Here is a 121,896-nt window from a genome sequence, read left to right as displayed (position 1 = left end):
GTGCAGAACTCAACTGAGGTCATGTCTTGACATGCAACAGCTAAATGCCCACAGGATCAGAGCTCTGGACTTGACTTCAAGAGAAAAACAGCAGCATTTAACTAAACATATCTACTGGTTTCTGCAAGAAGCCATGATACTGAGTAGTCCAACAAAGCCAATGAACAAAAGTACTCAGAAAGGAGAAAACAGAAGTGGATACACAAATCTCACAATTCCCACTGAAATTTATGGGACATGAGGACAGAGCAGTGAAACAAAATTCAATCTGTTTTTGTTGGCTCTGTACAACTTAAATGAATCATGACATCAATTATTAATAAATTGATATATACTTTATTATGCACAAGAGACTAAGATGACATAACACTGTGGTTATCAAAACTGTACAACTATGCATTTCCACAAGGCTCTGAAATACTGAATGCCATATGAAATACAAATGGGGTGTTTAGACTGGCCACAGGTATTAGCAAGTAAATTTCTCCCATTCTTTGATTAAAAAAAAAATAAATCTGGCATTTGCATCCAAAAGAAATATTTATTCAAAGGTGAGAATATTGTGTTTGGAACTGGCAGGACATGGCAGCGTAGATCTGATAACGCTATGAACATCCCAATGAACGACAAACAACAACAGGGCACAACGGTCACCTCACACACAGGGCTGCCAGCACAACCAACAGTACAGTCTTCTTGTGAAGCATGAGGTAGATATACATAACAGAAAGAACATACAGGAGAGGAATGGTTAGGAAAGAGCAGGGGGAAGGTTACAATCATCAGCATCTACAGACATTTTGCAAAATCCATTTCCATGTGGAAAATGCTACAAAAATAGCCTAACACAGAAAGATCTGACCTCTTAAAACACAAATGTAGTAATGTCCAAAACCAAACACGGTAAAAGGTTAGTGATTAGATGACACATGACAGAACAAGCAGTCTACTTTGGAGTTTAAGTATGCTACTAATAGCTTTTACAGGCAGAAGGTGTCAATTTTAAGCCCAATCCTCCCATTCCTACATAAGAAGTTCCTTCGCAGTCGATTCCATTGTGCTGAAATTAACCACTGACTCCATCCATCCAAACCCTGCTTTAACACCCTCTGCTGTCTGCTGGGACAGGAGAGTCTCATGGCCTTCTGGAGCCCACAGGGCTCTGCCATGTGAGTCTGGCGTGGTGAAACCACATGGGACAGAGGTGGGAATTGATGACCCAGTGGTTACACAGGAGCTGCCACACCACACACAGCCTAGCCATGGAGACAAATGGCTGCTATAAAACCAGAGCCTAGAGGTGTACTGGGCTCTGAGCAGAGGGCAGCTTAACAGCTGCTGCAAAGTACTACACATTTCTGTAATAAAGTTATTCACTGGGAATGCTTGGGTTTGGATCTCTCTCTTTATTGAAGCAGAAATGGCTCTTCCATCTGCTAAGCAATCATGTGCCATTTTGGTAAACTCCAACAGACAATTAACTCAGGTGTATTAAAATTGCTGAATTAAATAGCTGAGTATACCAAGTTCAGTTAATTTAAACTGTATTTCACACAAAAGTCAACAAATCAAATCTTTGACCTTTATATATTTTTGGTTTATCCAATGGTAAATATAAATCTGCAAATTATTCTAAAATTAGATTAGATTTTTGATAAAAAGATTGATAATGCAGCATATTTCTCTCAAAAATATACAATTATCTATTTTACACAGAATTTTTCAACCTGTCCATCCCAACAACCAAAGCTAATACTTCCTATGAGAAACTACGTAATAAAATATCTGAGGAAGGAAAGGGTTAAAACGGGGAAAGGAATTTACAAAATATGTAAATTTCACAGTAATTGAAATTAAACATTTCATATAGAGTAACTTACATTTATCTAGAACATTTAAATATATCTTTATACAGAAATTTAATGTAGTAAAATATAGCTATGATTGAACTTAAAGACTCTAGTCTTCTTTGAAGACATCTTTAAAGACTTTACACATAGAATATGCTTTAACAATACATTCTGCTGAAGGTTAGGCAAAGCGCTTTCTTCTCAACCACACAGGTAGCACATTCATCCTCCCGGCTCGAGCAGAGCCAGTCCTGCACACCCTTCTGCACAGGGGTAACTACGCTTACATGACACCCTGCTCATCACCAGGACTGCTCACTGGCCTGGTAACATCAAATATTTTTGCATGTGTAACTCTGAGCCTCCCCTGCCTGCACGGATGCTGAGCCCAGCCCTGGTGTACAGTCGAGCATGTGCTTCCAACAGTGAGGACAAGGTGTGCAGTTACCCGTTTGCATAGGTGTTTGCAGGATTGCTAACAGATTTGATTTAAAGTGAGTAACATTCTGCCTGATCCTGGGCACTTAAATCTATTGCATATGTTGCACTTGGACCATCCTAGCATCAGCAAGGCACAAGTGTAGAATCAGCAAGAAATCAGCTGCTGTAGAATCTGCAGCTCAGACTTCAGGGCAGAATATCACTCGAGTGTAATGAAGTCCCTTCCTCTCTTGCAGAACACAGGTAATCTTCATTACAACTAATGGAAGTTATTAATCTCATTTTTAGAGGAAAACAATGCTCTTTCTTCCTCAAAGAAAGATCAGTAGAACACATTACAAAGTGGCAAGTAACAGTCAAACAATTACATGTTAAAAGTGTCCTCTTTTGCTTTTCATTTTGCATCAATTTGAAGGTCAAGATAAGGCAATGACACTAAAAAATAGTGACAATTAGTACCCTTCTGCCATTTCCATATTCTGATGCTACTTTGGGACTATCCAATCATAATGTTCATACAACAGTTTGACACAAACAACTGCACAACTACTTTCAGAGAATAGCAAACAACAGGCACTACTGTACATTCCTTGTGCCCTCAAACTCATCTCTTATTTCAAAGAGAATTTAGACTAGCTAAAAGATTAGAACCAAATCAACTTCTTTATCTCCTCTACCTATAAAAACTGTCTTTTCAGTTTATAAATTTTTTATATATATATTTATGGATTATATGTTTATGTATGGAAGGAATGCTGTGCTAATTTCCAATTGGTAAAGTGGTTAGGCTGTGCATACCTTGATATATATCTATTTGCATAAAGACACTGCCATTAAAGGTACACACCCATATATGTTAGTGCACAAGACCATTTTTTGTCTTAATGTTTGTGTGTCTCTGTATTTGGTATAGCAGATCAAAAAATATCTTACAAAAGAGCTTTGGCCCATAAAACAAGACAGGGAATGTTAGAGTGTGCTCTTTTCCAATTACCAAATCAATGAGTATTATAACAAAAATACCTGGAACAAACCTGAAGCTGCAAACACAACAGGAAAGCAAATGAGATGCTGTAGCTGTAAGCTGAACAAAACAAAGATTATTCAAAAGAGGCTAAATGTAGCTGAATAATAAAAGGTTATTTACCAAGGAGATCTGACATTGATGCTTTCTTGCTCAGACAAACAGAAATCCTTTGACCTAAGATCATCTTTGTTCTGCTTATCTTATGTAGTGATAGGACAAGGAGTAATGGCTTTAAACTGAAATAGGGCAGGTTTAGATTAGGTATTAGGAAAAAACTCTTTACTGTGAGGGTAGTGAGACACTGAACAGGTTGCCCAGAGAAGTTCTGGATATCCCATCTCTAGAAGTATTCAAAGGCACATTGGATGGGGCTTGGGCAACCTGGTCTAGTGGAAGGTGTTCCTGCCCATGGCAGAGGGTTGGAACTAGATGATCTTTAAGGTCCCTTCCAACCCAAACCAGTCTGTGATTCTATGACTGAATTCCCTTAATGAATACCTTGTGTCAATGAGAAGGTTCAGGGAAAGGAAAATACCATATAGACAAAGCAGCATTTTTCCAAACTGGCATAGATTTCACATTGAGGGCCCACAGACCCCTAGAACAGGTTGCAGTACTGTAATATTAGTAGCTTTGTCACATGTAGCATAACATGCTAACAAGATCCATCAGGGTGTGTTCACTCATGCATTGTGTGCTCATATACACGCTCACACACACAGTGGCTTCCCCAAAAGAAAATCAGTCCTTTTTTTTTTTTTCCCGTAGAAAAAACCCTCCTCATTTTTGTCAGAAGCAACCAAACCAATCCTTTTAACGTTAAAAAGCTGCTGTCCGATGTCCCCATGCAGTGCTGTGCTGCTCCTCAGCTGTGTCCCGGGGTTAGGTGGCACTGCTGCTGGAGCAGGGGGTGCTCTGTGTGCTGCCAATGCTGTGTGCTGCACTGCTGTTCTCGGAGGCTGGCGGTGATGTAGGGACCTGCTGTCTTCCTGCTGCTTCCCCTGAGGGACAGGCAAGAGAAAAAGTGGGGTCAGAAGATAAATTGAAAATGTTGTCATAGAAAAAAAAATCCATTTCTTCCCAGTCTTCCTCTTCTGGCAGTCTGTTTTCCCATGCAATTAATACATTGGGTAACAGACCTTAATTGGAGTATCACTGAAAATGTTACTAGACTTTGGCAGCTAAGCATTGCTGTGCACATGGGGAAAATAACAGCACTGTTTCCTTGAGCATTTTATAAGCAGCTGATGGAAACTGCCAAGATCAACACTGTCTATCTTCTGTTGTCAGCTGTCACTCAGAATGGGTCCTATTACACAACTCAGACACTTTATAGCTTTGCTGTTTCCAGGAAAAAGGCCAGGAAATGTAGGCTTTAGTTTTAATGCCAGTTTATAGAGCAGCACATTTACTAGAAGTGTAGCTGAAGACAATGTTCTTCAATCATCTGGATACCATATATCCTGAGACACAGCCAGTTTTTTCATGTAGAAAAACAACAGACTATCCTGAAAGCCTGACTTAATTTACTCTTAATACAACATGCAGGGAGTTTTCCTATAGCTACCAGAGCATGTGCAACACCTAGAACCTGTAGTGAGAACATGTCTCACCATTTCTTGTTAACTGTTTACCGACAATAAATTAAAACCCCTCCACTATTTAGATTGCCAAATCAAGCACTTGGGGTCTCCTCACACCGTTCTGCACCTGTGGCTGGGATTGAAGGGAAAAATCCAGCTGTCAACTAAGCATGAAAGTAATAATTATACCATTTAATGCCTAAAAGATCATAATAAGGCCACACATGAAATCATAACTGTGGCATTTTTAAAGGTACAGTGCTCAAGTCTGTAACCTTAGCAATATTACAAAATAGTCTCTTCAAAACAGATGGCAAGACTTAAGTTTATATAATGTGCACTGTTGCTGCCACCTCCCTTGAGCTCATCTCCAGGATGTGAACCTGTGATCTCAGTGCAGTAGCAGTCACACTGCTGCTGCCTGAGCTGCAGACCTGCTGTGGCAGCCAGCACCAGCACGGCTGCCTTCCCAGAGAAGGAGCAAGACGGAAATGATTTGTGGGATCATGGGCAGAGCAAGTAGGAAAAATCAGAGGCTAGTACATCTCCTGCCTCATGAGCTTATGGTGACGCAGCTCTCCTGCACCACATTATCCTATGTTATCCAAAACCTGATGCCATGGGTCAGGTCTGCACACTCCAATTATTCTTCCATGTTCAGGATTTGGTAAAGATCCCACTCCCCAGTGACTGCTTCAGCGACAGGCTGAAGGCCGGAGCCCCAGCCTGCATCCAGAGGGTTACAGCGCAAGGACAAGCCAGCTTCCTCCCACAGGAGCTGTGCTGGCACATCCCCATGCCCTGTGTGCTGCTGCCCAGCTGCCAGAGCCCCAGCTTCTCGGAATGCGGCTGCAGAGGAAATGCGCCTTTAACGCTTTGTGTCTCAGGCCACAAAATATCCTTCTGCAGGCTGCTCAGTACTCAGAGGTCTGCTACAAACAAGAGAGGTCTGAGCATTTCTCACAGCAGAGGTTGCAAGCGCTCTGTGTAATGGAGACCAGCAGCTAGCTCAAGCCACAGCTACAGCTGAAGAGAACTTAAGGCCCCACAACACACAGCTCTTGCCTTACACCCCCACTGGTTTAGGAATGTGGAGGAAAGAAGGGACAGGACAGGACAGAAAAAACAACAAACTAAACTACTAAACCACACTGCCCAGAAGGCCAAATAAACTTTTAAAAAGAGGGTGAGGATCTTGTTTTTAAATTCAGCATTCAGTCCAGCATTTTACTCTTGTGAGTAGATTTTGAATCTGTTTTTCCCAGTGTAAGAAATAACCATTATAGCTCATCCATGAGCCGTGCATTTCTGTTCATAGGCAGCAGGTCAGAATCTACCCCCAGACATCTGCAAATAAATCAAGTTGCAGCTTTACCTTGCTGTGGAAAGGGCTTTGTAACCCCCCAGAACAAACAGTCTCAAATCAAAGTATGTGTCATCATGCTGTACAGGCTTTCATAAGCTTTGTTTGGATGTTTCTTCCCCTCCTGATTTGCTGCCTTCTCCTCCCGTTGTTTGTGTACATGTCTTCCTTCCTTTTGTACTACAGGACATATTTATAAAGGCAGTGATAAGCAAACTCCCTTTCATTAAAACTAAGCAAGTGAACACAAACACCAGAAATCAGCGAGGGGGGCTGCAGACCCCCAGCCCCGCTGCAGAAGCCGCTTGGGTGGCAGAGGAAGGGCAGCGGCTGGGCTCCCCCGGCAGGGCCCCTGGCTCTCCCTGCATCTCTGCTGTCACCCATTTTACAAACCACATGGTTACACACAGCTTTGGTCAGCCTCAGCACATCAATACAATCTGTATGCATTTAAACATAAATTCATTTATGAGCCAAACACATGTTGTTTTAATTTTATAGCAAAGTGAAAGCGCAGCTCCACTGAGTCCCCAGCAAGCCAATGGCTCTCACTCTCCTCCTGGCTCCTCTGGAAAGCATCCTAGGAGGCACCCTCCCTTCTGTTTGGGTTGGAAGACCCCTTCCTTCCACTGCAATGGCCTCTGCAGCGCCTCTGATGCACCACAATCACTTCTTGAACAATAACAAATTCTCAATGTTCACAAGAAAAATGAAAATCCAAATCACAGTGATGTTATGAACACACAGCCTAGCAACTACATCTGGACTGGCTGACTTTTCCTGTATTTTATTTCCTCAACACCTAGCTAAACTGTAGAAAAGCTTTTTTTAAAAGAGTATTCAAGAAAAGGATGTAAAGAAATGTAAACGACCACTGAAGAGGAATTCTCCATCTGTCTTTTTCATGTAAACGGCTTCATGTATCTCATGTTACCGAACCAAAACTGCTCAGAACGGACACATCTCATCTATTGACAGTAAACAAGCTTTTACCCATCTGAACGCAACAACACGCGCTTTATTATTCACACTTAGGAAAGCTGCCAGTTGTACTCCCTGTCCAGGAAGTCTGAATGTTTGCTTTTCTATCTCCATTTGCCAAATATAATTGGTTGCTATGTCAGTTTACTTTAAATCAGATCCCATAAAAAAGGGAGAAGTGGGGGAGGAGGGACGCTTTTAACTTCTCAGATTTTGGAACACTTTATCCTCTTAACTTGCAGCACCGCCTGAAGAAGGGAAGCGCGCTTCCTAAGAGAACGCAGGGACGGATGTTTTCTTTAACACACTTTACAAGGTTTAACTAACATTAACTAATCAGGCTTGTGCCTGTCTCTCCTAAACATACTCAGTGATGCCTACTAAGACGTGTATTACATTGATACATATTTATATGGTTAAATGATGAAGAGTTTCTGCATTCATGCACACTGCAAGATTTTTGCCTCTTTACAAGACCGCTAGATAAATGAGGTTAATTGTGGCAAATGTCTGGTATTTCCCTTAGTTCTTGGGTCCTCTCCAACACCTTTCATGCCCTTTAATTGACTAGAGAAAGGACCAAAAGTACTGAGTCTTTTTGCAGACAAGTCAGCTAAAATTCCTCGTCTGTTCTTCTGATTATTAGCTTTCCCTCTCTCTTCTCTTACTACCCATGTATCACAGGACATCTCTATTCCATGTTGAATTGTTTCAGAAAATCTAGAATTTTCTAAAGCACAGCTGTGATGCTTTGGCAGAAATTTTTCATGACTGACATTAGCAAAAGCCCTACACAACAACACAGCAATGCTTGCTCAATACCTGGAGATTAAATTCTACCTATTTTGTATTTGCTTTCTGCTATCACTTGCTTGAGGTTTTAATGCTAATGGCCTATCACAATGAATAAAAGAGCAGCTCATTCATGTAACACTTTCTTTGTTAGCAGCAGAGACACACTGGTAGAAGTGTATCAGCAAATCTTACTTACAAAAGGATGGCCTTTTGCTGCATTGCACATAACACTACAGCAACAAAAACAACTTCACATATCCCAAGCTGCCATTTTCTACCAGCAGTAGCTTTTATCTGTGCTCTGACTATCAGCAAAACAGAGTTTTTAGAATGAACTCATATTTTCCAACCTTTCGTCTAAATCATGTGTTGGAAACCCAGTACTACTTACAACAAAAGATGAGATTTCAGATTCAGCAATTCATAAATTTTCTAATGGCAAAAGACAAGCACTCTGTAGATGAAATTATAGTTTTTTCTTCCCCTCCTCAAGTTAATAAAAGCCTGCAGCGAGCTCTAAAATGTTTCCACTGCAGCTGGATTATCTTGTTTGCCACAGCAGTTGTCCTCTAAGAGCCTGTGCCTGCCAGAGCCTTCGCTGCACTCTGCTGCAAGTTATGCTTTGTAGATACAAAACACTATGCACAGAAAAATTACGTGCATAGGAACATAGGTGCAGCACTTTCACAATTCCTTGAAAATCTGAACCAGAAAACTTCCTTGATAATTTTTATAATTTCTGTGATTCTCTAATCTGATGAGTTAAAGTGTCCCATTTCTTTCTTATAGTCATTTATTACTTTTTCTCTGGCCTTTTTCTCCACTTATTTTCATCTCTGGAACACAAAGCCAGAGCAGCTGCCCTCTCCACTACCTGTATGTGGTCACCATGACTGATGTACTTAGCTAATGTAATTCTTTTAATGGGACTGGTTTGAGTTCTACTGTTGCTGAAGGATTTATCATGTTGGCTTCCTTGAGTACTGACACACAACACATGTCAATAGATGGCTCTGTATGTGAATACAGATTGAACTTCCACAAATGCAGGACCAAAGGTATCAATTTAACAATTAGTTAATTTTTTTTTGTTTAATAAAGGTTACCGATACGGGAATTACTTAACTTCCCATTTATTCACTGTAATGGCGCTTACTCTTCTTCCACAACATTTCAGTGCTTATATGAGACAGAATTATACAATTTATACATATTATCACAAACTTTAAATTTTCCATGTTTGCTTCAACTCCAAACAAGTATCATACACAGCTGATGCACTGAGAAGTATTAAACTGCTTATACAAAATTGTTGCACTGCCAACTGGAAAAAACACCATGGTTTTTATTTCCAAATTAACATAAGCTCCTAGGTCATAATATTTACAGAAGCTCTGACCCAACAGGGATGGATTCTCAGTCCTAAATAGCTTCCATGAGGTTTTAGATGTGAGAAAAAACCCTCCTGCAGTGGGCTACAGACAAATTTCAGTGCTTCAGAGCTGCACAGGCTTGGAGTAATTGACCTCACATTTTTCCCACCTCCCAGATCTTGGTAGGATCTCATGAGGTCACAAGTAGAACAATTGGGAGCCCGGAATACTCTAAGGATCCTGAGATATCCCATCATCCACAAGCAGCCAAGGTTATGTGCTGGAAATCAAGGCTCTATCAGTGCCCAGTCTTTGTCTGGAGCATGCAACAGAAAGCTCCCCAAATGCCCTCTTCTTTCAATACAGTATTCCATTCCTGCTAATTTACCTTAACATGGGAAAAAATTCTAAGGAGACACTGGAAAATTATCTGTGCATAGAGGCTGCAACAATTCAGACACATTCCTAAGTATTTGGTTGCACACAATCAAGATTACATGTGACTTCTAGCAATTGAAAATAGTAGTTGAAGAATGAAGGAATAAATAATTGTAGCAAAAACTCTATGTAATCAAGGCCCAAGAAAAAATTTCAAGTCTAGTTATACTCAGCCTATCTCTGTTTAGATAAAGCATTCTCATAACCATTTGGCCCACTTCTTGTACACATCAGCCTAACGTAGTAATTGCAAAAAAAAATTTAAAAAGTAGTATGGGAACCAAAAGGGATCCATTAACTGAAATATTAACTAAATTTGAAATGCAGAGATGTTACTAATGATAACACACAAGACAGAAATACTCAGTTTTACTCATGTCCCAGGTGAATTTTCAAGACTTACGTTTAAAATTATTTAAGCAAACTTTAAACCATAAAACATAACATCTCCCTCTAGGGAAGGGCGCGTATCACTCAGCTGATACGCAACAGGCTCATGGGATGAGCTGCTGAAAAGCTCCTGAGTAAGAAGTGAGAGCAAGAAAACAAAAAAGCCCAGGATAAGCAGTGGTGGCTCCCTTGTCCTCCCTTGGCCGTACCTGTGCGTGAGTAGATGAACCAGAGCGCTCCAGTCAGCAGGGCTCCGATCACGAACGCTGCGAAGGCGATGCCCACCACAGTCACCGTGTCCAGCCCGTACAGCACAGCTGCTCAGGGAAACACACAACACAGGCACTTCTTATTTTCAGAGACAAATACCATTTTACCAAAATTCACCCACAGTCTTTCAGGGAAGAGCTTTTTAAAATTTCATAGTTAACTAAGCACCACTTTGAGAAACAGACTGGCAGATTTGCATCAAGGAAATGAAAGTGATGCTTTCAGAGTGGCTTCAGTCCAACCAACTGTTCCACATTACAAAGTAAAACTCCAGCTCAGCACACATAAATCTGGAAAATGTTGCAAAAATTAAGTATTTTCAGCTGGCTGTTAATAACTTGCTTTCAATTAAGTATTCATTCATTTTTAAAGCATGTTTTAAAAAGGCTGAGATGTTTGGCAAAAATGTTTTTCATTTAAATAGCCTAACATTCAAGCAAACTTTCCCCTATATCTTCTCAAGTTCAGTCTGAAATCTAGGTGGAGAACGGAACTGATGTTAAGAGGGAAGAGATGCCAGCAAAAAGTCAGTGAAAACATAAATAGAAACAATTGTTTTTCACATTTGGCAACGCTTTCAATAACTGAAATTAATTCCAGATCACAAAAATAGAAGCACATACACACGTAAATCACTTTCTAGGGGAGAGGCCCTTTTGAAGGACCATTTCAAGGCTAACAGCATTTGGATCCTGGATGTATTGTCCCCCACTGCTAATAATCCAAACAGAAAAATTTTTGGCCTCTGTGTTTTTCTTTTTGGTAATTAAAAATACTTTAAAAAGAAATAATAACTTGGCTATCTTTTGGGGAAATTTCTTCTTTAAAAACTGATTTCTCATTTTAGTATTTTTAATATCTCCCAGTGCAGAAAATCACTTAGGCCAATGAGTAACATTTTATTGACTATGCTGGAAATGAGCTGACTGGATCTCAGTAGTATCCTTCAGTAGAATTTCAGTTCTCAGAACACAACCAACACCCTCACTTTACACATCCTGCATCCAGCAGATGTCCCTAAGGACATCCCTCATCCTGTTTTTACAGAAGTCTTCTCCAGCAGCTCCTGTTGGGAAGGACCTTCAGGACCCATTTCTGGGTGCCTGTGACCCAGTTTGCATATACAACACCTGACAGATAGTGTCTTAGAAGGTTTCCCTTTCATTTTTTCTATGAGAATGTTTCTGCTTCCTTTGGCTACTTCTAGTCATTCAAACGCAAACACAAAAGACTAAACTCAACTGTTTTTTCCACCAGGCACCAGTGTCCTCTCCTCTTAGGAGGAAACACAGTGGAGAGAGGAAAATTGCATGGAGAAGTGGCAGAAGCATAAGTGCTCTCTGCCTTTGCTTTTTTGAACAAATTTAGTCTTGAATACACAGACAGGAGCAGAAAAAGGCCCTTCTTCACTTGCTCTTTAAATCTCCCTATTCTCCATTCATTCTTGCTTTTGGCTGTACATCATCTGCACCTTCCTGTTATTTTCATTCTAGTGCTGCTTCTCTCCTTTTCTGGGTCATTAATCAACCCTGATTAATTCACTACACCAAGATAACATTAAAACTAAAGAAATGAATCCATATCAAGGCAGAGATCTCATCTAAGCATGGCCTGTAAGTGCTGGTGATGGAGCACCTGGGGCTGTGGTTCAGGACAGGACTGAGGCTGAAACAGGACACAGGTAGGGCACAGAAGCTCTGAGGGATGGCACTGCTGCTCTAACACTGGTGTTGGGAAGCAGAGGCCTCAGCAGAGAGGGGAAGGTAACACACACACCAGCACATGAACTTGCTGAGACTCTGTGGTGTTTCCCCAAACCTCATTTTCACATGCACAAAAGGTCACAGTTCTCCTCTGAAGACTGATGGACACCTCTCAATCAACAATACAGTCAGAATTCCGTTCTGTCTGAATTAAACATGCACATGCTCAGAAAGCTTGAAGAGAATTTTTTAAATTTATCTAATGCTTTGTAGACAAACATTTAAAATTAAGAGATTGTTTTAAGAGTTACTCACGTGGCTGTCTCACGTTTGGCTTTGGAAGGGAGGGATCTAATTTAAAACAAAGAAAATTCACAAAACATTAATCAGAGAGTACCACATGCAGCCAACAAACTATGCAGGTTCTGATCTGCCAGAAAGACATTAACTATAATTTTTACAAACCATGAATTTCAGAAAAGGCAGACCACATTCAGTAATCTCACTCATCTCAGAAAAATTCTACTCATATATTTATTCCTCAAGGGACTCTATCTAGAGTACAGTTTATGCACTGTATATTTTTCTGGCAAATACACTGCAACCTTTCCCAAATCAGATGCCATCAGGCATGACCCACAGTAACTGTGGTTACCCCTATGTGGAACTCTTCAGAGTTCACAGATTGTGAAGGAACAAAGATTGTGTTAAGGTGATTGCATTCATCTGACCACTTACTAGTCATAAATTTGAGATACCAGCACACTAAATCACACACACACACACAAAAGCAAACACTCACTAATGAACAGTGAGTTTTATAGCACAATACATACTGCTTTGTCCAATTTTCATGAATATGTGTTGATTCACCCATTTTCCTTAGTTCTACACTGTATTCTGTCTTGGAAGTTGTGTGGTTTTTGGTTTTTTTGGGGGGGGGTTAAAAAAATTATTATTATATATAAGAAATAAAAGATCAAAGGTATTGTTCAAAGATCAAAGGTATTATTCTAGGCAAGAATACAAAATATCATCATCCTAGTGATGAAGATATCACTATGTAACAGAAAGAGACAAGTAAACAAATGTTTAAAAAATGAAGAATTTCCCCTCCTTTTTCTTAACTGGCCTCTCTTATCTTTCTCCAAGAATGCCACCTCAAGGAGAAGAGCTAGAGATTCTGGCTTCAGAGCAGGGACCTGTTTGGTTCTCTGCAGTTTGATTCTGGATTGCCCAGCAACTCAGGGATTTCATTTATATTCTGGCATATCTGAGTGTGATCAGTGCAACAGATGTAAAAGGATTTGATAAGACTGTGTTTTAATACTTGTTTTTGTATCTTTAGCAACTGGAAAAATAGTTTAATTAATGTCTGTGCAAACATAAGAACTCAAAAATACTGAAAATAAATATACTCATTTATTTTAAGTGTTCTAAAATAAGACTATGCTTCTAACTTCTAAAACCCAGATGACAGCACCAAATTTCCAGCAATATCCCTTAGACCATTAGGCTGCGAGACAACTGTGCCTAAAAAGTCTAAAAAATAATTTTAGTCTTAAACTGTGTTACTGTGTCTTGTTCTAACATGTGAGTATCCCTTGCAGATCACTCTTGGTAGATGATAGGAAGCAGGTGGAACAGTAGTAAGAAACGGGTGAGGACATGGAGGGGTGTGTGGACATACACAATCTGAAAAGTCATCAAGTGCACATAACAGCAACAGTATAACTGAATGTAAGATCTGGGAGGAGGGCTGGACTGAAACCAAGGGGCACTGAAAAGTACAAACATGGGTAAGGGCACTATCAGATTGTTCAAACACTCCACTGGCATATCCGAAGTGCCAAGAAAATGCCTTCTGAGCTGAGGGGAAAAAGAATTTTCTATGCTATTTCTATCACCGGCTTCTGTACAGAGAATATGAAATCAGCTATTGATAAAATGTGTAGGTCATTATCAATTCTCCTCAGTCATCCAGTTCTTACATGTATTTTATTGCGATTTGCTCAGAGCAATTCAGAAGCAGTGAGAATCATGAAGGTCTGCAACAAAAAACATCTAGTTCAAAAACAAGTGCTACCAGCCTTTACAATGATCATATTCTATACCTTCACAGAACAGAGGCACTTGTTAGCTACCCTTTTGACCTTCTCTCTATGACCTGTCGCTTTTTGCTGTAGAAATAATAATCTGAAGTTTCCACACTTATCAAAAATCTGAACAACACTGGTAGATTATTTCAGCAGATATTTTCTAGGTACTTCCTACATTATTTTCATATTTCCTAGTATATAAATGGCCATCCATGTGCCTTTCATGGGAGTAGGGGAGACCACAGGGAAATGCAGGAATGCAAAGGGAATGTATATGGCATGGGCTTAGGTTTTAAACACTTCCATTGTGATCTACTGCAAATTCTCATTTAGATACAGTATTGTGATTTTTAATACAGGCAATGACAGCTATAAGCTTGTCTGAAGAAAAAAGCCACCTTTACAATGACCAGTTTGCTCTGACTTTTGAAATGTCAAGCACATGACTTTCACATGTGGCTTGATGAGGAGAACCACCTCACATAGAGTGGTTTGCTATAGTGAAAGCTTGTTCTGTTCACATCAAAGAAAACAAAGTACACTACCTCTGAGAGGTAAATTCTCCTGTTCAATAATGTAGTATAATTTCTTCTCCAAATCTTAGGTTCATGTATTGGCCAGCAATGGCATTTGGCTTTAGGAAAGGGGTTTTCATTCACTGCGGAACAACTGCATACCAGCAAAGCTACATTGTTAATGTGCCACTTTGTACTGTGTCTGAAAGCTGGGATATGCTGGGGAGATTTCCACCAAGCGTCCCACAATTATACTAAATCACCCACAATGCAACAAAATACTCCATTACACTGTTGTCCTGTAACTAATCTTTATAAATTTAGCTTGTCTTTGCACACTGAGAGCTTGTGCCTCTGACAAAGACAACATTCTGAGTGGAGCCTGAGATGGGAGCTGCGCACAATGCTCCACACATCATAAGGACAAGAGAGCTGAAGTACGAGTCTGTTTATTGAAAGCTGAATTTCAGTTGCAGGATTGACTCATTCCCAATAGAAAACCTACTGAAATAATATGAGAGCTGAGCAAAATGGAAGTCCAGAGTCAGGCTCAAAGCAGTTTTAATTGTAACAGTGACAGATCAAATACTTGACTTCAATTCATAGTGGATTTGATCTGTATTAACAATTTTGTTAAAAAACCTCTAAACTAAATATGAGCTGACTTGTAGAGTTAGACAGAAACAGTTGCTGCCTATGTCCCCTAGCAATGCCGTATTTGAACTTTAAATTGTTCAAAGACTAACAGCATGCACTGTAAAACAGAGGTTAAGGGACTCCTGATCCCCATCCTTTTGATGCTCCCTGAAAAGCATTCCAGAGGGCAAACAGCCTTTGGACACCATTGGAAGACTTTGATGCATATGGGAAGCCACTGAAACTTCTTATGAAACTTCAGTGCAAATACAAAAATAAAAGATAAATGCACATATTTTCTTCTAGGACTGCACCAAAATGTGACTGATGCTGTTGTCAGAGTGACCTACTAAGAAAAACTTTAAAATTAAATGAAACTGTGAGAACAATTCTTACTTCCCATCACTCACAGGGCACATTATTAAACTAGATAAGGTCTCATGATGCTGTTTGGCATTATCTCATAATGCACTTCAGCCTCTCCAGCTTCTTCAACCAGTTACTAACCACACTTTTTTTTTTTCCCAAGAAACATTATATAATCAATTAAGTCGCACGAAAGTGGAGCCCCTTTGTGCATACTATCCTTTGCTCTTCATAGTTTTTAAGAATCTAGCGAGTCTCCAGGGGCTACCTCTTTGCCTTACAAACTTATCAGGCTTTAACATCCTCAATACTTTGCAATTCCATTGTTATTATTCATAAATTTATATTTACAAGCACAATAAAAAATGACACAGCAGGGAGCAGAATACTGCCTTTGATGTCTGGGCAACAAGTAATTGCTCCAAGTGCTACTGCTACATTCATATTCTAAAACCTATGTACTGCTTTGAGTATTCCTCTCTCAATGCTTGGCAAACCCACACATCCAGAGAACAATAAATGCGGTTAAGAAATGGCTACGACTTGGGGCATGATGACTGCTGCCAGGGAAATGTTCTAACAAGTGACATCTTACAAACACAGTACCACCACAAGATTGTACAATATCACATACTCTAGTATTCCCTCATTTCAAGAGGCTGTATGTTACACAGTATTATATATATATATATACACATATATATATATATATACATAGCATTATTAAACAAGTCAAACTCATTTTTATACCTTCTTGTTTTCCTTCATGTGTTATTACAACAAGGGGCTTGGTGAAGGTTTTCTTGTTGTGCATCATGGCCAAGATCATATCCACATTGAGAGAGGTGCAAGCTTCATCAGGAGGAATGCACTGGAGTGCAAAGAACAGAGTGTGAGGTCAGTGACTTGCCTCATAACCAGTTTTATCCTACACAATTTACCAAAAAATGAGAATCTCCAAACAACCTTCTCTAGTAGCAATCCGATTACAATATTATCCAATATGGTGCACATCTTTGGTAATTAAAGCTAATATTGTTTGTGCTTTGGATATGCACAGAAAACTTGAACCCCCTGTGCAATAAAAAGCAATTACTATTTGTAGCCACCTAATGAAATTTAAAGAATTGCAAATTGTAGTCAAAATGTACAGTATAAAAAGTCTTATCTATTAAAATCTTAAGCCTAGAGATATGTTCATTGGACAATTCCATAGAAAACTATTTATTAACTTCATAGTTCAGATGAAAAAAACACATTGTTTTCATCTAAATCAGACTTTTTGATAAATTTAATTAATTACTGACCTTTGGCAGTCCTTGAGTATCTTTGTCTTTATTTGTACACAAAGTCAACTCGCAGTGAAGAAAGAGCAGTGAGATGTTGAACATTGGTTTGAACACAAAGCTAAATCTTTTTCTGTCCCTCTGTGCATGTGGTATTGGAAAGTTCTCTTTCTCAATACTGTAGAATTTAACGGATTCATCTTTAGGACAAATGTTTTCTATAATGGTATAGTCAGACATTCTATCTGGATTTGAAAACGGGGAAACAAAGCACGTTTGAATAGCAAAGCCCAACGATCTGTCAGCTTTAGTCACAGACACCTGCATTAAAGAAAGAGACAGCAAGAGCTCAGAAATGACATTTTTAGTTCACATTTCATTAATATTTTCAACAATTTTTTAAGCAGTTTTCCAGTGCCATTTCCATTCTGAAATATTTTGAAGGCTAAATGTTAAGGGTAAACTGTCAAACAGAGAGACAGAAAATCTGTGCTTTCAAAACCAGCAGCTGTTTAATAGCACAACCACACATAAATACAGCAATCCCTTATCACTCTGAAAGCAGATGAACCTCCCCCCCCCAGATAAGACACACAGTTAATGTCTGTGTCTGCCACCTGAGATGGCACTGCCTCCCTTGGACACACTAGCTGTAACAGAGATGTATGAAAATCAATCACTAATTCCATGGTTTTGTATCTGTTCAAAATTATAATGAAAATAGAAAAAAATAAAATAAAAGCAACAGACACAACAGAGAATCCACCCCCAGCCAAGACAGGAATGCAAAGGCAGAGAGAAGGTCATGGTCTGACGTGTGGGTGGCATTCCTGGACTTGAGGGGGTGAGGGAGCCTCCTAAAAAGCTGTAATTTCTTGTGAAAGGATCCTTTTAGCTTATTGTAAATTTGAAATTCATATTCTTTTATGAAAAATAATTAGGACTGAAAGCTTCCAATGCTCTGATGTTGCTCAGCTGGACTGGAATGCAGACAATAAATGCTACAGAATAATTAGAAGAAAAAAAATAAATGGAATTTGTAACAAATGAGGCATGTTGCTCTTAATAAACAACAGAAGCATTTGTCTAACCATCAACAGTGCCCAATGAAACTGTTCCACAAGAAATTTTCTTAGAAGAAATGTGCCTTATATGCATACTTAATCCATACATGCTGCATGTATCTTTAAGGAAGAGCCTGCAGTAATTTCTGTCTGCTAGGAGTTTTGCAGTGAATAAAAGCATTTCTCCTTTTTTCTATCCCTTGTATGAGCAGCAATCAAATTAGAGATGAAGGGATGTGCTGAAGCATCTAAGTAAGAAATGCTATGTTCTAAAAAGAACAGAAATAAAGATGGATGAACAAAAGTCAGCCACAGATCCTGACAGGAAACTAGCTGATGGTGTAAACTAATTAAAAAAGAGATTATGGAAAGTAGGACAGGCATACTACAGTTAATTAAATAAAAGGATGAATGATATCTCAAGCAATGAAAAGAACCACAAGAGGAAGGTGGAAGACCAAAATGTGGTATGAAAATGACAGCAGAGAAGAAAGGAAAAAACCCCAGAATACAAAGATTCAAACACACACAAAAAAACCCTTTCCAAGCAAGGAAAAAGGAGACAAAAAAATTTACCAAATATGTATTTATTTATCAAAAACCAAAAATATTTTTCTTAGTAACAAATGCAAAATAGAAACAAAAAAGGGGAAAAAAAATCTTTTTTGCCTTAAAAAAATGGAGTCAAAGAAGTTCAAAACTGATATGTTTTCCACTGTGCAAGAAAGAAAAACAGAAAAAAAAGGCTTTTGCCAGGACAGGTGATGAAGAAATCAGAACATCTGTCTGAATAAACAGCTCCAGTGGGCTCAGTCAGGGGGATTCATCCCAGATCAACAAAGGAAGTGGATGGTTTTAAGTGTTTGTTATAAAAATATTCTTAACTGAGTGTGACAGACTTTATTTTTGCTTTAGCTGTCTTAAGTACTTTTCACTGGGTAGAGAACAAAGAAATGACAAAGCAAACTGAAATCCTGAAGAAATCTGCACCAAATGGGTCACTGTGCTTATCATGTGCAACACAGGCTCCCAAAGAGGAGCTGCCTTGGGCAAGAGACACGGCACAGCACTGCTGCTTTCTCCTGGTCTTACAACCCCACAGCTCACACCCTGTGATTGACTTGCCTAGAAACCAGCAATACTTCTTCATTGCTAAAGCTGCACTTATTAATGTCTACCACTATTTGAAAACCCAAAATTCTATTCACACAGCTATCTTTAAAAACACTGACTGTGTTGGTGCGAAATTCCACAGATTTCATAAGCAACTCAGCAACGTGCAGAAATATCATCATGCACAAAATGCACCTGAAGTCAAGGGTACTGGGCTGTTGATTTTGTTTCAGTATTGTTTATCTAAATCTGCTAGATCTCTTATGTGGTAGCATTTAAAAGGATAATAACTGATGTTATAAAGCAGACTGGGGAGAGACCAGAATCTGCATTAACTGTGTAACCTGAGAACACAAGCATATGAAAGACACACATCTGTAATAATTTTTTTGCAAGCCTACATCTTTCAGATGAGGTTCAGACATACAATAAAATGAACCCATCAGGACATGCCAGTTCAGAGCATGAGCTCAGAAACCACCTTTAATTTTGGTACAGAAAAGATTTAGCAAGAATCACCAATTTATCTTGTAAGTTAAATTCTTCCATTTTGTAAGAATCCTTTGCGTTTTTAGCCAAAAAATATTGTCCTACCTCTCAACCCACAGTTTCTGTTCTCTGCAGCCACCACAGTGGCCTGAACCAACTGCCAAACAAAATCTTTCAACTGACAGGAACAGATCTGGCTCAGCTGCACAGCCTTGCAAAACCCTTCTGTTAGTTTGAAGTCTTTTTCAGGTTGTTACCTCTACATATACTGGCCCATTCTTGGCAACAGAGAAGAGTCCTTGGGAGGGAGCAAGGAACAAATCTGTTTTGTACAGCTCCATGTTGAAGGTCACATTGGTGATATGTGGCTCAGGAGGCCAGAAAATGCCTCTGTCATCCTCTGGCTGGTGCAGTGTGCAATTAAACTAAAATGAGAAAAAAAATACAGTAACATCACAAGTCAGGAGTGGTAGGACAAATTTGTTATGTACAATACAGGCCCACCCACGTTACATCTACTCAGTGCAAATCTTCAACAGGGTCATAAGAAACCATAGTGAAAAGAAATGTGTTAAAAGACAAATGAATTTCTAGACAATTAATGTAATTTATGTGAAATGCCTATTACAATAGGCATTTCTTCATTGTCAGGTGCAAAACCAAGGGTAACATACCGCTATTTCAGGCCAGCTTGAGAAAGCCACCTCTCCCTCATCAGCATCCCCTGGAAATCCATTATCACCTGATTCCATGTCGTCATCTTCAAAGCCGCTGCCTTCAGCTGGTGCTGACAGCTGAATGACAATCTGCACAGAGAGGGATTGCAAACAAATTAGATTAGGTGATAACAGAGCACTCTCGTGGTTATTATTTTCTGTTCTCTTCAGAACAATGCAAAGGCCACAAGAAGAGCACCAGCTAAGCAAATGGTGAAAGCATGTCTTCAACAGCCTTGTGCTGAGCATGTAGGATATGCAGCTTATATTTAAAGGAGGCCCAAGATTTTTTCCAGAATTCAGAGCCAGTAAAGAAAGACACCAGTCTGAGTGTTGGTGTCTGAATGAAGAGCCCGGCATTTCCGTTCTATTTCTATAGCCAACACTGAAAAAAGAAATGGCTTTCTAAAGTCATATTTTGCTACTTGCAGTTCTCCTTAGTGCACTCATATAAAATCACTAAAAATTCTAGGGTCACTAAAGGATTTTCTCTTCTGTCATTAGCAATTTTTTTTCAGACATGTACACCCAAACCCATGATATTCTTTCTTCATTTCCCCCCACTTTTTTTTTCCACTGAATTTCCCCCCCTTTTTTTTTCATCCTTTTCACATGTCTTCATTTTTTCACCTGGGAATTTATGGTTTTGTTTTCCAGTGTTCTGCATTCTGCCTCTTTATGCTTGCAGCTTCTCAGCTAGTTCCCTCCCTCCCAGGACATCAACTTTGTTTTCTTAGACTTACAGCAACTACTAAAAAGTGACATACACACACCCTTTGACAGTCCACTGCAGGGTGTCTGTTTTTTAGGAGAAATGCTCCCAAATTCTGAACAATCCCACACATAATTTGGAGTTCAAGTGTATAGCCAAGACTATTAAAAGACATGATGGAGAAAGGAGAGTAGGTAAATAACCACTTTACTTTGGGCCATGAAAATGTTCAGCTCCAGACCCATACTGTTCTGTCATTTGCTGGAGATTCTATCTTGGTTTGGACTGTTTCTAAAGTTAGGTGCTACTGACTCCCCAGCAAAAGAACAGTTTTAACCAGGCAAGGTCAGATCAGATTGCCTGAGCCGTGTTTGGGTTGGACCACAGGCCTTCCATCATTTGCCAAAGTTACTTCTATGTACTGGAAAGCTCAGCAAGAGAAACGTGTCATTACTTTTGAACCCAGAATATCTGTATTGTACTCTCGGTCATAAACTGAGCCAATCTGGAAGCAGTTGCTTCCAACCTAACTGGGCTCCTTTGCATCATCACTCATATACTAGTACTCAAAAGTCCCTTTACTATATATAGCAACTGCTAAAAAATATAAATTCAAATTCTACGAGAAAAGCATGCAAAAATAATGTAATTTCATCACATTTTGGAAACCTTTTTTCACACACAATTTTACAAGAAAAAATTTCACTTAACTCAGGATACAAATTAAAAGGTATTGCTTTGTCCAAGTACAAAATTTCATTCCTGCTTCTCTTTACAGCAGTGTTACTGCTTATGTACGGATGATCAAAGCTGCACAGGGAACGCCAGTGCAACTTCTCCCAGACTGGTACAGATGGTCCCCAAAGGGCAGCCATGTTGTCAAATGTATTCAACTCCTCTGTTTTCCTCTGGGATGCCGTCTGACCACAGGAACACACTGAATGTGCAGCCTTCATACCTCCTTGAGTACAGGTACCGTGGCTGCAGCTAGGTTTGAGCTAGGCAGGAAAGGATCAGGATGCCTCCTGTTTGCCAAGACCAAAGCTAACTACAGTGGCTTCCTCGTACTACTACAATGTGCCGTACAGAAGGTGGATCCTCTTTGTGAAATACTCACAGAGTTAAAATAAACAATCTTGTTCAAGATATAAGCTGTCCGAGTCCCACATTTGTTGAGTGAAGATTCCAAGATGAAGTGGGTCCCATTCATCCTGGCCTTGCAGGAGTGGTCCAGCAGCGAGAGCTCTGTGCGGGTGTAGCCGCCAGCCTGAAACAAAGGCGCTTTGTGAGGGGCTGAAGCACAATCGTGCTCAGCTCCTGCTGAAGTGCAGTTCAGTCACTGCTCGTGACTGCTGACAGGAAGAAGTGAAGTTCATTGTACTGACATCCAGGGAAGGTCACTCTCAAAATGCTGTTATACATGGCAGACAAGGAATAAATGTAAGATGGAAAAAAAGGAAACAACAGGTTCATTATTAATCTGTAAATTAATAATGCTGGCTCTGTTTGGTCTGAAATGAGCTAAAATGCTGTGTGTTTCAGGCTCTTTTCCACAATACAAATGGACACAAGCAACCTGTCAGCTGGAAAATGGTAAAGATAGATCTTTAGATCTATTTACACTGCTACCAAAAGCAGGTTCTTTGTACTTTGGAAATTAAAAATGCAGACTGATGGCTGAGTACAGTAATTTTTTGACAGAACCAACTGTGAACACCTTCAATCAGAAATCCCTCTAAAAGCCACCAGATTGCTGGGAAGAGAAAACAAAATTCTGAGTTATGGCAAAGAACATCTACAGTATCATTTCCTCACCAAACTGTTTTGGGGGATTTGTGTGGTGATGGCTGTAGGACATTGAACGTTTATTTTTTCAGTCAAAATGCAAATAAATGATCTGCCAAAAACAGCCTCCCCAGTTTTGAGAATAAGATATCACACCAACCTGTAGAGAATCTTTTTCTACAGCTACTGTCATAACTTTGTCATCACACTTTATTGACAGGGCCATATCAGCACTGCCCTGAACTTCTTCAGGTTCTTTATGTTTTGAGAGGGAATGCCCAAAATCATGGTTTATTAATGTATCTACTGAATGCCTGGATGGGAAGATTTCTTCTCCCACTGTGTCATGTCTTCCTCTGTTAATGTGAAATGGAAAAGTCAGGCCATCAGTATTCTTTGGAGGTGGCAGTGGGTTAGCACCAAGCAATTCTGTCAGCTCTGGAGGAAGGGAATGGTCTTCTTCATCATTCATCTCTTCTAAAAAAAACAAACAAAAAACCAAAAAAACCAACAACAAATCCATATTAGTTTATCAGGTATTTTTCCTAAAAAGTATCCACAGCTAATAATTTACATACAAAAAAAAAAATATTATCCATAAAGGGAGCTCCTGAAGGACATTAAAAGCAGCATCTTTGTGCTTTTCAGGTAAACTCCTCTAACTGTTTAGTTGCTATTGAGGCATCTAATCTTGGTATACTTAGTCTCTGTCAGAAATCTCTCTCACCAAGAGCTGAAAACAGACTTTTGATGAGTGGACCTATTATATGTAAAACACCTACAGAGGTAAAAGAAACATCACATTCATCAAATACACTATTTTGGTACTGCTGAAAGAGCCTAAGTGCAAACCATTAGATGAAATTCTTCCACTACCTGACCCATCAGAAATTCACACACTACTGCTGTGAAGCTACTTAACTACTTATTAACCAGAATGAAGCTAAATAAGAGTTAACTTTATAGTGAGTAAATGAGAAAACTATCTCTTGGCTTATACATGTAACTGCTGAGGACAGAACCCATGAGAGTGCAATTAATAAAATTAATGTGAACATAGCTTTATCAAAATTGTGAAACAATAGTTCTAGTGGTTGAAACTCAGAATTAGTGAAAAAAGCAGATGCAACTCTGCTAGCTTCAATGGACCCACATAGCTTTACATCAGCAATTACTTTGGCCAAATACCCAATCTTTTTCAATAGTTGTATTTATTCTGCTTGCTCAGACTTTTTTGGTAAGCCACTCATGTCTGTAAACAGTTTCAGTGTTTATTTAATCGTCTCAAGGAAACACTATGCTCATACTTTTGGAAAAAACACACACAAAAAAAAAAATCAAAGCTGAATTCATTAACTAACAAGATATCCAGTTGCTGACATCTATTTCAGTGAACACTGGGGTACTATCAGCTATAAAGTCTTGTGCATTGGATAAACTATAAACATTTAATTTCACCAAATTTCAGGAAGTAACACTAATTTCCCTGGACTTTTCTAATCAAAAACCCACAGGTTATTATTTGTAACCATCATTCATAGATATTACCAGCATTCTTGATGACAAGCAGTGAAAGAAGTGCAACAGCCAAAACCAAAGCTTCAAAACTGGGAAAACACCTTTCAAGAAATTGTATTCCTAGAAACACAAGGTATGTTTTTTCTGTATGCTAAAAGTCCACCTTCAAACTTACCTGTATCTTCAAGTTGCAGATGAAATCTGTTAGCAACAGGTGCTTTTGTGTAGGAAATAACTGGACTATAATTATGCTCATAAGCCCACTTGATCAAACTCTCATGTGATGAGGGAAGGTCAGGTATTACTGATTTACTCATAGTCATGGATCGTTCTGTTTCTTTTCCAAAACCAATACTATTTGATGTCTGTAAATAAAGAAAAACTTGGTTTGTAATTTATCACTTAAGGATACTCACAATTGAATAGCAACACTGATTGAAACCTGTTTTTTTTTAATTCTGTTTCAACCTACTAAATAACAGCAAACTGAGGACACCTGGGAAATAAACCAAACCCTGCCACGTTAGGCACATAACTGCTGCACAGATGGAAAAGAACCCCCTGCTTCCTCTCAGCCTCTGCCAGAAGTACAATAAATCAAGGCAATCAGAAACTGTTAATCCCTAAACGAGACAAAGACATAGTTACAGCCTTTTGTATAATGCCATACTTTCTTCAAAACTGAGCTGAAATTACTCCTGAAGTGAACTCAAGATGATAAATGAATTTTCAAGTGTCCCCTTTATTTCTTGAATTAGAGCATTACTTAAACTGGATAAAGGAAAACCTTTGTTCAAATGAGCATTACTGAAAAAGGCAAAAAAGCATGCTCATGAAGTAGAGCTGATACCAGCTAATGCTGTAAGTCAGCTGGCACCAAGGACAGGCTGTGTCTGAATGAGCTTCACCTGAGAAATGCTGTGTGCCACCTCCAAAGCATTGAGTTTGTTAAACAGGATTGAACTAAACACTTAATAACGTAGTAAGTGAGAGCATGCACATTTATGTGTGGCCAGACTACTTAAAAAAACAACACATACTTTCTGCACATGAAAAGGTTTTTAAATTAATTAATAATACAAGTTTTACACAAATATGTCTATACAGAAAACTCATAAAGGCACATGCTGACCTTATGAATGAACATGCTGAATTATTATTAAATAAATGAGTCACAAAACCACTTGGTTTTCATTTTCCTGTAAATGTTTTGTAAAATTTCCAATTTTTTTGCCCAAATGGGGAAGTCAAAGTAACATAATTATCTCTTACTGTTAGAGGGGCAGTTCAAAAATATTCACTGGTATTACACAAACTTGTATTCAGCAGCTTGGCATCTTAACATGTATTCATTCACACCAAAGCTAAATACATATATATTTATTCTTACAATCACAACATTACTATTATCACTGTAACAATCACATCAATGGCTACAGAACTGAACACAGATGCTTCAAGAAAGGCACGATGACCCACTTTTCAACGATTTCTGCAATGTGATTGAAATGCACTTTCTAATGCAGCTGATACCATGGAATGTTCCACAAACACTTTCATTCCCATGCTTGATTACCTTCTCCATCTACATGCTGCATCTTCTTTTCATCCCCACTGGTTTTTCGTCAATGTGAACAAATCTTAAATCTCTTTCACTCTAGAACACCAGAAGATTGACTAGAGAGATCTCACTTAGACAATGCTCATATGGACATGTTACACAGGACAGAGAGTTCAGTTGTGCTTCTCTACCTGGCATCAGAATGAGTTTTTGAACGAAGTGAATAAAGCATGTAGAGAGCCCTGATGGAACGGCATGGTGTACGGCATGTTAGCTCTCCCCCTCATTTCTTCCTAAAGACACAGTTCTGCACTTAAACACTTGGAGCTTCACAACTGAAGTTAAAGATAACTTTAAGTACAGAGTGCCTGGTTTGAGGATACTGTTACCAGAACAGTTATCAATGCTCAGCAAAGGCCACTGAAGATAAGAAACAAAAATGGAGCAATAGGTATCTTAATTTTAGTGTCTTACTACTCTTTGGGATCAACAGATCTTTGACCTTCAACACGTGCAAATCTAGACATGACTGATCATTTATTTTCATATTACCACACAGCTTTGACTGGTAGGAGTTATTATGCTGCCCCAACTTTGCAGCATCTCTTTACTGTTCTGTCATGAGGAGACAGCTGTACAAATATTATCTCAGAACTTTACTGTCCTAGCTGGCACCCGAGCGTTTCCAGGGCTTCTTTACACCCCTCCACTCCACACTGAGCCTGTACATGTTCAGTCTTGCATTGCCTCACTGAAACAAAAAAGCAAGAACAAGGGCTCTCAGGAATAGACCCTCTTTCACTTGCCTGCCCTGCCAACACTTGCACACACAGTGATGAAACCAGGCAATCTGAGCCCCCACCAACCCACTCAGAATAGAGACCATTTCAGAAAGCGGTGGGCAGCTGTTCTCAGGTAAACAACCATCCCTCCAAACTTCTGAAACCCTCAAAGGTTTGGGGTGTGCATCGCCCCTCAACAAACTTAATTTCTTTCTGGAACTTCACTGCACAGTTCCCAGCTCTGCAGAGGGACACCAGCTGCAAAGGAAGTGATGTGAACAGCAGTGTTCAAGCACAGAACCACACAAGCACTGCATGTAAGGACTCAACACAGGAGTTAAATACAGTCTGGGAAGAAAGCACTGCACATACATCATGTGCAATTAATTTACCTAAAGCACTGCCATTTTACTTGGGTTTGTGTCCATCCTCTTTCAGTTTCAAAAAACACAGCAAGCTGGGAGATGAGCTATACGACCTAAAATATCTTTTTCATTTTTTGTCTGTGAACTTAGACCTCAGTAACTTGCAGTTGTGGGTTTGAGGCAGCTTAGCACTAACCTTTCCCTCTCAGCTTGCCAATCCCCTCAAGACAATTCTAATTTGTAGTGAGGGCAAGAAGTTAGGAAAATTGAAGTGCGTGGAACTGCTTCAACTAATAAAAAGAACATTGTGAAACATTACCTAATTGCTTAGTAATGTTTTTAAGCATTGTCTAAATTTGGGCTTGGAAAGACACTCAGCTTAATAAAGATACGAAGAGATTCTAAATGTTGAATATGTAGGCTTTTTAATGACATGGGGGAGTTTAGTTCCCTCCCTTACTCCCTTCTAAATAAAGGAAAATGAACATGTATTTAGAAAATGAAGCACCTATATAAATGAAGCAGTAAATAGTTACTCACAAATCCTAACACGAACGCAAAGCTTTTAAATACTGACATTTCTGTATATATTTAATGTATTACTTTCTCTTTTTGTTAATCTAAATAAAATGTTACCTGCTGCCATTCATTACAGAAGTTATTTTTAATTATAATTTTTACTTATATTCTCAATAATTAATAAAGAAGAACTTTAGAAATAAAGTTTTTTAAGCAATTTTGCTTTTCTATATTCAAGTACAGCATTTTAGAAATTCTAAAAACCTGTATAAATTATCTTGTGAAAACTGATCATCCATAAAGTGATTGCTTCATGGACATGAAATATGCTACTTGAGTTCTCTCCTAGCATGGTGTGAACTAAAGCACAATTCTCTATCCTGTGAAAGTAGATCCATATATGCCCAAATATACAGTGGTGAATTTTATGTAATAACACAGAATGAAACTTTGAAGTCAAGCATTATTTTTCATCCTTCTGCTTACAAGAGTGGTAATCCACAGCAACCTTGACCTTTTCCTTTAAGGACTGACTATTTCGGCCCTACAGAATGACCAGAACATCCTTTTCTGTCTGTAAGATAAATGTGTGCCAGGGATCAAGAGGGAACTTCATCATCCACCAATTTTTCCATTAAACTTTCTGAGCAAGACCCAAATTAGCTTTCTTTTATTCCCTTTCACTCTCAAAAGCTGCTATGAAATTCTGCTTATCAATCTATTTTCTTAGGAGTTTTAGATCAATTAGCCTTTGCATTCTGCCAAAATTTCCTTTGCACAAATTACTAGCAGAAAGCACCTAAGCAAAGTAAAATTCCTATAAATACCATAAACTGGAGTTTGAAAACGTAACTGAATTGCTGCAAAACTGATAATTGTGAGGCTGCTTGGTGGTCCTGAGCAAACATTCAGTTCAATTGTACAATGTGCTCCTAACTGATCACTTAGGACAGAAATAGGCCACAAATTTATAGGTTGAAAGATCAGTTCAGTTATATTTATTTATTCCAGATTAAGGGAAAACACATTTTCTTAGTAGAAATGGTGCTAAGCCACAAAGCCTGTATCAAAAATTAACATGAATCAGCATCTCCAGTAATCTTAGAAGTTTAACTTCAGAGAGCCTGGTGTTAACTTTAAAAAAAATTATTTTTGCTGTCTGGGGAGAGATGAAGTCAATTTGACCAAACACTTACTGGAGACAGAAGTACTGGCAGGGAAGAGGGATAGATACTACTACACCTACCACAAGCAGAAGTAAAGGAGTTTTACTTCTAAAGGGATGTGCTGCACATCTAGTAATATCTATTCTGCACCTTAAGGCATCATTCCAAATTCTGACATGAACCTGTTGATCCATTCACCAAAGTAACAGCAAAAAGAGAGATGAACACCCAACTCTGTGTTTAGGGTGCTTCAACAGAAGTAAAAAAACCACAAGCTAAGTCCTTGCTCTAACCACCTGGCTTCTGCAATGTGTTGGTGGTTAGTTTTACAGTCCATATATTGAAAGTTTATGAGAATAAAAAGTTTATCCATTTACTCCTTAAAATACAGTAATTATTAAAAAAAAGCAGCTAAGAGAAAACATTCAGAAATCTAGCACTAAATCACATTTAAATGAATTTTATACTGCTGCATTATGATAGCTCCCAAAAAATAGAAGTGCCTTAACTTACAATCACATCCAGCTTTCCCTGGACATCATGAGACTTGATAACCCAATTGACAGACTTTCTACACTTGAGGATAAGTACGACATCTCTGACAAGTCTGGCGCCTGGTTGAGATGGTTTAATGTCAACGATTATATCCACCTGGAGAGCACTGTATGTGGAAAATAGAAAGTTAGAACAGAATGCCAGAAATTTTCAGCTATCAACCTTCTTCCAATCCATCATGTTTCCACTGTCTGGCCAGCTGATTAAAATGCTGGATATTATCCCAGGCAACACAACATGTGCAAAACAGATTGTTATTCCATATACACATAAGTGATTTTGCATAACAATAGAAACAAGTACTTTTTAGAAAAATAAAATTTCTGTCTCTTATTTACAAGAAGTGTGCTACTCAATTCACCTATTATTTAGTGCAGCTAAGTTATATGACTAGCAGGTTGCTTTCTAAAGTAAACAATTTTCTTATTTCACTGTGACAGTGCCTAAATATAACTGTTCCATTTTCCTCTGGCCATAACTGCATTAAAGCTTAGAATAATACCTTAAAAAAAGTAAAGAACAGAAGCAGGTAAACATACATGCATAAAAACCCCAACCCAAACCACAAGTACTATACTGGGGGGTGTCTCTGCCTAAACAGTTAAATTGTGAAATGACTGCTTTAGATCTTGCGTGCTTTGAGGAATTAAGCAGTGGATTCAGTTTCCACTACTTCTGGATATATACTTACTTTTAAAAGAAAAAAGCCCAGATGTCCAGCCTACTGCTTGCTGGAAAATAGATGAAAACTATCCAGATTTTCAAGATCACAGTAAAATAAGTACAGCAAATGGGTTCTTACCCATCAATAATATCTCATCATGCAAAATACCAATTCAACAGAAAAACCTATACTTCCAGACTATATTACAGGGCCATACATTACAAGAACGTGCTCATCCCCAAGTAACAGGTTCCGACTAATATTCTGCATTGAGACTTAGCATATCTTGGGACCTTTGATCCATCTCCTGCAGTTTTACACATGCCCAGCTCAGCCTCTGTACTTTTCTTTGGGGATTTAAACTTTGTAAGGATAGCTGCAGATAACACACAAAACTATGAACAAAATAATTCAGTACCTTTTTTTTTACTTTTAATAGCAAAATATCTAAACTCTCTTCAGTGTTACCATCCCAAAAGTAAATAAATTCCTATTGTACTATCATCCAAAGCCAAAAGCTTGGAACCAGGGCTTTCATTGTCTAGCACTACAATGGACTTGGAATGATGCTTAGCATCAGCTCTGTTCAGGATGGGGCTGCATCATCATTTGGGGTTACTTGCTGCACTTCCACTACACCTCAGAACTTTCTTACTTTCCCCAGGTTACTGTCCAAGAAAATTATCAGGCTTTGGGTTCAGCATCTTGCAATGAGAACTATCCTTTCCACAAAAACACCTCCTCCTCTCTCTCTGTGTGATTTTCTCATTAGGAATAGGGTGCACTCACATGCAGTTGCACGAGGAGAGGAAACAGATAATGCCAGATACCCAGTGAATGCAGTAAGGAGACAGGATTTTAATTCCACCTTATCTCTGATGAAATTGCAACCATCTAAGTTTCATAGCAAATTTCTGTTCTAGCAATCATACCTGGCACTTAGGAAGAGGTTTCCCAAGCATGACTATCTGAAGAAAACCCCACTTGTGTTCCCCCACTAAGATATAGGAAAGACCAGCAAAGGATGAGTATTTTAAATGTCTTACTTCCCCCAAAGGTACCTTTGACAGTTTAGAAAGTCTTCATAATGCGTACAGAGAATTACTTTTCCTAACCAGTAGTTTAAAAGTTTTTTGGTCAGTGCACCACTGTCAGCCCTTAACATTTCTCGTAATTATCAAACTATCAAATTCAACTGGAAACTTGACAGAAAATACTGTTGTGAATCTTCAGAGCAACTGTGGAACGCTTACCATAGACCACAGATAATTTGCAGCCTCTGGACACTGTCTCGGAGTCACTGTCCTAGACCTTGCTGCCAAGTCATCCCTATCTGTGACAGGTCAAGATTACTTTCAACCTCTGTCTCACCTCCTCATACAGTGTTCTAACCTTAAAACCTCTCTGTCAGATACTGCCCTTCCTGATATTCCCTTATTCACCTTACCCTTGGAAAAACGTTATTGAGTGAGAAGGGGAGCAGTATATAGTCCATAAAAGCTATGCTTTGCAGTCCTGTCCAGAAAAACCCTGTAATTATGAAGTAGAATTCAAAATCTTTACATACCGGAGAACCAATTTCTATTTAGGGCAAAGTACTAAAGCCCAAGCTTTTCTTTAAAGATGAAATGGCTACTTTCAGTTGAATTTTATTAGACAAGTGAAATTTTTAGCTATTATTTCAATCAGTTTTAGTCTATTTAGATGATACTTTACCTGTTAGGATTGGAATTTGGAGTGCTTAGTTCAATGATATGAACTTCTCTTTCTTGGACTAAGTTAGACATAAGGCACCCCTCTGCTGGCTTTGGTTGTAGGTATCCCGCAAGGTAATTTAAAGAAAGAAAATTCTTTTTTATGTTGCACGAGGGAGGAAAAACTTGATCTGCAGGAGGAAAAAAAAAGAAGGCATATGGACCTTTAAACACAGATGTCAGCTTAGATGTAGGCACGTACCACATCAGCTTCAGTGTGCATTATATTACTGAAAGGTGCATCTACCATCCATTATAAGCATATAAGACAAATCATCATATTGAAAGAGATTACTATTGCACCAATAGATCAACTTTCTAATAGAAATATATGCTTCTAAACTGAATAGTTATTATTTATGGATTTAAACACTTAATGAAAGAAAATCCCTGCAAAGAGAAATTTGAAAACAATTCTAAAGGAAAATATGTGAAAACTTTTCAAAATTAATAAAATACATTTAATTTGTTCCTTGCATCTTTACAAGAGATTTCTTTCTATTGAAATTTACTCAGAGAGAACTTGGAATCAACTCCTTCTCCCTGTGGAAAATGTTTTATTCTTGTTATTATAACCTTACAATTTTTTAAATACTACAGAGAGTACTTTCCATTTCCTTACTCAATATATTTCCTATATATTGTGTAGTCAGAGTCAGTATTGTCTAGAAAGGAACAAATACTGCATTTCTCTCACATGTGGAAAATTAAAAATATCAAGAAAATTATGGAATCAGCTGTTGACATTAAGAAAGTCTGCTTACAATATGCATAGCTGAAATGATTAAATTCTAGCATAGATATTCAATCTCTCTTTTGGTTTTAACCAAAAAGCAGAACATGAGCATTAGAGAATCACAGAATAGGCTGAGTTGGAAGAGACCCATAAGAGTTATCGAGTCCAACTCCTGGCCCTGTACAGGACCATGTGCCTGAGAGCACTGTCCCAAGGCTTCTTGACCTCTGCCAGGCTGATGCTGTGACCATTGCCCTGGGGAGCCTGTTCCAGTGCCCAAGCACCCTCTGAGGGAAAAGCCACTAGTGTAAAATGCAAACCATAAAAAACAGTCACTTCATATGAAATTCTCATGCACAACCTATGTTACTGTACCCCAAGAAACAGAATTTCCACTGAAAATCAGGAGCACTTTGCATTTCTGAGATAGCTTGACATATGAATTATCATAATACATAGAAGGACTAAGTACCATGTTCAAACACTTGAAGTCCTGTAAGAATACAATTCCACATGGCTGGGTCTTTGACCGTTGCTTAACAAGAAAGACTTTTCCTATTAAAGTCAGTAACAACACACAAAAAAAACCCCAAAACAAAACAACCCAAAAAAACAAAAGAAAATAAATCAACTAGCATGCATTGTGAACAAACTCTTAGAAGTTGTGCTGAGGCCATGCACTCTCTAAAGGAGAACTGAAATGTCACCTCTGAAGTGCATTTGCGTGTGCTACCCAACTCTGCAGGAAGACCAGAGACTTCTGTGACCCCGGTCTCTGCAGAAACAATTAGGGGAGTTTCTTCTCCTGATCTTATATGAAGCAGCCTTTGAATATTAACCCTGTTGTGTCCCCTACAGAAGCTACTAAAGCTGTATAAGGCTGTAACTGTTCATACTTGCCCAAGCAAAGCACTTCTCCAACATCTGGTATGTGCCCTGCCAGATTAGCCTTGAATGCAGCTGCAGTTCTGCCAGCTCCTCCCACAACAGCACAGAATGGAAAATGATCCCAAATGGTCTGTGCTGAGCTTGAATTTTTAAACATATATACACACACAGAGACACTAGGTATTTGCTTCTTAGCTGCTGTACATGATTCAGGCCATAAAATAACAGTTCTGGAGTAGTTTGTGGGTAATTACCACACGTGCTATCATTTGCCATTGCAAAGAACTCAGCTCTTGCTCCTGGCACATCCATTAGGCGTCTCTGGAGCTCTCCAGAAGTGCTGCTCTTGCCGCCAGGAGCACACAGACTCCCCAGCCTGGGCCTCCACTTGATAGCGTGCTTTTCCTCTGCAGAAAATTTTAACTCTATCACGGGCTGCTTGACATTCACACCAGAATGTATGTACTCTCATTCACACCAGTGACCAAAATTGGGCTGGACCAGAAAAGAAAAGGGGATCCATTTCATCTTTCTTTGCTCACTGCACATCTCTTATTTGCTAGTTTCAGGGCCGTCTGCTTACTTTGGAAAGGGACTGCAGGTGTCTGCAATCAATTAAAAACATTACCAAACCAGCCAACAAACAGTCAGTTTATGGATTCTCTGCCTCTCTAATCTCCCCAGACTCCCAATATGGAATCAGACGTGAGGTTTGCAGGCACTACCCTCAGCAGAAGGTCTCTGGCCAGCAGGCCAGGTTGCCAAGGGGTGCCCTGGCCAGAAAGCAACAGAGCTGTGAGCAGTGGTCAGCAGCCACCTCCTCCTTCAGCCAGGAGTGCCACGCTGCCTGGATGGAGAGGACTGCACACCAGGATCTGCAGTTTCTGTGTGCATCACTTTCATTTTACTAATGGGGACACTGCTCTATTCTGCACAAATTAGGTGTCATCCACAGGTTCTTGGCTAAAAGTTGAATATCCAAACTTAACATCATCCTAAGGAGGTTTTTGTGTAAATGAGCATTGTTAATAAAGTGTCACTCTCCAAGACAGGCACCCTGGGCAGCAGCAGTTGAATTCATCAATAAAAATCCCATTCAAGCAGAGCTTGTCTTTCAAAGTCTGAGTTGGGCATAAGCAAGGTGTTTGGAATTTTCCTTGGGCACTTTGATAGTAGGACTTACTCGTGTATTTTGCAGTTTGCTAGCCCTTAGCACAACACAAATCAGAACCTTGGCTGGCTTTTAATGGCAGGATAGAAATGGGACCAGGGCAGGGCCTACAGGGGTTTCAGGAGGGAGGATGCAAATGCTGGGCAGTGCTCATCCTGCAGCAGGACACACAGCTAAGCTAGACACAATATGACCATGTGCAAGCATTAAACCAAGCCATGCATGGCATGCAGGATATGTGCACTCATGTGAATTTGCTATAAATTCAGAGTCAGGACTAATGCTTCAGCTTCTGCCAGGACAGAAGCACAGTGTTATCATCTGCAAATAGACGGTACATTTTCCAGTTTAGCTACTGTAAAGGCTAATTAATTTTCTTATTCAGCTAAGAAATGTGTTGAAATTAGGGTCCCTCCAGGCTAGCACTTTTGCTCTGGATTTACTGGTGATACTGGATGCATTAGGCAACATTTAGCTAACAGACTGGACTTCCTGACTTGTTCAATCATGTCTTACTGAACCACGAGGAATTAAACTGACTTCTGCTGAAAAACACGTACTAAGACCACTTTCACCATGAGCAGTCCTGCTTTCTAGAATCTGACAGTGATTATCACAGCAGTCACTCTGCCATCTCCTTCATTACACAAACCAAGGCAAGAACAAGAACCCCACTTATTGTGTCCCCTTCTTCCGAACCTCCATTCTGAACCCTTACAGTTCTTGCTGTGATCATCATCCCCTGCAGTATTTGATCAGCTACTCTTCAGAATCAACAGGATTCAGATGCACTTGGCCCTGATCCAGTTTGGTAGTGCTCTCAGCTGCCTTTCATCTGCAGTTTCAAAAGTGACTTTAGAGACCCGTGGCATCAGAAGCAGCTTTATTCTATGAAAGATCAGCCTTCTTCAGATCTTTCTGTCCTTTGGCTTGCATTTTCTGTTTGCTGTATTCATTACAGCCTACACCTCTAAAATGTTAAATCTACCAGTGTCAGATTTGTCTAACTTGAGTGAAGCTAAAATGAAGACAATTATATGGATACAACCATCAAATTCTGTATCAGTCACATAGCAAGGAACTGCTTTGTATGACCACCTGTAGATTGTGAGCACTATTAGCAGTGATTCAGACTGTCAGCAGAGGGTACCTTACTAAATCACACGAGGAGTTTAAGTTTTGTATGAAAACCCTAAAATGGACACCACTGTATGCTGTGGTTTGTGAAATCCAGTGATTCTATTGTTCACTCTGCAGAGAAGTAGACCAGGACCACATCCCACGTGGTTTTCACAGAACTCTGCACATGACTGCTGCAGTTCAAGAACTGACCTTGTCCCCACCCCCGAACACATGCACAACCTCCACACATACACACATATTCATTCTTCTGCCAAGAATTTAAATCAAAATCCAATACGGTTACAGCTGAGCTGGTTTGTAGGAGCCTTCTTAGAAACTTTCTATTTTGGTTGCCTGCCAAGTTCTATTCTGTGTACTTACTCCTAATTAAATTGTGTTTTAGCGCATTCTAAAGATGATGCAAAACTCTCCTCTTTAGCCTCCTGGTTTAACTGGAGATGTGCAAATTAACAAACAAAATTTTATGTTTTTTTCAACATACCTAATTAAATATTTGTCTCCACAATGCAAAGAACACTACTCCCCTGTATATGTTTCAAGAACACTTTAGTAAGCTAATAAATATATTTCTGAATGATTTTCTGGCATTAGAATCTAAGACTGGTGCCAAGTAGAACAAAAAAAAACCAAAACCTAACCTAACAAAAAAAAAACCAAAAAACCAAAAAAAACCACACAGGGGAATCCTCTACAAATTTGGCAGATTTGGATAAAACCAGCTCAGGCATGTTCTGATTTTGGGGGGCAAGCCTCATGTATGAGGAAATCAAATGACATGTGGTTAGGAAAGAATGTTTTCTCTACAGAAGGCTTTTGGTTGGTTTTTTCTTTTCTGTAACCAACTAGTTCAGCTGTTTGGGAGTCTCTGTAGAAACATTCCTGTAGAGGATCATATAGTTATGTTGTGCCAACAGTGCTCAGCTATGGAGCTACAGCCTGAACCCCACCCAATATGGGCCTGTGAAGTCCCTGAGGAGCTGGAGTCCTCTCCCACCTGCACTGGGCCACCTGAAGAATCTGGCACGTGGCTCACAGGGACAGGAAATCTTTCTCCTTGGGATGAAAACACGCAAGGACAGACTGAGGTAATTTAGTTTGGTAAGGAAAGCAATAATTCTTTGCCCAAAGGATCCTGGGTCCTCATACAAGCAAATACTGAAAGAAACGTAACTCAAGCCTTTCTAGAAATTTCCCCCTAATTCAAGGTCTCCAGTTCTTCAGATGAATGCACCCAAACAATCACCATGAATAGTTAATTCTGTTTAAAAGGCAAAGTTTGACTCTTGTAAGATTCTGAGCAATTGCATCCACATTTATAAGCATAAAGTTATGGCACCAGAATCCACTAAAAGTTGCCTAAATCCAAGGTCTGGTCTTTAGGCTTGCTCTTTTTTCTCTGCCTTCCCCTTTCATATCATATCTCTTGGAGAATGAGAGGCATGTTTAAAAATTAAAATAAGTGAAATATAAGCAACACTTATTCTCAGTATCTGAAAGTGTCTGTGAATTCAGTGGGTTTTGTTTTGGTTTACCTTCTCCTACTTTAATATAGATGTTTCTTGAAATTTTAAGTTCAGTGAAAGATGTTACTGCTCCATATTCCTTCTGGGCCCACTGTAGCAGATGTTCATTTTTCTCAGGAAAAAACTTTTCTTCCGTTTCTGCTGACAAGGAGAAGTTTCCCTTCTCAAACTGAACAACGGAACCTAAAGACACCTGATGGGAATAAAAACATATTTTTAATGTGGTCCATATATATACACACAGACATGTAGCATGTTTAAGCAATGTCATCTGTCAGACCCAAATGCAGTGGTTGAAGGTGATCATGGCTTATTTCCAACAATACCCAAATGTCACATGTTTTAACAACTGTATAACGATCCCTTTTTCAGAGATGTTTTTAATAACAAATGAAGTACCCATCAGCCCAGGTGGGGTGCACAGGGCAGCTGAGTAACAGCAGGCTCTGAGCCACTCCAACATTGTACTGCTGTAGAAGCAGAACTGCAGTGCTGCAAGGGGAGGTAAACTTTGGGGACAAAGGAAGGGAGAGAATAAGAAGAGGATGATCTGAAGAAATGAAGGCAGATAAGAATGTGAAGCTAAATAAAACTGGGAACTACTGAAGTAAATCCCAAATCAGAAAGAATGTGAGTCTAAGCGCAGTGACATAAAGAGGCCAGCCCAGATATAGAAAGTAAGGAAAGAGAAAGGCTAAGAGAAAAGGATGGTATTTATTGTTGCTTTATTTAGAGGAAGTGAGGAAATACTTTGGTTTAATAGATAAAGCAGATGAGTTATATACATCTTTTGAAAAGTTCTTAAAAATAGGTTACATTAACTGAGGTCTTCAATGGAAAGACTAAAATGTTATTTAAAATAGTAAAAAAGGGAAAACTGTACACAGAGGTATAACAGGTTCTGAAGGAAAGCCAAAGATGTTCAAATACAACTTCACTGGAGTGGCAGTAGTATAATTCAAAACCAGAAGGTGGCAGAGGGGGTCAGACTCTCTTTCAGACTCTGACCTGCTTCAACCTGTGCTGGTCTTGAGTGATGCTTAAACAAGTCATTCCAGATTTACTACAATGCAACATCATCCCAAGAGCAAGTTTTTGACTCCCTGCAGATGGCAGGGAGCCAGCACTACCAGGACACCTGTCAGCTCTTGAGAGGTCCCTACAGGAAGTGGTGAAAGAGCAGCATTCCTTCATTTGCCCAACCCATCCATACACTTCACTGTCTCCTCCTTCAAGGTGCTCAAGGACTGGGGCCTGCATGCCCTACCCAGGCTGGTCCTTCTACGAACACTTTGAGTAAGACCTAAATACCTAGTCAAGAAGAATATGTACTTGAGTGAAAGCACAGCAAGCTTTCAGGTATGAAATCATCAGTGAAGACCTTTTTGGATATATTCCCTGTAAGTTTGTTCACCTACACACAGCCTCTACTTCCAGACCACTGCAGCAAACAAGGTTTCATTAAAGTACCACCATTCCATCTTCTTCTGTTGTTCTCTGAGCATCGTAGAAGAAGTTTGAGTCACCCTGTTTTTCTCCTCCCCCTTCCCTCTTCACATCTTTGTACTAACCCAGACTTCTTTGGTGGAACAATACATTTTTTTACCCAACTGAGAAGCCAAAACTACTGATAACTCAAAGAAGGAAAAACAAATCATAAAAACACATCATAACAATTTCTGTTATGTTATGTTTAAATAATTTAATCATAAACTTTAAACTTAAGTATCTCTCAACCTAATTATTTTACACAGATTATCTGAAAGCACGTTCCAATTACAGATATTAACTAATGGCAACAAACCTTCCCTGAAGCTATTGTTGCCAGCACTATTTCAGGGTGATACATACTAAATTGTTTGGGACTTGCAAATATTTGTCAAAGTAGGTACGTAAATTACATCCTTTGGCACATGGAACGAAATTGCAAATTCTTCCCTCTGCCTCCAGCTATAATTCCAGCATTTATTATGCACATATCACATATTCTTCTCTAAGAGAAGGCACAGGTAATTCAGAGTTCAATTTGACCAGATCTGTCACCAAAAAGACCTTAGGAATCCTTCTGCCAGAATAGATTTCAAAGTTTAAGCCAACATCTGTTTCAATTCTGAATAATCTTTCTTATTTGTTTTCAAATGACTACCATAAAATGCTTCCTTTGAATGAAAAGAAGTCTTTATTATTCAATATAACACAGACCACACCACATTCTCTCAATACTCTCATAGTTCTCAAATAAGGAAGCAAAGTCTGCCATTAGGGTTAATCTGGATCTAGGAAAGGAGAGCAACCAGTTATCTCTATCATGTATTTAGCAAATAGCATTCACTTTGTATTTTCACCACCTGGAAGCAGCTACATCACAGGCGGATTTCATGGATGCTCCTAACACATCAAATTCTGTGTAAATTCCAAATGTAGTCTCAGAGGATGACACTGACAGCACGTGCTAGGTCATGCCAGATTGCATTTTTTATATCAGAGACATGTGGGACATTTTCACAGAGCTTTGGCCTAAGTAGAAAAATCTCCCACACGTGAAATTCACAGGATTTAAGGACTTAATCAGTGACTATTTTGCAGGAACATTGAATAGATGTTGGCATTCCATCCTCAGAGACAAACAGTTTATCCAGTAAGTACAGTAGTTGGTTTTCATTTACACATTGTTTTCTTTTTTTTTTTTTTTTATGGTCAGCATCAGGGTAAAGTAGCATCAATGTGTCTTTTTAACATTTGAGGACAGCATGAGAGAAAGTATTCCTTCTAAATAGCAACCAAAGAAATGGATTACCTTGCAGTAATACATTTTTGCTGTATTTTCCATTTGGGATAGTTAAATGCATGCTAACACAACAGCCGTCTTCCTCAGAAAACACTTGGTTTAATTAATTTATTACTAAGTAATTTATTACTAATTAAAACTAGAAAACCTTTTTCATCATCCTGCAGCATGACAAATGTCTTCCTGAGGGACAGATCCTATCAAAGTTACCAAATACTACAAGGGAGGAACCAACAGAAAGCAGAGCAACTAAAAAGTCTGGCACAAGCATTCTCACTACATGATCATACAGTAAATATCTTTAAATAAACATGAAGCTTATCATATTTATTTTTTTCAGTCAGATACTAAGGTCTATTTGAAATGCCGGTTCCAGTACCCAGGTTTTAGAAAGGACTGCAGAGTACTGCTGTGCTTGCCAGTGTTGGGATTTTTACTACACAGACCTAAGGCAAGGTTAAGTGAGCCAAGCACGTTATTTGTTCTGGAAAGAATTCAACAAACCCTTCCAAAAAAGGCAACCATCACTGCTTCAACACCTGCCTTGAGCATTAACTACTTACTCTTCAGAACAAATCAAAAGCAACTCTAACATGCTTAGGATAACACAAAGCATGGAAGTCAAATAATGTTTTAAATATTTGGGAATTAACCAATTTTTATCTGAGTACTAATTACACACTGATTGAGTGATTAAGAGACTGCTGCCACAGACACTCATCTCTTCTCTTCAACTTCATTAGTGGTTACTTTCTGAGGTCGCAGAGTGGAAAAAATGTCCCAGCTCTATTTCTTCCAGTTGTTGTGAGGACATGAAAAGGAACTGCACTGGAAACATCCTCTGCTGCTGAGTAAACCCACATGTCCTGCCACTTTTCTGAGGCTAAATGAAGAAGGTGGATGTGGAAAATCTGTTTGCAAGACCAAAAGATACTGGCCATGGCCACTACCCACAGCAAGTGCCACAGTTCAAAGGGCTGCTCCTCAGAGGAAATGAGGATCAAACACAGTATATTGAAAATTTGCTACCAAAACCTGAGAATTCCATCAAAGAACAAAATGTATTTAGGAACATATTTTGGTTGCATATACTACCACCCTGCTGACCACTGGGGAAAACAGGGCCTGAAATTTTCTCTGCACCATACCAAGACAAGGAAACATACAGCCCTCATGCTGGGGGGACAAAACAAAAACATCCTTCATACAGCCCTTAAGAAAAGTTTCCAGTGAATAAAACTGCCCTTCCAAGGCTCCCATGGTAGTTCAGGACATCAGTTAGCTGACAGAAGTGGCAAATGTCGTAAGTTATTGTAAGTAAAAGTTAAGGCATCCTTATTCCCTATTCCCCAGAGGGAACAACCCTCTGAGTTGATATGACCCATACCTGAGTCATATCAAGTATACACAGTGGTGAGCGTGAATACTACACACACAAAATAGCACATTCTGGTTTTTATTTTACCTATTTCCTTCTCTCCTTTAAAACGTTTATTGCCTTTTTTTTTTCCTTTGAATCTGATCCAGGGAGATATTTACTTTGCTTTATAAAGTTTAAAGCATTTAACATAGTTAAAATTCAGAACTCCCAAGTAGGAACCAAGTTCATAACTTAGCCTTGAGAGAGAGGTAGGCACCTCTGGGACATGACTCAGAATACAAAGTTAAGGGTCCACAGGCACACAGCATGAACCAACCCCTCCCCTCACAACAGCTACACCACTACCCATGGAGGGCTTGCCAGCACAAGGAACCACCTAATCCACCCCTGAAGCCATGACTGAGGCAAATATAGTAGGAGAAAAAGAAGCAGCATCCTTCCTGTTTTTATCTGAGCTGTACAGTATCAGGCCTGTGGTGGAACATGTAGGAGAGGAGCATATCTGCTCAGAATAAAATTAAAAGACTTGAACCAACTATCAAAGCAGCCTACATGGGGATCAGAGTAAGCTGGTGTTTTTTGGTATTGTGCTTTGATATAATTTTATCTTCTTACACAGGAAAAATAAAGCTATGGAAGGAGAAATATCAGGTATTCCAAAACTCAAAAATGTATCTTTTGTTGTTCATAAACCTGTATACAACATACTTTAATTATCAAGAGAACAGTTCTCTTCAACAAGTGAATAAGAAACATGCTGCTTTTGAAATTACATGCCACATTTGTATATCATCTATCAAATCTGCAAAGTCTTAACAGCCACAGAGGTGTGATGTTTTCAGGCAATGACAAAATTTTTCATTTTAGTGTTCTCAAGACCACGTGCAGTCATTACAAAATTCCACTTCCAGTTCTCACATTTTTGAAAATGTACACATAAGAAGCATTATATTAATTACATTTTAGATTTTAATTCAACTTCCTAGCTACTCAGTTTGGCAGCTACCAAAGATCCTTATATTATTAAGGCTGTTCAATGTTTTCTCAGGATGAAAGCAGAATCTTACGAGATCAGAGCAGACTCCTGCACATCTTTGTGTATCTAGAAAAAAAGATCCTGCGATTTTCTATCAAAGCTGAATCTGTGTCAAATCAAGTGGAATGCCTAAGGAACAGTTACTAGAATGATAAAGAAACAAACAAAAAAATCCATGTAAAGGGAAAACTTGGTCCCAAAGTTTAAGGCTCAGCAGTTTATTAATTGCACAAAGGTAATTGTCCACTCATCTCATATTAATTTAACAACATCTTCATAGATTCAACCTAACACTTGTTCAATATGAGCAAAATAAGCTTTTCCAGGGATTCTGTTTCAAGTTAGAGGCAATTTAGTGGAAGAAGTGAGGGGAGAAGTCTATCTATGCAACTGCAGCTATAGTTTCCACTGGAATCAATGACTCAGTAACACAACCTGTTGTGATTTATTATCTCCACGTCACTAACACTGTAGTCTGCCAAAATCCACTGCCTGCTTCTGTAAACTTCCACTGCCTAACCCCCCTGTTTACTGAAGCAAGAAAAGAAAGGAAGGAGCTGTGACCATACAGAAGAGAAAAGACTATCACAGGCGCCTGTTCCATGTCCTTCAGCCTCCTGCAAGATTGGTTTGGGAATATACCTCAGCCACTAAATGCCTGAATAGTCTTTGTTTCCTCACTCTTGCAGGCTGGATTAACTTAAAGTCCATGTCTTCCTGACTGCTAGCTGTCTTGGTTCTGAAAGTGATAGGTCTGGGCTCCTAGAGGGATCAGGAGGAGGAAGAATGCCTAGGATCAGTCAGAGGCAGCAGTGAGAAAGATCAGCAGGAGATACAAGAGGCAGCATCATCCAGACCTGGCCTATCCACACTCCTAACGCAAGTTCCGCTTGGAGCAATGACCCGCAGAGACAGCACACTCTCAAACCTGAAACAAACACTACACAATAAAGCTTGAGTTCTGAAAGATGTCTTATGTCACATGGGATCTAGTATGAACTCCATGACACTCTTAGTAAATCAGGCTCCCAAAAAAATGCAGGCCTTTGAAGTCCCATGAAAGAAGAAACTAAGGCATAAGGACCTGCCAGTTTCCTGTGAAATTTACTGGCAAGTTGGTATTCTTGAAGGATTTCTGCCCAAACCGAAGTGATTACAGAGGATAGCTATAAATCATAAAATTTTCCTATTCTGGGACATCACACATACAGAGTTTTTTTACCATACTCTGCATATTCATTTCATGTACTATATCTTGCCTCCTAAGCCAGAAATAGCATTTCTCTTCTGCAATGTCCTCTTGAAATAAGCTTTGAATGGGAAAAAAAATAACTCACCCTCCCCAGATATTTAAAGATGCCTTACTAGGGTTATTGTACTCAAACTCCTTTTACATGCATCATTTTCAAGCATATATTTACTACCCTGTCATTTTCTGCCATTCCTAGTGCTGACAAAATCCTTCAACTCTTGCCAAGAACGTAAGAATCACCACCATATATAGCCTGAGGTCCCCCTAATATTTCTGGGAGTAACCCATTTATACAGGCTTTAGAAAAGCAGTATTTTGCCAGGGTTGAATCATTCCAGGAGACAAAGTCCACAGGGAAATTTAACTATTGTGAAAACCATAGTAAGAGTTACTGTTTACTGAAAACTGCTTTTAATTTGACACAAAATGTTAATTTTTACATTTTTTCAAAAGGCAAGGAAACAGTGTGGAGAGGGGAAGGGAGAATATGAACTTTTCCAAGTGGAAAAGGGCAACTACGGGATTATTTCCAGCTCCTGAGTAGAAGAATGATGAAAATTTATATTAAAAAAGCAAACTCAGGATTCTACAGTAATGTAAATGTCCTTTAAAATTCCTCTTCACACTGTTACACAACACTGAAAATAGACTGCTTTTACTTTGAATAGTGAAAGGTCACTATTTATACCAAATTTATCGCTAGTCATGCATTTCCTATCCTTCCTCACTCTTCTCCTAGCAGCGCACTCTGTTCACATCTGGGTCTGTTTAACCAGTGATTGGAAATTTAGCCTCCTGATTTCCCGTTAAATACTAGGCACAGGAAAACAAATAGCACTTGTTTTTCAGTGAGTTTTGTCAGTCATCCAAATCTAGTGCAAACCATAGAACAGCCTGTGGTTTGGTGCCAGTGACCCAAAATATGTGAACCATATTTTCATGAAGTGAGAGGAATAAACCAGCAATTGGCTACAGTAGTAAGAAAATGGCTCTTTTTCTTCCTAGAAATACATAAATGACTAATAATTAAATTCTTCGTTCTATCAGTTTGTCTTCTTTAAAGCTTTTATCTTTTCAAATCTCAAACCGAGAGCAAGTGATCTGCTTTTGCATTTATCATTACAGCTCTTGCTTCCTCCATTTCACTACCTTAACACACATTTCACTCCTAGCTCTTGCAAGTAAGGTTGTTTGCATAAGTGTTTTCTTATCCATAACTCTTACTCATTCAATTGCTTGAATAACTAACTCAGAGAAAAAAGCTGAAGCATCACATCTTAAATCATCTATTATATAAAATCACATATGTAGATATTTAAGGTGGGTTTGGATCTATTCTAACAGCGATTTCTAACAGGAAATCACAAAGGATTGGGATCTTTTTTCATTGATTTAATTCCCACTACTTTCACTTGCTGAGTAAAGACATTCCTAGGCTATAAAAGCAATTGAAAAAGCTACCAAATATAAAGAAAAAAATTTACTTGCTGAGTAGCACCTATAAAACCCTCTTTCTGTGCAGTTTCATAAAACTTCTGGTTTTCTGCCAAGACATGCTCGCAGTAAACTAGTTTTAGGGAAGGAGAGAAATGACGACTTGATGGGAAGGAAGGAAACTATTTTGCTGTATGAAAACTTAAAAGCAGGGTGGTGGAAGTGGTCTGGTAATGTTTTTCTGCAATACTGACTTGCACCAAGATCACAGGTAAAAGCAGTTCCTACAGTAGTTATCTAGCTTACATAAAACTGATCTGTCATAATCTAACCAGTCTAATCACCAGTTAAGATGTCCTTCAACTTCCTCTCCCACTCTCCTTTATAACGCAATTTTGGCATTTATTCACCGGAGAGGAAAAAAAAATTAAAAGTAGCACAGATGCCAAGCATTCCCCTTGCTGAACTGAAGAGAGCTTTGCACCCATGCAATACTCTTCAGAATGATGAGCCCACAAATTGAACAAAATTAAATGTAAGCCCACTTGAACAAAAAGTGCCCAATTCCCAAATTGCTGTAATTTTGGGACATGTACAAATATATAATCACAATAATATAACTACATGCACCAGTAACTGAAGGGATGATTTACAATTACTTAGGTCAGGCAGTCCATGCACTAACCCATTTCAGGTATTTTTGGACTGAAATGCCATGATTCTAAGGCACATTTATTTTTAACACAATGTAAATAAACTCAAGACTTCTTTTACTAAAACTACAATAATTTCACAGCATCAGCTACTTCACCCATCAATATACAGCAACTCATGCAGAGTCCGAAAATAACCCTGTCCATGCTAAATGTATTGTTAACATCACACCAGGCAGACACCATATATTCCTTTCTCATGCACACAGAGAAAATTTTTGGTTTATATCAAGATGCCCAAATTTTCTCTTTAGACTACTCACTAGTGTTCTTTCTGATTTATAGATGGAGAAAGCACCCCAAGAAGCAAAATGACAATACAAGCAACAGAACAGTGAAGCACAACTCCCCGTAGCAGCCTTGCCCTGTCATGATGGCTCCCTCCAAAGTACTGTCACTGTGAGAATCACTGTGCTTCCAGTCAGTGCCACTTCAGAAAAGAATCTTCAAAACATGACTAAAAAAATCCTGATGCTAACTCAAGCTTTTATTTGTGTGGGGCATGCTACTCAATGTTAATGATAATTTATTCCACTGCGAGGTTTAGCCACCAGTAGACATTTTGTGAAAATGAAACCATGAGTTGTTTCCATGAAGATAAAGCACATGACAAGTCACTGAGTGAAACTACATGCATTACATGATAAAAATACGTGCAAACCCACATGTATACACCAAATCTACATGTCCATACTGAAAAAATGTTTACCAAGAAGGTCATCTGTGCTTCCCCCTATATTATAGCCATGCACCCAAAGCCTGGATTTTCTCCTACATTCATTTTAAGCTTCTTAACTGATGGGAGTACCAGGCCAAAGGCAAAATGCATGCTTGAACTATGTGATAAGAAGTTAAACTCCAGCCCAACTCAGTAGTATTGTATTTTCCCAGTCTTTTGGATATGTGCTGATACAAGCTTTAAATCTTTTCATCCTTCCCAGCTGAGCTTTAATGGAAACTCAAACAATAAATTCACAGAATAAAAGAAACAGACCATTTTGCTAATGAGGACACTGAGAACTGTAGCCCTAACTCTAACCTCTTCTCCAGTACAATCACCATTCACATCACCAACTCAATGTGCCTTGGTTTCTCCACTTGTATAATGCTACTAACAGCACTTGTGCTCCAGTTCATCATCTCCTCATATCCTGGAGATACCTTTGTTAGAAATAACCTTGAAACTTATAATATAATTGATTTTAAATTTTTGTTTAGTTATTTACTCACAGCATATGTCCCTGTAACAGTCTGAGAACTTGATTCTGATACTTTACAAGGAAAAAAAAGCTAATATTAAAAAGAAATAATGAGCTAGGATTTTACTAACGGTTACATGATCCTTTCACTACAAACTTTGACCTGGCTCTAGCAGTGTTGTCTTTATCAGCAGCAAGTCCCAGAAGTTGTCATTTAAACTTCTTTGCACTACTTACCATTCTAACTAGGATTCAATCAGTGAAAGACATTGAAATTCATACTTTACATACAGTACATTAGTAAGATTTTGAATGAATGTATTGTTTGGAAAGTCTGAAGGAAAAGCTGGAAAGTCAACAAATATCTTGCCTGAGGCTTCCATAGAGACAGACACAATAGTTATGACACTCCTGTGGTATGCATGCCATGGATTTCTGTTTTGAACATAGAATTCATGGGCACTAGAAAAGTTTTTTCAAATTCTAAATATTTTATGATTCAAAAAACTCGATTTTCTGTTTTGGCTATACATTTAAGGAGACTGAGAAGTCGTAGCCACAGAGCTAAGTATTTTTAAACAAGGACTAAGGAAGCATGCTCTGCACTCTGCAGCCTTTGGAGCTGCTATTTACAGTGCTAGGGTCAGTTGTCGGGAACTCATTGAAGGCTCTGGCACAGAGGCAGGCAACCTCTCAGCAGCTAGGGCAGAAGCAGTATGTCCCACAGCTCACTAAAACAAGAACCCTTGATTCTGGAAAGGGAACAGCTTTCCTAGAACAGAGACTGTTGCAGGGGGTGCAAACCAGCACAACTCAACACAGGCAAACAGCTCTATGCAAAATTAGAGCCCCTGGATCTCTGTTTGGCATACTGCACTTGCCCACAAGTGCTACTAGGATTTCCTCCACATTTTTCATGTTTTCTGTGTCACATGATTCTGTGGTGATTTTTAGAAAGCTTTTGGGAAAACAACGTGTTTGTCCTTGTGAGCAGAGTGGAATTATGGAAAACCAACAGATGATGAACACATTTGAAGTTGTTCAGCCCATAACCTCATGGCTTATCATCCTGAGATGCCCCAGCTACTAAGAAACTGGGCCACAAAAAGTAAGAAGGCTCCTATCCATGGTAAGAGATTGAAGTTAGCTTATGTTTACAGCAAAAGTATCGCCTTAGGGAAAGAACAAAGTGGACTTTAAGAGCGAGAGGGATGACAGAGACTAAGCTGAGAGGTAATGGTGGATCAGTACCCTGGCATTCTGCAATCTTGTTCTTTGAGCTCTTTGTGGGAAAGAAAAATAGAAACCTTAACATGGTAGAAGGAAAAATACATATATTCATGTGGCATTTAAGGAGATCCAAAATTGCTATGGAGAGCTATTCAGATGGATCAGGGATGGGTTAACACTGAGAGCCAGTTCAGTCCCTTGCAACAAAAAGGCAAGCTCCCATGGGCAGCAGCATCATCCCAGCACCACAGGCTGGCAAGAGGGCACAAAGTACCACAACATTCAGCCCTTACCATGACCAGCAGAGATTAAGAGATAGAGTTTTGAGAGGAGGTATTTGATTTGGGTATCCCCAACACATAAGCAAATCTGCAATATCTACCAGGTACTCCTGCCCCATCTGAGAGACAGTTCACTCCTCCCTGCATCATCTGTGGCCAAGTTTACAGTGGCAGTTTTTGAGGTCAGGCAACATCTTGTTTGGCAAGAACCATGACTATTGCTGCCCACCTCTTCAAGCCTGAGTTGTAACAAGAAGCACCTGAAGCAGTTTTCTGCAGCAAATACTTATCTAATGGTACAGTTTTGGCCATCAGAGCCTCAGGCATAATCCTGTTGCTCCTATGCCTCAGTGCAGGCTGCTGAAACCCCAATGAAACAAAGTAAGCTCAGCATGATCACCATCTGCGCTCCAGCACAATCAGCTCAGCAGAAATGGATGGGTCTCAGCAGACCATCTCTCCACTCCCAAAGCAAGACAAGGGGAGAAGGAAAATCCTGGGTGCAGAGCAAGAACACAAACTAGCTGAACAAAATCTAGTTGATGTGAAATGGGAGTGATGATGCATTGTAGGAGAAGATCAAAACTAAACTGAAAGTAGGTCCAAGGCTTTATAATCTGATGGAAGTTCCTGCTTCTTTTGTCCATGAGAGGAATGAGGACTTGTCACACTGTTGTTTCACATGCTGTTCCTCAGCCATTTTCTGAGCAGACCAAAACTGTACTGGTTGCATTCAAGACACATGACAGGAACGGTCAACAAGAAGATAACAGTCACGAGTCTCCAAAACACCAATGAAAAACCGAAGATTGTGAATACCTTAGAATAAAAACAAGCCCATAGTCTTTGCACCAGTCAGTAATACACTGTACTGGAAACAGGACCGAGTCCTCCAAAGTTCAAAATATCAAGGCTACTCCTACATTTATACCTTGATGACAGGAAAAAGAGAAACAACTCCAGAAAGCTTGTGGTGTCCAGCAAGTGACAGAACTCTTGGTGCACTTAACCATGTCACCACCACACCTGGTCAGCTGAGAGAGCAGTGTCCCTTCTGAGTGTTCTAATGCTGCACAGAGTCCATCTGCCCGTCCTGCTGATGCACAGTGACATAACTAAGTTGCCACTGAGTGCTGCAAAAACAATCTTGCCTACCACTGCCAGCTGTGCTGGAGGAGAAAAATTAAGCCCTATAAGGATACCACTAAAAATAATCAAGTTTAGTTCTGCAATTAGACTTGAATATAGTGAAAGCTGCAACTTTCATAAAGACAACTCATGATTAGACATGATATCATCCATTAAAAATTTAATCCAAACAACTTGTCTGTTTCACTACAAATAGCAAACTTGAATGTCCTGGCAAACTGTAAGGACATGATTTACAAATACTAGGTAATATTTGGATCTTGCATTATAAGCAGTGCTCCAGTCTTTCTGAGAAATAAAAATTACTTCATTCTGGGCTTAGGTTGGTCATTTCAATAGACCACAGCTTCATCAGAGGCATAAATCATAGCTGGACATATTGAGCTCAATACATACAAATTTTTGTTTTGGTCACAGACAACACAATTAGCATCCACTTCTAATATTTCCAATTGCTCTGAGGCTTTTTGCTTTATGGTACTATTAGACTTGCAATCAGGACTGGCAATCTGGTAAAACCTCACAGCTTTTTGAACTCAAATGGCTGTTAATTTTAAGAATTATATGATGTGCAGACTCTGAAAAGCAGTTTTGCTTTCCTTTCCTTAAATTCATGTAATTGGCTGCTTTTTCCAAACTGCTTTGCTCTACCACCTAACTGGTCCCCAGAGCTCTACAATGAAACTTGACCCCCTCTTAATTTTTTTTTTTATTTAATCTTAAGTTTGAAAAACTTCCAAATGAATGCCATTAACTCCATGTCTTATGCAACAAGCAGCTATGACAGAGAGCAGGCCAGAGGACTGTGTACACTTACAAAGAAAACTCTTCGGATTCCAGGTGCCAGTCTTTCTGTTTTCAGCTTCCAGACCAAAGGCAAAGGAGAGTTGAGAAGAAACACCAGAGGCTTCTGGTGAATATGCACAGATGAAATTGGATTCAAATGTAATGTGACCTACAGAAAAACACAAAAAGATGTGAATACTTCCTGGAATTTGAAACAATGAATCAAAGGTAATTTTAATATATATTATGACTTGTAGCATTCAGACCTCTTGACTAAAGATTATAGACTAATCTATTTCCACAAAAGTCAGTCAACAGAGCACAGAGAAAATAAAATATGAAACAGTTAACATTTATGCTCTATGCTTGCAAAGCGCTGCTAAAAAGAAAACCTTGGCAAATGCTGATGAAAAATAGCTTATGCAAAAGGTCAAACCACTAAGCTGAGAGTTGGAGAACAAGGAGATAAAAAGAACTGCAAAGCAAACTCTGATTTCTGGTTTCTAGATGGTAGCCTACAAAACTGGCTTAGAGTATAAAACCTCATCTTGCTGATTCTGTTAAGGGCATAAATCTAGCCTGCAAAACAAATAAAACTAAACAAACAAAAAACAGGAGGAACAAATCCAGAAACACAAGTGAGCACTACATTACTTTATGGAAGGAATTCCAAACGAAATTTTAATATACACTAGGGAAAGAAAATGCCTGTGTTCAGAGACTAAAAAGATACACAGGGTAAATGATTTGAGGAAAGTGGACACCATGGAAGTGAAGCAACCTGTTACAGGTGGCTTTGAAACAACCAGTTTGTAGTTGCTGGAAGTCCCTCCTACCCAGCCCCTCGTATCCCAGTACTGCCCTCTGAGAAAGGGTTCAATGTTGGACAAACCCATAACCAAACACACCACAGAACAGCCCGTCATTTTTTAGCATATACAGACTTGCAGTTGATATTACAGTGGCTTTGTGGCCTCTGATAAGCTGTTTAAGCAGTCAGGATTTAGCCTGATACTTTATCCCACCTTATAGGAAGAAACTTTTAGTGCACAATGGAGAGATGATCTACCATAGACTGAGCAGGGAAGCTGATGTCCCATCATACTGGTGACAGGCAGAGTCCCTCACAATCACAGCTCTTTCTCAAAAAAGGTATAGAGGAAGCAGACATGAACCCAAACACCAGTCTGAGTGGTGGTAAACAGAAATGAGCACAGAGATAATTCAGAATTAATTCTGTATCCTGCTAATATCCTAATTAATATCCTAAAGAGATTTTTAAAGGATATTTGAGATAGAGAAGAGCCACTATATATACAGTGGCAAATAACCATTAGTTTATCAGTAAAGTAAATGGAGATTCATCCAGTAAACTAACTAGATGAAAGCTAGAGAACAAATTGAAAACTAGGTACCTATTGCTGTTGAAAATATTTTCCAAAATAGAAAGCAGGGTGGTTTTTTGGTTGGTTGGTTTCCATTTGTACTTTGTTTGGGTTTGTTTTTTTTTTTTTGTTTGTTTGTTTGTTTGGTGGGGTTTTTTTTTGAAATTTTTTTCTTTTTTCTTTTATTTATTTCACCTTGAAAAGTTCCCTGTCACTATAAAGTTAAAGCCAGGCTCTGGTCTCAGGTCCAAGACATCCAGAGTATAGCAGAAAGACCTTTTTTCACTACTTAAGAACTTGAAAAAAGCTAGCAAACAGCTGGCTATGCTCTCACACTAACTGGTAGCAGTTGCTTACAAACAGAGTGCACCAGATTCTGAAATGCCACTGACCAAACGTGTCTCCAGTCCCCACAGTGACAGACATCAAACCGCACGCACACACCTCTGGGAGCACTGAGGACATCCCTGTCCTCCTCTTTGTTAAGCTTGATTAACTCCTGTTGGAAAACTGAGTAAATCCATATTTGTACTAAACCCAAGCTGCTTTAAAGAATGAGCTCCCCTCCTGGCCAGCAGCTGGGCAGTGACAGCCCTGCCTGCATTAAAGCCAGGCAGTGCCATCTTCTGCTCTCTGCAGCCACCTCTGGCACCACCTGGCCTCTCCAGCAGAAGACACAATGGTATTTATATCTTTCATAAAGAAAACGCTAAGTACCACAGACTACCAAGAACCACATTTCTCTCCATTTTCTACCTCTAGAGAATAAAACACCTCATTTTAGCAAACTGCAGGGTGGTAGTGCTCTCAATTCCAACGGGAGGACGAAGACCTGAAGTGCCAAACAGCCACAGTCTAACTACAGAAACTGCTTTGTTCTATCAGCTATAGAGCCAAAGTAGTTCTGTTACCTGAAAATAAGAGAGAAATTATTCGTTTTACAAGACTCCTGCTTTGTTGTTCTGTCTAGAAATGGAGAGGTGAAAGTAAAAAGGAAAAGGTGTTTAGAACCACTATTAAATTCACAACCATTAAAAAGCTTTCATTAATTCTTGTGGCTTTTCAGCTGTAATCGTCACTAATTAACAATAAGCTGTTTAAACTATTAAATGTAATTACCTTGTTCTGGGCTTATGTTTTCTTACAAAACAATAAAAATACTGTAATCTCAGTTTAGTGAAGTAGTCCAGTTATATCTTTTGAAGTTCTGATCTCACAAATATGAGTTCAAATTTTATTATGATTTTTTTCGGCTTCAAGTGGCATAAAGTACATCCAACATATTTCCATGCCCAATAATAGCTGGTTTTCTTTGATCCTAGATATTGATGAAATTACTTATAATATAGTTTGTGTGCTAAAAAAGCCAGTAACAATTCTCTTGCACTGGCCAACAGGAGCACTCAGCTTAGGCTTGCACCCTGGCTGTGTTTTTGTCAGAATGTCAAGTCAATGTAAAATATATGGCTCTTATTAGAAACTTCAAAAAATTTTTGCTATTTAAAACCTCTGTTATTTATTAAAAGCAGGAATGATACAATACATATCACACACTCTGAAAACTTCATCTCAGAAACAGCTAGGCCAAGTCCCTTGGGTAATAAGGAAATGGAGAAGTACCTCTGTTTCAACTGATCTCAGACAAATTTGTTCAAAGCCAACACCTATCAGACAAGACAGATGTTTTAGATTTCATGAAGATTTCTTCCTGTTGTTTTAGTCACATGAGAACACATACAGCAATCATACTACCTTAGTGAGAAAATCAGAGACTCTTTGCAACTGGGTCTACTATTAGACTTTGTAGTTGTTATTCTCTCAGCTTTGACAATGAAAGATGTATATGATACACACATACATTATTATTTCCATACATGCATGGAAATAATCAACAAAGTTTGAGCTGTATGCAGAAGTGGTGATGTATCTATCCATGCCTTTGGCCGAAATGATAGGGTAAGTGACACCATATAATGGAATTTTCCTACATTTCTGCCTGAAAAGTGTAGATTCTTGGGAAAAGCTACAGGACTTCAACACCAAATCAACTTTTTTCATAACTAAATTAAATGCTTCTGAGAAAATTTTCCAAATAAAGATAATTTTGCATAACTGCACTCCTCAGTGATGCTTATGACTAAGCAACAAAACACATAATGCAAAACTCATGTGCCTAGTCCTAAACGTGAGAAAGAATATAATTAATGGGACTGTGCTTCTGCAGCAGCCTCCATCACTATATTCCTTAGCATACATATTCCCTGTCACTACACTTGTTTGCATAACAGAGTACTCAGGAAAAAACTGAGTCTTGAGCAAAAAAACAACTTGGTTTTACAGACTGGAAAAAAACCAACCCAGAGCGCCACAAAAAACTGCTCAGGACCATCTTGGTCATCATCTTTTTCATAACCAGTCTCTGCTTCAGAACTAGCACTGCTGAGGAACCTACCTGCTGGGTAGCCAAGTCTGAATGTGACTGTTCCCACTGAGAAATTGTACAAAATTAACAGTCCTCTGAGCATAACTCTTTCTCCCCTTACATTTACAGTTGTTCCAACATCACTGTCAGTACCTGATACACAGCAGTGGTATCTATTATGAGAGACTTTCTTCTGGTTCTTGGGATATTTTTCAAGGAAGCTGATGGAGAGTTACCAGCACTCAAGGTACCAAAACACTGCTGCCAAGCATTTGGGTTTTTTACGTTGCATAACTACAATGAGTGGGTATCACATGGAAATTTCAGCCCAAGTACGGTAGGCATGGTCAGAACAGCTCACCAGAGAGGTGTTTATGTGAGGGAGGCTGGTTTTAACTGCAGAGTCCAACTGAAAGCCTGGACTTTGACTATGCATCAGAGGCACTCAAATGCCTCTTCCCACTCCTGCTTCAGAGATTCAGTCTTAATAGGACTTGAAGGTGCTAAAAGTTATGACATTGACACAAGCACAAGTTCACACTTCAGCTGCACCAGCACCTCCAGCACGACACCAGTCCTCTCTTTAGCTCTGCCTTGCTAAGCTTTCTGCTGCCACAGCTGTGCTCCCACTGACTTGCCCCTTGGATAATTTCTGGCATGGCTCTCTCCATCGACAGCACCACAGAGGGAGATCTTCATCCCCACTCTCTCTACAGCAATCACAACAAAATGTCATTTCTGCACCCACTGTGGCTCTAGTTATACCATATATGAGCTGAGTCCCAAGTGATCCCCCTGCCCTGGACACCCTTCTGTCTCATCTTAGCTCAAGAGCTATTCAAGGCACATCCTTTCTCATATGTCTACAGTTCATAGCGCCTTCAAAACATGACACAAATTCACAGAAAGAAACTGGATTGCTTTAAACCACCAAAAATAAAATATTTCTAATTAATAGAAGAAGAGATAACTATAAATTTTCCCTTTCTTTTTGTATTTTCACTGACAAAATCCATATTACTAAATATTTATGTAAAGCCTTGCCCAGAAACTCCATCAGAAAACAATCCTGTGTGTTCAGTGCTCTAAAGAGTGTTTTGAAGACACAGTATGAAACTCTGAACTCACTGAACTCTGTGGTAAAATTCCTACCTTTTTTCTGAAACTCCCATCAGAGCTTTATTTAAAAAAAAAATCTGTGATCCAAAGAGGGACATTTTCCATCCATTCCTAGATTTTCAAAGAAGCTTATAAAATACACACATTTTGTACTTCTCAACAACAATTACCTCAGTCAAAGTCTTCTGCATCTCAAGCAGCTCTGTGATCAGTTTGGTCAAACAATACCAAAAGAAAATGAAACCAGAATAATTAAACTGACTTGGGCATTTTTAGGTCACCTAGTCCATTTAAAAAGCAGCTGCTATTGCTTTGCCCATATTATTTTGAAAACATATTAAGAGACAGCATATTATCCAAGCAGACAGCAGCACAACAGTACAGGAAAATAAGTCAACGTGGTCCAACACATTCCTCACTCCCAGTCAAGAGCTCATTTGATCACAAAGCTGTTGCACAGCCAGCCTTTTCACTGTGTAATCAATAGCTAGGCCAGGCCTTCTGGGCATGTGTGTCAGCAATGGTCCTCTCAGCAAGGCTCAACTTCAGCAGCTGTTTGTCAGAGGAAGCTCCTCTTCAGACTCGTGTCTGGCCCCCTTTGGCACACACTCATCCAAATAATACGTGACTAACTTGTGAGGAATACAAAAATTTGGTCATAGCTGAAAATTACAGACTAAAGCTACTCTGAAAACCTTAGAACAAAACCTACACATATCGAAGCACAGCTGGGATGTGAAGCCCAGTGGTCCTGTCCTATTTGCTAGAACGCCTTTTTCCATTCACAGATGCAATGCCCATCACAGCTCCGCTGGCACTGCTGGGCCAGCTGCCTCTGCACGGACCTGCTGGTCACTGCTGTCTGCACATTCTGCACACAGTTCCTTTAAGGCCTCCAGCAGCAGCGAGCTTCTTCTGTCCCCAGAGATCAGTTTCATGGAAGGCTGAGTATCACCACAGAAACCAACTACAAAAACAGTCTACGGGCTCCTGCCCCACTACTCTGGTAAAGCAATTTGTACTATGTGAAAGGCAAGGACACAAATGCTGAAAACTGATCAAAGTAAATGCTGCTGTTAAAGTACCATTTTGTTTTGCTGACTTCAAGGCATCAAATCACAGGCTCTGTGTTTTGTTCTAAAAAGATGAAAGTTAAGTGCCAAGGATTTGTAACATTGAATTAACTATTCCGGCATGAAGACCTTTAGATAAATTCATAGCACATTTTCCAAAACAGCCAGTACAAATCTGTGCTAATAAGCCAGGACAAAATACGCGGTGTTGTATTAAATTACACTGCATAGGCTTGGACAGCTGGTCTCCAAAAAGAAGAAAAAAAGAATTTCAACTCTCAGACCACATAAGTACATTTTCTGACTTACAAGTGATGCATTAAAGACAGATTTATGACATCTTAACTCATTACTCTGCTGCAAAGATTAAATTAACTAATTCAAAGCAGGCAAAATTTAGAGCTGAAATCTGAAAATTTATACCTATCTCTGCTCTAAATGTTATCACTCTTTTTGTTAAGACAATATTTATAGAACATAGTTTATTCTGGTATTGCAAGTCAAAGAAATTAATATGAAGATACTTATTTTTAAAGTTCACTAGTGTCTGTCAATATAGGAGATTTGGATTTTCTACTGAAATTCACTTGAAAAAATATGATGTTGGTACAGTGGCCATAATAGAATTCAGTCAAGGATTAATCCATTAATCCACCTTAACTGGTGGGATCTGGTACTGCACCACTTTTCAGAAGTGTTTAAGTACCTTAGGAAGGATACTTTTCTTTTTAAATAAAAGTCAAGAAAAAGCATACTCTTTAGACAGGGATTGTCATTCAAAATGGAATACTGTTTTTTCCTCCCCCTCATATTTTTGCTATCCTCACTGAATATTGTGTTACAGATTTGATACCAAGCCAGCTATAGTAGATCACAATACCCAGCCTTCCAGAGCCAACAGTTTCTGAGAGAGAGAGTTTGCTGATTTTTCCAAGAAAAATGTGAAAATATGTTCACATGGTGTTACTGCTTGAATGTAACTTTGCTCTCAGGGTTAGATATTTGCACTCTTAGATCTAACTATTGTATAAGCTTGTTCATAAAAGCATAAAAGCACATACTGAATCTCTTCTGGGAAGGTTCTCCAATGCAGACTCTGTTCAGACAGGGCAAGCACAGATTTTTGAAAACTCACCCCAGCCATCAGACAGAAGATCTTCAAAACAGTATCAAAAAGAACACTAACCCCAGGGAAACTGCAACAGTACTAAAAGCAAGCACTCATACCCACAAACAGTTATTAACCACAGAACCCAACACCGTGCCACCTTCGCAACCCTTGCCAGGGACACACCATGCCACCTTCTCTCTGCCAGACCAACACTCATGGATGCTGCTGGAGCAGGGACCTGCCCCCTTGGGAGAGAGCAGGGAGGGAGCTGCGATGGATGAGGCACAAGGGAGGGAAAGACGTTTTGTTACTTCCAGGATAAAGGACAACTCAATCCTTAGGGAATGGATCTGAGTCCCAGGTAGCATCTACCGAGGTGCATGGGGGACTGAAGTTTATTCTCAAGGGTCATGTAACACTCTAATTTTAAAATCAACCCTTTGCTTATTTTACCCTAAATACATGATTGCAAATAGACTGGCATTGCCTGGGCCTTCTCGCCCACACAGTACTAGAGAATCAGATTGACTAAACAGCAGTTATAGCTCAGTTTTAAAAATCATGGGAAAGATTCACCCCTGGCATAATTCCACTGAAGCTGCTGGCATTAAACCAGAGACTGATGTGGCCCCATACGTTACTTCATCAAAGAGAGAATACTATTGCACAATCTCTTGACCGTTACAGTCTACCACCCAGACTGGAAAACTAGGCTCCATAAAAAAGAAGACAAGAAAACAGGAAAGTTGATAAGGATTGCCAAATTATGACCTGTGGCCCACTGCACTCTCTTCATTAAGAAGTACTCTCAAAAACCTTTGACCAAAAGGTGTTTGAAAACTCCTTTTCCCTTCACCCCTGTTGGTCCTGCAATAGGGGCTAAAGGTCAGGGTGTGCTATGTTAGATAAAAAGAGCTTAAAAATCAAGTCCTACAGCACATGAATATGCCAACATCCACTAGCAAACGATTTTGAATTATGCGTGATGTTCCCATTATTAACAATTCAGAGGAAAAATCAGAGAATCAAACAAGAAGCTGAGTTGGAAGGGACCCTCAATGATATCAAGTCCAACTCCTGGCCCAGCACAGCACCATCCCCAAGAGTCACACCCTGTGCCTGACAGCATTGTCCAAATGCTTCTTGACCTCTGTTACACTTAGGGCTGTGACCACTTCCCTGAGGAGCTGTTCCAGTGCCCAGCCACTCTCTGGGTGAAGAACCTTTTCCTAATATCCAACCTAAGCCTCCCCTGACACAATTTCAGGCCATTCTGTTGACTCCTGTCACTGGACTTCACAGACAAGAGGTCAGTGCCTGCCCCTCCTCTTCCCCTCATGAGGAAGTTGTAGAATGTGGTGAGGTCTCCCCTGAGTCTCCTCCTCCCTAGGCTGAACAGTCCAACTGACCTCAGCCACTAAATGACAGCCCCAAAACGTGTTCAAGACAAGAACTAAACAACGTTTCTGTCACCTTTGCAGGGATGAAGCATCACCCTTGAGTTTGGCACCTGCTCCAGGCGGAGCAACACAGAGTCTTTAATGAAGATCTCAGGTGTCAGAACCAGCTACAGAAAACTGACCTGCCCATACAATGACTTTGTTGTTGTATCCAACAGGCAGATGAGAGAGAGCCCTTTAGAATAAAAGCCTAAGGGCTTGCAGCATACTCAAAAATTATCTGTAGCTCTCCCTGCAGTGTAAGCTCCAGTACATTTCTTGCCCCAATATTAAATGACCAAACTGAGGGTCTGTGTAATAGGATGGAACTGCAGCACATTTAGATCTCATGTGGATTTGTAATTCAGCTGCTCCACACAACAGACTTTAAAAAAGCAAATTACAAGTAAAATTCAGTACTTCAACATTATCAAGGACATCATGTGCCAGATGAGTACAATGGTATGCTGTATGACATTAAACATACTGCTCTGTTCTTGGCAGAAGAGCTGCCAGTGTCTGATTCATAACTGGGTTCCTGCACCAGTGATACTTTTAAGGAGAAAGTGTAAGAGTAGGTAACCATGCTGGTAAGGTTTTACTGGAAATGCAGTGCCTGTTCAGAAAGCACCACAGCTCACATGGCATCAGAAAATTCTGACACAAGGAGACGTTACAAATGAGAGCTTCTAAGTTCATGAAAACGTTGGACTATTTCTACCTACAGCTTAATCACATAATTTATTTTCAGACAAAAACATAGCAAATTAATTTCTGGTGTTCCTAAATTGTTATTCTAAGCTGAAGCAGCCAAATGCTAATAATTTATGCAAATACCTAGGTAATAAAAGCTATTCCTGATACAATTACGTGGCAAATATGCAGGACAGTTATTTAAGTCCTATTTGCAATAGAAAGGGGGTATTACTTTCACAGTGCAAGAATAATAAGAGTAAGAAAACTTCAGGGTTTGTATAAGGACAGAACACAAAGGGCAGTAACTGTATTACCATAAGTCATACTGAGACAGTTCTGTGAAATCATCTTGAAACTATAACCCAAACAGTTTACTGATAAATTTCATGTAGATATCATACACACACTGCCTATGTCAGCTTCATTTACCTGAATTATACAAAATCCAGCTTGCCCTGTGCAGATATATTTCAATTCTGTTTTCACTGAATGTGTTGTGCATTACATAGCTTTGAGAACCAGAATTCTCCTGAAAAAAGGAGATTTTTCAAAAACTTCTGTCTGCAGCAAAGAAAGCAGTCTCAGCACAAGCAGCTCTGCTCAGCTTTGTGGGTAACTTTCACACGATAATCCCCACTTTGGTCACCTGCACAAAGGCTGCCCAAAGTGACCAGCCTCACGGTTCAGCCAATGGAAAACTGATGCCCATCACTACAAAGCTGGGACCTCTTTGCCCATTCTATCTGTGATCTGAACGAGATGCTCAGGCTCCCAAAGAATAAGTGAAACCATTTGTGCCATCTGGCCTTCTGCAGATCAGCCAGGCTTCCCAGCACTCGAGTCCTAAAAACACAATGGTTCACTGAGCTTTGCATAAATCAGTAGATGTCAATACCATTCACATGGCATATAATGAATCCTGAGGGGACAGTCTTCCTTTTATACAATTTGTAGAAAAATTCCTTGTTGGCTTTAGATCTGTTTAAGGGCAGAGGATCTGTCCCTGTACACCACAAGTATAGCGTCTCCTGTGCTGTTGATAGCAGCCTTTCCAAAAAATGGTACCATCACACTAAGTTTTACTTTAATGATTAAGATAGAAGCCTCATGCAGAAATGAAACAAACTTCTAGATAATTTTCTATTCCACACTTATGTGTGCATATATTGCAGATCTAGGTTTTTCTTTAGTGCATTGCCTGAGCTGCAAATTTTAATTTGCCTTCCCTTCTCCCATCCCTAAAGTATTACCAGGTAGTTGTGTAACAGGGTACCCAATGCCCTGAAAACAAAAAACGGGTGTGGAGGGGGTTAACTACGTCAGAGGATATATGAGTACATTCTAAAAATCAGCTCCTGTCCCAAAGGAAAAGCATCTTAATCTGAGAGATAAAAGACATATGACAAATTTCTGCCAGGACTTTTTCTTAAATGCATCTGGGGCCTTCTAAACAAATCTACACAGGCTATTTTGGGTAAACACAAGTTTCTACTGCCTGTATTTTCAGTAAGTTAGACAGAGAGGTGCTAGCCACCCAGCCAGAAATGACAGAGCTGCACTAATGTATCACTAAAGTATTGATACATCTTGCCTCTCAACAGGCCTTGTTAGTCCAGGTTCAATATGATATTAACACTGAATGCTGTGTATTCAGAGACAGCATCAGCACTATCTCATCTCCACCAGGTCCAAGGGCAGAACTGGCACAGCAGGTTCATCTCAACTGCAAAACACTGTGCAGATGTAATGCAGCACAGTGTCTAAAGAACATCACAGCAAAACTGGAATCTGAGTACAGAATTTCCAGATCTCAGGGTAAATCCTTAATCATCCTTAATGATCTTTAACATCATGCTTTCCACTGTTTCAAAAGCTGCAGGTGTGGAAGGGGAAGAGGATGAGATAACAGGGCTTCAGAAAGCAGTAAATTCTACAAATAAACATGAAAAAGATGACAGAAAGACTGCACAGAAAAAGGTTATGCCATTTGAAAGCCTCCACATAAAAAAACAAATTTGGTGCTCAGGGTTTGCAGCTAGACCACAGGTAGATCCATGTGACTGGATCATTCTACAGGTGTCTTTTGAAGAGGCACTGTCACCTATAAAGTGTAAAATGAAGCATTCACATCTTTACTGGACATGCAAAACCAAATTCTTGCTTTCCAAGCCAGGGTAAGGAACAGCGTGTGTGCATGACTCATAAAAAACAGAAAGCTTAGCAGCAGCTCCAGATTTAGGATACAGTTTTGTTTACTTTACTGTCAGTAACTCACCAGCCCAAGTAAGAGCTGGTGCAAATGCATGTCTGTACTACATATGCTTACAAACAGTATTAGAAATTAAATACAAAGGAAACGGCTTTCAGAAGATTATAAGTAATTGTTACCAATATATTGTCTCTCTACTCCCCTGGGGTGGGTCTTCAATCTTCCCAGTTTTTTTCTTATTTGCAAACTTAAACATAATCAGAACTTTTAATCTCTGTACAAAAAAAAGCAGTATTTGAAGAACATTTAAAAGAATGATTTATGATACTAACTACACAGGAAAAAAACCCCACCAAAACCCCAAAGGTACCAGATTTTCTAATTAATCAGGCCTAGTCATAGAAGTAAGGCTACTCCTATCTCTATATAATTGCAGAACCAATACCATAAAATCTGACAAAAACCTCCAGGAGAAATTTGTGATGCTATCAAGTATCTTCTTGCACAATGATGCCATTTTATACACATCATATCTGCACTGTCTCACTTATTCTTGCTTGAAAGGAAATTTACTGAAGAAAATACTGGCTTGCTTTCCAGGTAGGTAAGTAAGAACTAACTGCTGCTCCTTGCATGCAGTATTTTTCCGTGCAGCTTCCAGGTACATTTTCACTGTTCAATTTACTTCATTGCAGGTATCACCAGAAACCCAATTAGTGAAGGAAAGATGGGATGTTCCAGTGGCCTGCACTGAGGACACACCTACAAGCGAGGGCCTGTATTTCTCTGCAAAACCAATGTCATTCAGAGTCACCTTTCCCAAGAGGCCTCAGAACCCCACGTACACATTCACACACACTAGCACACCGTGTCCATGCAGAAGACATGAACACTGCACTTCCTTGAGAGATGATGGAAGAGTGAGCCAGACCTCAAACAGTCTTCAGTGTAAGAAAATGTTGGCTGTCTCCAGAATGGTGGCAGTTCTTAATACTCTTCCTCTTCCCTCATCAAAGGCATTTGAGTCGTGACCAAATACTGACTTTCATCTAGACACACTAACTACTGCCACCACGTTTATTACATTTGACATGATGTCCAATCATAATAAAAACATTTCTTTATTATAAATTGCCACAGCAATTGTTAAAGAGACACTATCAGCTATGAATTACCTATATTTCCTTCAAACTTTTTCAAGCAATTTAAGTTTCAGATAGTTGTACCTCATGGTGGTGCTATTTTTGCATCTTCTCCTTTAAATAACAAGTTTTCCTACTGTGTAAGTACTCTGCTTGTGTTTCAGAGGGAAAATAAGAGACTCTTCTAGAGAAATGCAAACTTGAGTGTTATCAAAGTGTTATTAAAAGCAAGATCAACATAAAAACACCCAACCAATTAAAACATTTGTTGTTCCTCTATCTTCCACAGCACGGTTTTACTTTTTCAGCTGATACAGGAGCATGGCTGTCAGGCATGGCAAACTCCACGCAATTTATTTTGGAAACCTTCCCCCGCACTGGGAGGCTGAAGAAGAATGGCTTGATTAATTCCAGCTTTTGGTTCAGACACTAGTGGACAACATAAATATGACCACTTGTGACAAATGTTGCTCCAACATCTCTCACACAAATGCATGAGCTCAAAGCTAGACTGGAACCTGACCACGGGGTTTGTGATATAAATGGACTCCTGGAAATGTCATCACTTCCTTAATTATCTTTTCTTAGAGAAAGTAATTGCAGACAAAGCAGTAAGTTATAAAGAAGACATGTCAGAAGCTTTGAGGAAACTGGAGACCATGAATACAAATCACAAGTCCATGACCAAAAATCAAGACACATCTGCCTGAAAGAAACATGTGAAACAATGTGAGCCCACATGCAGTGTGTGCTTACACACACAAGCCATAGAGAGACAGGAAAACTCCAGTAAACAGCAGCAGCACCACTCTTGCTCTCTACAGCCCTGCAAGAGCACATCAGTACCTGCAGCATCTTGTATCAGAGGAAAACAAGAGTCCAGTTTACAGCTTCCAACACGATATTTTAAGCAGCAGTCAGCAAAACCAAAAACTGTGTGGAGTCATAAAACTAATACTGACATTTTTCCTTCTGAACCCGTTAGCGTTCTGTGGTAGGCCTTGGCATGGCTTCAGACACCGCTCCACACAGCTCTCTCAACTGAGAACAGGGCTCACTTTCTGCACACAGCAAACAGTCCCATTTCTAAAAACGGAAAATACCGAGGGTTTGCACAGCACTTTCCAAGTCATGAGATGTCACTGCTGCCTCTTTAAGGGCAGACACGCGTCAAGCCACGCTCCTGCAGGACACAGGGCTCTGTACAAACAGGCTCCTCTGGCCAACACAGGACTTCCTCTGGCAGCTCTGGTGGGCAGAACTTGAAAGGACTGCCAAATCCAATGACCAGCAAATCCTGAACTGGCTAAAAGCAACGTGCAAAGACTGCAGTGCAGACAAACAAGATGAAAAAAACACATTTTAAAAAGTGGGATTCTATGCAAGCACAAATGCCTCAAAGAGCTAACCAAGAGAAGAGGGAAAAGAGCATTTTCAGACAACAAGCAAACTCCACTTCTTAAAGATATGGCAATGCCATGTTCATCGTGAAGGTAATTAAGACATCAGTGTCATTTTTAATATATCAGCTGCACGGGAGTTGCAGCTTTCAGCAGACATGGAGTTATCTGAGACAGACACTGAATGACTACAATTTTTGTGGTGCATGCTGCTGCTATTCTTAAGGCTTTATAAGGTCTATCATGTACTTTTTTACTGATTCAGTCCAGTACTCCAGCTGGGCTCTTGGGCATGGCTGTGCATAAAGGGGGCAGCCTGCGAAACCACCCTGGTGAGCCAGTGGAGCTACCACAAGCTGTGGGCAAGCTTTGGAAATTACCCAGGAACAAAGATGCATGTGATGAGGAACTCCTGCTTTCCAAGCAACAAATACAGGGTGTTCCTGGAGTACATTTACCACAGCATCACTCACAGCTTGACTCTGAGACCTCATTGACACAGAGCACTGGTGGAAGCAGTAATTCATCTGGACTTCCCAATCTCAATCTTACTATGTGGCACCCTTCTCTCACAAAACACCATGCAAAATGATTACAATAAAAAGCAGTAGTCAACCTCAAATTTGACAGAGAGGCTTACAGGTGGCCAAACTAATTTTCCATTGTTATTCTGTATACCCAGTGTGACTGATTATATTGTCTCTGCACAACTTCATGAACCACACATCATCAAAGAACAAGAAGTTATGATTGAGTTGACCTTGATGGGCTTAGCATAACAGGAGAGCTGGCCAGCTGAAGAGGCTGAAGGTTCAAAATGCCTGAACATACTTGCATTGAAACATGCGAGTCTGCTGCTATAGCTAGAGATCCACTACTGCTGCCAAGCTAAGGTGGTCAGAAAGTGAAGGCAAGAAAAGGAAAATACCCTTGCAAAGTTCAGATTTGGTCTGTACCTTGGCAGAGGCACAGTGCTTTGTTTTAGCTCTCAAAGCTTCTTCTTCTAAAGCAGCAACTATTTTTCTTCAAAGTAAAGGCCTTTGACCTACCAGAAGTACTAAATATACCCACATGCAGCACTGTATACCTATTCAAATAAATGAATAGGTAACAAAATCCTCACAAACTCCAGCTGTCAAATAAAAAACCTTGAATTCCCTTCCTGCCTGCTGTCAGCACATGACCTCCAGGCCCCCTCTGACCATGGCTCTGGTGCTGCAGGTCAGCATGTTTTAAATACGCCCAGAAAGTGGCCCCTTTATCTGAGCTGAATCTCAAGGCTGTTCCTGGATCTCTGGATGCCTGAGCATTAAACAAAACATTTTTCCCTGACATAGCCTTGGGTAAGGCTGTTGTAGTATTAAGCTTCTGAAAACAGTTAAAACAAACACACAGGGAAATACAGTAAATATGTAGCATAATAAGCAAAATGAACTAGGTTTTCAACACCTTTATCACCCAGATCTTCAAAGTTCAAAAAAATTAAAAACATTGTGGCACAGAAAAATTATCCTGAATTTAGGATCAGCCTATTATAATTAGCCTATTCCAGGAGCTAACAGTCATTTTAATATCATGTTTACTCTCAAAGGGAATTTTTAAAGTTGTTATTATTAACGTTTTACCAAGTAGCACTGATTCAACAGGGGGGAAAAAGATCCGTCAAATTATTACAGCCTCAGTGGCGTTACTCAAAATTATAAAAATAAAGACAAGTCCTTAGTTTTCCTGCCTTCATTTCATCTAACACATGTTAAACATCTGTATCAGGCCTAATATCTTAAAGTCTTTGAGGATGAGGATGTCAATGAAAACAATAGTGAATCCATTGCCAGGAACTCTGATTCCATGTATTCATATGTATTCAATCCTAAGTATTCACATGAGATTAATTTTATATGCCCCTCCTCTCTCCCTTTAACTATTTCACTTGTGACTGTGTGCTTGAAGCAGCACAGGAAAATCCAATCAACAGGCATAGGAAAAGATCCTCCATTAATTTAGGACTTGATAATATACCTAGAGTGACTTCTATCTTAAAATAATTTTTATGCTCTTCTATACACATTTTTCTGGTGCAAATTTCTAGAGTTTCCAAGTGACTCTGCAAACAATAACTCTTCCCCAGAACAAACAGCTCCATGAGGAAGCAACTATCTCCTTTCTAAAAACTGAGAAACTGAAGCAGTGAAGATACCCAAAGCCAAAGAGAAAGTTATTGTAAGAGTTCAGTAGTTCCTGGCATTCAGCTGAGACCCAGATCAGTACAGTAATGCACACACGCACTCACTTCCCCAGGAATATTTGATCAAATAAAACAAACAAAAAAGGCTTGCATTTTTCTTGCCAAGTTCAATATAAACACTTGAGGCTATTACATGCACCCGTATTCTATTTCCTATGATAAAGCATGGCCAAATATGAATTGTGATAAAAGACATTTCTAAGAAATACTTGAAAAAGATTGGAACTTCGGGGGTTCTTACTTGAAGAAAGAAGATATTTCTAGTCTCAACATACAAGATTTCGCCCCAGTGGGATTAATGAAGTAAAATACAAACAAATTCCTTGAAGATCATAAATGTGATAACAACATTTCATGATATGAATTTACATTTACCAGAATTCTGCTTTAACACAGAAGTGGTAAACTACTGATTCAGTTTTGCAAAGACTTCTCAGAATACATAATCCTATACACTTCCAGTCTGTCTTTTGTCTTCTTTTTCCAAGTTTATCGGGAAGGAAAAACACCCGCATCTTACCAACCCTTACTGAAAAGCCTGCCTGTGTTACAGAAGCCATGCCCTCCCCCTCATCAGCCACCCCTCCTATGTTTAAATTTGCAAATTCTTGCTAGCTCTATATTCTACATGAGTGTCAAAGTGAGTGAAATTAATGCATACACATATGTTGCATATTTATGAGAACCATGATAACTGTACAAGTATGTTTAATGCATGAACTCTCCAAGGAATTTGCTAGGGGAAGTTTACACTCCTCCCAGCAAGTAAGGAATGTGTAATTTAGCAGCGTTCTAGCACAGTGCAGGTTAAAAACAAAATAACCCAACCTCCTCCCCCAAAGCAAGCCTTCACTTAAAGATTTTTAGATCTTGCATTCCATATTATCAGAACTTCAGCCAGCCTCTGAACAAATACGTGATTTATTTTAAACATGTTGCTAAATCTAAGTAATGTGCTATCAAACAAAACCACTAGTTTTATTCTGGAGTCTACTGGAAATACTACACGACAAACAGATCTCTGCCTTTGCTATCAGCATTTGCAGGCAACAGGAAATACCTCAGCTGTAAATCAAGCTCACGTAACTTAAGGTGATGGGTACATTCTACTTTTAGACAAAGGGCCACTTGGAGTTGGTTTCTACAATAGTGGAAAAGATAACATTTGCTCTGCTTTGTTCTCTGAGTCTGATCCTATAAGTAAAATCTGATCTTTCCAAGTTGTTTACACTCTTTTGCCCAACATTGTTGCCAGCAACCCTTGCTCCAGCTTCCTGTACATTTTTAGAGCAGCCATCTCCAAGGGCTGTGACTGGAAATTGCTCAGGAAACAGGAGAAGGAGGCTAAGGGCTCCAAATGCTGAAATCTATTCCGTGCCCTACACTTCAGTATACCAAGGCACACAGACAAGACAGCTTAGGGCAAACTGCTTTCTTAACATAACCACAGTAGATAGTCGACGAGGCACAAGCAGCCTCTTTCTGCTAGCCAGCATGTATTTCTCTTAAAGCCAATTATTTAATTCTGTTGTGTCACACTGATCAGGCAGTGGGGTCCAGCCTGCATCCCCATGCACGCGTGACTCGCTCACGCCGTGCGTACACCATTGCGCAAAGCGCTGCGTCGCGCAAGCAGCGCCAGCGGCACTGGCAGAGGCCCAGAAGGAAATTTGGGCTTGTGCAAATGTGCACTCGGTACTTGAGTCATGCTGCTCTCTCGGGACCTACAAGCTCCAGCTGCAGCTTGTTTCATCCCAGCCCTGGGCACCCTTCAGTAACCAAGACGTTACAAGTTCCCCTAGTACCACATCCCCATAATGCGGGCACTCTTCTGCCTGCTTTCCGTAAAATTTGTGGTTACCTTGTGAGATTTACTCATACCAAATTTGCCTATGACTTAGCAATGGATTTAAAGTTTCGTGGGAGGTGAGAGAAGCACTGAAAAATCTATAGCAGAATCACATACAGCTATTTAGTTCTCTTTGGAAAGTATGCTCAAAAAAACCAAACCAACAAACCAACCAACCCCACCCCCCCAAGCAACAACCACAAAACCCAGAGAAAACCAAAAAGCCCTACAATTTGGTCTTCATCATTCCAGAGAACTGATCGTACCTACACTTTTTTCAGTCATTCAGAGTGCATTTATCAGGCTGATAACCCAGTGCCTGGTATACTGAGAAAGGCTTTAAAAACACCAAAACAAAACAAAATCCCAAAACAAACCCCTGCATCACCACTACCCCCCCTCCAAGTATAAAAATATCTGTTCCTCATTCATAGTCCCACCAAAAATGCATAATTTTTCTATTCATCTCATGATGGTAAAAGAACTGACAATTTTGATTTATGAAAGACAATGAGATATCTACTGAAAAAACTGTAAATAATTTTTCTCATCATAAACTAGACATTTAAGACCATATATATACTGAAAATTAACACAACGGCTGAAGTTTCATGGATACAATACACCCTGAGCTGAAGTCACCACAAACCCAACAAGGCTGATACTGAAGTCAGTGGAAAGACTGGTTCTGGCCAAGAGAATCTACCTTTATTTTAATCATAAAAGATGCCACTTGAAAGTTCTTTCAGCACTGATTTAGACCCTCTTTTCCTAAGCTTCTCCCTGTTAGCTCATCATCTTTGTCCTCTCATTACAAACTCTCTGTGTACACACACATTGCTCTCACAGGACACAGTACTAAGCATTTGTGTGTGTAATATTGTAAGAATATGAACTAAAAGGCTTATCTGTCATGGCATGCAATGTTTTCTTTGCACTTTGGCACTCTGTTTTGATGTGTTTTGAGAGTAAACAACAATACAGCCCAATTTTACATCAAAAATTTTATTCTAAATAAATAGCTAAATTCTAAATAATAGCTGAAGTTTTTGCCAGTCCTTCCAAGTGCAGCACACATAAATAAGCAATAAGATAACATAATAAGATAATAAATAGACTACCATAGTCAGCAACACTTGCTTTCTATACAGCAGTCCCCCCTCAGTGAAGCATTAAGGCTGTATTAAAGAATCTGAACTTCAGTATTTGTTTATAGGGGTCATGGCAGGGATCCAAAGGTATTCATGTTAATTTACAACACATTTAGGTAAATGATCTGCCTTTGAAGACAGGCAATTCTGCAAAGGTCTGTTGGAGATCCAAATCTGTTTCTTATTTCCTTTGCCCACCCCCTACCTTTTTTAAGTACAACCTTTGTGGCTATGAAAGATAATGAAGAGGGCAGCTAGGTATGGAAGCAGTTTATTCATATGACATGCAAAGCATAGGTGGACCATGCAAATTGTACATGGTTCTTTGTGGTACTTTGGTGGCAATTCAGAAATAACTTTATGCAGCAAATTAATGTATAACAATACCCATTTGCAGACACACTTATCACCAGGGATCTGGAGAAAAAGTAATTTCCCCTTTACCTCTCTTTCATGATGGCCAAGACCCTCCTTGGGGTTTCTGAGATTGAGGATGTGCACCTCTTGGGGCAGGCTCGTCGTGCCCCGGCTTGCACAGCCAGATAAGACTGTAAAGCTTTCCAACAAGGCATGGACTGGGTGCGAATTGTTAATAGGCGATAAGACACAATCCCTCTGGGGCACAGGACCTGCAGAGAAAGACAATGACACACATCATTGGGAGAAAAAAAAGCAATACATCATTTATATTTGTCAAATAAAAATTTGTTCTGAAAATACACAGGAACACAAGCAGAAGCTTTGTGTTCACTCTCCACAAAATTAAGACTTTTATTCTCATTGCCCTTCTAAGTTATCCTGAATATGCCAATTCATTGGTTCATTTCTCTCTGAAAGTCTAAATTTTCAAGTATGAATTCCAAAACTGAAGGTGTTATTTTCTTTACCCAGGAGGAAAACAAAGAGAGAGAGGAAAAAAAAAGTAAAAAAAACCCAAAACATAAAAAAAGCCCCAAAAATAAAAACCAAAACCAAACCAAAACAAAAAAAACCTTAACCAAAACCAACCACCCCAAAAATGCCCCCCAAACATTCAAACAAAAAAACCACCAGTGATGGCGGTCACGGGAATCGGATTGTCTTAGATGTTTATGTCAAACACTTATCTGCAAACACTCTAAATGCAATCATGTGTATATAGCAATGAAAAGTTAGTATCTACCAGAAAGGTAATTATGTCAGGAAGGATTTGGGCAAGTTCAATTTGTTGCTTTTGAAGCAGTGCTGATTTATAGTGAACATCATTCAAATACATCGTACAAAACAGCAGGCATCTGTCACATGATAAAATGAAATGTTTGTTTACTGAGTCTATTTTGTGTCTGACAGCAATTATCTGCACTGATAACAGTTATCTAGTCCAAAACAGAGTGTACACCCTTTCAAATAATCACCACAGCATGATTTAGTGCCATACTCTTATATAGTATGTGAGACCGTGTGATATGATAGAGCAAGATAGCACAAAAGCTGAAGCATACTGAGCAGTTTACATTTAAACTATATCCCAGGAAACTAAATCAAGACAAATATTTATGAAAAGCAGCCCTGCTTTTCCAAAACGGCTCAAGCCCACCCTGACAGTAACAGATACATGTATGTTTTTGATGCAGAAGGTCACAGGAGAACATAACTGATTTAACCACTAATTTGCACCAAAGTCACTCAGATAAGAATTAGACTCACATAAACCAGTCAGTTCAGAGGCTGCCAGGCATAAAAGAGAAATACAAGGTAGAAGCATATTTTTTTTTCCAGATTGTGTACATCTGCAATTGAAGTAAAATCCTTCCTTTGAAAGAAGTCCAAAATAAAATCCTCAGCTGATTAAATGAAGAACTCTATCTGGTTTTGTCAAGTCTAAAGCCAGCTATTGTAGCACTGGAGATGATCTGACACTGGTGCATACACTTACATTTAATTATATTAGCACTGGCCTACACTTTGCTGGTTAAAACCATGGGTCTTTCAAAATACAGTTTGTAGTTGGCCATTTACTTAAAAATCAGAATCTGTCTTAAACCACACTGGAAAAAGCAAAGCCCTTGAGCACAGGGAGATTTCTGCAGTGCCTTGGGCCACAAAGGGGCCGTTCCTGAAACCCACCAGTGCATAGTGCATATCCTATGAGCTCCCACAGAGCAGGAATATTTGTAAAAGCAATGCTCAAGGCATAAATTACGCATGCCTGTGCTTGGGGTACAGAAGATAAACAAACTTTCTTCTCTCTAAATGAGGAGCTTGGCAGTAGCACTGACCACCAGCTTGGAGGACTTGAGGTTTTCTGGGTTTTTTTAAACTCCTTTTAAAGAATACACATAGAAAATGCAACCAGTCCAAGCAATGATACTCAAAATTTAAGAAAAAAAAAAATCCATTAAAAAGTTGCCCTTTTAACAGTTGAAGAAATATTTAGAATTTGTAACAATAACACAACCAGTAGAGAGGCCCCATTTTCCTGATGTACAAGAGCACATCAGAGAACCTACTCATCAATTAACCCAGCCACTGATGTGTAAGTCCTACAGCACACCATGTTATACAACCTGCACAAAACACTTCTCTAAGCGCCACAAACATTTCTTGGGCTAGGAAAGGAGCACTTGTTCATTGAATTGTTTCTTGTCAGTCAGAATGGAGTTGGTGGTTAAGAAGTTTCATTCATAACACACACACACACAAAGAACAAGGTGCAAGACTGAACAAAACCAGAAATGGAGTTGCTGACAAAAATGTACACTTTACTTAGCAAAGGTTCAGGAGAAAGGTCAAATGCTTCCCTTGTGATTTCCTTGTGAACACCTATTCCCATCAGGACATCTATCAATCCTCCCTTCCAGCCTTCATCTGGTATTTACTCTGAACAAATTTAATACATTAGAGCAGAAGACATCTGGACTTTCCCCACGCCCTACAAGCGGAAGATGATTGTGACTGTTTAGTTCAGGCTGCAACTGCCTCCTTTTCTGGCATCTCAAATGCAGATTAAGAAATCCCTGTGTTCTGTTCAACTTGCAAGATGGAAACAGTCCCGGAGGGAGCAGAAGTTCACATCCTGGATAACCGTGTGCAGCTGAGCTTATCTGCACAGGGATGGGCAGAACGAGGCATGCCCGTTCTGTCTGCACTCCACCCTGGCTGGGTGGGAGCCAGATCTCCAGCAGAAATCCCATCACCCTGCTGGCAGCGAGCCCATGTGCTGTGCCAGTCCTGAGCAGGGCTTACTGCTGTAGGTCCACTGTTCCAGCAGTGCAGCTGCTCAGCCTTTGCCTGCACACTCCAGCAGCCTGGGGCATGTCCCCTCTGTCAGCTCTCTTTGGAGGGAAGGGGTGCACAGAGCTGCTCTAAGGCACTCAGTCCAAGAAACCAATGTTTTGAGGGAATTACTGTCTTTGATAGAACTGCTTTCAGACCAGCCTTGTAAGAGAAAGGGACATGGCCATAGAAATTCGAGCCAACAACTGGAGTAGCTGGAGGATGCTCCACTGCAATCAAACCACACAAGGCATGTCGTGGGGATAACTAAGAGGTTATTCCAGCTGTCACATTTTTGCTAGTTTCACACAGGTGCCTGAGTAGGTATGTCCTGGATCCGTACTGCCCTTCCCAGCAACTGAAAACTCTCCCAATCACCATTTCTCTTCACAGCAATATCCAACCACAATCCTCATGCACTGATGTTCACATATCCGCCCAACCACTAACCTGGGTGTAGTGCCATGCCCACTTACAGCGGCATGCCTGGAGGCACACCAAGTGAAAGGAAAACTTATTTCTGGATCACAAAGTCCACTGAATGCTCAGCCTGTAAATGGCACAAGGGAGCTCCTTCTGCCACTTCCTCTGCATTTATACTGTACTTTAGTCTATTCTTACACTGTGTGCACCACAGCAATGCTGGAGCTATTTTCTCAACATTCATGAAACACATTTCTTTCCAGCTCTCCCTACTGCACCTGCAGATCTGCCCCACTCAAAGGTGGATGCTGCTACAAGGCCCTGTCACTCCAGTGGGAGCTGCAAGAGTTCTCCTCTATCCAAATTAGCAACTTTTGGCCCCCTCACAGATCTTTCATATTAATCTTCCTTCCTTCCTGCCACTTTTCTCTGACCAGAAAGCCAGCTACTTCCTCTATGTAGTTTAAATCCTACAAAATGCTTATTTACCACTCTGAAAAAAAACCCAAAGTCCTCCTTAGGACACTACTAATCTGATGGTTTATCACCTCCACACTACCTACTAATATTTGAAAGCCAATATGAAACCACAGCCTTATCCTACCTGGGCTTTACTGTTGCTCTGCCCTCAACAAACCCCAGGATGAGGCTTTGCCAGTTTCCCATTCCAGCCTCACACCCTGTTCCTGCCAACCTCACCTGCATCAGTGACACCAATATCCTACCAAAATTCATTATTATCAACATCCAATTAACACATTAAGATTGCCTTATCAGCTCTAAATACGTACAGATATTCTCCTGCGTCTCCATCCCCACCAAAGCACTTAAGAGGTCAAAGATATCTTCCAGTTTATCCATCCTAGTGTGGTCACAAGCCTTTAGTGCCTTCTCTGCTGAGAATTTAAGTGCGCACACACAGCCATCCTTGGGCTTTTGTTTAACTTTGGAGCATGTAAGCACTTAATCTTGTTAGCAAATCCTGGCTCCTACCCCAATCAAATTTTAGTTGCTTAATGCCTTTAGAGGACAGAAAGCAGGTTAGGTAGTTTTGTAAGAACCAATTATTAGGTATATATTTTACCATTTAATGTTTATTGCAAATGTTTAGTGAATTCAGAATTCTAGAGATTTGTTGAGTATTGAATTATCTTTCACTTCCAATTAGTATTTTAAAGGAAATCAGTGCAGACCCAACCTTGTTTGATACTGTGTAGCTGTGTCCATCTGGAACATATTCAATACAACTTCAACATTCTTCTTTCCCATGTCATCCTTGCTACTAATGAGTAACATGTGTTCTGCTGTAAGAAGGCAGCAGAAATGGGAGTAAGACTAAGGGGGATAACACAACAACCCAAGATTAACTCATAACTGTGATTGATTTTATTCAAATAGTAAAGGGTAATGTACTTTCTGTTGTATTTCCATGGTGATTTCTGCAGTGTTGTCAGCTGAAAAGCGCAAGCAGCTCCTGCAAATTGCATGAATCTGTGCTGGGGGCTCCACAGCATATTAGCATGGCTCCCATATGCCACAGAAGAGGGTACAACCCACACCAGTGGGATAGAACACTCCTCAGAAGAAGGACAGGTTTACTGTAATTGACTGTTGAACAAGGGAATGACATTAATCTCATCATTATATATAAAAACAAAAAAATCAGAATCCAGACTTGAGGAACACAAGGTATCTCCATGCTGTCAGGTACAAAGTAGTATAAATTACTGCAGATCCTGCTAGAATTCATCACTTTATGCTGAAAAGCATAAAGGCAGTAATGCAGAGATTTTGATGTGTCCAAATGACAGACTTCCACAAAAATTATTCTAGAGTAGGTTAATTTAAGGGTATTCTCTTAAATCTCTTAGTGACAATGATGGCAGAAACAAACCTTCTTTTGAATGACATCAGGGAGGGGAAATAATCTCTCTTGAACTAAAAAGCTTCACAGAACACCTGAGCAAGACTCAGCACTAGCTTCTTCCCATGATCTTCACCACCCATTTCTAAAGATACAAGCTCATGGGCAAAGGGCCACTGTTCTACACGGAGCAATTGTTACCACCTACACAACCCTCTTCTAATAAAGGGTTTCTCATTGAAGGAAACATTTATACCAAAAAATATACACAAGAGTTGAGTCAAGTAAGAATTTACAGAGAGAAGTGACAGAGATCACTCCCAGAGAAAATGTTAGTCATTACTACTTATTCAGTATGACTGTCTCTCTAACAGTAAATACTAAATTCCTTCCAGCACACCCCTTCACAGCAGACCACCTGGAAAGCCAAATTTCTAGTAATTTGAATATAGAGGATAATGGACAACCTCCACTATTGGTATGAAGAGCATTTTTTAGTACAGATGACCATAAAAAAACAGTTTCACACTCCTAAGCAAGCACTTGAGTAAGACATCAATGCTCAGGACTAGTTCATTCTGGCAAGCAGCCTTGAGAGACAAAAAAAGATCAGATGGTAGGAAATATTACATGGCTTTGTGTCAGGGGACAACAGCATAGAGGAAACTTCAGTGTCGCTGCTTATGAATAGGAGAAACACCTCCATGATGATCAGCAACCACAGGGAGCTGGGCTGTCCAAGACTGCTCCTGGATTACATGATTTTCCTCTCTGAGTAAGTGTGACCACCATAAGAAAGATGCAAGGTAGAGAATATCAGACCTTCATACTGGAGGAAAACTACAGAAGATAACTGTCTAAAGCATTTTGTATTTGTATAAATCTACACATTCCCCTTCAGATCCTTAATTTTCAGGGAGCTCTTTTACTGTCACATCTAGTGCATATTTTTCATGGTAGGGCTACTCTTGACTGAATCATCATTGGTGCAACGCTGAGAGGTTTAAAATTGCAGGGAGAAGATTCATGAACATTGACTAATTTTGGCTATTTTGAAAAAACAAACCAATCCAACCAACCAAAACACCCAAGATACCAAACTCCACAGATATCTATTTGAATTGAATAAGCTATAAAACTTCTACTGAGAAGAGGAAAAAATATATCCTGAAGAAACATCCAGTACAGGTGGCAAGATTTGGTTGTAGAAGGAGTTAAAATATACAAGCTGTACTAACTAAAAATATGTGCTTTTGCAAAAACTCAGCAGAAGTTTCCCATTCCAGTGCACCAAGCTCACTGACCTCCAGCAATTCCAGGACACTATCCCTGCATCCTTCCCTTTTCTTCAAGGAAGAAGAGAAAATTCCCTGGAACTATGCATTAACCCATTCTTCACCTTCACACTGACATCTGGTGCTAATGCTACATGCAATTAGACCCTTGCTCCATGTGCTGTCTATCCCTAACCATTACCCCCAGTTAATTCCCATTCCACTATTATCAACTCTGCCCAGATTTATTCCATGTATGGACCAAACTATTCAGACATTTCAACACATTAGATTACACTTAATCTGCCATGTCTTTTGATCTTCTGTTTTCTGTAGCTTTTCAAGACATTTCTGTAATTCACAGTAAAATCTACCCTAAAGCCTGCTCACTGGGAATCATTCAGATGACATGCCCCACGCCTTTTTAGGTTGCTGTTATGCTTGGTACAAACCCCTGCTGCTGGCTTCTTCGTCTAAGCAAAATAATTTTTTATGCCTCTCTGGTGAATGTGTTGCAAAACATCCACTCCCATGGCTCCCAGCCATTGGTAAAAGCACAAGGTTTATCCCTGTTTAGCAGAGATGATCTAATTTCAAGTGTTACCTGCATGGACCTCACAGTTTTCTCCATGTAGGAAAATACTCAAATTACATTTTTAAAGCAGAAATTGCTTCTTTCACTTTTTGAAAAATAGCTTCTATTGATCTTATGTCCTGATAAGGACATAAAACCAATGCAAATTTAATTGGAAAGATTAACTATCAAATAAAACTCAACTGCTATAGTAAAGTACTGCTATTAAAAATTATGATTTAAACCTAAACTACCCACTTCATGAAAAATTGTAAATTTTAAAATTATATTCATTTTTTATACAGAAAAACTCTGTTTCAATATCTAAGCAAGCAAGGCAAATATAGGCAATGTCAACCAATTAGGTATCTTGTCTAACAAGAGAAAATCCAGGTGTCTTGTTTATACACATATTAAGCTGATTAAACAGAAACAGTAATGAATGAAAAACCTGTTTGGTTTAACATCCGCTGAACACAATCTCAAGACGTTGCTACCCATAAGGCATAATCTTAGAAAACAAACATCTGCACCTGGAAAACAAAGAAGTCTTTCAAAAGCAGATGTAGTCTACCACAGAGCTACATATTATGTAACCTCTGTGGTACTTCTTTCTGACCAGAAGTACTGTCAGAGCCCTACCTTCTCTTGAGGTTTGCAGCAAAACACTGCTTACAGGAACTCCTCTCTAGTATTTTTCCATGCCTGAATGTGCAAACTCATCCACATATGCTCTTACTCTCTCTTCTCATTCTTTCTCCCAAGCCAGTATTTGGAAAACATTTTCACTAACATAAAAGCATCTTTTTAATCCTCACAAACAGAACAGCATGTATGCACTGACTTTCATTTAAACACATCCAGAAAGCACAATTTCTGGTTTCCATATCAAAGAACTGAAAATAAAGTGGTCCACCAATGTTTCAAAAAGGCTTGTTGCCTTTTTCCCTTTGTTACCCTCAAGTAGTATTAAAAAAACCCATTTCATGCAATTAGTCTAAAAATCAAACACAGATGATCCTCTCGCACAGATCTTCTGTCCCATGAAACACCCATTCTTTTTTAAACATTGGCCAGTGTTAGACTGAGGGCTTCCCTGCCCACCAGGCATGACTGTATTTCAGAAATGCCTGACTCAAATCACAAACTTTTATCAAGACTGTAAAGCATACCAAATTATTTCAGATAACAAGCAGTACCTAAAACGCAAAGAAACATTGTGTCTTAACTGAAGAAAAAAATTTAGCATTCAATTTTCATCACTGTTAATGGATGAAGTTGTCTTCAGTGAAGTGATTGTGTGAAGAGGAAGAAATTAACAGACACAAACTATTTCTAACATTCCTTGTTCATTATTCCCAAAAACATTCAAACTTCATATTGTAAAAGCCTATTTTCCCTAGAGGTAGCCCATAAATTGTCTCAGATTTACCCCTCTTTACCACAGAAAGATAGGAAATTGCATGGAAACAATGAATGGAAGTGCACTTTTTATCAGAAAACAACAGGAAGCATTCTGCTTGGTTTACATGAGACCTCTGTATTGGGGCCAAAAGGGAAAAAAAACTATAAAAATTTAATGCCTGCTTAGAGCAAAAAACTCTAAAACAGGTTTCAAAACCATTGTATTTTTAATAAATCTGTGTTGGAACTTATCAAACAACCCTACCCACACTACAGCTTTTACTGTATTCCTAAAATTAGGTAAATTCAAGATGACAGAGCAGGAAAACCCAGATTTCATAAAATCAGTTTCGCGAGGCTAAGAGAGAGAACCATACTTACTTTCACAATCAGCCATACAAGAATTCATCAAAGAGCACGCACAAAAACACACATGTAAACTTCAGCGATGTGTGCTTATCTAAGGAAACAAGCTTTCTGAGTCTCTCTCAGCAAAATGTTACCTATTTAAATTGCAAATATATACTTCAGTTCTTTGCATACTCATAGGTATTCTTGAAAGTGCTGATACAAGTTCTAATGATTTCCAAACCAACACAGGACATGTTGGAATCCCATCTCAGCATCAATAGTATAAATGAAGGTGCCAAAATATACAATAAGACTATAGAATGCATAGGCTAGACTGGAGGGCAGGGGTAAGACTTTTGGTATAGGTGGATTTTGTTCTTTTCTTTTTCATCCTTTCTTAATCATAATGATTAAAAATGTCCCATGGCAGTTTTTCAGAATTGCAAATAGCTGTCACATGCTTGATCTCTACTGACCTTCATTTGGAACTACATATGGAGCCATCTTTTTGCCCACAAATACACAGTTATATTGGTTGTCCAATGGGCACTACCACACAATGAAAAGAGTCTTATCTGGTGACTAATGAGAGCAACCTCAATGAGATCAAGAGAGATTTAGGGGTGTCTTGTGTTCAGGGGGCATCCCAAGCACAGAGTTGATATCTACTCCTGCAATTGAAAATTTTCCAATTGCTTTTAGTGAATCTATTAGACACTTCACAAACATTCCTAAAGAATTACAGTATCACACGATTCTACAAACCATTAACAGATTTTCCTTTAATTAATAACACTAGCATTATTTTTGATAGGTTATCCAAGCTTAAAAGTAAAAGCATAGCCAAAGTTTTCCTTTTAATTAATTTCTTATCTGACCCAAGCTGCTTCCTTTTTCTCACACAGACACACTGAAATTACAGGAGTTCTGTTTGTACCCTTTTTTTTACCACCTGTATGAGCTCCTTTCCTTTTCAATAGTTCATTTTCTTTCCTATCCAACCCCTATTACTCCATTTAGCCATTCCTACCTAGTCCCCTAAGCTTCATCAACACTTGGCATTCACTACACCTGCATACTCAGGGCTCTTCTTTCAATATGTCTTGCTTTTATCTGTCAGTTCAATTATCAGCACATCATTTTTTGGTCTTCAGAGAGGGAACAACGAATTCTGGATGCTGGTGCATATGGATGTATGCACATCTGGAGAGTTAGGGAGAGGTGATTTCCTTTCCAAAATATCTTTTTGACAGCCACAGAAATGCAGAGTACCAGATGGTACAGCTGTCAGCTCAAGAGCAACTTCCTGCAATCATCTTCTACTTTAACTTTGTCACTGGGCCCAGGGCTGCATGGGAGCCTTGCCATTTGTGACTAGCCCATCAGAAGAATAGGCTTCTAGTCACGGCCTACTAATCCTTGGCCGTGAATTTTGCTTGCAACACCAGGCACTCTGTGAAAAGCAGCTGGAGAGGGCTTTTTGGTTTGGGGCTGGGTTTTCCTCCCCTTAGTTCTGCCTCAGAAACTGACATACAGGTGCTTCACTCAAGCATGAAACTTCATAAGCCTTTTCTTTCCTAATCTCAGTTTGCACGTCAGAAACATCACTCCATACTAAAAAAGGGAACATCTGCTCACTGCTGTGTCAGGAAGATCTGATAAACACCGCTGCTGGACGCAGTGCTGGAATGAGAGCAGCAGCATTGAAACACGTGATCCGCATGCTGCCAGCCAGACCAGGACATGCTGGGGCTGCTTTTCCCAGATCCTCAGCTGCAAAGGGATTGAAAATCCTCATTAGTAGACAAGAGCCTTCAAAAAATAAAGAAACGTGGCTTTGTTACTCAGGCTTTCAGCTGCAGCAGTTTGCAACTGCTTGCCTCAGTCCCATCAAATGCAGTGGGGATCTCATAAGCAGCAAAAGCCAAAGGGAAAGAGAAAAACTTGGAGAAAGATGGCTCGCTCCTTAACTGAAAGCATACCAGCTTTTTCCTAATTAAAAATAACAAGATTACAAGTTCAATTGAAGGCTGAATTCCTGTAACTGACCCTTTAAGGACGAGTTCACTATCACTGAATGTCTCAGCGAACAAACCTTGAAAACTGATGCTTACCAAGTGCTCATGCAAGACAAAATTTCCCTCCATAAAACACCTGAAAACTTCAGTCTTGTCTTGAAAAATACAAAAAGATACTTCAAAAATAAATAAAGAAAAAAAGGCAAAAACTACTGTACTGTTCCACAGCCTCCACTCAGTTAACCAACTGCTTCTTGCCCTCTGCTGTAGAATCAGCAAGGAAATCAATCCTGGAATATGCCCTGCTACAGGTTCTCTCTTCAGACTTCTGAATATTTATTATCTAGTTTGGTTTTAACTAGGAAAGACTCTGTGCTCAAAAATTTTCAAGATTCTAAAGAAGACTAGGAAACACCATGTTAGTCCCAGAGCTGAGGAAAGCCACAAGGCAAGGCAGCTGTGGGCACTGTGACTTCATGCCTGGATATTATTTGAAGCCTGCTCAGAAGCACCAGCCTAGCTGCAGGATGGGCCCCCCAGGCTTCGGTGCCTGTCTGGCAGGTGACAAAAGCTGTGCCTGGCACCCAGGGCACAGCTCTCAGCTTCAGAGAGACAGGGGCCACTTCATCTGGATGGAGATGGACCCAAGTGAACAAGTCTGTGAGATGGCAAGTTTAACAGAGCTATACTTACACAGCTATTTCTCTAGGTAATGAAAAAACAATAAAACCTAACATCGCAGGTTTATGAGACAGAATGAATCACCCAACACCCAACCACAGCCAAACCCAGGGTGTGTCATTCTCTCCACCTTTCTCCTTCCCACCAACACTTTCCAGCTATCTTATGCCTCTTTTGATGCTGATCAAACCTGCCTTCCCCAGGAGCTGATTTAACTCACTAACACGATGAGAAAGTAACCCAGTAGTAATGAGAATAAGAAGGTTTCTGTTGGCCTTTAGTTTATGTGAGAGCATGAAGGAAGTTTTGGGGAGTACCTAGGCTGGCTGTCACCAAGGGCACTGGAATAACCTGCACCCCTGTCCCTACTATAGGCAGCAAAGAGCCTTTAGACTTGATTGTGCTTGTGAAACCTCACTGACTAAATGTGAAAAGACCTTCCTAAAAAGATATAATACTGTTGATTTTGGAAAATGTGCTGACTGCACAGATGCAGTTTCCTTTTAGTCCACGATAAGCACAACAGTGACACAAACTACCACTTTCAAAAGCTCCTCATACATTTTCACTTTGAATAAATATTTCCATGGTGGAGAACACAAATAGTCACAGCTTAACAACTGCTCTGATTACCAAAAAGACTTCATGTAATACTTCACTACATTCTATGTATGTATATATGTGTATGTGTAAATATTTATGCATACACATACATGTTCTTCATAGCTACCACATCTAGATGTTGACAAAACATTCAGTGAAGTGAGATCAATCACTTTAGTCATATAAAGGTATTTGTTTCACATTTGAAGAACATGCAAGAGACTGCTGGTTTTTAACATAAAAGCTTTTCCTGAAGGAATTTAATTTAATTTCCTCAGCACTACCAAGCTCACTATCTACAATGACAGGACATTGCAGTCACGACACATGGTCTCTTAAAATTACTTTCCTAATCAGTGTTCCTGTAAGCCCACTCTTAACACCTCATATGAAACGCAAAACTGGAGCTACCTCCGTTTTAAGTGGTAACCACATTGCACTTCTGCACTCCCCTTGCCTTCTCATCTCCACTTCCTGTGTTAAACTCCTGGAAACTGCATTTACAGCTGCACTGCAAAGAATCACCTCAGATGTAGCAGTATTAGACCCTATGAGGGAGAAGTCTGAACAGGTTTAATAATTTATTAAGTGCATACAATGTCACTTCAATTCATTTACATACTTAGGACCTCATGGTCCTTTGGAGACCATGAAGTTATTTAGTGTTGTTGATTAACATAATGCTTTTTATTCAGACAGAATCATTTTTCAAGGAGACTGAAGGAGCCATACACTGTTTTTACCAGCTCAGCTCTCAGTCCAAGTTAGACTTGCCTCTAGCTTTCAGGGTGGGGTAGAAGGGTGAAAGTAGAAACGCTATTAAAAAAAAAATAAAAAAAATAAAGAGGCTCAAGAAGCGTTGCTAACTGTTCTGATTAAACAGATTCTGAGTAAATCCTGTCTGGTTTGGAGATTCTCATCATCTCAGGTTACTGCTATAGCATTTTCTTATGGGAAAAGCTGTATGTATACAAGATGATTTGAAAACTGCTGCAGATAACTTCTCTATGCATTCACCTTGCAAGACCACTATTCTAGTTGAAAACCTGAAATAACTTGCCAACACCACAGAGAGCCTCACCTACATACCTAATGAAACAGGGTGATTTGCTAAAGCATCACAGTATATTCAGGGAGAAATTTACAAATATGTAGGTCAATATTAAAACCCAAACAAAAAACCACCTAAGCACTAACAACCTGAAAATTATGATCTGAAATGTCCAATCCTTTCCTTCAAAAGCAGCAGTATTGTCATTCTAATGCAGCAGTCTAGCACCTGCATCTACGCAGCGCATGGACATTTGTCCTGGACTTCCAAACAACTGTAAACTACCCAAGCTCAGTAACAATAGCTTTAACCAAGCTCATAGATCCCAGAAAGTCCTGAATGAACAGCCAAACTCCTGTTATTCTGTCCAGAAGCTTCCAAGCAGAAAAAAAAGACATGGTGCAAAAGAGCAGACTAAGTCGAGGCCATCTATGCTTACAGAGACTGAATATTAAATAGAGATGAAAGCCCAAGTGTTCAAAAGTAGATCAAAGTAGGATTAAAGTACATTATTTCTACATTTATTTCAATGTCAGCATCCATTCTACCCAAATGACTGTTGGGGTCATGCTAAAATGACCACCTGCTGCCAGGTACCTGTCATAAAGACACCAGCCTCTCCAGTACAGAGAGGTGATCCATCATATCCATCTCATACAGAGCTGGGGACCAGGAATCTGAATCATCAGTACAGAATCTGAGTGACCAAATAAAGAATCTAAACCCCTTGCTATGACTGGGTTTTATTGTGCATGATGACTTGATATGCTGTTTGTTGCCTCAAAGGAGGAGAAAGTTTTCTACAGGTGCAAAAGCATCTCTGACTCAGACCAGCTCTGAAACCATCTAATCATAAACAAATAAATCTATGTTTTTTAACCATAAAAAGGCTTAATAAATAACTAAAAATAAACATCTTCTCATCAGTGTTGTCCAGGGGTTTGTTTGCTGGGCACAGTATCTGTCCATCTCAAGTGCATGTGTTTTCTCATCTTTTGCTGCTAATTCTATAAAACTGTCAATATTCAGACAAATAAATAAAGAGATCAAGTCAACCACTTTTGCCTTATAGCTGTGAAAAGCAGAAACTATCTTTGTTTTTTCCTTGATCTTTGCCCTCTCAATAAGGCTGACTCAACAGGATGAGTAGAATACAAGCACAGAGATCAAGCGGCCTCATAAATCTCTACTTTGAACATTTACACAAAAAGATTGACCAGAAGCAATAAAAACAATACCTGAATTTTAACAAGCTGAGTGCTTACACCACACTCTAAACAGAACCTGTTTTCAAAGTGTGATGTCACATTTTAAACTCAGCTGTTACTCCAATACTGACCTATGAAAAACAACCAACCCCCTTCCACTGGACCACAGCCCATTACACCACAGCTCAGTGTTGCCATCATCACAGTGAAGTTATCTCAAAGTAAGATTACCTAAACCAGAAATTCTAGGTGCATAAACCTAGACAAATATTTTTCAGAGTATTTTCAAGAAGTTGAGGATCTGAGATTTTTGAAATGCTTGGTCCCTGTTTCCTAAATACATAACTATTATTTAAAATGCAACTTAGTACTAAAGATAAATGGTTTGCATTAACATGGTTCCACTGCTATATTTTCCCCTTTTATAACCTGTTAACATTATTACCACTAATTTATAGGGCAAAATAAATATAGCAGCTGAAAAATTGAGCTTATCCTTGGGCAAATAATTTGGTGGCCTTTAAATGAGACTTCAAGTTAACCCTTTTTAACTAACACAGCAGGTTCTCTTGGAATGTTTTAAGTGAAAAACACCACTTCAAGCTTATTCACATCTTTCTTAAAAAAAAGTAAAGATGGTGGGAGTATGTAATTAAATAACACCTGGACAGAGTGCCACAGTATGGCATATGCTGCACGCCCTGCCTGATCTTCCACTCCCCTGAACCCACAGTAACAGACATACATGGGAAACAACAGAGCTGCAGACTTAAATGTAATTAAAATCTCAGAATTATAAAAAGAAAATTGGTGCTGGAAAGATAATCTCGTATCAATTACCAGGAAAACGGATGCATGCTTCCTCCTCTTGGAATCATGGAATGATGGAATGGTTTAAATTGGAAGGGACCTTGAAGATTATCTAGTTCCAAGGCCCTGCCATGGCCAGAGACATCTCCCACTACTCCAGGTTGCTCAAAGCCCCATCCAACCAGGCCTTGAAAACTGCCAGGGATAGGGCATCCACAGCTTCCCTGGGCAACCTATTCCAGTATCTCACCACCCTCACAGTAAAGATCTCTTCCATATATCCAACCTGAACTTCTCCTGTTTCAGTTTGAACCCATTACTGCTTGTTCTGTCACTTCCTGAATGAAGAGTCCCTCTGACTTTCTTGTCGGTCCCCTTGAGGCCTCCACATAACCTTCTCTTCTCCAGGCTGAAGAGCCCAAACTTTCTCAGCTTTCCTTCAGAGGGAAGGTGTTTAGTTCCTTTGTCAACTCTAGATTTGCTGACATCTCCAGCCTGTCAGTGTCCCTCTGGATGGCATCCCTTCCCTCCAGTGCGTCGGCCAAACCACACAGCTCGGCTGTCACTGAAGTGGCTCATGGGGGCTCTTTTCCAGGCACTGCATCCTACCAGTCCTTTCCACACAGGCTGGCAGATTTCTTCAGCTGAAGGCAGCCAAAGGCATTTACAGGTAAGGAGGAAGCCTTTATACCTCTTCCTTCCTGCACTCCCCCATGTACCTGTGATAACCATGAACTGTACAACACAGATTGGATACCAGAAATTATGTTATTTCCTTCCTTTCCTTCACAGCCTTTGCCTTCTACTATTTCTTTTCACAGCTTCCCACTTCTTTTCTCAGTCAAATCCCATCTTCCTTCCTTCAGTGTCTATAGGAAAAGCGACCACAAACTTTTTGGTTCACACCACTATCTTGAATATGCATCAGGGTGTACAAGAACACTTTTATTAGTCTGTTTCATATCTTTTTTTCATTATAACCTCTTTGGGGCTGCATCACTTGGGCCTTTGCAATCTGCTCTGCTTGACACACAAAGCATCCAAGCTTGACCATTCCTATCTGTATAAACGCTGTGTGTCACTAGGTCATCACAGCAGAAGTCCATGTTGCAGTAAGACAAAACACATCGTGTTTGTAAACACAAAAGTGTTATCTGTTTGTTACCAAGTGTGCAATCACAGTGACACCCAGCCCTGTGAACCTTGTATGGAGGCAATTATAGGTGCAGGAAAAAAAGATGTATATGCACCAAAAAAATTTATAAAACTAGGAGTGCTGGTCTTTAAAGACTGAAAGAGCATTACCAGAAAACCACTGAGATTTTAGGTGACAATTTTTAATTTTTTTTTATCCTGCTTTAATTAAATACTACCTGTGTTTGTGGTGATCTTTTCAATAAAAAGTGACCTTCTTGGTAAGCACTCTGTAGCTATGATGTAGCCTTCAAATCAAGAAACTTTTGTCTTTTAGGGGTTATTCTTTCAACCTAAAATTGAATTTCAGGCCCCTTCTTTTGCCTAGGTGAAACAGCATTCTAAAAGAAACCTACAAGCAGTAACATAACATTAAAGAACATTTTTTTCTTATGTTAGAAATTATTTGCAAGTTAAAATGCATTTTATACTTACCCAGTTTCTAGTTAAAAGATAATTTGGGTGTTATGTGAGCATTTGAATATTTCTTTCCCCCTTCTAAACTGGGGGGTTCTGTGGGAATTTTTTTTTTTTAAAACCTTGGGTTTGGGTAGTCTGATTTATTAAAGTAACGAAAGTCTGAAGAGCATTACCCATACAAAGAGTTGAAGGTCACTATCCAACTCTGCTCATTATCTCATTATACGGTCTAATTCAGTAATGTGTTTTCTTCCTGGATGTGATAATTAGCTTTGTGTTTCTTTGTTTCTAACAAATACATGGAGATACTGGAATCTTTTAAGGAAACAGTGAATCATTTTGGAAGGCTGTGTGCAATAAGAGTCAAAGTTAGGACCTTTCCTAGTTCTTAAAATTCCATGGCCTCCACTTCCCAAAGCAATCTGCTCTTGGATCTCTGCTTTTAGGAAAATAGCTCCTAAAAAAGTATGAGTACCAATAAACTGAAATTTTCTGGTGAGGAACATCTCAATATACACATCCAGAAAATAAAAATTCATTCTAAATAAGCCACAAAATCCACTGAGAGACTATGTGTTTCCCTTTCCACAGAGGATTGAAATCATAGTAATATACTCATAGCTTAATCAAGTTGGGGCCAGCATGTATACTGTAACACAGCCAAGTCCTGAAATCATTACCTTAAACCCAGCATACATGCTAAGGACTTTAGCAGCACACATTGCCTTCAACTCCCATTGAAATCTGTAGATTTTTGCAGGGATGTTGGGGTTTTACTATCTCACAGGGTCAAGCTCTTAGTCCTTAATCAGGCAAGAATCCAGATGAGGTCCATGGGAGATTTGCCAGAGAAAGGACTAAATGGAGAGAAAGGATGACTCTAAACAAGTTGGGAGCAGATCTTTATACAGAGCAGAGCTTGCATATTGTACGCCTGATTCATAGGCAGTAATTTAGCTCACGCAGATGGCAGCCACATGTAAAAAGATTTGGCCGTATATATCCTATACTTGCGCCTCATCCTCACTGAAAAGAAAAAAGGCCATCAGCAGACAGGAATTAGATCAATTATTTAAAATGCAAATTTTGACAGAATAAGTCCAGTAATAAAATTTTTAAAACTGTTAAAGTAACATAAAGGGATATATATTTGATTGTAAAATAAACCACTTACTAACTAGTATCCTTGAGGTTCTTTTCTGCCTAGAAATAAGACAAACCCCACACCAAACCAAAATCATTCTCAATGAAAAAGTAAAATTTCTCACTTAGGAAAGGTCTCTCAAAAGGCCATCTGCAATATCAGAGCTCTGAAATGAATCATTAATGTATCTCTTTCTGTTCTCCTGAGGTAAAGTTCTGTTTCAGGAGTTTCTTACTAAAGGCCACACTCACTCATCTCCTTGCTATCTGGGCAACAACTGACGCTTTGCTCACTGCAGCCCTTCTTCCCTGCCAAAACACCAAAAGATTTTCTCCTCCTTCCCTTCCTTTTGCTCATTTCTTCCCTTATTAAGCACGTGCCCATTTGTTGTGTTATCCTACAGGATTTCTCCCCATATAGTTCTACAAGGGCAACTGAAGAAACACAGAGATGTGGTTCTACAAGAGTTAACAGATTCCACATTTTCTTAATGCACTGCCCAGCTGCTTGTTAGCTGTAACCAGAAGGAGCACGCACATCGGCAGTTAACTGCTAAACGCATTTTCAAAACTAATAAGAAGCTGAAAACAATTCAAGCTCTGGACATGAGTACAGTGTATACTCCCAGGCGAGTAGCAGATATAAAAGGAGAACTGAGATGGCCTCCATATGAAATCACAATGGCTCTTCTCCTCAAATAATCTTTTATTAACTTTTTTTTTTTATTTTAAGGGAAGCTGGGGAAAGGAGTTTTAACTCAGGAAATAAGTCATTTGTGCCCAATGCTAGTGTAGCCTTTATAAGGCATGCATCTTAGTATCATTGCTGCAAGGAAATAAAAGTCCCAGGGAACCTCAAAGCTGATTCAGGTTTCAGAAAAATATAAAACATTCACATGCACATCTGAAGTACTTCCCTTTCAGAGACCCCACAGGTGTAGAAATCCATCTCTCTGTATGGCAAAGGTTCAACTCCCATTTAAGGACTTGCACAAAGGAAGCATGAGCCCCCCCTTGACACTACAAATGGCAGGGAACACACAGGGGACCGACAGCTGGCAATAGAGTAAAATTCCTTGTCTTTTCCAGTACAGGAAAACTCTGTTGCTCCTTCTTCAACAAGCAAGCAACCAAGACTTCAAGGTACATTTTGTAAAAGCTAACCACAAAGCGCTAACTAAATGTAAAATTACAAGATCACAGAAGCTTTCTTGCCCATTGACTTAACTGGAAGCAGAGACCTCAGCAAGCAGGATGGCTTTTTGCTTCCAACAAAAAGAACAACCAACACCCTAGCCCTTACATATGGGGTAAGAAGTGAGAAACCTTTCAGTGAGGCTTTCAAAGTGACTCGGCAACACTTAGAACAGCACTATTTGTTTTGAAGTACAATCAGTAAAGGATAGAGTTATTCAGAAAACAGTCACAATATCCTGGAACTTACTAGATACAAAATAACTTTGCAGTGCAGTCAGCAGTCTGAGGGGCCTCATACACGATTTGCAAGCTTTCGAACAGTCCCCCAGAAAGGTGGGGGAATGAGTAATCTCTCTTCCTGCTAAACATTCAAAGTACACATAACAGCTATCATTGAGTCAGCACTTGGTGGTGAAAATTCATCTGGTTTGCTGGAATTTTTAACAGCATGAAAGTGGCCACTATTATGCATCTTACATGTCCCTTTTTTAAAAAAATTACTACTATTATTTTTGTAGAAAAAAATACCACATAAGCTACCCATTTCAACATATTTGTAATTAGGAGACAATATCAGGTTTTGATTTAGGGAAAAAAACAAGAGCTAGGGACTGAAAAAACTTAGATGTTAAACAAGTGGCATCTTAATACAAACAGGAAAATAAGCAGACAAAGAAACCAGTGCAAGGCCCAGTTAAACTATATGGTCGGGTAGAGTTTAACAAGGTCAAATGTTTCAGGCTTTCACTTGCTTACAATACAGCATAACACACTGACTGTGAAGGGCTCCAGCTCAGAGTCCAGAGGAGGACTGTTGCCTCTCATTTATTGAACCATTTTCATACAAAAAGCATAGAAGTTTCAACATTGCATTGCACAGTGGCAGATTTCCTTTTTGTAATGTATTGCATATCACTGTGGGAAACTAGTTGGCAAATTCGTGTTATGGGTAGAGTTACATAAGTTACATGAACAAAAAAAAGTGCTTCTGTCAGCTTTTTCATGTACTTTTGAGTAAGGATGCATAGCTGTGCCAGTAAATTAAATCATTTTGTTGCAGTATATTCCAATTCTGAGAGGCTGTTTTACTTTGTGGTTATGTCCGACTGTGCCACCAGGTGAACCACAGATCAAGTTACTCAAAATACTTGAATAATACTTCAATACTCTACTTCTGTAAGAGGAAATTCATTTTTGACTTAGTACAAACATGAGCTGCTGCAAAAAAGGGAGGCTCCACTACCCCTGCCACACACTTTCAGGAGTCTCTTATTTGCTCTAGCAATCATGATGGTTCAGAGAAAACCAGCCACTTCTAGGACTTCAAAAGCTCTCACGTAAGCACACAGGATCCCAGCTGAAACTTACTCTTCCCATCAGTGGACCAGTGGTTTAAATCCATTGAATGGAATGGAAGTTAACACCCATTCTTTCACTAATATCTCATGAGATGTGATAATTTATTGGCATACAATGCAGAGGCAGGCTTAACATTGCACTGCAAGGCAAGTTGGTGAAGCATAAGCCTGAGTGTATCCTGCTTTAGAAAAGCCACCACCCCCTACTGACCAACTGAAGCACGGTATCAACATTTTCTAACTGGATGCAAAGAGCTGAGTAACAAACACCCCCACTCCCTGTCCCAAGGACAGCACAGACCTGACTCCTGGTCAGAGTCCAGGCAGAGCAGCTCCACAGTCCCACTACTCGCAGCCCTACCAGCAGTGCCACAAGTTTGGCTGGAAAAGGACCAAGCTCTTGTTGAGGACAACCGACCTTTTCTCAGGACAAGGCTACAGTAACAAATTGAATATACTCCGAGCACAGAAGTGTACTCTCATCTACCGATTTTTCAGTAGTGCTCACTATTAACCATTAACAGTTTATTGCAGTTTACTGCAGTTTTCATTCATTGTAAATGCAGAGACCCCACGTGTCACCCACTACACACTGTTCAGCCATTGTATGAAAAAAATGTTTGTCTTTCAAACTTCCAGTGTAACTGCACTGTTGTATTTAAATGTTCTTTGAGATCATCCAGGATATTACAAAGATGCTTGTTTAAAAAGTCTCTTCCAGCTGTTCTATGTGTATATTAGGAGCATTACAAAGGCATCAAATACTTGTTAGTGATGAGATCATCCTAACTAAAAAAACCATACTAATACCCATCTTGGATACAAACAATTACAGTGAGAACACAGAAGGAAGAACACAGCCTCAGTTAAGGAGGGGAGCAGAGAGCAGCACACTCATTGCAGGATCTCACCTAAAGTGAGCAATAGCATGATTTCCCTTGTACAACAACAGCCCTTTCACAGCAGGTTCTCGGTAGATCTCTCTCCAACTCCATCAGCCATGGCCTAGTTAACAAAATAGCACAGAGGACCTAATAAGAAGCAGCTCTGAAGAAAAAGCAAACAAACCCATGTGTTGCCAATGGAGAAGGAAGGCCAAAAGACTTAGACCAGAACACGAGTTTTGTTATTACTTTAGGACATAAACCCTAGGATTAAATCCGTTAAGAAAGAGGACCTGGGCTACACCATCTTCAAATTTTTGCCATTAAATCCTCCTAGAGACATAATGCTGCACAACTGTATTAGGATCAGACACCTACTGACTGGTTTAGAATGGATTAAAGGGAAGAAGACACAGCGACTCTGCAGAAAGTTACGGTCTCAGCAAACTGCAAACTCTGTTTGCAGCACTTGTCGCCCACCAAGCAGCAAACTGAATCTTCAAAAAAGCATTCCAGCAAGAGATGCCACCAGGGAGCACAGGGACACCAGTATACAGGCTGGTTCCTTCCAAAAATGTAAGGAAAGAAACTGGAACAAGATGACAACACAGGTATCAGAACTGAATCTCCTTAATTAGTTCAGTCAACTAATACCAAAAATGTTGATTGCTCCAATTAAATTACTTCAGTCCACTAGGCCAAAAAAGCACTGATTCATTGCTCAAAAATCCTCCTGGATAAATCCTGATTTCACTCCACTTTTTCTTTGAGCAATCTTGTCAAACCATAGACAGTTACATGAATGCTTGACCTATAAAACCATCTCAAGTGCATTATTATTTCTCTGGAGAAAGAGGGAAGATACATTCTAGGACTCTTCAAGGCAGGAAAAAAAATCCAAAGGAGTTCTTTGTTAGCAACTTTTACTTGAAATGCTTTAGACAATATTTTTGGTTAATCTTTTACATAGTGCATGTATAATGTTGAAGCAAAGAAGAATAAGCTGGTGTGGTTTTCGCCACATACAAGAAGAATTAACAACACCACTAAGCAGTTCAGCACACAGAACTGTTTCATTAGAATTCTTTTCTCCTGAATCATATCAATAAGACTGAAGTTCAGTCTAGTATTTATAAGAGCTGATTTAAAGGCTTCTTGCTGCAAACATACTTTTGAGATCAAATAAATGTATCAGAGACCTGGAATTACGGAACTGTAATTTCTTTAATTGTTTTATTCAAAATCAACCATCACAAAGTCTTAAACATTATTTTATCTTGGGCATGAAATTGCTGAAAAAAACCCTAGCTTTACTAATTTCAAAAAAGAAAGAAGATTTCAAGAGAACACAAGTAACACAACCAGATCTTTTTCAGAGTTGCTTTTATTTTTCTGTTACTGGCATGAAACATTTTGTGTTCTAAAATTTCGGTTACTTTTTTCCCTTGGTAAAGAAACCATTACTAAAGTCAGATAACTGGCCTTTTAACAGGAAGCTCTACAGAACCATTTGTCAAGCATTACAATTAAGACAATTGTAATCTTCAGCAAAACCTCAGAGACCTTCCTACCATGCATACCTGAGATCAATCACTAGTACTACGAGAATTAAAATGAATGCAGTGAACAATATGGCCATGAGCACTATTTCAGAAAGAAAGATTACTACTGGCCTAGCTCCAAAAAGCAACTGAGACAAGTAATTTCCAAAGTAATCTCTGAACAGTTTTCTTGCCAATTTACTCAAATACTTATTACTTTTTCAGCTTGAAGGTAAAAATATCCCACAGAAAAATTAATTACTGCTTTGAACTCATTAGTGCTATAAAAGAAAATTTTGCCAGACTGTCCTAACTTTTCAAAGCAGAAGATCCAGAAATCTGGCAACTTTCATAAATTACATAGTTTAAAAAATTATCTCAAAAGTCAAAGTCCACCCTAATGCAGGAAACTGAAGCCACAAATTAACTTGTATCATGTTGCTCAAACCATGCATGGGATTTAATGCAGTTCCACCTGCTGTTGTAAATTGTCCCGCAATGATGCAAGAAAAGAGTTGCACTTCACCTGAAAATAATTTTTGGTACAGTTCTCAGATTTCACCCTTCCTTGCTTTGGTATGATTGATTCTACTTCCTACAAATACAGTGATTTTTTTTTTTTATTTTTTTTTTTAATAAGGATGGCAGGTAGATTAAAATAAGTAACTCCATGAGTTAAAACAGTTCTCAGAACATCATAATTTATCTATGACTAGCCAAAATGTCAACCACCTTGTTCCTTATAAGAGATTACAACAAATCTACGCAGTTCAGCGTCCACGACTCTAAAAAGAAGCAAAACAGGAAAAAAGTCTGACAGTCCCTTTAATAAAACCTTTTCTATATTCATACCTCCAAAAAGGGCAGGGGTAGGCTTTGAAGAATTACCAAGACAACAAGAATTACCAATGAGCAACAACATGATCCATGTGACTTTAAAGCGATTACAGTCCTGCATGTCAATTCAATTCAAACAGTCCTGCATGGAAGATGCCAGGGTTGAACATATACATTTTACATATCACATGACCAAGACTGAGAGATTAAATAACTCGTGGGGAAATCACAGAGAAAGTCAAAAATCCAGATACAAGATTTCATGTTTCAGTCAAAAGCAGAGGCTCATAGATCAGCCCTATGCATTTAACACATCCATGGCCATCAGGCACGGGAACTCCACAAAGAGAACAGGTCCAGGTGTTCTCCTTCAGGAGTCCCTGCTCATGGCTGAGCCACAGCTGGGTGGAACTGCTCTGACAGCCCATAACTTGCTCCACCCTCTCCCAAAGGTCCTGAAGACACAGGTGTTTGCACTCAGTCACCACAGAGGGTGAACACACGCGTCACGTCACGCAGGGCTGCTGTGCCTTGGCTGTGTGAAGAGAGCACGACTCCATGGGCAGGAGAAGACTCCACCACACTCCTCAGACACAGCAGTACCTGTCCAGCCGTGCCCTGAGGCACAGGGAGCTTTTATGCTACAGAGCAGGTGTTTCCCAGGAGTAACCAAATTGTCCATTTGGACTAAACACACACGTGTGCCAATATATAAAATATGTGACCAGTGCTTTTAAAATCCTTGATCATCTACAGATTTCCTTAAAGCAACTCCAAATTTGCAAATTGAACTATGCTAAGCTACTTCAGCAATAACTACATTTGCAAATAATCTTTTCACCTTTATCCACTTTCACACAATTCCTGAAGCCTAAAGAATCACCAAGGCATTGTCACCCTCAGGGTCCAGTCATCCCTTCCTGATTTTTACACTTTACTGAAAGGCATGCATTCTTGTGAAGGAAAAAAATAATTTTCACATAGTAGCTAGAATCAAAATAACATGAGGAGCATCTCTAGTGGGACATACGTATTACTGCCCCATTCAAGTTAAAATAGCAAAGAAAAATTTTATTTATTCCAAAATAGATTGTATCCATCATCTTTTCCAGACACAAGGCAAATTTAGTGATTTAGGAAATGAAGAAAATAGGAAAATGAGGGAAAAGAACCATAAAAATAAATTCTTCACTCACTCTTGACTCCAAGTGTTAAGGAAAATACATTAATTTAAAATTAAAAAAAAATTCAAAAAGCAAACAACATAAAAACTCACCACCAAATCTGCTTCAGATGAAAGCAAACTTTTTGCTGAAGAAATAAAAGACCAACAAACCATAAGGATATGTTTCCATCATCCAGCCCCAAATTCCTTTATTTGTTACTTCTTTGCTGCACTACTTCAATAATGAGACTAATGACATTTTCAGTTTAGTTATTTCCATCACTGACAGGTAAAATCCCTTTTTTATTAAATACCTATTAGTAAGTCTCATAGTGTGGAAGTTGCCAAAAAAAGGAACAATAGCTCCATCTTTTATAAAGTACACTTATGAAGAAAAGCACACTGTGCTTAAAGCAGCTGCACTTCATGGCGTTACTAAAAACCTTTGCTTTTGTCACCCGGGGTCAAAATTTATCCTTGGTGAAATTCCATTGACTTAAAATAAGCTTATGCCAAAGAGGAATCCAACTCAATGCCTTCAGGTAATGAAACATGGTTCAGTCTTTGTGCTAAATATATGTATTTTTTTTCACTCCAAATTCATCTCTCCTATGACTTACAGCCTAAGGGACTTCAGGTTTTTTTGTCATTAGGTTCAGAGGATGAAATTATTTCTCTTCCTTGAAAAGGCATATATCTGGTCCCTGCATTTTCTCTACACTGTAACACCACCAGTAGTAAAATAATGGCACTGAATCATACAAGCATATTTCAGTGGAAGGAGCTTATAAAAAAAAGATTTGCAGAAATTCAATACAATTTACATGTGAAAATAGTAATTGTTTTTCTAACAGCAGATGCTTCATTTCTTGTTGAGACACCCCAGGATCACATTTGGGAATGCTGGATGTCAGGTGCTACAGCATGTGAAGTCTAATGTTTAGTTAACTAAATATGCCCTTCTCACATTTTTATTAATTAAAGGGATTGAGGCTTTATGTTATTTATAAGACAAATGACAGATGGAAAAGCCAAGAAAGAGTTAATAAGGGCCGGCAATAGAGAAAGGATATTAAAAGATCTACAAGCAAAACCTCAAATCCCAATTCCCTTCAGAAAACAAAAGAATTATTTTTAGCAAAGTATTTATAAAATAATTATGTGAAGCTTAGAACTTGTTAAAGAGAAGTTTCTCTTTAAAAAACAACTTGAATAAGTTTCCTTACAAAGACAAGGATTAATGCCATTCCCCATTCCTTGACATAAAATTTTCCTCAGAACTACTTTCCATCAGTGGAGTACTTCCCTCCAGAGACCCTCAGTAACGCTGCCATTTGCCTGCATCTGTGCAATTCTGGTACTGCATTATGGGCTTCATATTCCTTAGGATTCATTTGGCATCACCCATAACCAGCTTTAATCAAAGAATAAGATATTCATATTTAGTGATAAATGCTCAGGTTCAGAAACACTTCGATATACACTCAGCTATTCTGCTGAGTCAGGACCCACAATCCCACATCCTACTGCTTCACATGGGTGCAGAATTGTGCAGAATTCTGCTAAAATTCAACTGTTTTTAGCTTGAGAGCCTTGCTGATACAGGAAAAATGAAGTCTGCTCAGTTCAAGCCATTCCAAGTCTGTGATACAATTACCTCTTTGAAAATACATAACCCTTCTCTGTATCCTGACTCTCTAAATTCTTCAGAAGTTTTGTGTGGGTTTGGAAGATAAAAAAGCACTATTTATGCATAAAACACATAGAAATGGCACAGGATTTGACTCAATTCAGTTGCTGAAAGACAGACAGACGACCAGATTAAAAATGCAATTTACAAAGGAATAGATCATCATGCACCACAATAATGCCGAAGAAATTTAAGTCAGGGGACACAGATTTAGTACAGCTTCCCAGTTTTAATCAGTCTTTGTATTTAAAGTGCTCATTTAAAACAATTTCCTGCTTGAAAGGTATAATGTTTTGTGTGAAATGAAAATTAACTCTCTTCTTATGTATATTTTGGCATCTCAAAGTTAGTATGTGGTATTAAGATGTTTCAAATCACCACCAGGGTGCTGAAGGAGTACAAAAATTAGAACAATTTCCACTTTTAATAGCAAGACATTGGTTTCTCAATAGTATTTCTCAGAACTGAGAGCACATAATCCTCCCCTGAAGCGCATGGGCATTCCCTTGCAGCCAGTGCAGAGAGCTTGCAGCCTTTCTGACATGGCACAGCACATGAACCTCTGCTCCTCTAGTTCTCTGAGACTGCAAATCTTCAAATGTTCTGAGCACTGGTTCATCTCACCCTCAAAAGTCTGAACACCCAGACCATAAACTGACAGGAACGGGTGATTGTACAATGGAGGCAGAAGTCAGCTGATTATGAGAAAGAAGGGAAAGGGAGCTAGAGAGTGAAATCCTCATCCATTCAAAAGCTGCAAGCTGCCTGTGCTCTACTTCAGCCCTAAAAATTCAAGATCCATCCTCTGTCCCTTCATTCTCATCCTCTAAACACAATTTAAACAAACAAAAAACTCCACACCTCTGGCGACAAATACTTTGGAGGAAAAAATAAATATTACAGTTTAATTACACCTGGGAAATATCCAGCAAACACTGTTTAAAACTGAAGGAAATTTGTGTGAGTAACTCCCAGTATTAATTTCTATTTTTTTTTTAGATCATGTCCTTCACCTTCCAGTATAAGTTTTTTACTACACTTTGAAAGCAGTCATATACTGCTTTTGAAAACACAGTGTTCAAGGTCAGGGGAAGTTAATCTTTAAAAAAAAGAAAAAGCAGATGTCATGACAAGCCCGTTGCTTCCTGTTGCTCTGCTTATTAACATGGCACCCATCATCACCATATCTGGGGGGCACAGATCCAGAAGATACACGAGTTGCAAGTGAACAGTCTTATTGAAAATGGAGCACGCATTCTTTGAACAGTGTGAGACTACTTATAAGAACAAGTATGTAAAAAGAAAGAAAAAACAGCTAGGATTACAATAGAGCAGAGAACCAGCAAGTAAAGAGCTGTTGGAAGAAAACCTAAAAGACAGACCTAACATGAGCAGATAAACCAGTAACATCAGTATTACAGAAAATAGGTAAATTCTTCAATATATCTGTTCTTACAGGGTCTTCATCTGCCTGACCACAACAGTGAAACTCTGTCAGAAAGAGAGAGGCATCTACAAGTCAAGCACAGGCAATGCTAAATATCAAGGGGGTTGAAGGAGAGTGAACATGGCTCTATGGGCAAATTCTGGTTGGTATCAGATGCCACAGCTGTGCTGCTTTCTCAGCAGCAGGAATGATTTGCGCCAACAGAGGATCTACCCAAGAGGCTGAAATGAGAACCTTTGGCCATAGGCTGTATCACCCTTCTGTCTTCTTTCCAGCTGAATAGTAATGCAGGAAACAAAAAATGAAAAATAGGAAGTTCAAGTTAAAAAATGTTCCCATTCCTTAGTGAAAGGACCTGTCTTGTTGAAGGTTTTGCTTTCAAGGTCTAGAGCAGGTATACATTTCAGCTGTCCTCTAAGACATTTTATTAAGACATGCATCGTGCACCCAACTGCACTAATTTGCCAGCAAGATAAAGAAATATGTTCCAGCCTTTGATTTAAGCCACATTAGGACAGAGTATTTTTGCTCCAAGACTACAAAGCCAGACTAATTTAAGAGGTTATCCAAGGCCTGGATAACTGTGTGCAGTTCTTAGCGTTTGTGTGGAGTTCCTACTGCAGGTTGCCAGACCTTAATTTAATCCCACTTCAAAAACTTAATTCCTTCAGTCGGGTAGATAGCTTGCCAGCAGTTTTTCTCTCCATCCTGCCTTGGATTTTCCATGAAGTAGAAAAATCTCAGAGTAATCAAGGTTTTCCTTGCAGTCTTCTTCTGTCCAAATAAAGCTGTATTAATAAAAGCTTACAAGAAATCCATGTACAAGACGAAAGCAAATCAAATTTAGAAAAGCATTTAGCTACATACATCCAGGTAGTATGAGGAGGTAGAAAAACAGGCAAATAGTCTTTTCATCTATTCATTTTCAATGCAGTTCATGAGGTGTAATCATTAAGCTATAAGCTTGAAAAACATGTAGATCTGTGACTCATCTTTGACCATCCACTTCTGTGCATCATGTCATGTAACTCCAGGGGTTTTTGGGGGGTTTTTGATATACTTAACATGCTAGTATCCTCAAGAGCAAGAATAGAAAAAAAGAAACCAAATAAAACATAGATTCTGTCTAGAAGCTCACTAATACCTGAAAATACAAGAACACTGAAGCTATTATAATGTTAGCAAAAACCCTCCTTAAACCAGTAGCAGCAGTTTCAGTATAGGAATGGTAAACAAAAGAAAGGTGTGTTCTGCTGCAGAAGCCTCACTTCTTCAGAAACAAAGAGCAAGCTGAAAAAAGACTGAAATGTAAAAAAATCAATACCCTAGGGAGGTGGCATGCTGCCCCCTGCCTCCCCCAGGCTCCACCACAAGCAAGGAATTTTATTTATACTTCTTAACTTTATTTAGACTTCTAGTTTTATTTATACTAGTACATTAGTGGCTCAAGACTGAAAAAGCACGGGTTCTGTCACTGGCAATTAAGAGCCAAGCCTGCAGTGCCTTGGCCATACGCTGACCAGAGCTCAGGACCTCTGCCAGCTCTTCTCAAGACTAGGAAACATTGTTTGCTCCCACCTGTTCTTCACCCAGAGACACAAACTCCCTGCATTTAAAGTATAACTGATTGCATTAAAAGGACTCAAGATCTCAAGCAGCAAAAGCTCTATCTAAATAATTTTCTCTGTCCTTTCTCAGTTTTAATTATACCTGCATGACATCTCTTTCCTCTTCATCATTGTCCATCGGTTCTTGCTCTTGGCTTACTGTACTCATTATACTCTGTAAAGGACATTATCTAGCTGTTCTCATTAAGAATTTATTGAAAAAATTAAAAAGCATGGAAGAAAAGCAAAATATACAGGCAGGTACAGCCAGAAACCACAGACAGTGCTTCCTCACCTTCCCCTAACAAACTGTGACCCTTCCTACTCCCTTCAGCTAATTTCTTCCCATGCAAATAGAGGGAAGATCAGTCTCCAAGAAAGAAAGAATCTGAAACTAGCCCTCCTCCAAGTAGGGTGCTGGACTAGACTTCCAGAGATCCCTTCCAGCCAAAATAATTCTGTGACTCTACTTATGAATAAGCATCTGATTGAATCCAAAGCTTTTTAAGAGTTGTTTCAAGAATATCTGCCAGAGGAAAACATAGAATTGGGGAGTAAAACCAAAAAAACCACAATGAATTTCGAGACAGACATGTTACGTTTTCTGAACACTGAATAACTTTCTAATAGTAGTACTGTTTGATAGCACTTTTAAATCAGTGGGTTTTAATTAAAGCTTAAGAGATAAGCTGACTTGATAGGCAAGCATTCTCCTCAGCAGCAAAACAGAACTACAGTTGTGATCAATTAAAAGAGCTTTTCTTTTCTGCACTGGCACTTCCTTTTAAAGTAGATTTTTACACATCTAGAATTATACGGATTTGCTCCAAGTAATGGCTCTTCTCAGCCAAGAGCAGCATTGATGTCCTCAGCTTGAGCCGCAGACACACTCAGACACACCCTGCATTGCTGAAAGTCTGTCTGTAATGAAGCTATTGCAAAATGTCAGCATCACGTACTATTAAACAATCAAAGTTACTCATGTTGGATGGATGCCTTCAAGGAGGTCAAACCCAGAGAAAGTCCCACAAGGCTTGAGGGCTTGAAATAACATAATTTTCCATGCTGAAGATGAAATGAAGCCAAATTGAAACACATTTAATTGCTCAGTCCTGTCTCTTCCAAAGCTGGTCATCTTTTCCACAGTGAGGACATCTCAGATTTAAGCAAGCCATCTGTCCACTGTCCATTTTTCCCACTGTCTCATTTTGACTGATTGTATATCCACTTGGCCTCTTCTCCAAAGACCCACACTGTACACCGGCTGGACACACAAGAGGCTTCCCCTTGCAACCACAGAAAGAGCTTTGACAAACAAACATACTGAGTAGAATCACTTCAGTGCTTGAAGAAACTACAGAATAAACTAACTACTTGAACTCTACAGAGCTTTCCTTTCTCTGTCACAAGTTATTGCAACATACTGTTTTAAAAATCCCCAGCTAGGCCAAAATGTGGGACAGGAACAATCCCCTTAAATGGCAATGCATGTTCCTGACCTACAAGGTCTCCATTAACACAACTGTTATTAGAAGGTTTTTGCCATCATCACTAATGGTTGACTATAAATCAGGTTAGACAACTGTCAGGAATAACCAAGGTGAGGTTTATCCCAATAAGGCAGGAAGGATGGACAGACTCAGTGACCGATTATGAACCTTTCTGGGATTTTGTCAGACATATTTTTCATAAAGTCAAATAATTGGGGCTTATTTCCAGATTATAGGTCTTGGAGGCAGCATGGAGCTGAGCTGGTACACCCTTTCAGCCTAGCTCTGTAGGGAGACTCAACAGCCTCAGCTTCACCAGCCCAACCCTGCACCTGGGGAAATAAATCCAGCCTCTTGGAAAGGCCAATAGTTCATCATGCCGGCAGAGCTACCCTGCTTCCACTCCCAAAGCCTTCTATATCAACCTTCCCCATTATAACATATGTGCACCATGCAATTTTTAAAAATAAATAGGTAAATAACCTAAATAATTTACATTACTACTGAAGTCCTTAAATTAAGAGTGAATATAGATGCAAGAAAACATTCTTAGAGGAACAGCATTGTTTCTCACATCATATATGATGCAATTATGTTCACAATAGTTTTACAGAAAACCTAGACATAAACATGAACTTTAGCTGACCTACTTTTTTCAGCATGAAAAAGTATTTCTGATCAACAATTCTAAATATGCACAACCAGTTACACTGAATGCATGATTTGCATAATATCACCAACCTGCAGCTGCAAAGCACAAAACCATCCAAGCAAACACTGAAGTCACACAACTTGACGACATTTTTGTAAATGCTGTATCTTCTCAAATCAACTTGTTTTGTGGCTCTTCATGTAGATTTACTTTCTTTGAAATTTGTGGTGTGCTTTGAAATCAGATCTTCTGGACTTTTAATTGCCTACAGAAAGAAGTAAAAATAAATATTAATACAAATAAAACTTACAGAAATGTCATTAGATATTTAAAATTCTCTCTCTTGTAAGAAGAGAAACAGAACTCTTTCTTAAAGGCCTAGTAGGGGAGTGCATTTTATATTGCCAGATACCCTAGGCACCAATAACCTACTACACTTCCCCCCTATATTTCAGTACTTCTTTGTAGATGTTTCTCCCTTATATTACACATTGTGCAAGTTAGGATCTGCTTGGAAGTGAGGCCCCACAGTCCTTTCTGTCAGCTAATACCAAAGTCCCACTGAAGCCTGCACATGGTACTCACACCCTCAGACATGTTTATTTTAAGTAATCAGCCTTTCTCTGGGGCATATAAACATTTGTTTGCGCAGTTATCTGTTGCTACCTTTATTATAGCATGGAGAGATGTTTCACATATGCTCTAGCTAGTTGACGGGTAACTCAATAAATTTAACTCATCATTTCTCAGTATGACAAACTCTGAAAAGTTTTCAATGCCACTTGACACTAAATATAAACGAAAAACTGTTCAGAATCTTTATTTTAAGAGATTTCAAGACATGATATACCAGGTCAGTTCAACAACTCTAGTATGCTATACTAATAAATGACAATATAGCTGACACCTGCAAGCCTTACAAACATTGAAAATTCTGACCCCAGAATGCATGCTGCAGATTTTGAAGGGGAAACACTTAAGCATATCTATAATATCCTCTTCCAGCTTTTTTTTTTCTTTCACTCTATTCTCAGTCATCTAAATATCTAGAATAATATTACAGACCAAGAAGGTAAAGAATTGGAATGTTGGTATTGTGCCTTCAGAAGCAGATGACAGATGGCATCTTGGCAACCACTAACACTCACCACAAAGCAATGCAAGAAATTACAAACCACCATCACTGGACTAAGTGACAGCAAAATGCTGAGTCAGGATCAAAAAATCTAAACTGTGGCAACATGAACACATGAGGCATTTAAAAGGTTTTTGCCAACATTAAAATGGAATGAAGTACAAGGATGAACAGTCCAACTGTGTTACACAGCGTGTGCCGTGCTGTGCACCAGCAAAAGTATCCTCAACGAAACCTGTACCTAGACCAGCACTTCATGAGCAGCACCCCTGGGCTATGAGGAAACTCAAGAAACTCCTCTGCAGCAGCATTTCGGCACAGGTCATGTGGCAGGGACAGCGCTGCCCTGTGTGCAGGGAGCTGCATCTACACACCTGAAAGGGCTGTCAGAGCCCAAGGCCAGAACTCCAGCCTCCTATAGATCCTTCACTCAGCACCCAGCTCCTGGAACCTCCAAGTGGTCTTGGCAGTGCCCCAGAGCAGTTCTGCAGACTGCTGGGAACACCCACAGACACCCTTCTGCAGGACAGCAGCGTTGTGGGGAGAGCAAGGAGCTGACTGTCTGTCACAACGTGAGGCTTCATGCAGCTCCTTTTCAAGCTCGGTGTCACACGTAAAACACACTTTTGGCAAAAGGGCAAGACAAGACAAATACAATTTGCTGGTATTTCACTAGATGAGAAGAAATCTAAGTCTACCTGGTGATAGTATTTGGTTGCTAGTTCAATTTTTAAATGCTGCCATAAAGAAAAATGATCAAATAGAGCAAATAATGAGGTTTCTAGTCAGTGTTATCTATAGAAGACCATCATTATGTTCTGCAAGATGTCATATGTGCAAACAGGGAATGAAGAAACATTCTGAAATCCAAGTTATTGATGTACAGCTACTTCATCAACAACAATGAACACAACAGAAACCAGAAAAAGAGCAACTACAGCACATATGTTAATATATCAAATAAGAAAACACAAGATATGACTTAGATCACTCTCCCATCTGCACAAACCTCTCATTCTTCATGACAGTTTTATAAGGCACAAAGTTGTGTATAAACAGGGAGTACAAAGGAAGAACTGGAGAGAAAGAAATTATGTTTATAATCCCATTCTGACTTGAGCATCTAAATATGTTAAAATGTCAAGTTTCAATTCAACTTGGATGAAATTCTTTCTGAAAAAGGTGATTTAAAAGAAAGAGAGAACACATACATATTTCCATCTGTGGGAGTGATTTGATTCCTACCACAATCCACTGACCAATAATATTTCCAAGATATAACTCAGAGCTGCCAGCATATGTATGACTGAACAGCCCTAAACTTCTACCATGAAGGGTGAATAATGAAGACAAATGAAAATTTGGAAGAGCTTTCTGAAGAGTGAGCTCACTTGCTTGAAGACATACACTCACAAACTTAAAAAGGAGGGTAAATATCAAACAATATGAAAAAGTGACAAACTGACAGCGAGTTTCATGAATTTAGGATGAATGATACCCAAACTTTCAGTTCCACAGCTGCAATTTAAGTCAAAATACAGACAAAAATGCTACTAATAACTCATTTAAGACTCAACCTACTCAAACTACTACAAAAGCAGACAATTTGTCAATATTTTGCAAAAACTGATCATGTGTGACAGGAATCAGCTACAAAGCTGCTATTAAGTGACCATCTGAAAGTACTGAACAAACAAACAAGTCAACAACAACAAAAAAGGGAGAAAATTAAGCTGTGGTGCAAAATCTGCCAGATTTTGCTTCAGTGTGAGACCTGCTGTCACTAGAAAAAATGTAAAACCTGAAAAGTAGGAAAAGCCAGTCCACAAAATAGGAAGATATTTCCGTTGAGATAAAAGAAGAAAGCTGTGCATAGGGAAAAGGAACCTAAACTATTTACCCAAGAATTAAACACAACTGCTAGTCAACTCGACATTCAAAAGAAATTTCCAAGAGAATCATCTTTTCCTTTGGGGTATATCTGGGTGGCTCTTTTTGTAAATGGGAACACAAAAGGGCATATTAATAGTATAACCAAAAAATCCTGATGTGGAAGAGAAAGAGAAGACATGAGAGTTTTGGGTTTTTTAAACATGCTATCATGCCAATGCTTTGTACTACGACAAACTGCAAGGAAAGCTGGCAAAAGAGGGCATCTGGAGATGGATACCATGGGGTCATTTTCACTAAAATCGGCTGCTGTAAAGGCCACTAGTCCTGGTAAAAGTGAGGGTCTAAAAAGCACAAAGACCCTCTTTTGTTGAGAAATACATATTTGCAGATCAAATCAGGAATATGTGCTACTGGGAACATGAGGAAGAACCTGACTACTACTAGCTTTTATTAGGTTTGAAAAAAGACTGGGGAAATGGAAGGGGAGGAAACACATTTTGAAGTACATAAGGACAAGCAGAGGAGAAAGCACGAGGTTTTAATTTGGTTTCAACAAGAAGCCTTTGTTGCTCATGAGAATTTTGATGCATAAAGCTTAGCTACAGCCCAGTGAAAAGCATGGTGCTTTTGAAAGATACCGAAGTGCTGACTAGAAGGACAGATCTCATTGCTATGCTAAGCTAGAGGACAACAAATGCTGCTTAATTCAATGGTATTTAAAGCAATCTACATTTGTTAGAGCCAGCAGCAGACAAAACACAAATCACTTGAATACACTACTGTTTTCTCTCTGCCATTCACCAACAGAAATAGTTTCCTTGGTAGAAATCTACTAGTCATCTTCCTTAGAATTTCAGTCTTTAGATTTTCTAAAGCTAGCCTTTGAACTAAAAGTCACCTTTAGTACTACAACAAGGTGGAAGAATTCACAGGTTAGAAGCATGATGTTTACTCTTTAAAACATCTTTCCCTACAGATTTTCCAGTGCTTACTGACAGGCACTCTCAGACCATAAAGCTCTGTGATCTATAGATGGCTTGTCACTAAGAAATTACATTCAGCACTGTTCTGACACTAGTAGAAATGTCTCCACCCCCACACCAGCCTAATGCTCTCCAGAAAGGAGATGGGACTCTGCTCTAAAGTGCTTGAAGATGACAAATGAAAATGAACAAGTGTACACCCTGAGATTAGGCTCGGGCTCCAGGACATTCGAGCACCTTTCTACTCAGTTCAATTCTGTACTTCTAGCCAAGTACCTATTATGTAGTAGTCTTCTTGAAATCAGCAGTCTCCTTAGATTCAACTTTTACACACTTTTCTTCTCTTGTTAAATTTATTTTTGTCTACTTCTTCAAAGCTTCTCTGTCCAGTCCAACCTGCAGGTGGGCAGAGTCACAGATTCTGGGGTGTTTCTGTTTCCTATTAAAGGCTTCTCTAGCACAGAAATCTGCCACATTTCTTGCTGAATTGGGGTCTTATTGTTTTATTTACCCCTTTTATTTCTGTTCCTTTAAGCCCTTTCCCCAATAGCCACCATCTATTTCATTAATCAGCACTTAGCTTTCCCACACAAGTTCTTTCCCTGCCTTAACTCTATCCTTCTTCTTGTCTAAACTTTTCCTTTACTGCCTGAAGAATAACTTCCACTTCCTCTCCTCCTTATCAACATGGACTCTGGTAATTCCCTCCTCTTTCCACGTGTGGTGCCAGAGGTTGCACAGCTCTCTACAACACTGCTAACAAACACTTCTCTACCAAAGCAAGCCAAAAAATCCTCCTCCTTTAAGTCACATCACAAGTCCCAACAAAGTGAATGGGGATACTTGAGTGAAGCCAGCAGGATCTGTCCCTTTGTGTTGTTTTGCCATAGCAACGTGAACCCAAGTTTCTAGGTCATCCAAGGCCGCCTTTACAGCAAAAGCTTTTTCACTTTTTGTTTGCTTGTTTTACGCATGGCAACCATTGCACTTATTTAACCAGTTTTTCTTCCATTTGTCCAAGCTGCTTCCTTATGTAAATGTAATGAATACATGCATGCCATGTGTAAGTAAAAAAGACAATCATCTGTAATCAAGTATACCCAATCTCAAGAAAAAAAAAAAAAAACAGACCACAAATAGTTAACTAAATGAGCAGTTCTATAAACTTAGGAATAGAAAAAGAGTTTATTTATAGCCCTGCTCCTATTGAAAATGCATTTTTGAAGATTTCTTTTTATTAGCTGACATTTATCATGTCAATTCTGCATGATTTGCACACATCTGGGTTGGAAAGCTAATTAATAGGATTAGCAAACATTCATGTGGAATTGAAAATTTGTACGTATTTTTAAATGCCTATGTCCAAGGCATACACACAAAGTCCCACCATTCAGAACTTGAAATAGTAACTTATTCATAAACTGTAAAGGGACAGATTCTGGTTTAGAAACAACAAAGTGGTTTCATTTTCAGGGAATATATGAATTGTAATAAAACTAAAAATCCTGACATATCAAAAAGCCCAGGGAAAAAGTAACTCTGATGTCCTGCAGTTCACATGCTGCTGTGCTTGTAATGGGACATTTCAACAAGTCACAGTTAAAGGCTATGGGAACTGGAAGAGTGCCAAAGGAAGATGTTTTATGCCATTTAGTAATTGTGCCCCTCTACTCCATGTGATTTTTGTTTCAGTATTTTGTTTATTTATTTCCTTATTAATGTATTAAAAGGTAGCCTGCCAAAATACAGGAACAAAAATATACACAAATAAGTCCAAAAAAATGTTAAACCATTCCACCTATTTAGTAATAGTATACTGGAGGGGAATTTTTCTACCTGGTACATATTTCACCCACAGCTGGAATGAAGCTCCAGTTTGCATGGGGGTGTCTATTCCCAGTATCATTTCATAATCAACTTCCCCTTCAGCTTCACAACTTTCTTTTTTTTTTTTTTTAATAATTTGATTTTATTGCTGTGAGTTTAGACAACACGAGACCCTGGAAGTTTCAGCTGAAAAATCATTGCATAAATATAGCACAAAAGTAAGAGACAGTTCACAGAAACAGGAAAAAAATAATTCTGTTATATACTCCCAGGACTTCCCCCAAACACAGAGAGGTATGCAGCTAAATCTTCCTAGACTGAAGGCAAGGTTTTGCTTACCAAGTGTAAACATGAGAATAGGCTCTTACAGGATCAGGATGCAGGAGAGTTTCAATAGGCGGAAGGGAAGGAAGTGCATTCGGGCATCTTTTAGTGGAAGGAGTACACAAGACTTCCACAAGGAGTAGACTGGAACAGATTGCTTTTTGACAACAGCAGAAATTCCTAGAGGTTACTGAACCTCTACAGGAGGAAGCACAGATAGCACTGCAGACAGAGTTTAACAAGACCAACATCCTACACGTAATCCGAGTACCAATTCAGAATTTTTTTACTTTATCATAGAGCCCTCAGGAACTTCCTACATCAGGACATTTCTAAAGGAAGTGGAGAAAACAAGAGGCTGGGATACTGTACAGCTCTCATAATGTAATGACACAAGTAATCTGCAGTCTACCAACTTCAGCCATGTATTTTCTGTGCAACTCAAAGCTACTCTATTATCTCACAGGCAAAAAAAGTCATAAAAGGACCTCACCTTGGCCACATCAGCACCCCCTTAACACCTGCCTAGAAAAACACTACTTTAGGCATTTTGTTTCCAACTTCTGGTCAGAAGATTGACAAGAAATCCTGCTGATCTTACCAGGGAATACCAGCATGACAATTATATGCTACCTTTCTGATTCTTAAGGAAGCAGGACAAAGGAAAAAACCAGATTACTAAAAACATACATACATAAAAACATGGCAACCCAAGAAATCTCAAATGTACATTTAAATACAACTCAAGTTCCCAATTAACAAGTAATATCTCACCTCAACTAACAGAAACCAAGCTTATGTTTTTTTAAATGGGACTCACTGCTTCTGAAAAGTTTACTCTAAAACAAAAACAAAAGCAAAAGAAATGGCAATCTTCACACTGACCAAGATCATCATAACTTGCATAAAAAAACCCCATCCCTACAACCTCTCCTTCTCATAGTTAAATTTCTTTGGACTAATTACTAACTTTTTATTGTTTCTAATTTGAAACAGAATAGGTTTCCTGGCACTGGACTATCTTCACAAACACAGTAGCAGCCAACAACTTAACACAAATTTAATTTATCTTACGTTTTACTTGGCTGAGTTTCTAATTACACACCTAAACTAAACAGATAACAGCTCTAATGTACCTATCAAGACAGATATAACCCTAAGGAAGGCATCACTGTGGAACTGAAGCCACAGCAGGATAGAAAGTTAACAACAATTCAGAAAGACTTCTTCCACTCAGGGTAAAAGATTTCAGCAAATTGCTGTTAATGAATGCTTAGCGCTGTTGTTTTAAAGATTGAACTGCAAAACCTTAGGACTGTATCTAGAAATATTCTACCTAGAACCTTCCCACTAGGAAAAAAACCTAAATCCATCACTGGTGGATTTAAAATGACCTCTACACATTTAGAAAAGTAGTTTTGAAACCATAACCTGTAAATATCTGTAACTGTCTGGGTTAATTGTGAGAAATCCACAAAAAGTATAACAGAAAGCAAGACTATAGCATTAAACATAAATTCACTGTGTAAGGATGCAATCCTCTTTGGGAAGGGTAAAACAAACAAAAAAGATAGTCACTAAATAAGTAAACAGGATTGAAAATCAGCACTTCCCATTACAGGGGAATTGGATGAGGTGATACAAACCAGCCACCCTCGCTGCCATGGACCATTAGATACTACAAGAAGTAAATTAACAGGTTGAAATATTGACTACTAGGTATTTTAAAATTAACTGCATGCATTATCAAACCCACATTTTGGAAAAAAAGTCGAAAAAACAGAACAACAAAAGAAGTGTGTCTTTTGGTCTCTAGAGTAAGGCAAACTCTAATAGGCAGATAGATTAATAGATTATTTCTTCAGGTTGCTAAACAAGAATGCAAGATAAACACATTTACCAAAATTTAACTGTTAGCCACTAAATTTTCAGCTGCACATCCTACAGATAGGAAACTTCTCCCACACAAATAGGGAAGTCCTTGAAGTGACACACAGTGAAAAGAATGAGTCAAAAGGAGTTTCCCTTTGTGTAGGGGTATCTACCCTTTGTCTGTCAAATAAATAGTGTCACTCAATTTGTTGAGCAGAAAAACACATTCAGGTTGGAGCAAAATTTTTTCATAAAAATTTTTATTTATAAGCACTTTATTGGGGATTTGTTTCAGTCAAGATATGAATCACTAGCATGTTCCACTCAGAATTTCCTTTAATTTTTTTACATTAAATGTATAAATGACAATTGTAAAAAAAATCTTTGGGCATAGATATGGGGAGAGGGAAGACCACAACAAATTCCTGTAGTCATATAAATAAATTGTGCATCTTTCTGCCAGAAGGAAATTGCTACACCTCATCACTGGAGTCAACCAAATCACCAGGTCTACAAGTATTTAGAAACACTGCTGATTTTAACTGCTAGAGGGAGGAACTAATCTATCCCAGAACACAAGCTGTACATACTGGAGGAGTGACTTGGTTCATTAATGCAATAGCTTTATTACAAGAAAAGGCTGATCTTTGCAAATAAGGCAACAGCTGCTCCTTAAAGAGAATTTTGTTTCATTCAAATCATTGTCAAAAACAATGTATCACATGTGATAAAAACTCTACCATAGTTCTTAATCACACAGTGTCAAATGCAGCTAGAGTCTAACAACTCCTCAAATACAAGGCAAGAGGACAAATCAGTCTTCAATCCACCTCTAGCTTCTTGGCAAAGAAATACATGAATTCAGCAAATTTATACTACACAATAAGCTCACTGGATACTTTGGGATTTTTTTATTATCCCTGACTCACACAATATAACTCACCAATTTCCAACAGAAAATGCCTATGCTTACAAAGGAGAATCAGAGAATAAGCAAACTGCCATTATTCTTTAGAATCACTAACAACACCTAACATATCACAGCCCCTATTGCCTTCTGTGCAGGAAAACCATCCCTACGCAGTAGCTCTACAATTAACTTGTTTCAGACCCAAGACCTCTAGATAAGCTGTTCTCCTGCAATCAGAACAGGACTTTTGCAAGGTCACAACTGAAATCATCTAAAAGAGAGGCCCCTTCCCGCTGACTCTCAAAATCTTACAACAGGAAAGAAGAAAAAAAATCTGAATCTGGCCAACTAGTGTCCTGAAATTAGACAGATTATTACAGAGAAGTGCTAAATATAATACAATTAAATTTTTTACTAAGAAGCACATGTAGCTCATTTTGAACTACTATTCACAGGATGAAGATTAAATTTTTATTTTCACATTTTTCTCAAAAACACCATTCGTTTCACTATAGAAACATCAGAAACTAGCATACTTTCCAAGGCATAATTATTTATAAGCAGTACAAATCAACAGTAACTACACTTAAAATGCAATATATTCTCTGCTGAACTTAACAAATACAACTACTTGGGTGGTAATCAAGGCCATAAAGCAAGTTCTTTAAAAATATTTTGTGATACTTGAAATAAAAAAAATATGGAATATAAATTAAGCAGCAGCTTTAAAATCCCTCTTTCCACCATTTCCAGAGATGTGTAAATCTCTTTCATTTTGGCTACCACAGAGTTAATTGTTGCTGTAATAGCACAAGAAATGCTGCTCTATTGGATGACTGCCAGCACATAAAAATGCGAATCCACAGTGATGGATAAAGCAATTCTGATTGCACTAGTTTTTGCTAGTACATTTTTATGACAAAACATGCTTCTATTCATGAAGCAGCTAGAAACTAGCATACCACTGTTAATCACCACAGAAATTACTGCTATAGAAGTAATGCCTATTTTTAATACACAGATATTATGTGAAACTAGATCAAAAGCGACACGATTGCAAAGATATTTGCAATCTATATCCCAGAGAGTATTTTCTGAGATTCACATAAATAGCCCAAGACTTGGTAATTCACATCTTAAATGTTAATACAATATTATTGGAGGTATCAAACAAAAGAATTTTATGACAAATTAGGCAAAGATTTACAAATCACATTAAAGCAGAAACTTCAGTTTGGCTTTAGAAATTACACACTTCATCTCAGAGAACCATCTGGAGAGAAAGTTTTGGTATTCCATGAAAACAACAGAAGATGAAGATTGGCAATGGATTTTAACATACACCTTTTGTACATTCAGTAGCAGGCAACATCATGTAATGCTCTTAGAGAACATTGCATGGCCATTGAAATATGCATATACTTTATATATGTTTATATATATACATTTTATACCTCACTATGCAGTTAGTGCCATTCCAGATGCAGAGCTTACATGTCTTGCTTTAAACCCAACCTGGGACTGTTAATCTCACTTGAACTGTACTGTGTCTGTACTTGCTCTAACACCTAATGCTGGTGGAATATCTGACTGTTATTACTCACAAGCAGCAAATTGGCTACTTGGTGGCAAATGCTCCTTGGCAAGTTTTTATCCTACCATCAGTGAAAGGTGCCTTAACCCCAAGCAGAAGCAGCAAGATTCTTGCATTTACTGCAGGTAAGAGCCCGTTCCCCAGCTCTTACTGGGGAATAGCTACATGCTGCAAATTCCCATTCTTCACTTTGCATTCAGACATCTGTTTGTACATCCATACCTTCAGTATTTGCCATCTGGCTGCACCAGACTTCACAGACCAGAAATAATACGGATTGGTGTAGGCCATCCACATAACCTTCTTTGGCAACAACCTTTACATTCAGTATTGGTACAAAAGCCTTAATAATTATGTCAATATGAATCAAAAAGGAAAACCATTATTGCTCTGTGCTGGGACCATCAGTTGACCTCTACAGTAATAAGCTGTATTATAATAAGTAATGACTTCTTAAAACCTAAGAGAATATCTAAAAATATTCTCTCTTATGGATATCCTAAATACTAGAAATAGTTTCTTGTGAGAATATAACTGGCTTGCAAGTCAACTTGAGCTCTCAAGATGTCTATATGCAATCATAAATGTGATATAGTGAGAGCTCCACTGTGAAAATATTTTGTCTAGTTCATTATCTAAAACTTTGCGGGATTACTCAAAATATCATTTCTTGGGTTTAATTTACTTCAAACATCTTCAAAGGGAAATTTCACTCAAATAAACCTCTAACGTTTTTGCAAGTCAGTAATGGCTAACAGGACAAAAACTGCATTCAGAAGAGTGGGAGATACGCCTGCTAGAGGAATTTTATAAACAAGTATTTGAAAATAACGTGTTTATTTCATTGTATATGGGTGTTCAAAGTAAATTAGCCTTCACCTTCTAAAGAAATACTATCAAAAGTATAGGCCCAAAGTTTTAATAAATTACAACTGTGGTAGGAGAAGAGACTTTGTAGACAGAAAGTTTTGTGTTCCCCCTGCTGGTTTAGCAATTGACTTCCAAACACTGTTCCTGTGATAGGCATCAAGATGCTGGGGTATGAAAATACCTTTTGCATGCCAGGAGCAACAGCTGAAAGTTACCTTTTAAAAGAATTCACATCCTCAGTGGATATCACTAGATGAAGCTCTGGGCACACAAAACATGCATCAAAATCAACAACGAAACAAGATTTCCCCAGGAACAGAAAGCATGTCAAGAGAGAAAAATCTGAAGTGTCACTTTAAACTTGAAAAGGTTGGACTGCAGCAAACAATTGGGGGAAGCAAGTTTCAGAGTAAAGGACTCTTCACTGAAGGAAGCCAATGACCTGCTCCCCCCTCCAACACACGTCCCTCCCTTCCTCCCCCAGTCCAGCACCAGCTGCAGCAGTAGCCCAGGTCTGCATTCGAAGAGCAGCTCCTCCTCAGCTGGAACTCAAGCCCTGTAAGCTTTCATGGATTAAACTGGAGCTCTTCAAATGAATAAGCATCTTCCATTAACATTTTACTAACACTCTTGATGGGAATACTTGGACAGGACACCTGTGCAGTGCTAATTAAAACCCAGCTACCAACTCATGCTGTGCCAGGCATTCACAGAAAAAAAAACATGGACTGTAAGGGAAATAAAGTAATCTTCATAAGTAGCAATAAACAAAGAGATTTCGTCTTGGGAAGACATTTCATTTACACATGTAAAGTCTTCCATATAAGACTACAACAGTATCAATATCAGTCCTCCAGGTCTCCATGAGACAAACCTAATTGATGCCACAGTTAGTGAGCAAGCAGCTCTCTCACTTTGGATTTTCTATCCACTGGGGGTCTAAGATCAGCCTGTTTGCCCTCACCAAACAAAAAGTAGATAAACTTGGATCAGTATAAATACAGACACAACCAGAAAAGCTTTTTCTTAGAATCATGGCACTTGTATGTCCAAGTGTCCCTTTAATAACTTACAAACTCTATCAGAAATATTCTGTAAAAAATTCACTGCGATGATGATCATATATTTGAGAAGAAAGTAATAAATGATAGCAAATCAATTTTAACAGCTACAGCTTAATAGAACTGAGATAAGCAGATTCACATATGTAAGATTAACATCCCCAGCAAGTGGAAAAGGCATAGCTAGCTGCACATGCACACTATGCCTGAAGAAGTCCTTTTTGTTGAAAGGGACAAGTACCACATCTTGTGCTGTTTGACATCAATGACAATGGCTTTGGAATTACAACTGCACTTGAAATTGGGGAAAGCTCATCTTTAAAAAGTCACTTAGTTTACATCTAACACTGAAGTCACATTCTTGTTATTACTAAGAGAGCCGTACTCAGAAGCCTGCAGTGACTTGACTCCAGTGCATCCCCTACAAAATATGCAGCAGTAACTCCCACATGTCAACAACTCCTCAGAGAAATAGCAGCGAAGGGACATTATACCGGACTTTATATCATTCTCACTTGCACTAAACTCGCACTCCGCTCGTAGGTTGCCGAGTTCTCACCTGGCCTCCTGCAGGGTACGAAGACACACACAGCAGAGCGAGCCTCTGCAAAGGATTTCTCTCGGTGCCCGTAACTCGCCCAGCACGTACCAGCCAGCCGGACACAGTGACTGTCGCTGGGACACCTGTAGCTCCCCCTCCCCAGATGTCCCCCTCTCGGTTCTCCTCTCAACTCCCACAGGGAGCCCGGGGCTCGCACGGTCCCGAGGGGCGAGCCGCTCCCGGCGCTCCTCACGGCACGCGTGGGGACGCTGACCGCCCCCGGCAGCTCCCGCGCCTGGCGGAGCCCCCCGGGACCCTCCCGCTCAGCCTGCTCACGGTGACACCTCGAGGGGCGCACACCCCGCGCCCGCCACCTCCCTGCGGGGCGTCCGAAACGCCGCTGTCGGGGCCGGAGTCGCGGCCGCCGCACCCACCTGGCGGCAGGTCCGTCCACGCCGCGTCCCGCAGGGCAGGCGCGCAGCAGCGATGCTACGCCATGGGCACCGCCGGCCGGGACGGGAACGCAGCCCTCACCAAGGCCGCCCAGCGCCGGCCACTGCCGCCCGGCCCGCGGTGCGCGGAGGAGGCGGCGCGGAGGCGGAGGCGGAGGAGGTGCGTGTGCGGCCGCCCGGCCCCCGGCCCGGCAGTAACCCCGTGGCGCACGGGGCGGGGCGGGGCCGCCATTGGGCGCGGGGCGGAGACAGCGCCGTGACGGCCGCGCCCGCTGCTACCGCCCCTCGCGCCCGCGTGCAGCGAGCGCGCGCCGCGGCCCCCGTCCCGTCCCGCACCTGAGCCCCGCCCGCCCCGCCGGGAGCCGTGAGGGGGTCTCAGGGTCGCACACGGCTCGCCTGTGCTGGCAGCCAGCAGCTCGAAAACCTCCGCGCAGCCGGGGCGGGTGGCACAGACCCCGCTCACGGCAGCCGGGGCCGGCAACGGCCTTTAAGTTACCGGCCTCGAAACCGCGTGAGGCCGCCGGGCACCGCGTTCGTAACGGAGCCTGGGCTGCGCTCGGTATCGGGCCCAGTGTGAGCGGCGGCGTGACGGTGCCGTGCCCTGAGCACCGAGGTACGTCTCTGCAGCCCCCCGGGCGGGCCCAGCTGCCATCGGCGGCTGGCACAGAGCGAGGCCCCGGCCGCCCCCTCAGTGCTGCCACCTCAGCCAAGGGCAGCCAAAAGCCCACATCAGAACGAGTTTTGGCCAACACCGCAGAGCTGACATCGTTTACAGAGCAAACTAATCCAAATCACTCGAGGTTCATTATGCTAGAAAATAACAAAGGTGCTGTTCAGTGCAGAAGGCATGCTTAAGCTTGTCAAATCCCCCAACTTCAAGACTATCGAGCTGTGGAGCAAACTGACATTAAGGGAGCTACATCACAGAGAGGCCTTTCCACCTGTAGCTCAGTTCAACCATAACTTTATCCTTCAGCAGGATGAACAAAGTTACTTCTGATACAGTCCTGTGATGTCAGGTGTGTACTGCTCTCAGAACCTATATGTCTTCTCAAGGGCGTAGTAATGAGAGCAGTACTAGAACTTGGCAAACATCACTACAGCAAAACTCACATCACAAAATTGAGCCCTACTCCTATTATTATCCAAATAAGCAATTGTTCTTGTGCAGGCATGGAGACCATGTGGAGATACAGAGAAGTAGAGAGGAGTTTCAGGATGTTTCAGCAAAATTTTACTAGATTAATTTGGTTTCTTACTGAGGGGATTAGGGGTGAGTTGTGAGTTGATCAGCTGATATTTTCATAATGCTCTTTAACTTCAGGTCTTTTGCCCTGAGTCACGAATGCCAAGTTCTTACATCTATCCAAGAGGCGTGTTACGAGAGTTCAGACAAAATTTAGCCACTCCTGAAATGTTAGCTTGAAACCTAGAATAATCCATTGCCATTTACCTTTGACCGCTTTGTGTTTGGACAAGCCTTACTCACAGTTCTGCTACATGTACCACACATCAGACAATGGCTGGGTCCCCCAAAGACTAGTCCTCAAAACTTCTACATTATCTGTATATGAGAGCTCTAGCAAGGAAATCAAAGTAAATCAAGTAATAAGCATTTAGTCTACATTAAATATTTTAGCAAACAGGCTTACAAGACCTGCAGAAAAACCTGCAGAAACAAGTAAAATACAAGTTCAGACTGCTTGTTGGCAGCCTAAGCTCACTTACAGAATTTTTAATTTATTTTTAGTGTTTGAAAAGTTGTGCATGTTGGAGCATGATGTACCTCCTCTCTTATCACTCTCATATGTGGGTTGCAAAATTTTTGCAAGAGGGATGTGGAGGTGGGGGAAGTCCCTTCAACCGAGAAGACAACTAATATTCTACAGCAATATATGTATTTCAAGGCATATTGTGTGTCTGCTGTATTTCTGCTAGCTAAAATTCCAGACCCCTGATTAAAAATAGGATTGAAACTTAAGCAAACACATTATTTTATTTTAATTATTCAGTTAGGTCCCAGTCCTGCCAAGACTAAATCAAACATAGTAGGTTCACTCAAATAAGCAGCCACGAGAGCTGTTCAAGTGTGTGACATCAAATGTGTATGCACAAGTCTTTGTAAAATCAAATTATTTGTGTATAGATCTAACCTTAGCCAAATTATTTTCACTGTTTTCAGTGATGTTTGCAAGAACTGATTCTTGTCCATGAAGCCAATTCTGTTAGGTAGTCAGCATCCTTGGCCAAAGTCTAGGATTTACACCACTTGTTCTGGTGTTTGAAAAAGTTCAAGACTGAGACACAAAGAATAGTGATTTTTAGTTATAAACTAATATGTAAGTCAGTTGATGTACATGATGTTCAAAGACTGAAGCCATGACAAATTGCCACATTGAAGTATTAGGCACATAGGTTGGCTCACCCAAGAACATAATGATGTTGGCTGTAGCTTTTTTTTTTTTTTATATTTTTACATTTTGTGGCAGAATAAAAAGAAAACATATCATTTCTTCTTAAAGAAAGAAAATTCCTGGAAAATTCCTGCAGTCTTAACTATAGTGTTCAATCTTTGCAGCTGAGGAACACAATTATATAGATGATTTAAATTTTTACTTACTTTTTTTAAGTATTTGCTGATCTAGTGATTCATTTCAATCCTGGGCAGGATTACTTCACTTAGCAGGCATTGGCCCAGTCCAGCAATGCAATATATTATTCTCACTAAGATACATGAAAAAAAGAGCTGTGACAGTTCACTTTTGCAGAAGGTTTAGAAGTTTTCATGGTGCTACAGAATTAAGCCTAGATAATTGTAAAATCTTAAAAAATATGCTCTGTTAAAACCATTAACATCACAGTTTTAATTTCTTTCCTCATTTCCCAGAAAATACAGTCGGGATACTTCTGTGGATAACAACTACCCATTTACTACTCTCAAAAAGTTCTAGACTAGTTTCATTTACTAATTTCATGTTATGGTTACAAAGCCCTAACCTGCTCTGAGGAGCCAGCTGAGCTCAGGTCACCAACACCAGGAGCAGCATCAATCTGTGAAAATGGCATCCAACCTGAACTAACTAATCCTTCCCAGGGACGGGTTATTCATATGGATGCCATTCTATATTCATAGAATCACAGAATAGTTTGGGTTGGAAAGGAGAATTAGGATTCACTTGTTCTTAAAACTTTAGCACTAAACCCATCATTGCCTGGGTAATTTCCACCCAGTTTAAGAAACACAGAATCTTCTCTGCCTTCTGTAGTGTCGTTAGGGCTTGAGGCTAAACTGGAGCTGGGAACTGTGTGCTGGCACTGAAGGGGCACTGCATACACTGCCTTCTAATTAACCGATTCTTATGATGAACCCACTGCCACGAGTCCCAGTGCACTTTAAATAGTTGTTGAAGGCAACATCTGTAGGCATCTGATGATCACTTACCTATTTATATCACTATTTAAGTGTGCTTCACCCACCAAAAGAAATGAAGGGTACAACAGCTCTGTAAAATGTTTATTCCCAAATTGACTTGGAGATTCTAATTGAAAACAGACTTCTATGAACAAACAACTTAGTATGCAAATGTTTTCTTGTCATAAAGTATTTTAAGATCCCAGAAATTATTTTTGGACATTAGTAAGGACTAATTCTCACAGAATTCTCTTACTTCATACAGTGTCTAGAATCTTTTTAAGGCTAAAAGTTTGTCCCAACCAATAAACCCTTAGAAAAGAAAAAGAAAGCTAGGAAGGACCACACTGTCCTAAGAACTGTTCCTGTTTGCTTTTAAATTTATGGAACATGTTCTACATTAAGACAATGCAGGTTCTGTAACAGTGGATCCAGAAAACAGCCCAGCAGCCATGTTCTTGAACCACTAAGAGCCACTAAAGAGCCACTCATAGTTTTGAAAGTCCAGAAAAGAGTAAGCATGCTAATTCACTAAATTTCAAAAATTAAATGGATGAATAAGCACCCTGAAGGGATATCTTATATGTAAAATAAGTTTGGAACTGGGATCAAGCACAGAGAGTATGTTCAGATGAGTACAACCATTGCCCAGCACATCCATTCTGTCCCTCTCTGAGGTAAAATATTGTTATTTGAAATTAGTTTTATGTTTTAAGCTGATTTATTGTGCCATTGAAAGCAAGGAAAAGAAAGGTCTAGAAGCATTAACTATAGGTTGCTGAATAGATATGCGTTGTTATGCTGCAGTAACTCCATTGTTTTAGTCATATGATTTTACCCAACAACCTTTAATATGAAGGTTCAGTTAATATAAATAGGCCATTAAAAGCTTCTTAGGAAATAACTCATTAATACAAACTAATGAGGTAAAATTCTACATTCCTTTCTAAATGATCCTGCATTCCTTGAACACCTAAAACTTTTCCTAAAGGTAAGTAAATGTTAGTGTTGAACTGTTAGGCTTGTCTACACTTGAAAGTTACTTTGGATTAAGGCAGGGAGTGAATTTCAAGTGCAGCAGCAAATCTGGAATAATTCCAAACATGGACAAGTCATGTATAGTGCAATCCTGGAAGATACCGTGGGTTTTAAACTCAAGCATGAAGCTACATATCCAATTCAAACACATTCTTACAGATGTCAGATTTTAAAAAGGAAGGAAAAAGACCAAAGCCCTTCAGCATGACTAACCATCTCCTTTGTGCCTCCTGTTCTCCCCTGCCTGCCTTACACAGGCTCCTTTATACCCAGCACTCTTCTTAACTCTGATATGCCCCTTACCCACCTTCCAACATTTTTCTGATAAGATGTTTAGAGGCCCTCAACCTACCAAATGTAAACACAACAGACCAGAAGAGGGAGGAAAGAAAGAGATTATATGAGAGAAGGAAAAAATCAACAAAAGATCAAACACAAAAAATGTGAAACTAGCTTACCTTCATTATTCAACCACTTTCTTCTGGCTGGATCCCATTCCTCATATTGCATGTTGTCTGTTTAGGGCTCAATACAAAATCTAATCAAATAGGCAAAAGTCAGATTACTTTAAACTGTTCAGTTCCAGACAATGTTCTTTATGTTCTATCATAACACACCTAGAACTTAGTCACATAAAAAATATTTAATTATACATACTTTCAGATTCAACACGTTAATTAACTGATATTCACCCTGTAATACCTAAAATACGGAATTATACTTACAGTTAAAACTACATATGTTGTTTGCAGGATTGGGTTCCAAACTGCTGTATTCTATTTTGAAGTTCATGTTGCATGCTTGTGGTTTCAAAACCAAATTATGGGTGAAATTCTGTGTAGCCAAGATGAAAGTATCACAGTTAAAATTTATTTATGTCTACAATTTCCTAATTACTTTATTATTTTTTATCTACATAATTCCACAGGGTGCCAAATGTTTTACTGAAAAACATCAAGACGAAGCTGCTGCATAGAGAGCTAACAACTTCAGTTAGCAAAGGTAAGTGACTGAAAGGGATGCGAGAAAGTGTAATTGTGCATTGAAGTTTGACACACTGTATTAATTATTTCTCTTGGACATTTTCCTCTAGCCCTTTTGATCTTTAGTTGATCTGGTTTTCTCTTTTTCTTCCCTTCCCAATCTTATTTAATTGCAAGGACATGATAAAATGGGTCATGATAAAGAAATGGAAGGAGATTTAAGTACATCTGCCTCACAGATGAAGCAGAGCCAAAAATCAAGCTGCTAGATAGATAGTCATTATCTTTCATAAAGTAAATTTTATCTAGCACAATAAAAATGCCTGAAATAAAGACTGGTTTAGCTATATTTCTGTCACATAATGAATAGCTTGGCTAGATGTTCAGAATCTAGCTAGACATACCAATGGAATTTCATGTCAAGTGAACAATCAAACCTAAAAAACTCCATAAAAAACCCCCACCAAACCAAAAAAACAGAAGTTGCAAGTCCTTATTTTATTAAATAAATCCAGTGTTTTATTGTCAATCTGCAAAGTGGTTTGAGGAGGGGGTCATGAAATGTTTATAAGGTGATACAGTGTGATATTTTTGAAGCCCAATGTAGGTAAATCACATTTTAAAGCAAAGCCATAAAGTGAGCCTCTCTTCAGTATACAGTATGTTTCCAAACATGCTCCCTGCAAGAAAAAGTCACCTATTTAAACCTAGCTGTATGAACTTAAATACCAACCTGTGGCAAAATTTGGGGATTTGGGAATTACCAATAATATACTGCTCTAAATTATTTCTTGTTTAATCTCCAAAAGTTTGAGGAAGGAATTCTGCACTGCTCCTCTGTGCTCAGGTTTAGCACTGCTCCTGGAGAACATACCTTTATTTTTCTTTCGCAATGGAAATTACCAATACTACTGGAAAACAAATTTGTAAAAGGGTTTAATTTTATACTTTCCTATGGGGACTTACAGTTCAGATCCACCTGGAACTGTGAATCAACAGAAAAGATTTTCCTTTCCATGTAGAGGGCAGC

General features: G+C 39.4%; 1 protein-coding gene across 3 annotated transcripts; it reads right to left on the bottom strand.

The window, feature by feature from the left end:
• Positions 1 to 503: 503 nt before the first annotated feature.
• TGFBR3 (transforming growth factor beta receptor 3) lies at positions 504 to 115,605 on the bottom strand. 3 transcript variants are annotated; one of them, XM_058842550.1, is made up of 17 exons: positions 115,416 to 115,605; positions 102,061 to 102,236; positions 70,275 to 70,459; positions 50,621 to 50,758; positions 37,350 to 37,533; positions 31,842 to 32,010; positions 29,420 to 29,567; positions 24,689 to 24,878; positions 23,156 to 23,472; positions 22,328 to 22,477; positions 20,457 to 20,588; positions 20,040 to 20,207; positions 17,138 to 17,437; positions 16,581 to 16,701; positions 12,530 to 12,565; positions 10,451 to 10,558; positions 504 to 4,319 (listed from the first exon to the last, which is right to left on the bottom strand). In XM_058842550.1, the coding sequence occupies exons 2-17, from the start codon at positions 102,119 to 102,121 to the stop codon at positions 4,201 to 4,203; spliced, it is 2,526 nt and encodes an 841-aa protein (XP_058698533.1). In that variant the 5' UTR covers positions 102,122 to 102,236; positions 115,416 to 115,605; the 3' UTR covers positions 504 to 4,200. The 3 variants fall into 3 exon arrangements, with proteins under 3 accessions (XP_058698533.1, XP_058698535.1, XP_058698534.1); XM_058842552.1 differs by having other exon boundaries at positions 23,156 to 23,469; XM_058842551.1 differs by lacking the exon at positions 115,416 to 115,605 and adding an exon at positions 115,000 to 115,294.
• Positions 115,606 to 121,896: the final 6,291 nt, after the last annotated feature.

Source organism: Poecile atricapillus, chromosome 7, assembly GCF_030490865.1.
Source record: "Poecile atricapillus isolate bPoeAtr1 chromosome 7, bPoeAtr1.hap1, whole genome shotgun sequence".
NCBI lineage: Eukaryota > Metazoa > Chordata > Aves > Passeriformes > Paridae > Poecile > Poecile atricapillus.
This window is presented reverse-complemented; position numbering and strand designations above follow the sequence as displayed.

Excerpts from the sequence above, each read along its gene's own strand:
- TGFBR3 (XM_058842550.1), bottom strand. The coding sequence starts at position 102,121 with ATGTCGTCAAGTTGTGTGACTTCAGTGTTTGCTTGGATGGTTTTGTGC. Across the intron at positions 24,879-29,419 it reads AGGGAAAGCTGGATGTGATT|ACATCAAATAGTATTGGTTT; the intron begins GTAAGTTAAGGC and ends CTTTATTTACAG. Across the intron at positions 12,566-16,580 it reads ACATGAAGGAAAACAAGAAG|ATCCCTCCCTTCCAAAGCCA; the intron begins GTATAAAAATGA and ends GTTTTAAATTAG.